This window comes from Somniosus microcephalus, chromosome 8 (assembly GCF_052327205.1).
Source record: "Somniosus microcephalus isolate GS21.2 chromosome 8, FLI_Smic_1.0, whole genome shotgun sequence".
Lineage (NCBI taxonomy): Eukaryota > Metazoa > Chordata > Chondrichthyes > Squaliformes > Somniosidae > Somniosus > Somniosus microcephalus.
Genome location: NC_140994.1, coordinates 164,596,094 through 164,740,272, shown reverse-complemented (window position 1 = coordinate 164,740,272; position 144,179 = coordinate 164,596,094). Strand labels below are relative to the sequence as shown.

Genomic DNA, 144,179 nt, shown 5'->3' with positions numbered 1-144,179 from the left:
ATCGCTCCGACCCAAGGGGCCTCGCACAACAAGATTGCTAATTAATCCTTTCTCATTGCATAATACACAGTCCAAGATGACCTGATCTCTAGTTGGTTCCTCGACATATTGGTCCAGGAAACCATCCTGTATACACTACAGGAATTCCTCCTCCAGAGTATTGTTACTAATTTGGTTAGCCCAATCTATATGTAGATTAAAGTCACCCATGATAACTGCTGTGTCATTATTGCACGTTTCTCTAATTTCCCTTTTAATGCCATCCCCAACCTCCGCATTACTGTTTGGCGGTCTATATACCACTCCCACTAACATTTTCTGCCCCTTGGTATTTCTCAGTTCTATCCATACAGATTCCACATCATCAGAGCTAATATCCTTCCTTACAATTGTGTTAATCCCCTCTTTAACCAGCAATGCTACCCCACCTCCTTTTCATTTTTGCCTATCTTTCCTGAATATCGAATACTCCTGGATGTTGAGTTCCCAGCCTTGGCCACCCTGGAGCCATGTTCCGTAATCCCAATCATATCATATTAGTTTACCTCTATTTGCGCAGCTAATTCATCCACCTTATTACGAATGCTCCTTGCATTAAGACACAAAGCCTTCAGGCTTTTTTTTTTTAACGCTCTTAGACCTTTTAGAATTATTATTTACTGTGGCCATGTTTGATTTAAACCCTTGATTTCTCTGACTGCCACTTTTGTTTTTCTCCTTCCTGTCTTTTGCTTTTATCCTTGTTTCCCTTTCCTCTGTCTCCCTGCTCAGGTACCCAACCCCCTGCCATTTTAGTTTAAACCCTCCCCCAGAGCACTAGCAAACACTCCCCCTAGGACATCGGTCCCGGCCCTGCCCAGGTGCAAACCGTCTGGTTTGTACTGGTCCCACCTCCCCCAGAACCGGTTCCAATGTCCCAGGAATTTGAATCCCTCCCCCTTGTGTAGTGTATGTGCCTTTAAGAGCCCCCTGTGTACTGTAATGCCGGTAATGGCCACTCGGGCTATATAAGCCTGTATATTGTGTTGTATCAGTTAGTTCACCTCCAGACTTTGTTCAGTAAACACCTTTGAAACCAACTCCTGCCTTCAGTGTCTCTATTAACACACGGACACAACAGTGGCGACGAATTGGAAATGGACTTGCCTGCAATTCGGCAGCACCTCAAGGACATCGATTCCTCAGACGTCCAAAGTCGAAGAAAAGCAAGAAAAAAAAAGAAGAAAAAGCTGTGGTTTCACCAGCTAGCCGAGCTGGTGGCAGGTACTGCAATAATCCTTCCTGGGCGGCGGGCTGGGGCTCCATCGGCTGGCTCTGCAGCGAGGCCAAGCAGCGAAGGCGGAGGCAAGCAGAAACAGATGGGGGGGGAGCACTCGGGAGACGGCCGGCGCTGCAAAGCAGGTCAGCGTTCGGACCTAGCAGAGAGAGTCCGGCGGGAACGAGTCTCCACCTGTAAATAAAAAAAATTTAAAAAATTTAAAAAACCCACGGAAAACAGCGTTGTCAGCAGCAGCGGCGGGAAAGCGCGGGAAGCGCCATATCTTTTCTGCAGGAAAGAAAGAAAAGCGCGGGAAGCGACATTTTTTTCCAGGATGCCTAAGGCTGGCAATATTGATGCTTTTGATAACGATATAGAGGATTGGACCACATATGTGGGAAGAGTGGAGGTATATTGCACTGCAAATGGAATAGAAAATGATAAAAAGGCATCAGTACTTCTAAATCTAATGGGCGCAAAGACATACGGGCTGTTACAAAACTTAATCACTCCAGCCAAACCAAAGGACAAGAATTTTAAGGAAATTGTTGATACCCTACAGGAGCACTTAAACCCAACACCGCTGCTGATAGCGGAATGATTCAAATTCTTCAAGAGGAATCAACACAAGAATGAAAGTAACGCTGATTACCTCACCGAATTAAGAAAGCTATCAAAGCACTGCCAATTCGGGGCAGGACTGGCAGATTATCTTCGAGACAAATTCGTCTGCGGTCTCCTAAGTGAAGGAACACAGAAAAGGCTGCTTTCTGAGAAAGATTTGACACTGGACAAGGCTTTCAGTATGGCTGTATCATATGAAGCAGCCGCAAGAGGAGCTGCAGAGATACAGCAAAAGACACAGGACTTCGGCACCCATGAAATGACACCGGGTTTCGAGCGATGTTATCGCTGCGGCAGATCCACCCATGACCAGAGGGACTGCTGGTTCAAGGACAAATCATGCAGGCAATGCGGAAAGATTGGACACATTGCACGGGTATGCCAATCTGGACAAAAAAAATCCACGGACAGGAAAAAAAAAATCAATAAAAAAAGTACAAAAAGGTACAAATGATGACGGACAGTAGCTCCGAAGACCAGAAGAGCGATAGCGACTCCGGAAACAAGAGACTAAGCTGTCTCAAATTAAATAATGTAATTGCCAAAGAAGATTACCAGACCATTTGGGTTACCCTCACGATAGCAGGGTCCCCAGTTAAAATGGAGCTAGATACAGGATCAGCTCTGACCGTCATAAATCGACGGGATTACGAGCGGCTATTTCCGCATATACCTTTAAAAGACACATCCATTATCTTGAAAACATATACGGGGCAGAAAGTATACCCCAAAGGGAAAATAAAGGTGCCTGTTGTATACAACGGCAAGGAAATACAGAAGTTGTATTTATACGTTCTGCAAGATGGTGGTCCACCGCTGTTAGGACGTGAATGGATCAGGAAGATGCGTTTAGACTGGCACTCCATTCAGGCACTGACGGTGACCAGTAAGGAAAAAAATGATGATGACGTCATACCTGAACGATTAAAAGACATCTTGGACAATGCCAAGGAAGTGTTTCAAGAGAAACTGGGAACCTTGAAAGGCATCACTGCCTCAATAAAAGTGGAAGATGCGGCAATTCCCAAGTTTTTTAAGGCAAGGCCGGTGCCATACGCAATTTGTCCAGCAGTCGAGGCAGAGCTGGAGAATTTGGAAAAGGCAGGTGTATTATCCAAGATAGATTGGAGCGAGTGGGCAACACCCATCGTCCCGGTCATGAAGAAAACGTTGAATAATGATAAATCTGAAGAACAGAGAAAAATTCGCATCTGTGGAGACTTCAAGGTGACTGTAAACCCGGTCCTTCACACGTTACAGTATCCTCTTCCGAGGATAGAAGATATTTTCGCCTCACTATCCGGAGGGAAACGTTTCACCAAAATTGACTTGGCACAGGCATATCTACAGATAGAGGTTGAACAGGCCTCTAAAAAGTATCTCACGATAAATACACACAAAAGCCTGTACCAGTACAATCGACTGGTTTTCAGAGTAGCATCAGCTCCAGCTATCTGGCAAAGAGCTATGGAGCAACTCCTCCAAGGGATTCCGGGGACTCAATGCTACCTAGACGACATCCTTGTAACAGGAGACAACGACAACGAGCACCTTGCCAATTTGGAGCAGGTGCTCACTAGGCTGAGAGAACGGGGCCTACGAGAAAATTGCCCCAAGTGCGAATTTTCCCAGAATCAAATATCATATTGTGGCCACATAATTAATAAGGAAGGGTTGCATAAGTCACCTGAAAAAATTGAAGCGGTCATAAAAGCCCCAGCACCTGCAAATGTTTCACAATTAAGGTCATTCCTGGGATTAATAAATTACTATCATAAATTTTTACCGAACTTATCAACTCTTCTGCACCCTCTTCATGAACTGCTACAAACAGGAGTAATTTGGAAATGGAGCGAAGACTGCAAACGTGCCTTCCATAGATGCAAAGACTTAATCACGTCCAAGGAAGTTTTGGCTCATTACAACCCATCACTGCCAATCAGACTGGCCTGCGATGCATCCCCTTACGGCGTAGGAGCGGTATTATCGCATAGATTCCCTGATGGCTCAGAACGGCCGATAGCTTTTGCGTCACGCTCATTGAACTCAGCTGAGCGTAACTATGCCCAAATCGACAGGGAAGCACTCAGCCTGGTATGGGGAGTGAAGAAATTCAACCATTACCTACACGGACAAAAGTTGACCTTGTTGACTGACCATCAACCCCTCATCTCCATATTCAACCCTAAAAAGGGTGTTCCCATTATGACAGCGCAAAGGCTACAGAGGTGGTCCCTTTTTCTAGGGGCACACCAATATAACATAGAATACAAAGGATCAAAACAGCATGGGAATGCTGACGGTTTATCGCGCCTACCGTTGCCAATGGTAGAAGAGGCACCTACAGTAGACCCAGTGGAGATGTTCCACTCTACCACAGTCGAATGTCTACCAGTAACAAATTCTGCCATTGAAAGGGAAACGAGAAATGACCCGACTCTCTCATGGGTCTACGATTTAACAGTGAAGGGATGGCCAGCACATGGCGAACCACTGTTGCCAGCATTCTCGCAAAGAAGAGAACAGCTGTCAGTGTGCCGAGGAACCTTGATGTGTGGATCCAGAGTGGTGATTCCGCCCAAACTCCAGGATAAAGTTCTAAAGGAGCTTCACGAGGGGCATCTGGGTGGAGTGAAAATGAAGAACCTAGCCAGGGCGTTTGTGTGGTGGCCAGGTATCAATGGAGACATCGAAGAAATGACCAAGAGCTGCCTAGGATGCCAGAAGGTCCAAAACGCTCCACCACAAGCCCCTCTACATCCATGGGAGTGGCCCTCATCTCCATGGCAAAGGGTACACATCGACTTTGCTGGTCCATTTATGGACTCAATGATCTTAATCGCGGTTGATGCACACTCCAAGTGGCCGGAGGTAATAAAGATGTCCTCCACCACCACGGAAAAAACCATCACAGCATTAAGGACCATATTTGCCAGGAATGGGCTGCCTGAACAGGTCTGTTCTGATAATGGACCGCAATTTGTGTCCGAAGAATTCAGGAAGTTCTTAAAAAATAATGGGGTTAAGCACTACACGTCCGCCCCATACCATCCCGCCACCAATGGATTGGCTGAAAGGTTTGTCCAGACCTTCAAGAAGGCCATAAAGGCCATGGGTAATGAAGACATAAAACTTCAGCATAAGGTGGATAACTTCTTGTTTGCATACAGGAATGCAACACATGTGGTTACAAACCAAACTCCCGCCATGATGTTCTTCAATAGAAGCCTAAGATGCCGGCTGGATTTGATCAAGCCAAACATCAGAAAGGACGTGGAGAACCGGCAATTTCAAGGCATGAATGAAAGGCCAACTAGAACCTTCCAGATAGGTCAACAAGTTTTGGCCCGGGACTACCGTACCGAGAAATGGCAGCCTGGAACTATTTGCACACGACTAGGACCGGTGATGTATACTGTGGACATTGGAGAAAGCATAATAAGGCGACATGCTGACCAAATCATAGAGTCATCCGAAAAGGGACAACCTACACCACAACTCTATACGCCTAATGATGAAGCAGAGATACCCATAGTATCTACCTCCGATCCGGTGATACTGGAACCAGATGAACCCGACACTGTCATTCAAGCCGAATCAGCCTTGCCAAAAGAACCTACTACACCACCAGAAACTACTACACCACCGAGGCGTTATCTGGACCGAGTCAGGAAGCCTCCAGAGAGACTGACTTATAATTGATTAACTGCAGCAATGTGTAGATTATTGTTCTTGTAACATGTAATTAATGATTACTTAAAATATTATGTACTGGTTGGCTAAAAGGGGAGGAATTGTAGTGTATGTGCCTTTAAGAGCCCCCTGTGTACTGTAATGCCGGTAATGGTCACTCGGGCTATATAAGCCTGTATATTGTGTTGTATCAGTTAGTTCACCTCCAGACTTTGTTCAGTAAACACCTGTGAAACCAACTCCTGCCTTCAGTGTCTCTATTAACACACGGACACAACACCTTGCACCATTCCTCTAGCCATGTATTCATCTGAAATATCCTTCTATTTCTACTCTGACTAGCAGTGGCACTGGTAGTAATCCTGAGATTATAACCTTTTGAGATCCTATTTTTTAATTAACCTCCTAACTCCCTACATTCAGCTTTTAGGACCTCATCCCGTTTTTTACCTGTATCGTTGGTACCTATATGCACCCCAACAACTGGCTGTTCACCCTCCCCTTCCAAAATATTCTGCAGCCGCTCTGAGACATCCTTGACCCTTGCACCAGGGAGGCAACACACCATTCTGGAGTCTCGTTTGCGGCCACAGAAACGCCTATCTATTCTCCTTACAATAGAATCCCCTATGACTATAGCTCTACCCCTTTTTTTCTTCTGTCCTGTGCATCAGAACCACCCCTGGTACCAGGAAGTTGGCTGCTGTTGCTTTCCCCTGATAAGTGAATTTCTTGTGTGTCCAGGATAGTTTTTTACAACAATATGTCTGAGAGGCAACAAGGGGGAAAGCCATATGAGATTTAGTAATGAGTAATGAGCCAGGTTTAGTTAACAGCCTAACTGTGCATGAACATTTATCCACATAACATGGTCAAGTTCAACATAACGTTTGAAAGGGAGAAACGCGAAACATCTACTAAGATTCTAGATTTGGGTAAGGCCGACTTCAATGGGATGAGGCAGAGACTGTTCACAGTAAACTAGGCAAATCTGTTAATGGATAAACTGACAGAAGATCAGTGGGAGATGTTCAAAAAGAATTTCATGTGATACAGAACCAGTTTATACCCCTGAAGGGCAACAGCTCTACTTGCCAAAAACCCAGCCATGGACAACTAAAGAGGTAAAGGACAGCATCAAACTAAGAAAAAACATACAAAAATGCAAAAAATAGCTCAGATCCTGGCGAATGGGAAAGATACAAAGAACAGCAAAAGGTCACAAAACAGATAGCAAGAGCTACAAAAAGGGAGTATGAAAAGTAACTTGCAAGGGATATCAAAATCAATGCAAAGAATTTTTATAATTACATTAGGAAAAAGAGGGTGGTCAGGAGCAATATTGGCCCCTTAAAACTGAAAGTGGTGATATTGTCAATGATAATAAGGAAATGGCGGACATGTTGAATAATTCATTTGTGTCAGTAGAGGAAGAGGATAGCATGCCAGAAATCCCAAGGAAACTAATATCAAATTGGGGACAGGGACTCAATAAAAATAACGTATGTAAAATAACAGTAATGAAGAAAATAATGGCACTAAAGAGTGACAAATCCCCAGGACCAGATGGTTTCTGTTGTGTATGTAATATGTGTGCTACTTTGAACCTATGGACAGGACTGCACTACTTGTTGGGCGTAGTGATACGCAGTACCACTCCTGGCCATAGGGGTATAAATAGTACTGTGGGTACTGATCTCCCCTCAGTTCCCGCCTGTGGGCATGAAGTAAAGACCTATGTATAGTCCCTACCTCCAACCAGTAAAGACCTGTTTGAGTTATACGTTTAAGTCTTTGTGTTAATTGTTCAATACAATACACATACTTAACAGTTTCCATCCCAAAGTTTTAAAGGAAGTAGGTGAGCACATTGCAGATGCCCTAACTATAATCTTCCAAAGTTCTCTCGATTCAGGAAAACTGTTCCTTTAGATTAGAAAATTGCATATGTCACTCTGCTATTTAAGAATGGTGAGAGAGGGAAACCTGGGAATTATAGACCAGTTAGCCTAACATCTGTTGTTGGGAAATTGCTAGAGTCTATAATTAAGGATAGGGTGACTGAACACCTCGAAAATTTTCAGTTGATCAAAGAGAGTCAGCATGGATTTGTGAAATGTAGGTCATGCCTGACAAACCTGATTGAATTTTTTGAGGAGGTGACTAAAGTAGTGGACAGGGGAATGTCTATGGATGTTATTTATATGGACTTCCAGAAGGCATTTGATAAAGTCCCACATAAGAGACTGTTAACTAAGGTAGAAGCCCACGGAGTTGAGGGCAAATTATTGACCTGGTTAGGAAATTGGCTGAGCGGCAGGAGACAGAGAGTAGGGATAATGGATAGGTACTCAAATTGGCAGGAGGTGACTAGTGGTGTCCCACAAGGATCTGTGTTGGGGCCTCAACTATTCACAGTATTTATTAACGACTTAGATGATGACATAGAAAGTCATATATCCAAATTTGCCAATGACACAAAGATAGGCGGCATTGTAGGCACTGTAGATGAAAGCATAAAATTACAAAGGGATATTGATAGATTAAGTGAATGGGCAAAATTGTGGCAAATGGATTTCAATGTAATCAAATGTGAGGTCATCCACAATGGACCTAAAAAGGATAAATCAGGGTACATTCTAAATGGTGAAAGACTAAAAACAGTGGAGGTCCAAAGAGACTTAGGGGCCCAGGTACAGGAAACTTTGTGCTATCCGGCACCGACGGGACCGAGCTGCTGCCTCAAAACTGCCGGACACTCCAGAGTTAATGTTGAAAGATACGGAGATTCTTATCTCCGTATCCGACAACAAACACTGTTGCTTAGCAACAGCTTCTAAACACTCGGGTGTGGCTGCAAGCGTCTGTAGCTGAAGTTGTTGCTATAGCTACAGACCTTGCAGTACTTGACTGTGAAAAAAAAGCAAAGAAAAGAAACGAAAAGAATAAAAAACGGCTCCTGATTTTTGCCGGTGGCTCCAGCTTGCCGGATGGTTTGCCTCCGGATAACTCAAAGTTTCCTGTACATAGATCATTAAATGTCATGAACACGTACAGAAAATAATCAAAAAGGCTAATGGAATGCTGGCATTTATATCTAGAGGACTAGGATACAAGAGGATAGAAGTTATGCTGCAGCTATAGAGAGCCCTGGTTAGACCACACCTGGAGTACTGTGAGCAGTTCTGGGCACCGCAGCTTAGGAAGGATATATTGGCCTTGGAGGGAGTGCAACGTAGGTTTACCAGAATGATATCCGGACTTCAAGGGTTAAGTTACGAGGAGAGATTACACAAATTAGGGTTGTATTCCCTAGAATTTAGGAGGTTATGGGGTGATCTGATAGAAGTTTTCAAGATATTAAAGGGAACAAATAGGGTAGATAGAGAGAAGCTATTTCTGCTGGTTGGGGTTTCTAGGACTAGGGGGCATAGTCTAAAAATTAGAGCCAGACCTTTCAGGAGTGAAATTAGGAAACACTTCTTCGCACAAAGGGTAGTAGATGTTTGGAACTCTCTTCCACAAATGGCAATTGATGCTAGATCAATTGTTAATTTTAAATCTGAGATTGTTAGCTTTTTGTTAACCAAAGGTATTAAGGGATATGGGCCAAAGGCAGGTATATGGAGTTAATTCGCAGATCAGTCATGATCTCAATGAGTGGCGGAACAGGCTCGAGAGGCTGAATGGCCTACTCCTGTTCCTATGTTTGGGATGGTGGCTCAGCAATCTTAGTAATCTGTTGGAGGACAGTTTGCTGGACTGCTGTGACACCCTGCAAGCCCCTTTGAACATTGGAATCCAGAGCTTTGATGGCAGCAGTTTGAGCATGCATGGCAGGAAGCTGACCTTGCAAGTCAGCAGTCTGAACTTCCACTGCAGCACCCAGATGTTGGGTAGATGCCACTTTTGCTGCAATGGAAGCTGGGACATCAGCCATCAGATGCTGCATCATAATTGGGTCCACAAGTGCACTAATGGAGTTGTCCATCACTTCCATGCTGGAAAGGATGGGCTCCAAGCTCTGGGCAAAGTCTTGTGCCTAAGTTGGTGCTGGACTCCTCCATGCTCCTTGACATTGCATACAGGCTTTCTGACAGGCTACCCAATGCACCAAGCATTTCATTGTGCATACCCATCAGCCTTCTTCTGTAGCCTGCCCCATCAAAGTGCTCAGCTGAATCCTGTGCAGCAGAACTTGTGGGTGACCTCGCCCTCCAGTGAGCTGGAACCTGTGATATCCTTGCCCCCTGCCCTGGCTGCAGGTCATTCCTGCTCATGTCTCACCACATGCAGATCCCGCCTCTATGCTATCCTCTAAATTACGCACAGTGTCATTATCTGAGCTGGTTGCTGTGAGTGTGAATTCGAGTGACCATGTTTCATCATCATCACTGTCTTGCTGCTCTTCGACCTATTGCTCTACCACCACTGCTTGGCCAGATTTCAGTTATTGGGTATCTGAAAGAAGAAGTCACAAGGGTAAGGTTGTGATGAGAGGAGGGAGGAAAAGCAAGAGGTACATGCTTACACCATCTGCAGCTTGTAAAACAGAAGAGATTGCGGGATGAGGGGAAGTGGGATGTGAGAAGAAGGATTAGGCATGAGAATACCATCATATTCAATGGTTTCAGCCCCACTGCCAGCCATGGCCTCAGCTATGGCCTCAGCTATGGCCATCCCAACAATGGCGAGCACTGATCCTCCATGGTGGTTAGGAGATGCAGGTGCACCTGTCCCCTGCCAGTTAGCTGCTACTGCCTCCGGCTGTGCGCCACCTTGTCCTGCAAGAGAGAGGTAAGTGTGTTACTGAGTGTGGTGCAATCTGTTTGGGTGATGTGGCTGTCATGATTGAATAGCTGGCAGTGTATAGTTGTGAGGCTTGCAGCAGTGCTAAGTGTGTGAGGGTGAGGTGAGGCTATGGGCTAGAAATTCAGTAGGCTTTGTGCCCAGTTTTCACCCAAAGAGGGCTTTTGTGCCACTTGCTGAGCTTTCGCCGATATTCAGCGCTGCGGTAATGGCAGCGTTAGCCAGTAGCACTGGGCCACCACCGATGACATCACCGGTGTGCGCAGTGCCCCGCTACCGGCCCGACCACCATATTTAGTTGCGGCCGCCTCTTCCGCAGCGGCCGCAAACAGCGATCAGAAAACGGGGCCGTCCTGTAGCGTTAGTGGGGCGAGTTAAGGCGGAGGTGCGGTCGGCCGCTTTTTCGGCAGCCGCCTGCCTGCACCTCCTTCCCCGGCCTCCTCCACCACCCCCCCCCCGCGGCATTGCCGGCTGTTTTCCGGGAGCCCGGCACTTCTCCGTGGTGCCGGGCTCATTTGCCGGCAATAGCGAGCGGCGATCTCGCTGTTGCAGGCACCTCCCCCTTAAGAGAGGGAGGAAGGCCTGCAGTACCGCAGCCTGCCGCTCCGCAGCGGGTGGCGCTGCGGCACCTAGCGCGCTGATATTCAGTTTCAGCGCCCCAAGCGGGGGCGCCGAAACCCTTGAATAGCGGCCGCCTTCGAGTTGGGGCGCTGAAACTGAAATTCCGGCGGGCGCAAGTGGCTCCGCGCGCAGCGGTACTTTCTGGGTGCGAGCGAGCTGGCCGTCCCAAACTGAATTTCTAGCCCTATGAATCTTAGTCCTGATTGATACAGATTGTTGTTAGGTGAGTGACAGGGGTGTGGTGCATTGAGCACTGGCTAAGGCTAGTGGTGTAGTTGGTAAGATATGGCATTTTAAGATGCATTCACTGATCTTGATCACTCGCGCGAGGTCATTCAACTTCTTACGGCATTGCATCCAGGTCCTCGGGGCTTGACTCCTGGCATTGACAGGCATGGCTATCTAATCCCATTGCCTTCTGAGCATGTGTTTGGAGGGCCTCCTGGCCCCCTGTGGATACAGCACATCTCTCCTCCTTTCTACCTCCTCCACCAAGGCCTCCAGTGTCAGGTCGGAAAACCTTGGAGCTTGCTCTATCCCATTTTGTGCCATTCCTCATTCTTACCCAGGTCAGAATCTCTTCAATCACAATGCACCTCCCCTTTAAGAGGTGCAGGCTAGCTTTTTAGCAGTGCAGGCTAGCTTTAAGTAGTGCTCGCAAGATACAATTTTGATGTGTGCAGCCAATCAACAGCACTGGCTGTTCACTGCAATCATGTTAATCAGCAAGCAGCACAAAGTACTGCCTGCATCGGAAGCAACGTGTGCAGGTTAATCGCACATCGTGATCCCCGTGGCCATTTTTCAGGGGCTATTGAATTTAGACCTCCTTGTGTTTTAGCTAATGGCCATATTTGCATTATACATGAACTTAATTTGACCCAAAATCATGCACAGCGGAGGACTTTCCAGCAGCAACTAGGTGAGATTGCTGCACTTCAAATTTCTCAGTCGCTGATTTGTATACACATCTTGAGAAAAATAGCAAAAAGTGATTAGCCAACAACTAAAAAAAGTAACATGTTGGTGAAAATTGGTAATTATCAGCAATGAAAAACCCCACCTATAATACAAATTCAAGATTAACAATGTCATGTGTCAAGGTTGAGATGCTTTCTAGTCTGAGCATTGAGACCCATTTACACAGGACGAGGTGCTTTTATCTGTGTAACACTATCAAGCATAATAAACTATCTTTATACACTGTGGAGAAGTTGTGTAATGCATAACAAATATAAAATCTTGAACATAAATATCAAATGGGTGTTATCACTGTAGTGGGAGTTCTCAGATAGTTAAAGCATCTGATTCTGACCTAATCATTGACCTGAAAAGTTTACAGTCTACCACGTTAATCATGGCAGTACATTTACAGCCTAGCTGACGCTACATCAGACGCAGGATTATTTTATATGTTTTCTTTTACGTAGTTACACCAGTAGCATCACTAATAATGGTACTGTGCACTCCTCTTGTTGTATCCATGTGTTAATAGAGACACGGAAGGCTGGAGTAGGTTTCACAGGTGTTTACTGAACAAAGTCTGGAGGTGAACTAACAGATACAAGACAATATACAGGCTTATATAGCCCGAGTGGCCATTACCGGCACCACAGTACACAGGGGGCTCTTAAAGGCACATACACCACAATTCCTCCCCTTTTAGGCAACCAGTACATAATAAGAACATAAGAACATAAGAACATAAGAAATAGGAGCAGGAGTAGGCCAATCGGCCCCTCGAGCCTGCTCCACCATTCAATAAGATCATGGCTGATCTGATCCTAACCTCAAATCTTCTATCACTCTGCATCCACCCGAATCCATGTGATCTCCCGGGAGAGGCGAAAAACTAGATAAAGACCCAATGGCCAATTTGGGAGAAAAAAATCTGGGAAATTCCTCTCCGACCCATCTAGGCGATCGAAATTCTTCCAGGAGATCACTCTGTCCCTATATTTTCTACAGTACTTACCTTCTGTAAAGGCGATCTCCACCCCAGCCAGGAACAGGAATAAAACCATCTCCTGAAATCTAACACAGAATTAGAACACAGTAGGAGCAGAACCAGGCTACACGGCCCCTGGGCCCACTCCACTACCCACAGGGCCATGACCATTCCGAACCTAGACTCATGTCCAATTTCCTGCCCGCTCCCCATAACCCTTAATTCCCTTTACTTCTAGGAAACTATCTATTTCTGTTTAAAATTTATTTAATGATGTAGCTTCCACAGCTTTCTGGGGCAGCAAATTCCACAAACCTACCACCCTCTGAGTGAAGAAGTTTCTCCTCATCTCAGTTTTGAAAGAGCAGCCCCTTATTTTAAGATTATGCCCCCTAGTTCTAGCTTCACCCATCATTGGGAACATCCTCACCGCATCCACCCGATCAAGCCCCTTCACAATCTTATATGTTTCAATAAGATCGCCTCTCATTCTTCTGAACTCCAATGAGTAGAGTCCCAATCTACTCAACCTCTCCTCATATGACCACCCCCTCATCCCCGGGATTAACTGAGTGAACCTTCTTTGTACTGACTCGAGAGCAAGTATGTCTTTTCTTAAGTATGGACACCAAAACTGTATGCAGTATTCCAGGTGCGGTCTCACCAATACCTTGTACAACTGCAGCAATACCTCCCTGTTTTTATATTCCATCCCCCTAGCAATAAAAGCCAACATTCCATTGGCCTTCTTGATCACTTGCTGCACCTGCATACTAACTTTTTGAGTTTCGTGCACCAGGACCCCCAGATCCCTTTGTACTACAGTACTTTCCAGTTTCTTGCCATTAAGATAATAACTTGCTCTATGATTTTTCCAGCCAAAGTGCATAACCTCACACTTTCCAGTATTGTATTCCATCTGCCAAATCTCTGCCCACTTACTTAGCCTGTCCATGTCCCTTTGCAGGTTTTTTATGTCCTCCTCACTCACTACTTTCCGTCCCATCTTTGTATCATCTGCAAACTTTGATATGTTACACTCGGTCCCCTCCTCCAAATCGTTAATATAGATTGTAAAGAGTTGGGGACCCAGCACTGACCCCTGCGGAACACCACTAGTTACTGGTTGCCAATCTGAGAACGAACCATTTATCCCAACTCTCTGCTTTCTGTTAGAGAGCCAATCCTCCACCCACGCCAGAATATTACCCCCAATCCTGTGATTTTTTATCTTGAGCAATAATCTTTTGTGTGGCACCTTGTCAAATGCCTTTTGGAAGTCTAAATACACTACGTCCACTGGTTTCCCCTTTATCCACCCTGTATGTTACTTCCTCAAAAAACTCCAGCAAATTTGTCAAACATGACTTCCCCTTCATGAAACCATGCTGAGTTTGTCCTATTAAATTATGTTTATCCAAATGTCCCGTTACTGTCTCCTTAATAATGGACTCTAACATTTTACCAACCACAGATGTTAGGCTAACAGGTCTATAGTTTCCAGCCTTCTGCCTACTATCCTTTTTAAATAAGAGTGTTACATTAGCAGTTTTCCAATCTGCCGGGACCTTTGCTGAGTCCAGTGAGTTTTGGAAAATTATTACCAATGCATCCACAATCCCTACCGCTACTTCCCTCAAGACCCTAGGATGCAAGCCATCAGGTCCAGGGGATTTATCCACCTTGAGTCCCATTATTTTACCAAGTACCACTTCCTTAGTGATTTTAATCGTATTTAGTTCCTCCCCCACTAGAGCCCCCTGTTTGTCCAGTGTTGGGATATTCTTAGTGTCCTCTACTGTAAAGACTGATACAAAATAATTGTTCAGTGTTTTTGCCATCTCCATGTTTCCCCATCATTAATTTCCCGGTCTCATCCTCTAAGGGACCAACATTTACTTTAGCCACCCGTTTTCTTTTTATATAACTATAGAAACTTTTACTGTCTGTTTTTATATTTTTTGCTAATTTACTTTCATAATCTATCTTCCCTTTCTTAATCAATCTTTTAGTTATTTTTTGCTGTCTTTTAAAGACGTCCCAATCTTCCATCCTCCCACTAGATTTGGCGACCTTATATGCCCTTGTTTTTAGTCGGATACTATCCTTAATTACTTTACTTAGCCACGGATGGCTATCTTTTCTTTTACACCCTTTTTTCCTCAGTGGAATATATATTTTTTGGAAGTTGTAAAATAACTCCTTAAATGTACACCACTGATCATGTACCGTCTTACCCTTTAATCTATTTTCCCAGTCCACTCTAATCAATTCCGCTCTCATACCTTCATAGTCCCCTTTATTCAAGCTCAGCACGCTTGTTTGAGATCCAACCTTCTCACCCTCTAATTGAATATGGAACTCAACCATGTCATTAATTAACATGTTACAAGAACAATAATCTACACATTGCTGCAGTTAATCAATTATAAGTCAGTCTTTCTGGAGGCTTCCTGACTTGGTCTGGATAACGCCTCGGTGGTGTAGTAGTTTCTGGTGGTGTAGTAGGTTCTTTTGGCAAGGCTGATTCGGCTTGAATGCCAGTGTCGGGTTCATCTGGTTCCAGTATCATCGGATCGGAGGTAGATACTATGGGTATCTCTACTTCATCATTAGGCATATAGAGTTGTGGTGTAGGTTGTCCCTTTTCGGATGACTCTATGATCTGGTCAGCATGGTGCCTTATTATGCTTTCTCCAATGTCCACGGTATACATCAGCAGTCCTAGTCGTGTGCAAATAGTTCCAGGCTGCCATTTCTCGGTACGGTAGTCCCGGGCCAAAACTTGTTGACCTATCTGGAAGGTTCTAGTTGGCCTTTCATTCATGCCTTGAAATTGCCGGTTCTCCACGTCCCTTCTGATGTTTGGCTTGATCAAATCCAGCCGGCATCTTAGGTTTCTATTGAAGAACATCATGGCGGGAGTTTGGTTTGTAACCACATGTGTTGCATTCCTGTATGCAAACAAGAAGTTATCTACCTTATGCTGAAGTTTTATGTCTTCATTACCCATGGCCTTTATGGCCTTCTTGAAGGTCTGGACAAACCTTTCAGCCAATCCATTGGTGGCGGGATGGTATGGGGCGGACGTGTAGTGCTTAATCCCATTGTTTTTTAAGAACTTCCTGAATTCTTCGGACACAAATTGCGGTCCATTATCAGAACAGATCTGTTCAGGCAGCCCACTCCTGGCAAATATGGTCCTTAATACTGTGATGGTTTTTTCCGTGGTGGTGGAGGACATCTTTATTACCTCCGGCCACTTGGAGTATGCATCAACCGCGATTAAGAACATTGAGTCCATAAATGGACCAGCAAAGTCGATGTGTACCCTTTGCCATGGAGATGAGGGCCACTCCCATGGACGTAGAGGGGCTTGTGGTGGGGCGTTTTGGACCTTCTGGCATCCTAGGCAGCTCTTGGTCATTTCTTCAATGTCTCCATCAATACCTGGCCACCACACAAACGCTCTGGCTAGTTTCTTCATTTTCACTCCACCCAGATGCCCCTCGTGAAGCTCCTTTAGCACTTTATCCTGGAGTTTGGGTGGAATCACCACTCCGGATCCACACATCAAGGTTCCTCGGCACACTGACAGCTGTTCTCTTCTTTGCGAGAATGCTGGCAACAGTGGTTCGCCATGTGCTGGCCATCCCTTCACCGTTAAATCATAGACTCGTGAGAGAGTCGGGTCATTTCTCGTTTCCTTTTCAATGGCAGAATTTGTTACTGGTAGACATTCGACTGTGGTAGAGTGGAACATCTCCACTGGGTCTACTGTAGGTGCCTCTTCTACCGTTGGCAACGGTAGGTGCGATAAACCATCAGCATTCCCATGCTGTTTTGATCCTTTGTATTCTATGTCATATTGGTGTGCCCCTAGGAAAAGGATCCACCTCTGTAGCCTTTGCGCTGTCATAATGGGAACACCCTTTTTAGGGTTGAATATGGAGACGAGGGGTTGATGGTCAGTCAACAAGGTAAATTTTTGTCCGTGTAGGTAATGGTTGAATTTCTTCACTCCCCATACCAGGCTGAGTGCTTCCCTGTCGATCTGGGCATAGTTACGCTCAGCTGAGTTCAATGAGCATGACGCAAAAGCTATCGGCCGTTCTGAGCCATCAGGGAATCTATGCGATAATACCGCTCCTACGCCGTAAGGGGATGCATCGCACGCCAGTCTGATTGGCAGTGATGGGTTGTAATGAGCCAAAACTTCCTTGGACGTGATCAAGCCTTTACATTTATGGAAGGCACGTTTACAGTCCTCGCTCCATTCCCAAATCACTCCCGTTTGTAGCAGTTTGTTAAGAGGGTGCAGAACAGTTGACAAGTTCGGTAAAAATTTATGGTAGTAATTTATCAATCCCAGGAACGACCTTAATTGTGAGACATTTTCAGGTGCTGGTGCTTTTATGACCGCTTCAATTTTCTCAGGGGACTTATGCAACCCTTCTTCATTAATTATGTGGCCACAATATGATATTTTTTTTGGAAAAATTCGCACTTGGGGCGGTTTGCTCGTAGGCCCCGTTCTCTCAGCCTAGTGAGTACCTTCTCCAAATTGGCAAGGTGTTCGTTGTCGTTTTCTCCTGTTACAAGGATGTCATCTAGGTAGCATTGAGTCCCAGGAATCCCTTGCAGGACTTGTTCCATAGCTCTTTGCCAGATAGCTGGAGCTGATGCTATTCAGAAAACCAGTCGATTGTACTGGTACAGGCCTTTGTGTGTGTTTATTGTGAGATACTTTTTAGAGGCCTCCTCTACCTCCATCTGTAGATATGCCTGTGCCAAGTCAATTTTTGTGAAATGTTTCCCTCCGGATAGTGAGGCGAAAATATCTTCTATCCTCGGAAGAGGATACTGTACCGTGTGAAGGACTGGGTTTACAGTCACCTTGAAGTCCCCACAGATGCGAATTTTTCTCTGTTCTTCAGATTTATCATTATTCAACGTTTTCTTCATGACCGGGACGATGGGTGTTGCCCACTCGCTCCAATCTATCTTGGATAACACGCCTGTCTTTTCCAAATTCTCCAGCTCTGCCTCGACTGCTGGACGAATTGCGTATGGCACCGGCCTTGCCTTAAAAAACTTGGGAATTGCCGCATCTTCCACCTTTATTGAGGCGGTGATGCCTTTCAAGGTTCCTAGTTCCTGTTGGAACACTTCTTTGGCGTTGGCCAAGATGTCTTTTAATCATTCAGGTATGATGTCATCATCATTTTTTTTCTTACTGGTCACCGTCAGTGCCTGAATGGAGTGCCAGTCCAAACGTATCTTCCTGATCCATTCACGTCCCAACAGCGGTGGACCACCATCTTGCAGAACGTATAAATACAACTTCTGTATTTCCTTGCCGTTGTATACAACAGGCACCTTTATTTTCCCTTTGGGGTATACTTTCTGCCCCGTATATGTTTTCAAGATAATGGATGTGCCTTTCAAAGGTATATGCGGAAATAGCCAGTCGTAATCTCGTCTACTTATGACGGTCAGAGCTGATCCTGTATCTAGCTCCATTTTAACTGGGGACCCCGTTATTGTGAGGGTAACCCAAATGGTCTGGTAATCTTCTTTGGCAATTACATTATGTAATTTGAGAGAGCTTAGTCTCTTGTTTCCGGAGTCGCTATCGCTCTTCTGGTCTTCGGAGCTACTGTCCGTCATCATTTGTACCTTTCTGTACTTTTCTTTATTGATTTTTTTTTCTGTCAGTGGATTTTTTTTTTCCAGATCAGCATACACGTGTAATGTGTCCCATCTTTCCGCATTGCCTACATGCTTTGTCCTTGAACCAACAGTCCCACTGGTCATGGTTGGATCTGCCGCAGCGATAACATCTCTCGAAACCCCGTGTCATTTCATGGGTGCCGAAGTCCTGTGGCTTTTGCTGTATCTTTGCAGCTCCTCTTGTTGCTGCTTCGTATGATACAGCCACACTGAAAGCCTTGTCCAGTGTCAAATCTTTCTCAGAAAGTAGCTTTTTTTGTGTTCCTTCACTTAGGAGACCGCAGACGAATTTGTCTCGTAGAGAATCTGCCAGTCCTGTCCCGAATTGGCAGTGTAGGGTATCAACAATCTCCTTAAAATTCTTGTCCATCGGTTTGGCTGGAGTGATTAAGTTTCATAACAGCCCGTATGTCCTTGCGCCCATTAGATTTAGAAGTACCGATGCCTTTTTATCATCTCTTATTTCATTCGCTGTGCAATATTTCTCCACTCTTTCCACATATGTGGTCCAATCCTCTATATCGTTATCAAAAGCATCAATATTGCCAGCCTTAGACATCCTGGAAAAAAAATGGCGCTTCCCACGCTTTTCTTTCTTTCCTGCAGAAAAGATATGGCGCTTCCCGCGCTTTCCCACCGCTGCTGCTGCTGACAACGATGTTTTCCGCGTTTTAAAAAAAAAAAAATTATTTACATGTGGAGACTCGTTCCCGCCGGACTCTCTGGGACTTTTCCCCCCCTCTGCTAGGTCCGAACGCCGACCGGCTTTGCAGCGCCGGCCGTCTCCCGAGTGCTCCCCCCCGTCTGTTTCTGCTTGCCTCCGCCTTCACTGCTTGGCCTCGCTGCAGAGCCAGCCAATGGAGCCCGAGCCCGCCGCCCAGGAAAGATTATTGCAGTACCTGCCACCAGCTCGGCTAGCTGGTGAAACCACAGCTTTTTTTTTTTTCTTGCTTTTCTTCGAGTTTGGACGTCTGAGGAATCGATGTCCTTGAGGTGCTGCCGAATTGCAGGTAAGTCCGTTTCCAATTCGTCACCACTGTTGTATCTGTGTGTTAATAGAGACACGGAAGGCAGGAGTAGGTTTCACAGGTGTTTACTGAACAAAGTCTGGAGGTGAACTAACAGATACAAGACAATATACAGGCTTATATAGCCCGAGTGGCCATTACCGGCATTACAGTACACAGGGGGCTCTTAAAGGCACATACACCACACCTCTGATTGAAAGGTTGGTAAAATTCATGATTCACGGATCAAGTGGCCTGATTTATTTTTGCTGGCGAAACAAAAGATGATTGAGAAGAGGTATGATGCGGGTATATGAAGTATTGGGAGGTATAGATGGGGTTCACATGGGCAGGCTCTATGGCCTGAGCATGGGACGATGGAATGTGTAAAGAATTCACAAGCCCTCCAGTAGAATAAAGATTAGAGAAAATGTTCTAATTTTCCCAAGGAATAGTGGACATGTGGAACACACCTGGAAAGAGTGGCTGGTTTGGGATCAATTGGCCTTCAAATGAGAGCTAGATTACTCTCTGTTGAGGAGGGGCATTGAGGGTTATTGAAGCATTGATACTAGTGCTTTACATTTTATTTTAGAAGGTTGGGTCTGGGAATTTGGTTCCTTGGAGTAGGGCATCAACATAGGTGGCAGCCTTGGCTCAGTGTCTCCAAGTCAAGGAGCGTCTCTGGTCTCTGAGGCACTACTTCAACACATAACATATAGTGAGGGAGTGCTACACTGCTGGAGGTCATCTTTTGGATGAGACATTAAACTATTCTCTTCTCTCAGGTGGACGTAAAAGATCCTATGGCACTATTTGAAAAAACAATATTTATCCCTCAATCAATATAATGAAAGCATATTTTCTAGTCATTTATCTTATTGTTGTTTGTGGGTGTGCAAATTGGCTGTCACATTTCCCTACATTACAATAGTGACTACACTTCAAAAGTACTTCATTGGTTGTAAAGCACTTTGTGACTTCCTGAGGCCATGAAAAGTGCATATATAAATGCAAGTTCTTTCTTTTTTTCTCCTCTTCTTCCTCCAAAAAGCACAGATATAGGGGATCTCCATGGAGAAGTCCATTCTGGCACTATTGTAATTTTGGGGGTAAAAGGCTGCTGAACAACAATTGCCACAAAGGCTCCTGAAACCTAAGTGACAACAACAAACTCCTCCCAAGAAAGGCTGTTGAGAAATGGCTTGTATATTGTTCAAAGAATCTTTTTACAGGGCTGTTTGTGAAGGAATAAGCCATATTTCAGAAAAATATACCATCATATGAACAGATTTCTGATATTGTTGGGACATGACATACTGGGTTTGAAAATCTGGGGTCTCAACGACACAAGCTGTGCAAACAGGCTTCTGAGATGGGATGGTTTAATAACAAAAAGTTGTAAACACCACAAGCTTTTGAAATGGGAATTGGTTAAAAATACTAAAACAATGGCCCTATTGAAATAGCAATTTGGTGCTTCCAGAAGGTCTGGAGTTTGGGAAAAACACAATGGAATGACCCAAGTAAAGTGTTAAAAACTAACACTTCGAACAGGAACACAGAATATTAAAAAACCATGTGCCTTTGTAAAAGTAACATCAACTGAAACAGGAAACATGATTATAATATAACCAATTAAGATGGCTAGGAAAGCAAACACCCTAGTTGAAGTGTCTTTAATTTACATGTTGTAAATATGATACCAACAGAACACTTTGAAGATATGACTTCAATAGATGACACCAAGCAATCACATTGTGTTTGTGTTGAACTTGGAACACATAGGAGTCACAACGTCTGCTAATAACCAGTTAAGCCAATATTTAGAATTGAATGGAAGACCTTCAATAAAACTAGCATCAAATAAATACGACTGTCATATTGTGTTTTATGATAAGTTTTTGAAACACCTAAACAACAGACAGAAGTCTGCAAGCTAACAGTTGAATTGGCAGTAAGTATAGAGAAAAGTCAACAGGAAGATGACTAGAAATAATTAGCTTATATCAGCAGAAAACTTCAAAGGATAAACCACTAAAAAAAGGTATAAAAATAGAGCTTTTCAGATAGACAGTCAGAAGTCGCTGGAAAGAGGCAAAGTGATTCTCTCAACTTTAGAGGCACGCTTTGTAAGTTTTTAACTCTGAGTCTCGGGGACCACAAGGTACTTTTAATTTGATTTTGGTGGATATTCTGGATTAGAATTAAGAATAAGAAATGTATAAATGTACGAAGTTAAGATTTGAGAATAAGAATCTCTGAGGATAAGAAATGTAAGCTAATTGTATTTTGAACTGTTAAAGTCACGATTGACACACAAGCTGTTAACTGTATGTCAGCTCTTAAATAAATCTATATATTTTCATAATTGTCTCACAGAGTATTTCCGTATCAAACTTGCGAACTCAATTTCTGTACACTCTTTTGTAAGGAGTTGCAGAATTCGGGGGGGGGTTCCGGACCCTCATAATATCCGGAAGGTTACTGTGATATCCGAGTGGTAAGGTCCAAACCTGAGATAAGCGAGATCTTAAGGAACAAAACCCAACTGTTTAATTATACGGTGTAGCAGAGAAACATCTCTTACAGGCTGCAGGCAAAACATAGTATTCCTAACTGCACGATGCAAGATGGAGGAACCCCTCTGAGTCATACCCACAATGCAATGCCACATTACCATACTAACTGGTGTACCAGGACATTACCTTAAACACTGGTGAATATGATCCCTTAATCTTTGGCTCCATCTGGTGGATAACTTAAACATTACATCCCAGATTACTATATCCCCCCCCTCTTAAGTTTACATTAATTTCTTAACAACATTTTTAAAAAGTCCCATAAGGAAACTCCTTTAACGATAGTCCATACTGAACGAATCTAGCAGGTCGTTATCAATCTCTCTGGCGGCTTGTGAGTCCTTGGTGAACGTCTTACAGTCAAGTCCCTGCTTGGTTGTGGTAGAGCCACCTGCTGCTCCTGAGCAGTACTCAGAGTATCTGACCCTGCTACGATGGTTTCCTCTTGATGAAGGGGTCCAGGTGGAACTGGCTCGGCTCGTGGTGGTGGTACCACAGATGCATTTGGATAACTGGGGGCCAACTTGTCCTCCAACATCTCCTCTGGAACCTCCAGTTCGATTTCCCCTTGTCTGGTCAGTATCTGATCTACATGTCTGCGTACTACCTGACCAGTTCCCACCATGACCGTATATGATACTGGACCGGTCATTGAGTCTATGACGCCAGGAATCCATTTTGGACCATAACTGAAATTCCTGGTAAGGACCGCATCTCCTTCTCCAAAACTGTGGCTCTTTGTCCTTCTGTCATGGTTCTCCTTTTGTTTGATTTGTCGGTTTTCCACCTTCCTTTTTAGGTCTGGGTGAACCAGGTCAAGAGTGGAGCATAGTCTACGTCCTACCAACAGCTCAGCAGGAGAGAGTCCTGTGGTAGATTGAGGTGTTATTCTGTAGCTGAACAGAACTCATGACACCTTGGTTGCCAAACTCCCTTCCGCACTTTTTTTCATCATCTCCTTAAATGTTTGTACGGCTCTCTCTGCAAGTCCATTTGAAGACGGATGATATGGAGCTGAGGTCATGTGCACTATGCCATTGTTTCTCATGAATTCTTTTGTTTCTGTACTCACAAAACACGTGGCATTGTCACTTACTATGATCTCCAGTAGCCCTTGATTATTAAAACTCCTACGCAGGCAGTCTATAGTAACAGTAGATGAAGCAGAATTTACAGGATACACATCCATCCATTTGGAATGTGCATCAATGATTATGAGGAACATCTTTCCCATGAATGGACCCGCATAATCTACATGTAATCTTCTCCATGGTTTATCCGGCCACTCCCAGGGGTGGAGAGGAGCTGCTGCTGGTGCCTTCCTGTGTACTTGACAAGTGCTGTATGTCTTGACTAGATTTTCTATCTCCTCATCTAGCTTTGGCCACCACAAGTAACTCTTTGCCAAGGCTTTCATACGCGAAACTCCAGGATGACACTGATGTAGTTGCCCTAGGATAGACTGTCGTGCTGGCTGTGGCATAATCGCTCGTGCTCCCCACAACACGCAACCATCCTGCACACTCAGCTCTGTCTTCCTGACACTGTAAGGTGTGAAGTCAGTCCCTTCCGGATGCTGTGGCCAACCCCTCATCACATATTCTCGGACTCTAGACAGTACTGGATCTTTACTGGTCCAAGTCCTTACTTGTTCTGCGGTCACAATTGCCGTGTCCGTGTCCTCCAACATCAAAACTCTGTCCTCTGGAGCTGCGCGGATAGGTGTACCTGGCAGTGGAAGACGGCTCAAGGCATCTGCATTCCCATGGTACTTGCCCGCCTTGTAAACGATGACATACTCATATGCCCTCAACGTCACTGCCCACCTCTGGATCCGGGGTGACACCATCTGTGGTACTGCTTTCATTTCATTAAAAAGAGATAGAAGAGGTTTATGATCGGTACATATGGTGAATTTCCTGCCATATATGTACTTGTGAAACCTCTGTAACCCAAACATTACTGCTAACCCCTCTTTATCTAACTGGGAATAGTTTTTTTTCCGCTGGTGTCAGAGCTCGAGACATAAACCCTATTGGTCTTTCAGTTCCATCTTCCAAGCTGTGTGAAAGAACTGCCCCCACCCCGTAAGGTGAAGCATCACAAGAGAGAATGATGTCTTTCTCCGCATTGTAGTGAACCAGCACATCCGAGGACAGCATCAGTTTCTTGGACTGTTCAAATGAAACCCTCTGTTCCTCTTCCCACTGCCACTGTGTCTCCTTGCGCAGAAGTTTGTGAAGAGGTGCTAGCACTGTTGCCAAGTTTGGTAAAAATCTGTTATAATAGTTTAGCAGTCCCAGGTAAGCTTTTAACTCAGTCACATTGGTAGGAGCTGGGGCCTCCTGCAGTGCTTGTACCTTCTCCTTGATTGGATGGAGCCCGGTGGCATCCACTCTGTGTCCCAGGAACATGGCCTCATTCCCCAGTAAAGTGCACTTACTCCTCTTGAGCCGTAACCCAGCCTTATCCAATCTTTGTAGTACCTCTCTCAGAGTGCTTAGATGCTCCTGGTCGGTTCTTCCCGTCACCAGAATGTCATCCAGATAGATTGAAACATGTGGGATCCCTTGCAGTACACCCTCAATAGTTCTCTGGAAAATAGCTGGACTAGATGAGACACCGAATGGTAAGCGGTTATAGGTAAACAAACCCTTGTGTGTATTTATGGTTACATACTTCTTGGATTCCTCATCTAGTGTAATCTGCAAGTATGCATGACTCATATCCAGCTTTGTGAATTCCTTCCCTCCAGCCAGGTTTGCAAAGAGATCCTCTGTTTTGGGAATAGGATACTGTCCTAGTTTAGACACCCTATTTACAGTCAATTTATAATCTCCACAGAGTCTTACCGAATTGTCCGGTTTTAAAACAGGTACAATGGGAGCTGCCCATTCTGAACATTTTACGGGTTCCAGAATGATCTCTCTCAAAAGACGGTCAAGCTCAGCCTCTACCTTCGGTTTCATGGCATACGGCACAGGTCATTGTTTAAAAACCTTGGCAGTGCCTCCTTGTCAACATAAATCTTAGCTGGGGGGCCATTAAATGTGCCAAGTTCTTCCTTGAACACATTCTCATGTTCAATCAACACTTCTGGCAAAGACAACTGTTTGCCTCCCTCCATTTGAGTTATTGCTCCCCAATCTAATTTAAGTTCTTGTATCCAGACCCGACCTAACAAGTTTGGTCCAGAACCCGATACTACAACTACAGGTAGCTGTTCCACGGTGTCCCTGTGTTGCACAGTTACAGTAGCTGTACCCAATATCGCCACTCATTCACCGGTATATGTTTTAAGCTGCATAGAGCAAGACTTTAACTCTGGAACTTTTGCACGGTTCCACAATTTTGAGGACTCCTCCCTGTTCATTATGGTTACGCCGCATCCTGTATCCACTTCAAAGTTGACCTTAGAGTCATTTATTGTCAGTTGCAAAATGATAGGATCCACTTTTGGAATGTTCTCTACCATACTATGCATTATGAACATGTCGTCTTCTTTCTCAGCTTCTCCGCTAATGTGATGTGCTCCCTGTTTTTTCACTTCTCTTCCTAGGTTTTGCTTTCCTCCCCCTTTTGGTTTGTATTCCTCCACGGTTGCTTTTGCCCCGCATGCACGTTTTATATGTCCTTTTTTCCCACACTTGTGGCACTTTTCCTCCAGGAACCTGCATTCTCTCGCCAGGTGATCGCCATTGCATCTATAACATGCCTTTACATGCTCACGTTGTGGTTTCTGATGCAACTTTAACTTGTGCACATTAACCTGACCTGCAACTTGCTTTGTCGTAGCCCAGTCTGAACCTTGTATTTCTTTTACATCTCGGTTCACTGTCTCTATGGCTTGAGCAAGTTCCAATGTTTTTTCATACGTAAGCCCAGTCTCAGGCAATAATCTCCTCTGCATTCGATTATCCATTATGCCGCAAACTAGCCTATCTCTCAGCATGTCCTTCAGGTTGTTCCCGTAATTGCAATCGTGTGCCAATTTTCTCAACACCGCTACATAATCCAATACAGTCTCTCCCGGTTTTCTGTTCCATGAATTAAATTTGAAACGCTGTATAATCTCACTCGGTCTGGGATTGAAATGTTCCTTCAGCAAGGCCACTAATTCAGCAAATGTACTATCTCCTGGCTTTGCAGGACTGCATAAGTTTCTCATTAAACTATACGTCTGACTTCCCACGGAAGTGAGCAAAATAGCTTTCCTTTTTCCGACATCATCTATATCATTTGCTTCAAAGAAATGCATCAGCACCTCGCAGTACTCATCCCAGGTCTGAGTCTGAACATCAAAAGCAGAGATCTTTCCTACCATTGCAGCCATGATCAGTTATTCAGTGCTCTGTTATTTTTTTTCTCCGTCACGATGTGATCAGTTGATCCTCGTCGCCAATATGTGATATCCGAGTGGTAAGGTCCGAACCTGAGATAAGCAAAATCTTAAGGAACAAAACCCAACTGTTTAATTATACGGTGTAGCAGAGAAACATCTCTTACGGGCTGCAGGCAAAACACAGTATTTCTAACTGCACGATGCAAGATGGAGGAACCCCTCTGAGTCATACCCATAATGCAATGCCACATTACCATACTAACTGGTGTACCAGGACATTACCTTAAACACTGGTGAATATGATCCCTTAATCTTTGGCTCCATCTGGTGGATAACTTAAACATTACATCCCAGATTACGATAGTTCCAGTCTAGTTAAACTTATTAAAAGTGCTATCCGGAGGACAGTAACATCTTCACGTCATTCCTTTCCTTTAGGGAGAGATAGTCTGAACCTTTAGACCCAATTAAGCGTCTTATAGAATTCAGCTATCTTTAACTTTAGTTGAAGGTGAACGTCTGGGGAAAATGCCTGATCTGGGGTAGCCTGAAAAGGGCTAGGACTAGTAATTATCCCTTCATGTTTAAATTAACTTTTCTACATCTCAGTTTGTGGCAATCTTGCATGCTCATTTCACATGGATAGGTAGATATTTCAGTGTTAAGTGTGGACAAACATTAGGAAATTCCATAGATAGCTAAGTGATATAATTGAGGCTTCAACAACTTTCATTTATGTAGCGCCTTTAATGTAGTAAAATGTCCCAAGGCACTTCACGGGAGTGTTATCAAACAAAATTTGACACTGGGTCATATAATGAGATATTAGGACAGGTGACCAAAAGCTTGGTAGGTTTTAAGGAGCATATTAAAGGAGGAGAGAGAGATAAAGAGGCGGAGAGGTTTATGGAGGGAATTCCAGAACTTAGGGCCTAGACAACTGAAGGCATGGCCACCAATGGTGAAGCGACGCAAATCAAGGATGCACAAGGGACCTGAATTGGAGGAGCCCAGAGATCTCAGGGTGTTGTTGGACTGGAGAAGGTTACTGAGATAGGGCGAGGGTGAGGTCATGGGGGGATTTCAAAAAAAGAATGAGAATTTTAAAATTGAGGTGTTGCCGGACCAGGAACCAACGTAAGTCAGTGAGCAGAGGGGTCATGGGTGATCGGGAATGGTGCGAGTTAGGACACAGTCAGCAGAGTTTTGCATAAGCTCAAGTTAACGTCATTAAATATTCAAATCTCCTGTGTATTTCATACAGGGCTGACAGGAGCTTCCTGTTCCAAACAAATCAGCCACCAGAAATGTATGTCATGCACAAAGTGGGAGAAAATCCAATTTAACAGATTTCTGCCTCATTTTCCAATCAGTAATGGCTACTTTAACTGGCCCTAAAATCTAGGCAAAGAATGAATGGTACAGTGGTAGTTTCCCAGCAAGATTAGGGTTATGATGCATTGTTGGCACAAAATAGTTGAGGATTTACTCTTCACCTGGTGCTAAGTGCAGAAGTGTTACAATTAGCACCCCCAACCTTCAACACAAAACTTACTCCCTCTCTCCCTGCAAAATGAAAACAATACTACCAGACACGTAACTATCATATATACAATTATTACCAAAATAAAAACTGAGCGTAGGCCAAAGGGGACTATAATGAGCCATTGGATACATATTTCACAAATAAAATGCTTATAATATCATATTTTTAAAACTCATGGCAAGCCATGAAACTAGAAAGATAGTGAATACAGAATGAAATGCCCTCCATTTTCTAGGCTGCCCAGGGAAACTCGTGAACACAGTGCTTGACATGGAACCTGACTAACGGTCTGTGCTGGCCTCTAGTGGTGACTTAAAAAAATTCCCTCAGCGAGCTGCTTTTAAAATCGTCACACCAACTGTGTGGGGAATGTTGCCTTGTTGGAGGGAGTGAGATATGTTTTTTTGATGCATTTCATTCACACCAGCCAAGTACGAATAACAATAGCATAAAGTAATACCTTAAAACAAAATGGACTATTGTCAATAAAAAAGAACGGACTCCAACATTTTGGCAAGTGCTTTTGAGGAGCTGGACCAGTTCAATCTAGATGAAGAATGGACCTTTTAAACTCTCCATGATGGACATTGTGAAAAGATTAACAGTAGCACACCACCATTCTGGGTAGCTAAGCAGATAACTTGGTTAAATAAGTAACTTCTAAATTACAATCTAGAATTTTGCGATAGCAGTTCCCGTTCAAAATATTGTCAGTCACGTGTTCCAGTAAATAACCACCAGCAGAGGTTTTATTATGGTTTAAAGCATTAGATTAGAAACAAGTAACAGGAGAGGCAGTAAGAAGCATTTTGTAAAAGGTGCAGCATTTTCCTGAACACTGGAACTAATAATTCATGAAATATGAACCTGGAGTAACAATCCATGTGTGCAAGCAGTATGGAAAAAAAATGCTTATGTCTAATAAATGCCCTGCAGCTGCGTGAGAACGTATACAGCTGAGTTTATTTATTTTTTTAATCAAGGATTCGTTTTGCTGCATTTCATTGCCTGCTATTATCTTATTAATTATACAGATTTTGTAGTAAGTTTGTCTCTTCGCTTTCTCATATACAAAACATCCAGGTACTCTTCATCGAGTGAATCTTCCATCACATAAGGCATTTCACCTCCTTCCCCTTCAAACTCTGTTTTAATGAAAAAAAGTTTCAATGTTTAAGCACGTGTAAATACAAGGTGAAATTTAACAATGTGGCAGGAAACATTTACGCAGTTATGTTCAGTACTGTTTGAAAAAGAGAGAGCTCTGCCTAGTTTGTCTGCACTGTAGTTATTCCAATCAAATTCTACAATACAGGGCAAGATGTTCAATTTTTAGATACTGTAATATCTACATTTACAGAATGCGCCACACCTGAAATTTTGCAATCTGACAGCTTTCTCTTTTTTTCAAATCAAAATGAGAAAAACTTGCTCATCTAAGAAAAAAAACACATAACAATATGTGGAACAAGGAAAATTCATTCAACTGTTTGAGCAAAGTCTTCCACAGCCCATGTGCAAACTATTCTATATACTTTAAAAAAATCAACTATAAACCAATTAAAGAGTTTGTGTTAAAAAAAATTGTCATTGCATTCCCTTCCCCCAGAATTCAGCCCCAAAATATTAGTTTTTAAAAATTAAATGGCCTGTTTCTGTGCTGTAACGTTCTATAATTCTACCACCAAATATTGGGCTGTTTGACGTAATGGAATAAAGATTAATCTTCGAATAGCTGGAAGGAAAGCTTCAATGAAGATATTACACAGTGATTTTCATGACTGTGTGAAATCAGTCTAGTATATTTTGATAGGATAGTGTCACAGTCTGAATCTGATCTTAAGTGGAAACCATAGCACGATGTAATAACATTTTAATTTAAATCTATTGCATAAATTGTAGTGTTGTAAAATCAATGATTATATATTAATTAAAACATAGCTCCAATGTTTTTTGGGTATGATGTTAGGGATGAAAGGAGTAAAATCACAAGATACTTTTGGATGAGAAAGGTCATTTAGGCCATCTTAGCTCAAAATCCAGAAAGAGTGTGTACTCCCTCCATCACAGCATCCAACTGCTTCTTAAGCAACTCCAGGGTTCTTGTTGCCATTAACTTGATCAGAAATCCACTCTATCTGCTGACTACTCTTTGCATGAAGAATTTCCTGACATCTCTCCTAAGTTTGCTTTTTGCTAGTTTGAACCTGTGCTCACATGCCCTAACGTCACAGTTTGACTTTAAGTAGAGTTCCATAACAGTAAATTCTGTATATTTTACTATTTTATGGCCCAGAATTTGCAGTACGGCTGATGGTGAATTGCCAGCATTCACCATCATTCCACCTTTTGAAACTGACCGCAACTTCGGAATTTGGCGCATGTGGAAATCCTGAAGTTGCAGTCTGTCATTGACAGCTCCGATACAGGCTGCGCTGTGCGACCCCCACCACACCCCACACACACCCACACACAGACGGCAATCAGTGTAATCACTCAAATCAAAGAAACTGACACAAACTTCAACTCTTCTGCATTAATTACGCCATTAACTTCCCCACTAAAAGTTAGACCCAAAGGGATTAGGTACAAATGAGGATTTAACAACATATTGACGGCTAAACAAAGGTTAAGGTCCTGAAAAACTCATTTTAATTTTGTGCAATGTGAAATGTATCCATTTTAATAATTGTAATTTTTTTTTTAGGTTTGTTAATCTTTATTTCAGGTTTGCCGTTTCCCCGTGTGAGAGCCCCAATCTTTGTTTTGCTCTCTCTAAAAATTTTTTAAACTTTAGAATTTTAAGAGCTTACCTACTTCCTTGTTCACTGTCTGTGTGAATTCTGCGTTTTGATTGGCTGCTTAGACAGCTTGTTGACATCACAGCAGCTCGCACAAGGGGATCCCCACTAACCTCCGTTGATTTGAATTGAACGTCAGAAAATCCAAAGTTCTTGCCACAGAGATCACGAGATCCTTGTGCGAAGCGCACTTTGGGGCCAGCGGTGAACGCATTCGCTTCACTGCTGACCACAAATTCCAGGCCTATATATCTCTATAAGGTCACCTCTCAGTCACTTCTTTCCAGGGCTGAACAGCCATGTTTCTCTAAAATAACAACAGAAAATGCTGTAAAAACTCAGCAGGTCAGGCAACATCCGTGGACAGAGATTTGAGTTGACGTTTCGGGTCGAACCCTTCTTCAAAACTGGAAAGAAAAGATAGATCGGAGGCAGGGCTGCGATCGGACAAAAGAATAAAAGAAACAAAAGAAGTAAAAAAGAGACAATGAAAGGTATTAGAAGCTAGACGAGATGGTAATAGGCTGAGATTGGGTGTAAAGTGTACTGGCAGGGCAAGAGATAGCTGCCAGGTGTGAGACCGAAACAAAAGGAAAGGGGGTGGGGGGAAAGGAGTGGAAAAATTACAAGAAAAAATGAAATAGGGGCCGAGGTTATGATCTGAAATTGTTGAACTCGATATTGAGTCCGGAAGGCTGCAGAGTGCCTAATCGGAAGATGAGGTGCTGTTCCTCGAGTTTACGTTGAGCTTCCGTGGAACAATACAAGAGGCCAAGGACGGTGAGGTCCGAGTGGGAATGGAGCATTGAATTAAAATGACAGGTGACCGGAAGCTCGGGGTCACCCTTACGGACTGAACGGAGGTGTTCCGCAAAGCGGTCACCCAATCTGTGTTTGGTCTCCCCAATGTAGAGGAGCCCGCATCATGAGCAGCGAATACAGTATACTAGATTGCGAGAAGTACAAGTAAATCGCTGTTTCACCTGGAAGGGGTGTTTGGGGCCCTGGACAGTGGGAAGGGGGGAGGTATAGGGGCAGGTGTAACATCTCCTCCGCTTGCACGGGAAGGTGCCAGGCGAAGGGGAAGGGCTGTTTGGGGTGATAGAGGAGTGGACTAGGGTGTCTCGGAGGGAGCGGTCCCTGCGGAATGCTGAAAGGGGAGGGGAGGGGAAGATACGTTTGGTGGTGGGATCACTTTGGAGGTAGCAGAAATGCCGGAGGATGATCCGTTGAATGTGGAGGTTGGTGGGGTGAAAGGTAAGGACAAGGGGAACCCTATCGTGGTTCCGGGAGGGAGGGGCAGGGGTGAGGGCAGAAGTGCGGGAGATAGAACTGACACGGTCGAGGGCAGTGTCAATCACGGTAGAGGGGAATCCTCGGTTGCGGAAAAAGGAAGACATGTCTGAAGCACTGGTGTGGAAGGTGGCATCGTCGGAGCAGATATGGCAGAGACAGAGAAACTGGGAGAATGGAATAGAGTCCCTACAGGAAGCGGGGTGGGAGGAAGTGTAGTCCAGGTAGCTGTGGGCGTCAGTGGGCTTGAAGTGAATATTGGTCGATAACCTATCCCCAGAGATGGAGACGGAGAAGTCGAGGAAGGGAAGGGAAGAGTCAGAGATGGACCATGTGAAGGTGAGGGAAGGGTGGAAATTGGAGGCAAAGTGAATGAAATTGTCAAGTTCGGGACGAGAGCAGGAAACGGCACCGATACAGTCATCAATGTATCGGAAAAAGAGGTGAGGGAGGGGACCCGAGTAGGACTGGAACAAAGATTGTTCCACATAGCCCACGAAAAGGCAGGCATAGCTAGGACCCATGCGGGTACCCATGGCAACACCTTTGATTTGGAGGAAATGAGTGGAGTTAAAGGAGAAGTTGTTCAATGTGAGAACAAGTTCAGCCAGGTGGAGGAGGGTGGTGGTGGATGGGGACTGGTCGGGCTTCTGTTCAAGGAAGAAGCGGAGCGCCCTCAGGCCATCCGGGTGGGGGATGGAGGTGTAGAGGGATTGTACGTCCATGGTGAAAAGGAAGCGGTTGAGGCCAGGAAACTGGAAACTGTTAAAGTGGCAGAGGGCGTCCGAAGAGTCGCGGATGTAGGTGGGAAGAGACTGGACAAGGGGAGAAAAGATAGAGTCAAGATAGGAAGAGATAAGTTCCGTGGGGCAAGAACAGGCTGAAACAATGGGTCTATCAGGGCAGTCCTGTTTGTGGATCTTGGGAAGGAGGTAGAAGCGGGCTGTACGGGGTTGGGGAACTATGAGGTTGGTGGCAGCGGGGGGAAGATCTCCAGAGGAGATGAGGTCAGTGACAGTCTTGGAAACGGTGGTTTGATGTTCGGTAGTGGGGTCATGGCCCAGGTGGAGGTAGGAGGCGGTGTCGAAGAGTTGGCGTTCAGCTTCTGCTAGGTAGAGGTCAGTGCGCCAAACAACAACATTTGTTATTTCGGATTTCCAACATCCGCAGTATTTTGCTATCGCAGCCATGTTTCTCTGATCCAGTAAGGATGCTAAAGAATATCAGTGGACCAGTGGGTTTTACAACAATCCAACAGCTTCATGGTCACTTTTACTGATACCACTCAGATATCTCAGGACTATAGTGTGTTAGTATGGTGGTATATGGGTTTGGAACCATGATTTCCCACATCATTGATTCCCAATTTTAACTGCATCAGCAAAGGGAAGCTTCAAGTAGGCCAGGTGATTTCTCACCACAATAAATGGAAAGTCAAAGAGATAATCATCCCCTGCCTGTGCTGTCTCAGACTCACCTCTTAGGGTTTAGCTTCAGGGAGTGTTGATTGCCTACTCTCGGCCATAAAAGGGAGTGTTACCCTCACAAGAGGAGGCATCTCGCTGATGTGAGCCCATCAGAACTTGAATAAACTGCAGTTTACATTTCTCTGCAATCTATAGATTTGTGGCTTGATTTCATTGGGGACCCAAATAGAAAAAAAAACTATTCAGCTTTTCAAGAATACCTGCATAATAGACAAGGTTATCTATAGTGGAGATGGTGGATTCACTGTCTTCGCCTCTCCTGTGGTAAAAAAAAATGTGTGGTTAATATTAAGTATTTTAAATGATGACTGCATTATGTAAGTGTGTATATTTTTGCTAACATTAATGAGAACTTTAACAGACTAGGAATTGATTGAGCCTTTTGGATTCTTTGGAAAGGCAATTTGACATGACTAATCTTTTCTCTGTGCTTTATATAGGTTCACACAATATTATTTGTCTTTTCAATTATTACATGATTTTAGCCATAAAGCCAGGATTTTCTGTGGGGGTGCATTCTTCATCAGAAGTGTGGCAGGACAGTACTTCCACCTGCCCAATGGTATGAGTCTTGGCACAACCGTAGTTTCTATGATCAATGAAATTTGCACAACACAGGCAAGCTCCAGGTTTTGGCAATCCCTGTCATTGGGCGCTGACCATCTTAGGGGAGGGAACTAACGTGCTTGCTGCAGGTTATAAAGACCTGGAACAGCTTAACGGGGCCACAGCACAAACTTTGTTTTAGATATTTCTTCATCTAAAAATGTAGGGTGCAGATTATGATGTTGAAGTGCTGCTTCAGGGGGTTAGGTTCAGGATAAGGGCTCAATTTGGAACAGACCAATAGGGGAAAGGCCCCAAGTAAAGCTACAGCAGATAAGTGGAAGGAGGTGGCCAGGGCAATCAGTGCCAATTCTACGTTTTGATGTGTGGCTGCTCAGTTCCGCAAAGAGTTTCATGACCTAACCATCTGGCAAGATATGTGGAGCCAGCCACAGCTTCCAAGAATGCACTATACTAAGTCTTCCACTTACGATAACCTCCCACTGGCAGTTTAAATGATGAATAGCTTATCAATGCCTATGAGATAGTATGATGCCATTTAGAGCCCGGGTCTTCACCTGGAAGTTTCCTTCATTCACTTTCTTACTTGCATTCAGCCTACAAAAATTCTTACATGGAATTCAATTATTTGTTGCATGCCCATGTCATATCACCCATTATGGGCAGAATGAGGACATAAGGGTCTTACTGCATGTCACCTCTAGCTCTCCATGACGAGGAAGAGCTACACATTCTGGGATTGGAAACCGTCAAGATTGTTGGAGATGGGGAAATATGAGGACATGTGCCAGCTGTGGGTTTATCAGGTCTTTTTGCTTTTCATTTCAGCATATTGATAGTGCAGTATCTTTTCCTGTTGGCATAGGTAGTGCATTTGATCAAGGGAGCAAGTGGGTACAATTAATGACCACTTGACCCCCGGGGACTCCTGCCGCTCATAAAATTGTTGTGCCCTGGCATGTTGCTGCTGGTTATGCTTGAAAAAATGTATGAACTGGCTTGCTCAAGCAAACATTGCATCAATGATTTGCTTAATGCATCTGTGAACAGTTGACTGACAACCATTTACAATCTTAGAATCATAGAATGGTTACAGCAAGGAAAAAGGCCATTCGGCCAGTCAAGCTCATGCCGACTCTCAGCTAGCCCAACACCCCTGCCCTTTACCTGTAGCCCTGAATTTTATTTTCCTTCAGACACTTATCCAATTCCCTTTTGAAAGATAAATTTGAGCCTGCCTCCACCACCCTTTCAGGCAGTGCATTCCAGATCTTAACCACTCGCTGTGTAAATTTTTTTTTCTTACATCGCCTTTGGTTCTTTTGCCAATCACCTTAAATCTGTGTCCTCTGGTTCGCGACCCTTCTGCCAATGGGAACAGTTTCTCTCTATCTACCCTGTCCAGGCCCCTCATGATTTTGAACACCTCTATCAAATCTCCTCTCAATCTTCTCTGCTCCAAGGAGAACAACCCCAACTTCTCCAGTCTATCAACGTAACTGAAGTCCCTCATTCCTGGAATCATTCTCGGAAATCTTCTCTGCACCCTCTCTAAGGCTTTCACATCCTTCCTAAAGTGCGGTGCCCAGAATTGGACACAGTACTCCAGTTGGGGCTGAACCAGTGTTATATACAAGTTCATCATAATTTTCACACTTTTGTACTCTATACCTCTATTTATGAAGCCCAGAATCCCGTAAGCCTTTTTAACTGCTTTCTCAACCTGCCCTGCCACCTTCAATGATTTATGCACATATACCCCCAGGTCTCACTGTTCGTGTATCCCCTTTAGGATTGTACTATTTTGTTTTTATGTCCTCTCCTCATTCTTTCTACCAAAATGCATCACTTCACACTTTTCTGTGTTAAATTTGTGATGTGGCAGCTTGAAATGACCATGTACCATAAAAGTTTATGACCATGTACCAGTGGCAGTGCAGTGCTGAAGATAGGCTTTGGGTTGGTTTGCAGCATGTGGTGATGACTTTCTTTGTAAACTGCAGCCTCTGCAAGTACTGCTTCTAGATAACTGGAGGTAGAAGCACCTTGACCTGTATAATCTTGTATGGGGTATCAGTGTGTGATTGCTGTACACCTGCATCTCACTCTTTCCCCCAACAAAATACAGGGAATTCTCAACGGGAAACCTATTCTGCCCTCTGTGTAATGGGGAGGGGATCGGAAAATGGTAGACACAGAACAAAAGACATTATTGTATGTGGTAATGCAGTTGCCAACAGCAAAGAATCAAAATTTTTAAAAATCAAGCTTTCTGTAATACCTTAAAAAGTACCTGCTGCATTCTTTAAATTCACTTCTGTGTCTTCCCTGGTACCTAGCAACCCGGAAAATGCATTTTATATGGTTGATAGCATGATTGGGAAATTGAGGCGGCAATGACATAAAATGGAATGCATCATATCAGCATGTCATTACTGCCTCAGTTGAATGCACCTGCCCATATTAGGGCAGGTGCTTTCATCATCCACTAGAAATGACGATGGGAAATGGGTAGGAATCTGATATAACAGATCCTTGCCCCCACCCACCAAAGACTGCTTAAAAATTGGACAGAATGACATGAAAAATCCAGCCTAAATAATTTAAGCAAATGTGTAAATGAGTGCATTACTTGTACAAACTAAAGTGAAATATTTCACATTTGTCCACATTATTTCTTTGGTTTCCGAATGCCATCCTTATCTCAATAGCATATTCATACCACTTTCCTTCGCCATTCCACTTAGGTTCTGTTTTGAGAAACCCTATCTATAGTCACAAACTACACATCCACAAAATAACTTCTACTATGAAACCTTTGTTACATTGAATCATTTTCTTCCTAACAGGTAAGTTTCTTATTCTGCATCAAGTGGCTCACCTCCTGTGACCCAAAACCTCTCCACCACCTAAAAGGCACAAGCCAGGGGTGTGAGGGAATATTCTCATAGAAACATAGAATCATAGATATTTACGGCACAGAAGGAGGCCATTCAGCCCATCATGTCTGTGCCGGTCAAAAAAGGGCTATCCAGCCTAATCCCACTTTCAAGCTCTTGGTCTGCAGCCCTGTAGGTTCCAAGTACTTTTTAAATGCGATGAGGGTTTCTGCCTCTACCACCCTTTCAGGCAGTGAGTTTCAGACCCCCACCATCCACTGGATGAAAAAAATTCTCCTCAACTCGCCTTCTACCAATTACTTTAAATCTATGCCTCCTGGTTATTGACCTCTCTACTAAGGGACATAGGACCTTCCTATCCACTCTATCTAGGCCCCTCATAATTTTATACAACTCAATTAATTCTCCTCTCAGCCTCCTCTGTTCCAAAGGAAACAACCCCAGCCTATCCAATCCTTCCTCATAGCTAAAAATCTCAGTCCTGGCAACATCCTCGTAAATCTCCTCTGTACCCTCTCTAGTGCATAATCACATCATTCCTGTAATGTGGTGACCAGAACTGTACATAGTACTCTAGCTGTGGCCTAACTAGTGTTTTATACTGTTCTAGCATTACTTCTCAGCTCTTATATTCTGTGCCTCAGCTAATAAAGGAAAGTGTCCCGTATGCCTTCTTAACCACCTTATCTACTTGTCCTGTTACCTTCAGGGATCTGTGGACATGCACTCCAAGGTCCCTCTGTTCCTCTACGCTTCTCAGTGTCCAACCATTTATTGTTTATTCCCTTGCCTTGTTGGCCCTCTCCAAATGCATCACCTCACACTTCTTCGGATTGAATTCCATTTGCCACTTATCTGCCCACCTGACCAGTCCATTGATATCTTCCTGCAGTCTAGCGCTTTCTTCCTCATTATTGACCACACGGTCAATTTTTGTATCATCTGCAAACTTCTTAATCATGTCCCCTACATTGAAGTAATGTTGAGCTGCTATCCTTGCCCTTCTTTCAGCGATGTTTCAGTAATAGCTATGATATCATACTTCCACCTGTCTATCTGTGCCCTCAGCTCATCTGCCTTATTCACTTGACTCCTTGCATTGAAGTATATACCATTAAGTACTGCCAAACCCCTTGCTTGGATGGGTGCAGCTGCAACTACACTCAAGAAGCCTGATACCATCCAGGATAAAGCACTCTATTTGATTGGCACCTCATCCACTCGTCTAAACGTCCACCCCTCCACCACTGACAAACCGTGGCTGCAGTGTGTACTATCTACAGAATGCATTAAAGCAACTTGCTGAGGCTCTTTCTGCAGCTCCTCCCAAACCCATGACTTCTACCACCCAGAAGGACAAGAACAGCAGGTGCATGGGAATAGCACCACCTGCAAGTTCCCCTCTAAGTCGCACATCATCCTGACTTGGACATATATCACCGTTCTTCATCATCCCTGGATCAAAGTCATGGAACTCCCTATCTACCTTCACCACACAGACTGCAGTGGTTCTAAAAAGAGGCCCACCACCACCTTCTCTGGTACTAGGGATGTGCAATAAATGCCAACTTTGCCGGCGATGCCAACTGTTATGTATTGTGTGTTCTCCTCCCACCTGTGGTGGCGCTGTCACAGGAGATAAATGGTTGGGTGTTCTCTGTTAAGTTTAGCTCTCTTTGTTCGGAACTTTCCAGAACTTCCTTTCCTTCCAATAAAGCACTTCATGTTTGAATCTCTGAGTTCTGAGTCCTAAATTGTGTCTAGGTAGAAAGGTACCGACACAACACCAACATCGCGAGAATCAATATAAAAAAGTTCCTATTGGTTTGTCAAATTGAAATAATTTTGTGGAATCACTGAGACTCTGCGGTTTCAATTAAGCTAGACTGTAGTTAAGTGTCTGACTAGTATTGAAAGCTTTTTTACTACATATTTTACAATTGCAAACATAGAGCAGGACTTCTTCAGTCATATCTTTGCTTACCCCTCACACACAAAAGATGATATAAACTAGCCCTTATTAAACAAGAATCTTGTGCATTAAAACTGTACTAACTTTACCCATTGTTCTTTGCATAGAGTTATTTGCAAAGGAAGTATTTTGGAATATGAATTTACTGGGTGTCAGTAACAAACAATTTTTACAACCATCTTTATTTTTTACTTACATGTTTTCTGTTAAATTATCTTCTTCATCGTAGTCATCTAATCGAAACCTCTCCTGCATTACTCCCTGTGACATAGCTTTCATAAAAAGATTTTTAAAAGGTTCACATAGACATCTTAAAATATACTAATGATACAGGAATTTAATTATTCTACAATGTTAACATTGCATTTAAAAGCCCCAAAGATTTTAATCAATGAGGCAAGTACAGTACAGAAAAGATTCCTATGCGCATGCTGTTATGGAAATTATCAGTGTGGCTCCAATATAATGTGTAAAATCTTCTGAAACCTGGTTAAAACATATAATTTTATTATAGATGTTAGCATGTAGGTATACTAACTGCCAGGAGGAAAATGTTGACCTTTGGAGAAGAATGGTCACCAGCATTTGATGTGATTTTTTTGAAGACTTCTACACAGATTGGTCCTGTCATTTGTTATTTCATATTCAATCAATTAATAAAGATCTGTCATTCCTGAGGAGGAAGGACTGAGTGACACAATGGATTAGCATGCTTTTCTGTCACGCCTGGGACTTCCAGCTCAAGTCCTGCTTATGAATCATAGAATTGTGGGTTCAAGCCCAACTTTCAGACTTGAGCATATAATCTAGACTGATAGTTCAGTGATATACTGAGGGACTGTGGCATTGTTGGACATGCTGTCCTTCTGATCAGATCCTAAACTTATGTCCTGCCAGCTTGTTCAGGTGAATTTAAAAGATCCCATGGCACTATTTCAAAGAAGAGCAAGGAATTCTCCTTGTATCTTGCCCAACATTTATCCCTCAAACAACATGACTTTTTGCTGTTCGTAGAACATCCCTCTGCAAACTAGCTGACTCGTTTGGCAACTAATACAGGTGACTGAACTTCAAACGATAATTCATTGGTTATGATACACTCAGGGATGTCATGAGGACATGAAAAACATTATATAAATACAAGTTCTTTTTCTTTTTATCTGAAATGAGTTTTGACATTCTTTACCTATTTACAAGTCAAAGTGGGTCTTCAGCACAAAACTGTGGATAACTTGGCTAATCTCAGCATTACATGAATAGACTCAGTCAGTAAGGCTCCAAAGATCAGTGGGGTGGGATATGGAAAAACAAATTAAACAGTTGGAGTGTTCTTTGATTTGGGATTTAAGGACATGGGGTAGAATATTGGACCTTGTTGCGCCTGTAAAACTATTTCGGGGACTAATGTACCGTGCCCAAAGGATGCCTAAAAAACGTCCTGCCCGATATTGGGTCGGTCTAATTTTCAGGAGTCCCTGGTGGCCACCCAAAACAGGCGTTACATATGTAAATTAGGGCCCTAATGCCTGCTTTCGGCCCCCTCTGGGAAATTGGATTATTGCAGAGCAACATCAGGTCTTCTCTACTCTGGGCATTTCAGCAGCTGCTGCAGCCTAAGCAGCAGCTGCTAACAAAAGGTAAGCTGGTGAAAAAGTAATTAAAAAAAAAAGCATTGCTGTGGAAGAGCAGGAGTACTCCCCAACTCCACAGTATCTCAATTGCCACTACACCTCCCCCCACCACCCTACTCCCCATTTCCCACCTCGCCTCCTTTCCAGTGAGGCAAGTGGTCTGATATCCATTTTGTTCAAATGGGGAACTGCCTGTGAAGGCGCAATAGTGCTGGCAGCTTGCCCAGATAATATTAATGAGGCTTGAGGCCTAATTTTAGACCAGGCTCAGGCCTCCCAGTTTGGACACACATTGCGGCCGCATCGCTGTCTTCGCACTCGAAACCAGGCACTGACGAATTTCTGCCTCATAGTTCAACAGATATGACAGAACTTTACTGTAAATTAGCTTGCTCGCTTGATGTGGGATTATTTGATATAAAAATAATATTTATGTAAAGGCCATTCTGATGGGCACTTAGCAGCACCATATACAATAGACATGGATAAGGCAATGGCTTTTCTGAACAAAAAGGTTTCTTAATAGAAGTGAAAGAAAATGTATCCAGAAAGCTCAACATTATTTTCTATTGTCTGTTTTCTTGTCATAGAATTGTTTATTTGCTTTCGAATTAGGTCAAGGTGAGCTCTGTGGTACATATCCCTCCATAGTCAGTTCATAAAACAAGTGATAAATAAAAATAACACAAAGTTAAGAACTGATAGTTAGATTTTCCTGCACATTATCATATTAGATATGTCTGGAAGAATTTGTTTTGTGGTTAGCTTTCCATTGCCTAGTTCACATTTTTTAATCGAAGCAAATGGCCGAAAGTTCTAGTGAAAGTCATTAACAAGTAATTAAATTAATCGTTAAGAGGCAGAATATGTGAAAACATTTCAGTTAACATTTTTCCTTCACTAATTCCAGTGTTATCACTGAATATTGTCTATTTGAACTGTTTTTAAATACCGCCTTTTCTCAGAAGCAAACTTCACTCTGGTTGCAGAATCTATATTGGAACAGCACTGATAATTTTCTCAATAGCATATCTGCCAGAAAACAAGAGGAAGAGGCAGTACCCACCCAACAGAATAGGCCAGCTAAGAAAAATGAGCTTTCTGGGGTGTGGTAATTGAGATGTTTAGGTTTAGCAGATAAGTGTAATTGATTTACATCAAGACTGCTGTTAGATTCTGGATCTCCAAACTGTTATTCCCTTTCTGCTTGATTGCAGGAGGGTCTGGGGCAGGAGCCGTTCCATTAGTTGCCTGCTGGTTGCCATCAATTCCAGTATTTATCACCGAAAGGGATGTCAGCCATTGAATATGTTCACTCAAATATCGGCAGGTGGTAGATAACATATGAAGAGATATATGTCACATTTTCTGGCATTATTGGCACCCAGTGTTAGTTTACATTTTAAACGGCCCCTCCCCTCCAGGAGTGCAATCAATTGTGGGGCAATGAATTGGACAAATTTAATTTGACAGCGGAAATTAAAAAATTCACGTACAGTTCAGGTAGCGGGCCCCTCACCACAGCTATTTTCCTTCACTACCGGAGGTGAGCTCCCCAGAGCAGGCAGGAATCCCACCAAGAACTTGCCAAAATGATGTAAATTGGGCTGTTCTCAGAAAGTTCACCAGGGTCAGTGGTGTGCAGGCCGCCATTTCAATTTTTTGTTATATTTCCACCAAAATGGAAAATCCTAGTTTGTTTCTGCGCTGTCCCATGGTGCACAGGTGACACCGGACTTATAATTATTTAAAAAAAACCTCCAATGATATAGTGGGTAAATGCAATACCTTACAGCATCACTCCATTCTCCAGGATAGATACATATAACAAGATGGCCCTCAATTACTGCTGGAGTTTCCTTTATATTTTTTTTAAAGATAGACACCATAGAGCAGGTCATACTTGGATGTGCCTCGGCACTGAACTCATACAAAATCTTACCACAATAAAATCACAGCACGAGAAAAAGGACAATGTGAGAAGTAAATTTTAATATGCTGGCATATGTTTTATAGGAAAATTAACCAGCAAACTTAATTCTTTTATCACATGTTGGCCATGTACTGCTTCTCTTTAAATGTGACTCTCCCCACTGGTATGGTGCTGATAGTGGCACTGCTAGTGGAGGGATCAGCTGTATGCACATCTTCTGAAGAAATGGAAGGATTCATTAGAATAGGAACTACAATGCCACTAGCTGCTGAATTTGCATCTTGACTTAGGTTACATTCCATCTCTGAATAGGTCAGGCAAGTTTCTGTCATGAACTGACTGGAGGAGTAAGCTTGCTCCAACACCTCCTCAGTGACAAGGCTAACCACAAAACCAATATCCTCGCTAATTTGACTCAAACTTTTTTGCACGGCTGTGTGCATCTGTTGCAGGTTTGTATCAGCCTGTTTGAGGCCAACATGGATAGCACCCCATATATTGGACATATCTAGCTGAAGAGCATTCTGGATCTCAGTGAGGCTGACCTTTAGAGCTCTCAGATGGTCAGCCATTCCAGTCTGCAAGACATCCTGCAAGTCTGCAAACATAGTGTGCATGTCCGTTGTACCAGGCTGCTTTGTAGCTTGCAGATTTGCCATGTTAAGCTGCTCAGCTGCATGCGCATCAGTAAAATTAGCATGCATATGGACTTTGAGATCAGCCATGGCAGCTTGTAGATCCCCACTGATTGCATTCTTAGCCTCTTGTAGCCCCAAGAATAGAGCCTGAATATTCAGATCAAGCAGATCCTGTGGCACTACAACTTGCATCTGGTGACACCTACGTAGCCTTGCGGATGGTCTGGGAACGGTTTCCTCCACTAGCTGAGCCACAACTACCCGTTCTGAGGTGGCTAGCTGCATTGATCGCTCCTGTGGTGATGACCGTGATGCTTCTTGAGCCCCTCTGGTGGTTATCTTGATGCTTGATCTGGCTGGCCTCTCCAGCACCAATGGGACTGGCACATCTGTACAGATAGAAAGAAACAACCATGAAGCTACCATTTAGTCAGCTGTTGCCTCCGAGCTTGAAGACAGCATCATCTAAAATAGACTGTTGGTGATAGGAGTGACAATAATAGATGAGCAATCTGTTATCAATAACAACAGGAGGCAGCAAAAAATATTGTGAAGGGAGGAATATAGTAATGATGAAAGCTCAGGTCAGATAAAATGGGCATGAATTGAAGAGTTCAATGATAGCCGTATAAAGTTAGACAGTGGAAAGGTATTATTGGTAAGGGTAGATATAACAGCAGCTTAGGAGGTGTATACACAGCAGAAACAATCTGGATAGAAATCAATATTAGGTTTTGCACCAATGTTAAATGTGTCTAGTATAAATTGAGAATTGAGACACAATGGGCTGGATTTTGTCAATGGGAAGCTTTTGGAGGCGGGACTGCTGTTTGCCAGCTTTCAATCCCGCCTCCATCAGCTTCTGGCCAACCAACGGGATTTTCCCCTGATTGACTTTGTTAAGCCCGCCCAGCGGGCTCAGCAGGCCAATTAGGGGGAAGTCAGTGACAGAGCACATCAACGTATGACGTGACATCTGTCAAGATTTTTTGAAAGGAGAAATGTCAGCATTTGACAGCTCTGTGAAGTTGTCAAACACTGACATTCTGTGTAGTTTGATGAGGCCTTGTGTTCAGGACTCATCAAACCTTTCAACTTTGTACAAATCGGAGGATCCAATAGCAAGTCTGTGAAATCTACAATGGAGATGCTGGGACTCCGGCTCCATGGCGGCTGAAGGCTATAGGCAGAAACAAAGGTAAGTGAACATTTTCTAACACTTTACACTCACCTTACATACTTACCACTCCACACTTGCACCCATCACTCACCTCTACATTGCACTTTCAGACCCCTCCAATCCCCGCAGGCCTCCTACTCATCTTCTACACCCTGGCAGGGTTCCCCGAGGTCAGGAAGCCTGCACATCGAAACGAAAAATGGGGATAATCCTATTTTCTGCCTGTTAATTACCTGTTAACAGGCAGTTAATAGGCTTTACTCCATTTCCAGCCTTGAGGAGATGGGACCCGGGGCAGGACAGCTTCCCGCCTCCTGGCAAGAGGGCACGGAGGCAGGTTGGGGGTGGGTTTGCCACCCGCCCCCAAATTCTGCAACTTTACCGGCAGTACCGCCTCCATACCTGCCTCCTCGGGGCTGACAAAATCCAGCCCAATCTGTCTCTGGAGTAAAGTAGAATGAGACTTCCCCCTCCAGGGAATCACATTTCACTTTGGACTGGTTTTAGGTCAGGCCCTGACTTTGGATTCATGCTACATTTACAATACCCTGTACAATATGTGTAGTGTAAATGCACACCATAAGGCATGATGCTTTCTAATACTGCGGGAGTAGAGCTGGCAGCAATGAGGGAGGAGTTGGTTATGGTGGATATCTCACAAGGGTTAAATAGTGAACATATAGTTCTAGTTTGTTTACCTTTGGGAATCAGGGAATACTCATGTAGGACATCTCCCCAGGAAATTAAAAAGTGGGGCACAGTGATGCGCTATCAACAATACCAAAGACTACGAAATGGACTTATATGAAGTAGGCTTTTATTGACTAAGAACTAGAGCATGCCTCTGCTAGTGAATCCATCCTAAGAGCTCCCGGGGGAAGGGTGGTGAGTCACCTTTATACCCGGGCTTAGGGGTGGAGCCAGGGGCTGAGACATGCCTGGACTTGTACAGGGTTAACAGTGGTTTACCACACAGGCATGTACAGGTTAACAGTGGTTTACCACATTCACCCCTCGTTTAAAAAAAGAGTCCGGCGGGGTGAAGTGTTTCAAAAGTTCGTATACGAAAGTCTCTCCGGGGGTCTTGTCTGCCGTAATGATCTTCGTGGTGCCGGTTGCGGCGGTTCTTTGCCCGCGGCCGCTTCTCGCGTGGGACGGAGCACTGGCGTGTCGTCCTCTCGGGGTAGGGATGGCACCGGCATGTCGTCAGTTCGTGGTAGACACCCCGGTGGTGCGTCGTGGGTAGTGGTGGTGGGTGGAGGTAGTGGATGGTGATCGATGGTGTTTCAGGTGGTACCTGAGGGTGCGAGGTCTCGAATTGAGACTGTGTCCTCCCGCCCGTCAGGATACGCCACGTAGGCGTACTGTGGGTTGGCGTGGAGGAGGTGAACCTTTTCGACCAGGGGGTCCGTCTTATGGCTCCTCACGTATTTCCTGAGCAGGACGGGTCCCGGAGACGTCAGCCATGGCGGTAGTGATGTCCCCGAGGTAGATTTCCTGGGGAAGACGAACATCTTCTCGTGAGGGGTGGCGTTTGTGGCAGTACAGAGCAGTGATCGTATGGAGTGGAGCGCATCGGGGAGGACATCTTGCCAGCGGGAGATTGGGAGGCCCTTGGATTTTAGGGCGAGCATGGCGGTCTTCCACAACGTTGCGTTCTCCCTCTCTACCTGTCCGTTACCCCGGGGGTTGTAGCTGGTAGTCCTGCTCGTGGCTATGCCCTTCTCGAGCAGGTACTGGCGCAGCTCGTCGCTCATGAACGACGAGCCCCTGTCGCTGTGGATGTAATTGGGGAAGCCAAATATGGCGAACAGGTCGTGGAGGCACCTGATGACTGTGGCGCTGGTCATGTCCGGGCAGGGGATGGCGAAGGGGAAACGGGAGTACTCGTCAATAATATTGAGGAAGTACGTGTTGCGGTCAGAGGAGGGAAGGGGCCCCTTGAAATCGACGCTGAGACGTTCGAAGGGGCGGGTGGCTTTAATCAGGTGTGCCCTGTCTGGCCTATAAAAATGCGGTTTGCATTCGGCGCAGACCTGGCAGTTCCTGGTCATGGTCCTGACCTCCTCGATTGCGAGCTTTAATAAAGTGGAAGAACCTGGTGACCCCCGGGTGGCAGAGATCATTGTGGAGGGTCCGTAGCCTATCGACTTGTGCATTGGCACATGTCCCACGGGATAGGGCGTCTGGGGGCTCATTAAGTTTCCCGGGCCGGTATAAGATATCGTAGTTGTAGGTGGATAACTCGATCCTCCACCGCAATATCGTATCATTTTTGATTTTCCCCCTTTGTCTGTTGTTAAACATAAATGCTACTGACCGTTGGTCAGTGAGCAGGGTGAAACGTTTACCGGCCAGGCAATGCCTCCAGTGCCGTACAGCCTCCACTATCGCCTGGGCCTCCTTCTCGACTGAGGAGTGTCGAATTTCGGGGCCCTGGAGGGTCCGTGAAAAGGCCACGGGTCTCCCCGCCTGGTTAAGGGTTGCGGCTAGGGCGAAGTCGGATGCATCGCTCTCCACTTGGAAAGGGATGGACTCATCCACTGCGTGCATTGTGGCCTTCACAATGTCCTCTTTTATGAGGGTGAAGGCCGCACGGGCCTCTGCCGTCAGGGGGAAGGAGGTTGACTTGATGAGGGGCCGGGCTTTGTCCGCATAGTTGGGCACCCACTGGGCGTAGTAAGAGAAGAACCCTAGGCATCTCTTCAGGGCTTTTAGGCAGTGGGGGGGGGGGTAGTTCCAGGAGGGGGCGCATTCGGTCGGGGTCGGGGCCGATGACTCCGTTTTCCACCACGCAGCCAAGAATAGCGAGGCGCGCGGTGCGGAACATACATTTTTCTCTGTTGTATGTCAGATTCAGCCGTTGGGCCGTACGGAGGAATTTTTCTAGGTTGGCGTCATGGTCCTGCCGGTCATGGCTGCAGATGGTGACGTTGTCTAGATAGGGGAAGGTGGCCTGCAGCGCGTTCTGGTCAACCATCTGGTCCATCTCCCTTTGGAAGACCGAGACCCCGTTGGTGACGCCGAAGGGGACTCGGAGGAAGTGGTAGAGGCGACCGTCAGCCTCGAAGGCCGTGTACTGGCGGTCCTCAGGCCTGATGGGGAGCTGGTGGTATGCCGACTTCAGATCAATCGTCGAGAATGCCCGGTATTGTGCTATCTGGTTGACCATGTCAGATATGCGGGGAAGTGGGTATGCGTCTAATTGCGTGTATCGATTGATCGTCTGGCTGTAATCAATAACCAGGCGCTGTTTTTCGCCGGTCTTTACTACCACCACTTGGGCTCGCCATGGGCTGGTGCTGCCCTCGATAATCCCTTCCCTCAGGAGTCTTTGTACTTCTGATTTAATAAAGCTCCTATCCCCGGCACTGTACCGCCTGCTTTTAGTAGCAATTGGCTTGCAGTCTTTGGCGAGGTTAGCGAACAACGGGGGGGGGGGTTGACCTTCAGGGTGGACAGGCTGCATACTTTGCGCGGCGCCGTGTTTAAATTCTGCTGGCTGCAGACTGTAAGTGGGGGCAGGGGCCCGCCATATGCCATCGTGACGCTCTCCAGATGGCACTGGAAGTCTAATCCTAGCAGTACGGGAGCGCAGAGCTGTGGCAGGACGAGGAATTTAAACTCTCTGTACTCCACGCCGTTCACTGTCAGAGTCGCTACACAGTAGCCGCTGACGTCCGCCGTATGGGACTTTGAGGCCATAAAGACCTGGTGGCGTGTGCGCATAACCGATAGGGAGTAGCGTCGCACCGTGTCGGGGTGGATGAAGCTCTCCGTGCTTCCGCAGTCGAAAAGGCAATTTGTGGCATGGCCATTTACCTTTACGTTCATCATGGACCTGGCTAGTTGATGGGGCCTAGATTGGTCCAGGGTGATGGAGGCCATCGTCGAGGTCGGTGGGTCGCTGTAGTATTCGCCCGCGCCGAGGGCCTGGTCCCGAGATAGTGTCCAAGATGGCGGCTCCCCCTCGGCTGGTGGTGTCCAAAATGGCGGCCCGCACGGCTCACACGTGGTTGGTGGGGTCCAAAATGGCGGCCTGTACGGTTCACACGCGGCGCTGCTGGAATTGGGGGTCGATTTCGCCTTGCACACTCTCGCGTAGTGGCCTTTCTTGCCGCATTTGGAGCAGGTTGCGTCCTTTGCTGGGCATTGCTGTCTGGGGTGTTTGGCCTGGCCGCAGAAGTAGCATTTCTGGCCTCTGGTCATTGCAGCTGTAGTTGGGCTGCTGGCGGCTTGTGGCCTTACCGGGTCCCAAGATGGCTGCTCCTGTGGCATCCACGTGGCCATCCGGTCAGGGGGGTAGGCGTCCATGTTCTGGAGGGCCACGTCTAACGAGTTAGCGAGGGCCACCGTCTTCTGCAGGTCGAGCCCCCTCTGTTCCAGCAGCCTCTGCCGAGTATAGTTGGACCTGATGCCGGCTACGTAGGCGTCTCGGATCAGGTCTTCCGTGCATTCCTTGGCCGTCACCGCTTTGCAATTACAGTCCCGGCCGAGGACTCTCAGTGCCAGTAAATATTCAGCGCCCGATTCCCCGGGGCGCTGTTTTCGGGTAGCCAGGAGGTGTCTGGCGTAGACCTCATTAACAGGCCTCACGTATTGTTCCTTTAGCGTCGCGATGGCGGCCGCATAAGTAGTGGCGTCTCGGATGATCGAGTAGACTCGGTGGCTCACCCGTGAGTTCAAGACAAGCCGTTTCGCGTCATCTGTAGTGACAGTAGTGCTGGAGGCCTCCAGGAAGGCTTCGAAACAGCTCAGCCAGTGTTCAAAGTTATTGGCTGCATCTGCTGCTTGAGGATCCAGGTCTAAACGTTCCGGCTTCAAGATTTGCTCCATGTTGAAAATTAGTCAATAAAATTGATGCGCTATCAACAATACCAAAGACTACGAAATGGACTTATATGAAGTAGGCTTTTATTGACTAAGAACTAGAGCATGCCTCTGCTAGTGAATCCATCCTAAGAGCTACCGGGGGAAGGGTGGTGAGTCACCTTTATACCCGGGCTTAGGGGTGGAGCCAGGGGCTGAGACATGCCTGGACTTGTACAGGGTTAACAGTGGTTTACCACACAGGCATGTACAGGTTAACAGTGGTTTACCACACACAGTCCTTAGCAGAAAAAATTGTGAACCGTCTGTGCTGGAATAGACTTATTTTCAAACTACATGTTTTCCTCCATGCTTTCTTAGAAGGGACTGCAGGCTAATTTAAAATGCTTTTGTACTGATTCAATGATATTAGAATATATATATACAGCTACTAAAGTACTAAACACAATAACATAAATTATGGCAGAAGCAATTTTATAGCAAATCCCAAAGTAAACAAAGTAAAAATTACAAATACTATTGGTCACTGCCCGAATAACAAATAGACATATAGCAAATTATTTAGGCAAAAGGGGTAGCAATGATTCATAATCATTATAGATTTCAGTTTTTTATTGGTAACATAGAACAGGGACAATCATAAAAACAATTTCATAAAGGTAAAAAGTGACTGATTTTAACACAAAATGTAAAACAGGGTACTAAAGTAGATGTTATATTCAGTATTTAGCAGTACACCAGGAGTGAGTAGTAACCTAGAAGCCATGGTTGCCAGCATGGTTTTCTGCATGGCCATTCCATTGATGATCTCCTTGCCGATATTACATACCTCCAGAACTCTGCTACTAACACTGATGATTAAGTTATCCTTACCTTAGACATCTCTAAAGCCTTTGACAGGATCTGGCAGTTTGCAGTTCTAAACAAGTTAACAATATATGGCCCTCCACCAGTTATGTTCATAGCTATCTAGTTTTACTCTCATCTCAATCTAGCTTCAGTTGGTGGTTAATCCTTAGACCCTTTATCCATTAACTTAGGGGTTTCCCAGAGATCTGTCCTCACCCCCACTCTTTTTCTTCATCATATCTCCACCTTCTCAATGGCAATTAGGGATGGGCAATAAATGCTGGCCTTGCCAGCGACGCCCACATCCCATGAAGGAATTTAAAAAATCTGTTACTTCCTTCACATCATCCAACCCTATGTGCTCTTGTCCACTCTAATTTCACTCTCATTCATCAACTTCAATCAGATCATAGCCTTCAATACACAATCTTAATTCTTCTTACAGTGCAATGGTTGAATCATTAAATCTTGGTTTTCCTCATCCTTTTCAATGGGGCAATGAACATGTTATTTTTATTTAGTTCTTTGAAGACAGTGGAGTACATTTTTAACTTGCTAACCCGGCATAAATTGGGCTTTGTGGATCAGCCACGCATTAAGCTCCACTTGCACTGCTTTCTCGTCCATAGGCATTCTTTCCTCACCATGCCTTTGAACTCAAATGGAACTCCTGCTTCTCTTTCATTGGTAAAATTGCCTCCAGGAAGCTAGAGATTTCCTTTTCATGCAAAATATTTATTTTCTCCTGAATAGTGAAATATTTATTTTGTTCACTATTACTAGCAAAATTGTAAGCACAAATACAAAAGAATATGTAGGGGCAAAGTCCCTCATGATGGGCTCAAAGTGTTTAAGCCCCAGCATTGTCTTTTCTCTCCTCGTGATATACTTTCTTCCTATGTTCCTTTAAGCAGTCTTAAAACAACCAATGCTGTTTCATCATTTTGCTTTGTAGAGCTGCCTCTCTTGTATTCTTCCCATAGCTTCAAGGTTTGATTTTGTAAATCTTAAACAACTTAATTTTTGGTCACAGCTTGGGAATTCCCTGCGACAACAAACAAAAAAAAAACACTGGAACTGCGCATGCGCAACTACTTCCAGTTCGTTGGCAGCAGTCACGTCCTATCTCTAAAACCTTAACCCTACCCCAAAACTCTAACCCCCAACTCTAACACCCAATCCTAACCCCTAACCCTAAGCATAGCCACTCTCTTGGCTGTGGTATCAATTGTGCGGTGCAGGGTGGGTGCGGTGACAATAACCACCTTTACGAGAAGGGCAAGTACCATTATACATCCTAATTTTATTCATTCATATTTAAATAGGTCCCTCAACAAATTCCCTGGCCTAGAAATTGGGTTGGGGCGTCAAAGTGGCGCAAAAGTCGCCTGAGCGCAGGATTTAGCGCAGCGTTCGAGGCTTCAGCGATCGTCAGATATTCAGTTTCACTGCCCCTCGAGGGACACGGGGCGAGGCTCAAGGCGCTCCGCGTCCCTCTTAGGGCGCTGAAACTGAATATCACAGCGCAACGTGTGACGCTGCAGCACGGCACGCTGCGGTACTGCAGGCCTTCCTCCCACTGTTAAGGGGAGGTGCCTGCAACAGCGCAATCCCCGCTCGTGAGTGCCGGCAAACGAGCCCGGCACCAAGGAGAAGTGCTGGGCTCTCGGGAAATAGCCGGCAATGCCGCGGGGCGGGGGTTAGGAGGCCGGCGACGGAGGTGCTGGCAGGCGGCCGCCGAAAAAGGCGGCCGCCCCGCACCTCCACCTTAACTTGCGCCGCTGCCGGCACAGTAAGGCCCCGTGAACCGGGCTCGGGTAGCGAACGGCGCAACTGCGGCGTTCGCTACCAAATATCGCGAACGGGGCGCGAATGGGGCGCTGCGCACACCGATGACGTCATCGGTGGTGGCGCAGCGCAAAAGGCTAATGCCACCATTATCGCCCCAACTCAATATCGCGGGAGGCACAGCCAGTGGCGCTACAGCCACTGCCTGCCTCTTTAGGCGCTAACAAGTGGCGCTACTCACCCAATTTCTCCCCCACTGAGTTTTCTAGCATCTTGAGTCCTGTAGCACTGCTTGCCTGTATAAATCTGGCATTTTTGGTAGTTTGCTTGAGAAGTTTGATTTGTAAAGCTCGGACTAATGTAGCTCATTGTTGGACTTTCATACTGTAATTTATTCAGTATTGCTTTGGCATTACTTTCTTCTCCAGTTTGCTGATACATATTTGCATCACAGGATGTCTTTTGCACTGACATGTAGCCACAGCACTGTTGCTGGCAGTAGCTACAATCTACTACCATTCTGCCTGTTTCCCACCACATGTCACATTAATATGTCACTTCTGACAATAAATCTATACTGTATATTCCAAAGAAGGTACAACTAGTTTATTTCTCTTCTCAAGTTCTGTGCCTATGCTTCAAATGCATACATCCCCAGTTCTTGCCTTTGATGAAAGAGTAGTGTATGTGTCACCTAGTACGTAGTTTTATGCTCATTATAAGTGTTACCTCAAGGAGAGGATTTCAGTTAGACCTGCAACTCCTGCCACCACTTCAGCTCCTGTGTTACCTACCACTTCTTCAGTCCTCTAAGAGGGATGGACAGACTGGGTGGATGGGCATCTCTGAGACTTAACGGCCTCATCAATGCTTCTCCTGTGGATAATCAGGAATCTATGCGAGAACAGATCCTTGGTCACGACTAAGGAATGTGTACCTCATCATCAAAGTTCTCCATGGCCAATTTCCTAGCCATTCAAGGACAAAGTGAGAACCTCATGTCACCTGGGACCCAGATCTCAATAATGGCAATTAGAGTATTGGTTCGCCTGCAGGTGGCCGTGGAGTTGCCATTCACTCCACAGCATGTTTCCTCAGAGCTTGTTTCATGCATACTCTAGGCATTCACTTGGTGGGCAACTTCCTGCCATGTTGCCACATATAGGTATTGAGAGGATGGTGTCCCTCTGCTCCCCACCCCACCCCCTGAAAAAAATTGAGATCTGCCTCTATTACACATTCTCAGATAACACATCCAGTGTCTCCTCATCAAAGGGGGTAGTTCTGGCACCTGGCCTTCACTCAAACTCCATTTCTTTCATAGCACAAGCACTAGGATGTAGCAACAGCCCATTAAGAGCTGCTGCATTCCCTATTCTACAATCACTTACAGCCATAGCACTCATGGAAAATGCACAGGGAGGACATTGAAATTATTCAAAGGAGCTGACCTCACTGATTAACAAGGTCAGTTTCCCACTCCACTGTTGTGGAGTTGGCATATGTCATGATCAAAGTATCATTTGCCAAGGTATCACAGAATCCATCCTGTAAAATATGGATTTATGGAACCAAGAAGTAATTAGGGCTAGGAGCCATTAAAAAGCCAACTAAGATGATTTCACGATGACTCAGAGGGGTCGTTTTTGAGTTGTGGGTGGCCAACCGGTAACACGCGCTGATCAACCGCCTGTCCTGGCACCAAAGAGGCGGCCACATTTACATTAGACCGGCGAGCTAAGGGGTGCCAAACGGGCATTCTCATGCAGCTCACCAGATTAAGATTGGTCAATATAGGGTCGCCCCAGTTGGGAGCAAGGTAAATGCGGCGGAGGGGTGTGGTGATTGACTGAGGTGGGGGGGGTGGGGGGATGGTGGTATCGGGGGGGGGCGGGGGGGGGGGAGGAGTCCCGGGGGTGGCGGCGGAGGGGTGTGGTGATTGACTGAGGTGGGGGGGGTGGGGGGATGGTGGTATCGGTGGGGGGGGGGGGCGGAGTCCCGGGGTGGCGGCAAAGGGGTGTGGTGATTGACTGAGGTGGGGGGGGTGGGGGGATGGTGGTATCGGGGGGGGCGGGGGGGGAGTCCCGGGGTGGCGGCGGAGGGGTGTGGTGATTGACTGAGGTGGGGGGGGTGGGGGGATGGTGGTATCGGGGGGGGGGCGGAGTCCCGGGGTGGCGGCGGAGGGGTGTGGTGATTGACTGAGGTGGGGGGGGTGGGGGGATGGTGGTATCGGGGGGGGCGGGGGGGGAGTCCCGGGGTGGCGGCGGAGGGGTGTGGTGATTGACTGAGGTGGGGGGGGTGGGGGGATGGTGGTATCGGGGGGGGGGCGGGGGGGGGGGCGGCGGAGGGGTGTGGTGATTGACTGAGGTGGGGGGTGTGGGGGGATGATGGTATCGGGGGGGGGGGCGGGGTCCCGGGGGGGCGGCAGAGGGGTGTGGTGATTGACTGAGGTGGGGGGGGTGGGGGGATGGTGGTATCGGGGGGGGGGGGGCGGGGGGCGGGGGGGGTGGGGGGATGGTGGTATCGGGGGGGTCCCGGGGGGGGGGGCGGGGGGGATGGTGGTATCGGGGGGGGGGGTCCCGGGGGGGGGGGATGGTGGTATCGGGGGGGGGGGGGTGGGGGGATGGTGGTATCGGGGGGGGGGTGGGGGGATGGTGGTATCGGGGGGGGTCCTGGGGGGGGGGATGGTGGTATTGGGGGGGGGTGGGGGGATGGTGGTATCGGGGGGGGGTCCCGGGGGGGGGGGTCCCGGGGGGGTGGGGGGGTGGTGGTATCGGGGGATGGTGGTATCGGGGGGGCGGGGGTCCCGGGGGGGGTCCCGGGGGGTGGTATCGGGGGGGGGGGTCCCGGGGGGGGTCCCGGGGGGGCAGCTGCCCATATTATGTTCATGGGGCCTGGAGGAGTACTTATATTCCCCTCCTTTGCCCACAAAAATAACCAACTTACTTTTGCTGGACCCCTTCTTCTCCATCAGCTGTGGAACTGACCAGAGAGTGCACAACGCACGCTCTGATTATTTCTCTCCTGAAATGGCAATCAGGGTCCTGCGTGCGTCATAGGACCCCAATTTGCATATTAAAAGGAATCTACCACCTGAAACAGGCAGGCGCTTCAGCTGCCCAGCTGTAGGCCCCTTTCAAAACAGGGGTTTGTTGGGGTTAACAGAGCAGTAAGGCTAACGATCCCATATTTAGGCGTTAATGACTATTTTTTCCAAGTGAAAATTGGCTCCAGAGACTTCATCCAATGAGTAGCTGAGGCAGACAGAGCAGGAAGGTCCCAGTTGTGATCACCATCTGTGCTGAGTTCCAGTGTTCCTTTGACACCTATTCTGGACAGCACCGACAAGGATATTTTGGGCAAAACACCATTCACCCACTCATTCTTAGGTGGTACTAGGGCCAGGAACCACAGAGGGGGCTAAAATGGGATACAAAGGGTAAAATCCTTAAAAAATGGTGATCAGGAAATGGCAGACGTCTTAATTATTTACATCAGGTTTCTCAAGGTTCTGCTCCTGGCACAGGGCAGGAAATCAGTAGTCATCTCTGCTACCGTGATCATTACCAGTGAAGCTCTGGTCTAGAAGTAGTATCTCGCAAAAAGATCAATAAAGCCTGTAGGACTGGCGATTTCTCCGTGGATGCAACCAGGAAGTTAGACCCAGAAATTGCACCCGAAGCTGTGCCCATTTACCGATGTTAAGGTATCCTCGCAATCTAATTAGAAGATGCCCAAACATAAAAATAGCCTTGAATCCACATACTATCTGAGTGAGGTTGAACATGATTGGAACAGAGCCAATGGGGCTTCAAGGCGCTAGGGTGGAGGGCTATAGACATTGAAAATAAAACCTTTAGGGCAAGGCTGGAGATTGCAAAACAAACAGCACACAGCTCTCTGTCCTGCAGATTTTTAAATTAATGCCTTTAATTTGCTCTGTAGAGTGAATCATCTCAAACTTCTCCCTTCTCACAGATGACTACCTGAAAATCATAGGAGAAGGCAGCCTGCGGAGGGTCTTCAACAGGGCTGCCAAGGATCTTCAGGCCCTCTTGGATGAGGTTGAAAGTGGAAAGGAGGCACCAACATCACAGCCATCACATGCGATGAGGAACTGGATGTGGGCAGAGGTTGCAGAGGCACTGAGTGGCACCTTAATCATCCCCTGTCACTTTAATTCTCCGCTCCACTCCACTCTGACCTCTTGGTCCTCAGCCTCTTATGCTGTTCCAATGAAGCTCAACGCAAGCATGAGGAGCAGCAGCTCATCTTTTGATTAGGCATTTTACAGCCTTCTGGACTCAACGTCGAGTTCAACAATTTCTGACCATAACCTCTGCCCCTATTTTTTCACATGGCAGCTGTTGATGATTCTGCCATTCCCATTTACACCTCTTCTAAACTCCTCTTTTGTTCCTTTACTTGTCCCATTACCATCTCCTTTTGCCTTTTAATCTCTCCTGCCTCCCACCCTATCACAGACCTACCCGTTTGTTCTTTCCTCCCCTTTCCCTGCCCCTGCACTTGCTTAAAATCAGTTACATCTCTAACTTTTTCCAGTTCTGATGAAAGATCATCAACCTGAAACGTTAACTCTATTTCTCTCTCCACAGATGCTGCCTGACCTGCTGAGTATTTCCAGCATTTTCTGTTTTTATTTACTATATTAATGTTGATTGCTGGGTTTAGCTCCCACCACAACTCCAAAATTACCATCATTGCAATTTTGAAGGTAATATGTGACAAATGATTATATAGAGTTGTGTCATAAAGTATTTTGCAAAGCAGAGATTCCAAAGTATAATATTTTAATGTGAATATACATGCATGAATATATTATATAAAAAGTTTTCCTTTTGAACAACCTTATAGTTCAATAGTTATATGACCTCTGTAATTGAGTTACATTTCCCAACAATTTGATTGGCCAGTATCACATAGCTGCCCTATTTGTTTCACTTTCAAGCAAACTCATTTTGTGCAACGAATCACATTATTGATCTAATTTATGCATGTTTGCTTAATAAGGTTTTGGACCAATGCTAGCAAAGGGAGGCCGAATGGGGAATGTAGATTCAGCAGGTTTCTGTTTGGTTCCCGGTAACTACGTGTCCCGTTCCCATGGCAACTGTTGCACAGTGGTTTTTGAGCACTGTGATTGGTCCATTTCAACAATGTGACTCCATAGTAGCCATGTGACCATAAAAAGAATGATAACACAAGGACAAACTGACATCACAGTGAGGTTGCAACTCCTTATTTGGCCAAAACAAAAATCCCTTCATAAAGGACTGGCCAGAATTATAAATATAATAATGTAACATAAATTAAACAGTGTAGTTTTCAATGGGCCTGAATTTGCGGTCGGCGGCGAAGCTAAGGAGTATGCCACTGACATCGCAAGTAAATAAGTCCACACCTACCTCGTGCGATTTACCCCCCGCCCCCACGGAGCCCAGGAGCGCACCATTGTGCCTATGCAAACCTGGAGTGGTGGCTCTTTTACTTCCTGATTCTTAGCCTATAAGCTATTTATTGGGGTCTCGCCAGCTTTAATGATTTTAATGACGCTTATGCACAACAGTGATCATTCTGTGATGTGGTTATGTTACTGCAGATAGCGAGACAGTCACTATCCTTGGCGTATATACTACAAAATATCTAGGCCAATTTCCTCAGTAATTACGACATTAAACATACCATCTGGTGACACATGTTTGGGACATCTAAAAATAAAAATGCTTTCATTCTCATGATTTAATTAAAACAAAAATGGCAATCTACAATGATTGTTCTAAGTTTGCATTTGCTGATTGTAAACCATTTTCTTGCAAGATACACAGCCTAACAGGGCTATGTACAATATACAATCGATGGTACCGATTAATTGTTGTGTTAGAACTTTATTCCCAATAAAAATCTTTCTTCTGGTCCCCTTATGTTGTGCAACAGGCTTCCTGCGCCTGCTTGCACAAGACATAAAAATTGAAAGCGTAATTACTTCGGAGTAGGTGGGCAATTAGCCCAACTTTTTGCCAGCACTTTTCGCCGGCACGTTGATTTCAATCAGGAGGTGAAAGACGCAGCAAAGTCCCCGTGTATTCGTAACTTAACAGTTTGCAAGTTCGGGAATTAGCGCATGCACTTACTTGCGGTTGTTGTGTATGTACCTTTAAGGGAATAACTGGTCTCAGACTGCAGTACCGGCAGTGACCACCCCTGTATAAAAGGCCCTAGCAGGCTTCTGTAGTTTCAGTTTCCAGGTTATCTCCATTCAGTAAAGACTTGTTATAATCAACTCCTGCAGTCCGTGTCTCAATTATACACGGACATAATACTGGCGACGAGTAAGAAACGAACTTACCTGCAATTCGGCAGCACCTCAGACGACATTATTGAAGGTCAAAGCCAGAAGAAAGAAAAAAAAAATAATCCAAAGAAACTCGAGAAACGGGCGTCGACTGTGGGCAACCGCCCTCCAAATCATCGAATTGAAAAGTGCAGGAGAGACTGTCGAGAGCCAGGCTTGGTCTCCAGTCTGTGGTTTCCCAGCTAATCGGGCTGGTGGCAGGTAGTGCATTGATCCTTCCTGGGCTGCGGTGGGCTAGAGCTCGATCGGGTGGCTGTGCAATGGGGCCGGGCAGCGAGTCGGGAAGCAAAGAGAGAGAGGGTGGAGCACACAGGGCGCGGCCGGTGCTTCGCAGCCGGGCAGCGTTCGGACCTAAGAAGAGGGAGGGAAGTGTCCCAGAGGGTCCGTTCCACGACGGGAATGGTTCTTCAATTAACAGAGCAAATATTGAAGCGCGATAGAAAAATAAAAATACCGCGGAGAGCGGCGTTGGCAGCAGCGATCGGGGAGGCGCGAAGACCATAGGGCGCCGCCATTACAGGATAGTAAAATAAATATAATCGCCACCAACAGCGTTGGCAGCAGTGGCAGCGGCGGGAAAGTGCGGGAGGCGCCATCTTAACTCGGCGGGGAAGAAGGAAAAGCGCGGGAGGCGCCATTTTGATCCATCGGGGACGAAGGCAAAGCGCGGGAGGTGCCATCTTAGATTTTCAAGATGCCAAAGACTGGCGATATCACTGCCTTTGATAATGCAATAGAAGACTGGACCACGTATGTGGAAAGAGTCGAGGTATATTGCGAGGCAAACAAAATAGCCGATGAGAAAAAGGCATCGGTATTGCTAAATTTAATGGGCGCAAGAACGTACGGCCTATTGCGGGACTTGATTACTCCAGCCAAACCGAAGGTGAAGAGTTTTAACGAAATTGTTGCTATCCTACAGGAACACCTAAATCCTACACCGCTGCTGATAGCAGAAAGATTTAAATTCCACAGGAGAAATCAGCATAAAAATGAGAGCAATGCTGATTACCTTACAGAACTACGCAAGCTATCAAAGCACTGCCAGTTCGGAGCAGGACTGGCAGATACCTTACGGGTCAAATTTGTCTGTGGACTCCTGAGTGAAGGAACCCAGAAGAGGTTCCTCTCAGAGAAAGAGCTGACGCTAGATAAGGCTTTCAGCGTGGCAGTATCGTACGAAGCAGCAGTAAGGGGAGCTGCGGAAATACAACAAAAGCCACAGGAATACGGCACCCACGAAATGACACGGGGATTTGCAAAATGTTATCGCTGCGGCAGAACAAACCATGACCAGAAGGACTGCTGGTCCAAGGACAAAATATGCAGGCAATGCGGAAAGATGGGACACATTGCACGAGTTTGCAGGTCTGGGAAGAAGACCAATGACAACAAAAAGGCTACTAAGGAACCATACAGGAAAGTACAAAAGATGACGGACAGTAGTTCCGAAGACCAGATGAGCGATAGTGAATCCGGGAACAAGAGACTAAGCTGTCTCAAACTTCACAACGTAATCACAAAAGATGATCACCGAACCATTTGGGTCACCCTCATGATAGCAGGGTCCCAAGTCAAAATGGAATTGGATACAGGATCAGCGCTAACCGTCATGAATCGACGAAACTACGAGCGGCTATTCTCACACATACCTTTGAGAGAGACATCCATTGTCTTGAGGACGTATACGGGGCAAAAAGTATACCCCAGAGGAAAAATAAGGGTGCCTGTCAAATACAACGGCAAGAAAATATGGACATTGTATCTCTACATTCTGCAAGATGGTGGACTACCGTTATTGGGATGTGAATGGATCAGTAAGATAAGCTTAGACTGGCACTCCATTCAGGCACTGACGGTGGCTGGTAAAAAGGATGACGACGTCACTCCTGGACGATTGTCAACAATCTTAGCTGACGCCAAAGAGGTATTTCAACAAGAACAGGGCACTCTTAAAGGCGTAACCACCTCGCTAAAAATAGAGGAGAAAGCAATTCCCAAGTTTTTCAAAGCAAGACCGGTACCATATGCAATTCGCCCAGCCGTCGAGGCAGAGCTGGAGAATCTGGAGAAGGCAGGCGTGTTATCTAAGGTAGACTGGAGCGAGTGGGCGACACCCATCGTTCCTGCCATGAAGAAAACGTTAAACAATAGGTCTGAGGAGCCAAGGAAGGTTCGCATCTGTGGGGACTTCAAGGTGACGGTGAACCCAGTCCTTCAAACAGTACAATATCCTCTTCCAAGGATAGAGGATATCTTCGCCTCACTATCTGGAGGGAAGCATTTTACAAAAATTGACCTAGCACAAGCATATTTGCAGATGGAGGTTGAAGAATCCTCTAGGAAGTATCTCATGATAAACACTCAAAGGTCTTTACCAGTATAATCGACTGGTATTCGGAGTAGCACCAGCTCCGGCGATATGGCAAAGAGCGATGGAACAAGTCCTGCAAGGGATTCCGGGGACTCAGTGTTACTTAGACGACATCCTAGTGACAGGTGAAGATGACAGTGAACACCTTGCCAACCTAGAGCAGGTGCTCACTAGACTACGTGAACATGGGCTACGAGCCAATCACCCTAAGTGCGAGTTTTTAAAGAAACAGATATAGTATTGTGGCCACGTGATTGATGAAGAGGGGTTGCATAAGTCCCCTGACAAAATTGAAGCGGTAGTTAAGGCTCCAGCGCCTGAAAATGTGTCGCAACTGAGGTCATTCCTCGGATTGGTGAATTACTACCATAAGTTTTTGCCGAATTTGTCCACAATTCTGCATCCACTGAACGCCCTACTACGAATGGGAGTAGCATGGAAATGGAGCGATGAATGTAAGCGGGCCTTTCAAATGAGTAAGGACCTAATCACTTCAAGAGAAGTATTGGCTCACTACAACCCATCACTTCCGATAAGACTGGCGTGTGATGCGTCTCCCTATGGTGTTGGGGCGGTACTGTCACATAAATTCCTTGATGGTTCAGAGAGGCCGATAGCTTTTGTGTCACGCTCGTTAACTTCAGCCGAGCGTAACTATGCCCAGATTGACAGAGAGGCCCTCAGCCTGGTGTGGGGGGTGAAGAAGTTCAATCACTACCTGCACGGTCAGAAATTTACTCTACTAACTGATCATCAACCTCTCGTCTCCATTTTCAACCCACAGAAGGGCGTACCGATAATGACGGCACAACGGTGGTCCCTTTTCCTAGGGGCACACCAATATGACGTCGCGTCCAAAGGCACTAAACCGCATGGGAATGCTGATGGATTGTCGCGCCTACCGTTGCCGACGGTGGAAGAAGAACTGGCAGTGGATCCAGTGGAGTTATTCCATCGACTATAGTCGAATGTCTCCCTGTGACGAATGCAAACATAGAAAAGGAAACACGAAATGACCCGACACTCTCCTGGGTCTATGATTTAATGGTGAAGGGATGGCCAGCACATGGCGAACCACTGCTGCCAGCATTCTCGCCGAGAAGAGAACAGCTGTCAGTGTGCAGAGGAACCTTGATGTGTGGATCCAGAGTAGTAATTCCACTCAAATTGAAGGATAGAGTGCTCAATGAGCTTCATGAGGGTCATCTGGAAGGGGTAAAAATGAAGAACTTAGCCAGAGCGTTTGTGTGGTGGCCGGGAATCGATAGAGAAATCGAAGAGATGACCAAGAGCTGTACAGGATGCCAGAAGGTCCAAAACGCCCCACCACAAGCCCCTCTACATCCATGGGAGTGGCCCGCATCTCCATGGCAAAGGGTGCACATTGATTTTGCTGGTCCCTTTATGGACTCGATGTTTTTAATTGCGGTGGATGCACATTCAAAGTGGCCAGAAGTAATAAAAATGTCCTCAACCACCACAGAAAAAACTATCACAGTCTTGCAAACCATATTCGCCAGGAATGGGCTGCCTGAACAGATTTGCTCTGACAATGGACCACAGTTTGTGTCTGAAGAGTTCCGGAGGTTCTTAAAGAACAATGGTGTTAAGCATTACACATCTGCCCCATATCATCCAGCCACTAATGGATTGGCCGAGAGGTTTGTTCAAACATTCAAGAAGGCTATCAAGGCAATGTGTAATGAAGATATACCCCTACAACACAAGGTGGATAACTTCTTGTTTGCCTACCGGAATGCGACACATGCGGTTACCAACCAAACTCCAGCCATGATGTTCTTCAATCGAAGACTACGATGCCGCTTGGATTTGGTTAAGCCAAACGTCAGAAGAGATGTGGAGAACAGGCAGTTTCAGAATATGAATGAAAGGCCGACCAGGAGTTTTAAGATAGGTCAACCAGTTTTGGCCCGGGACTACCGCACAGAGAAATGGCAGCCTGGAACGATCTGTACACGGCAAGGACCTCTAATGTATACCGTGGAGTCACTGGAAAACGTCAACTCCACACCACGATCTGGTACACCTGACGATGAAACCGAAGTACCAATTGCATCTACCGCAGAATCGGTGATATTGGAAGCAGACGAGCCAAACAACGACATTGATCCCGACTCAACCTTGCCAGAAGAACCTGATATCCCAAAGAGGCGTTATCCAGACAGAATCAGGAAGCCTCCTCAAAGACTGAACTTATAATTGCTTAACTTCAACCAATGTATCTAGCAACCGTAATTGTAATTAGTTATTATTTAGTTGTTAAATGAATGTTATGCACTGTTTATCTAAAAGGGGAGGAATTGTTGTGTATGTACCTTTAAGGGAATAACTGGTCTCAGACTGCAGTACCGGCAGTGACCACCCCTGTATAAATGGCCCTAGCAGGCTTCTGTAGTTTCAGTTTCCAGGTTGTCTCCATTCAGTAAAGACTTGTTATAATCAACTCCTGCAGTCCGTGTCTCAATTATACACGGACATAATAGCGATCAGTTTCAAAGGTGGTATGACGGCGAACACTGACAGTTCGCCATCATGCCGACCACAAATTCAGGGCCAAAATTTGCTTCTCATGTCTTATAAAATTAAGGGAAATAAGTAGTAAGGAGAGGTAATCATTGGTGCCTGGTAATCATGTGATTAATTCTGCTCATTCATTGTGCTTTGTCCATAATAAAAATCACTGACAAATCTCACCCTGTCGTTATCTATGGTAACTGTTGCTTATTGGTCCATCATAACTACGTTACTGGAAAAACAAATTACATCACTATGCCAAGTTGACATAACTGATTTTTCTTGGGCTAGTATAAAAAACTACTTGTGGGTCATAATTAAAATATAAGTTGGGAATGTGAAAAGCAATGTTTTCTTCCAATTTATTTAAAAATTAATGGAGATCTATGTAGTATGGACAGGTGAGCAATGGCTAGGTAATACGATACATATAATAGTAAATATATTTTTGAAATTGTCCATGAGCACCACCATGGAACATCAACTAGCAATCCTTTAAATAGTGATACTAGAATTGAGGTCAGTCGCTGAATGCTGAAGTTGTCTAGCACTTCAATGGACTCCATGAAGAAGAGTTTTGCCATATACTCTTTTGTGCATGGAGGGAAGTGGGGGGAGCTGTACACCTTGTCTCCATATGGTTAAAAATAATCCTCCCTTTTATTTCAGATTACTGTAGCAGCACATCACTGTGCTTATTTCCTGAGATTAAGTTTAACTTCCTCATTATTCCGTTCATGCAACACTTTGATCTCTGGGTTCTGCTATTACAAAGATTGTTAACAACAATATTCACCTCTACATCAATATATAATAGCTTCTGAATTTTTTTATCCATCTTCCATTTTTCACATAGTACGACGTGGTGTCATTAAAGAGATCAAGTTGCTTATTTCCAAGTTGTTTAGCTAATGGGTGGTGTCATGGTCCAGCGCTATTTGGCTGCATCCGTTCAAAGTGGTTCATGCTACCTGCTCATTTACCTGATTATAGTGCTGATCTCTGCGCTAAACGCGCTGCTGATTGGTTAACCGCTCAACAGGTGGGCCACTATTGGGTATAGTCCAATAGCCAGTTATGTTTGGCCTAGTCTTTTCCACTACTTAAAGGGGAGGTGCTTTGATGCAGCAGCAACTCATTGTCATTGGAGTTGGAATTGCAGTTGGAACACATGGTTCAGCACCAGCAAAGAGAATGAGCCAGGAGGTTCTCCGATGCAGCTCTGAAGGCATTGGTACTGGCAGTGGAGAGGAGGTGGGCTGTCCTGTTGCTGCAGAGTGGCAGGAAGCCATCAGCGCACACTTTGAGAAGGCAGTGGCAAGAAACAGCTAGGTACATCATGGCCAACAGTGTCGTACCGTGGACATGGATCCATTGCTGCAAGAAGTTTAATGACCTCACATGGCAGGTCAAGGTGAATGAACATTTCAGCAAATGCCATATCCCACCATCTGCACCACTAGCCTCACACACTGCTCAATGCACCACACCCCCATTACTCACCTACCAATACTCTCTACCTATCACCACTCAGGCATCACAATCATAGCTTCACTTCACTCTCTCAACATTACCATTGCTGCCACTCTCACCCATATCTCACACCTTGCACACAATGATAGCTATTCAATTATGGCAGGCACATCACCCAAACAGATTGCACTACACTCACTGACACAATTCCCTTTCTCTTGCAGGCCAAGGTGGTTCAAACTCACCATGATCAGTGGCAGATGAGAGGTGGCCAAGCTGCTTTACAGGCCTTGAGCCAACTGGAGGAGAACATGCTCGACATCATTGGAGGGGAAGTCACCGAGGCCATGGAAACGGGTGAAGTTCAAGCTCTTGGGGACAACAATGGTATGTTCATTCCTAATCCTTCATCCCATAATCTCTTTTCATTTACAAGCTGCTGATGCTGTATGCATAGATATCTTGCTCTGCCCCCCTCCCCTCACCATAATCCAACTCTTGTGCCTTTCTGCTTACAGATGACCAAGATCTGCCATCCACACAACCTGTCCCAAAGTAAGGGAGGAGAATGGAGATGAAGAAGAAGTCACACCACCACTGCATCTGACACTCGCAGACACCAGCTCAGAAACTGGCACTGCGTGGAATGTACAGATTAGTATAGATGCAGGATCTGCACAGGGTGAGGCACCGGGCACGAATGGGCTGCAGCAAGGCCAGGGGGAAAGGGTAGCTCAAGGGCCAGCTCTCCAGAGGGTGAGTTGGCGCACGAGTTCTGCTGCACACGACTCAGATGATGACCTCGATGGGGCGGCCTTCAGAAGGAGGGTGATGAGCATGCACACCGAAATGCTAGGTGCATTGATAAGCCTGCCAGAGAGCCTCGTGGCAGTGTCAAGGAGCATGGAGGAGTCTGGTTCCAACATTGGATGGGGCTTTTCGCAGAGCTTGGAGCCCATGATTTCCAGGCTGGAAATGATGGACAACTCCAGGAGAGACCTTGTGGACCCAGATGATGCTTTTAATGGGCAATGTTGCGGCTTCCATTGCAGCACAGATGGAAATGACCCAAAGTCTCAGTGCTGCAGTGGAAGTGCAAACGGCTCTTGTGCAGTCTCAGCTTGCTGCGCCCCAAGCTCAGACTGCTGCCATCGTGGCTGGGTTTACCCGTGTCAAAATGGGCTTGCAGGATGTCGCAGCAGACCAGCAATCTGTCCTCCAACAGATTGCTAGGAATGATGAGGTGCCGCCCCGGGGGAGTGGCAGTGGGTCTGTGGAGCAGGAGCCTGTGGTCCTCTTTCAGGATGACAGTATTCACTGCCACTCCGCCATTGCCCTTGCCACTGCCTGTCAGCCAGCCAGCCCAGACTGCTGCCACCCATGCCGAGGTGGGGCAGTCTGCAGCTGGACCTTCTAGGTCCACAGCTGGTTGAGGTCTCCCTGTAAGGTCATCTGAAACTCAACAGCCTTCCAACAGCCATGCTGCAGCCACTGGGGGAACACTGCATAGGAGCACTAGAGTAGGAAAGGACACACGAACAACAGGCACTAAGGGATTGCACAAGGGTGATTAGTTGATATTGTAACGTAAATTGAATAGTTATAAATTTATTAATTTTGTTTTGAATGTTTTTGTGGTGGCTTTCATTTCAGCTTTGTGCCCAGGAGGACGCTGTGATATTCCATGACAGAGGGATGGTATGATTGGCATGTGGTTGATTGGAATGCGGTGAGCAACGGGGATCTGGGGTTTCATTCACTTGAATCGGAGTCTGATGAGGCATTCACGGACGGCCCGTGCGGAAGAGGGATTTGCTGCCTGCCACCTCCATTCCTCCTCGCCCTCTTCCTGAGGTGGTCCCGCAATCCATGCTGGCATGGGCTGTGCCCTCATGATGGCCAAGTTGTGAAGCATGCACCAGACCACGAAATGGGGCACCCACTTCGCCGAGTACTGGAGGGCTCCTCCTGAGCGGTCAAGGCAGCGGAACCATTGCTTCAGCAGCCCAATGGTCTGTTCGATGATGCTCCTGGTGATAGCATGGCTGTCATTTATATGAGTGCTGGGCAAGAGTAGTGGGGTTGCGGAGGGGAATCATCAGCCAGGTGCAGAGCCTTTGTCTCCGAGCAGCCATCCTCAGGTTTGACGTGGTGGCTGGAAGATTGCTGGCACATTGGACTGACACAGGATGAAGGCATCATGACTGTTGCCAGGAAAGCGGGCATTGACCATCAGGATGAGCTGGGAGTGGTCACACACCAACTGTGCATTAAGTGAGTGGTAGCCTTAGCAGTTACAGAAGATCTCAGGATTGTTATGTGGCATCTGCAAAGCCACGTGTGTGCAGTCGATGGCGCACTGCTCCATGGGAAAGCCCACTCTCCTGGCAAAGCCACATGCGTGCTCTCCTCATGCTTCTCTCTGCTCAGAGAGAAGACAATGTAGTCCCTTCTCCTGGTGTAGAGAGCCTTTGTGACCTCCCAGATGTAGCGATGGGCAGCAAACTGGGAGATGTTAGCTATGTCTCCTGCTGCAGACTGGAAGGATCCGCTGGTGAAGAAACTGAGGGCCACTGGGAGAGCCATGGTCACCCTGCTCTCAGGCAGTAGGTCTGGTTGCAGGAGGTGGCAGAGTTCTGTGACCACCTTCTTGCTGAAGCGGAGCCTCCTAATACACTGCTCCTCGCTTATGTGGATGTAAGAGAAGTGCTTTCTGAAGACCCTAGGTGGGTAAGGCCTCCTGTTGAGAGCCCTCCTCCTCCTCCCTCTGCGAGTGTCTTCTCTTCTTCGCTGCACTCACTCCCTCTCCCGAAGCTACTTGAGCGCCAGGGGGAATACACGTTGCTCACCGCTTTCCAATGACTGTGAGCAAGTGTTGTGAGTAGAAGCTTTTAAATAAGAATGAAGGTGTTCTCCACTTGCACCAACACTCCCTCTCACTTTTGGAACTTGAAACAGGCTTAGAAAGCTGCTAGAGTTGCAGAAAATTACACAGAGCCAGTCAAACTGAATAACCATGGCAGCTGCAAATTGTTGCTGATGCTCCCTTTAAATAACACTGCTGGAGGCTCTGTCCTGCTTGTCAACGCTCGGTCAGCTGGTCGTAATTAACACAGGCTGGTCAGTTTAGCGGCGAAATCCACAATGGCAGATCAGGCATCAGGTGAGCATTGCATGCTCACTGATGTCACGATCTGCATAATCTATATATCCCTAGCGAGCAGACATCGGCAGCGCTGCCGCCCAGCCAAAAATGGTGGCCGCCGCGGGACCCACCAGCAGCGAGCAGAAGTGAGGCGGCTGCCATTTCTTTCTCCGAAACAGGCCTTACTGGCAACGCTAACACCTCCAATTTCTAGGCCTAAATCGCTTCAGTAGTAACCGTGCTTTACCACCAAAATAACCTTCATTTCTATCCACTGAAGTAGCAACCCCAGAGAGATTACGTGACAGAAGTTCATAAAATGTAATTTCTCACGTGGAACTTGAACTCATTACCAAAATTCACATGAGAACAGAAAAGAGAACATTGGAAACAGAGGGAAAAATGGAAACATTTACTTTGATAACCAGTCAAATATAAAGAAAGATTCATTGGTATTGAAAAATATATGTACATAGCAGCATAGTTACTTGCTGTATGTTGTGTACTATTCATGGATAAATAGTTCCTATTTTTAAGAAATTGAGCAATGATTGCAACGCCACAATAGTCCTGTTCATTGGAAAATATAGCAGTATTAAAGTCGTCGTCGTACGTGTCTTCACACTGTTCCCTTTGGGAAACTGTATGAAGTGGTGGAAGGATTTCTGGCCACGTTAACGCTCCTTCCGTGACCGTAACCATCTACATACCAGCCATTAGGGTGGTTAGTCCTATGGTGGGAGGGTTTTACGGGCTCCCACAACCCATACGAGGGGGGTGGGGTCACCCACACCCACGGACGCAAGTATCCCACTGGATGTCAACCCAGAATTTAGAGCCGGAGCTCTGACTCCACTTGCCGGGACTGTCTGGAGCGGGGTTCGAAACCCTACACCTTCTGGCCCAGCGGCAGGGATGCTACCACTACGCCAAAGGCCCACTCCTCGGTATTAAAGTGATAAAAGAAAAAGAATACTGTTACATTGATGTATAATATTTTCCCATCATTTATGTTCTAAAATTTGATTTGTTCATAGATGTACAGAGTACTGGCTGCTGTCCTTTAGAGGAACTATCATGGAAAGGGTCGTCCACATTGTGGTACTCTGGAGTGTGTGGGGCGAGGTAACACCTCAGCTAAAGAGATACTAGATGCAAGCTGCAAAATACACCAGGAAAGCTTTCAGAGGACTCGAGGGAACTCTGAATGGCAACATCTATTAATGCAAGCAGGACACCTGCTGGGTTCACACCAGTGTGCTGAACAGATTGACCAGTGCATTTACTGTGTACAGTCCTGGTCACCACATTACAGGAAAATGTGATTGCACTAGAGAGGGTACAGAGGAGATTTACAAGGATGTTGCCAGGACTGGAGAATTTTAGCTATGAGAAGAGATTGGATAGGCTGGGGTTGTTTTCTTTGGAACAGAGGAGGCTAGGGGAGATTTAATTGAGGTGTATAAAATTATGAGGTGCCTAGATAGAGTGGATAGAAAGTGCCTATTTCCCTTAGCAGCGAGGTCAAAATCAGGTGACATAGATTTAAAGTACGATAGCAAAAAGAAGGATTAGAGGGGAGTTGAGGAGAAATGTTTTTCACCCAGAGGGTGGTGGGGGTCTTGAACTCACTGCCTGAAAGGATGGTAGAGGCAGAAACCCTCATCGCATTTAAAAACTACTTGGATATGCACTTGAAGTGCCGTAACCTACAGGGCTACGGACCAAAAGCTGGAAAGTGGGATTAGGCTGGATAGCTCTTTTTCGGCTGGCACAGACACGGTGGGCTGAATGGCCTCCTTCTGTGCTGTAAATTTCTATGATTCTATGATTCTATTCAGTTTCCATTTCTGACAATCCTTTGGCACCGTAATCACATTTACTGCAATCCTGTGAATTTTTGCAACTATGTGAACTATCTTTATGTATAATCAAAGCCATCTTGTGCCCTTCTGTAGTTAGCCATTCAGCCTTTGTGCTGATTGAAGTATCTTTATTTTTGACAAATTTCTTGAGCACTACAGCTTCAGAAAAAGGTGGTGTCCTTTGTACTTTTACTTTGGTTGTTATTGTCTACCCTTTACTGCCAACAATATACAATGTCATGTTCACTCATTGGCATCAGGCAGTTCGTTCCAATTTATGGTAAATTCTAATAATTTCTGCCAATATTTGCTTGGGTGTCAACTAACAATAATTAATATGCCATAAATAGGATTATAGGGTATTCAAAGCAGGATGGTAAATTTCCACAAAAACAGCTGAATGTGTCTTCAACAGTTACTAACTGTGAGGAATATCATTGACCCCCAAAAAAGAAATGCTCCATACTTTGAATAAACTGCAGTTTACAATTAGTTATAAAATATATACAGGTTGTTGCCTCAAATTTTGTGGTAGTCTATTTAGTTTATGATCAATCAACTTTAAATAAATACCTTTGCAAAATAGAGAAGTGCAAAATTGAGTTCTTCTGATATCTCCACTTCCTACAGGTTTCCTATGGTAAATAATCAAATCTTGGTTAGTACTCAAGATGTTCAGGCACACTTTATAACACCGTTGATAGAATTAGATGTCACAAAAATTGGCATCGTAAATTGTGCCAACATACACCACCCATATACAATTGACCAAACATCACTGTTGGTTTTCTCGGGGAAGTGCCCTCAGCCCAACCATCTTCAGCTACTTCATTAATAACCTTCCCTCCATCATAAGATTAGGAGTGGGCTTGTTCACTGATGATTCCACAGTGTTCACCTCCATTCACAACTCCTCAGATAAAGAAGCAGCCCATGGCAGCCTGCAACAGGACCTGAATAATATCCAGACTTGGGTTGATAAATGACACATAACATTCGCACCACATAAGTGATAGGTAATGACCATCTTGAACAAGAGAAAGTCCAGCCACTTCCCATGGCCTTTAATGGCACCACCATCACCAATACCCCATCATCAAAATCCTGGGGGTCATTATTGATCAGAAGCTGAATAGAACCAGCCAAATCAACACTATGGCTACAAGAGCAGAACAGAGGCTGGGTAAACTGTGATAAGTTGCTCATCTCCTTGACCCCTCAAAGCCTCTGTTTGAATACACACCATTCACCTGGATGGGTGCAGCCACAACAACACTCAAGAATCTCGATACCATCGACGACAGAGCAGCTTGCTAGCTTGGTGCCCCTGCCACTGGACTCAATATCCACTCCTCCACCACTGGCACACTGTGGCTGTCGTATGTACAATCTACAGGAAGCACTATAGCAACTCGCCAAGGTTACTTTGACAGCACCTCTCCCTCCCCTGAAACCTATGAAATATTTCAACTGTGAAATATTTTGGAATAGATGGGAATGCTGAACATTGTAGTCCTGTTCAGCCTAATGGTACAATTACAAATAAAATTTTTAAATTTGGGGAGGCAGGAACAGGACACAATGACGCATCTTGACCATTGCTATGTAGTAGGAACACAGAGGATGTGTGTTGGTTATGTAGGAAACGATACTGCTTTGTTTTTAGAGCCTGATAATGATCTTAATCTATATATATAAAGCGGTACTTCTGTCATTCTGTCTGTCTATCTGTCTATCTGTCTGTCATTTCCTGTGCGTCTTACGGGTATGCACTCGAAAGTTACAGGGCGTACCTACGCGCGCGTTACCTCCAAAGAAAGCTTACGCTTCAGAGACGGTTTTAAGCGTATTTACTTTTTGGTCGGACGAAAATTGTTCGCGCCTTATGCAAAAAACCTTCAAATTTAAACTCATTATCTGCTAGCATTGATTGACTGACATCAAGGTTCCACCAATCCTGTTCCGTCACGATTGACCAATCCTACAGTACGGTCCCCTGATGGTTGGCCAATCGGTGTGTGTGTGGGCGGGACTACTCGTTTTCATCTCGGGGAGCTGCCAGCCATTGTTTGACTACCAGCTTCCAGCTCAAATGACTTCACCTTCCAGCTAAAACGACTTTCAAAGTTAGTTTCTCTTTTAAAAATAACATAAGATTTACCAAAAACGTTTTATAAGTACTTTCACTTTCATTTTTCAACCTTTTAAAAGCTAGACATACAGGGACACAGACAGGGCCCTAAGCCTCCCACTCGATTTAAAATGTTGCCCAGCACCAGATTCACAAAGGGACACAGACAGGGCCCCAAAGCCATAAGTAGTTTCACTTTCATTTTTCAACCTTTTAAAAGGTAGACATACAGGGACACACACAGGGCCCTAAAGCCTCCCACTCGATTTAAAATGTTGCCCAGCACCAGATTCACAAAGGGACACAGACAGCGCCCCAAAGCCTGGCACTCAATTTAAACCGCCTGCCCCAAAACAGCCCCGGCAACGCCGGGCTCCCCAGCTAGTAGTGTATACATCAATAAAACACAGAGGTTCTTCATAATGATCTCCCAGGGTTTTTCATTGCCTTACACATATATTGCAGATCACTTAATTATAGCTTGCTTAATAAATAACTTTGTTCCACAAACTATAACCAAAGTTCACTCCAATATGTGTGAAGGAATCGTGTACTCATGAAACTGATGGTAAATGCAGAAATAATCTGGCAAATCACTGGAGCTTCTATGCATAATTAATACTATTCTGTGTGCAGACTATAAATTAGCTAGTAAAATTAGCGTTTGTGTCCCTCTCCTATTTCTCCTGAATTTAAAATTGTACTTTTACATATGTTATTAAATTCAGTGGTACCCCCACAATCAGCACTCCACTTGTTCTACTACACTGCCATTATGTAGTAGGCTAATTGTTGAGTCTGTGCTTTCAAATGTAGTTATGCTGAATAACTGGACACAGACAACAGAATACTTAAACAGGTCTTTAGTAACTGAGGGTCAGGGCTGAACTGAAATACACTTTCCTCCACAGGGTTTATATACCGGTGTGGTCACCACCGGTATCACAATATACAGGAGCCATCAGAAAGTAGTCCATCACCTTAAGGTATCCTCTTAAGGTGGTACAGGTTACATACACTACAATTCCTCCCCTTTTAGCTTAACAGTGTACACCCCAATTTAAACATAACATGGATAACATATATACAACTTTCATACAAAACTGTTCAAAGATTCAGTCTCTGAGGAGGCCTCCTGATCCGGGCCGGATAACGCCTTTCAGGAGTCTCTGGTTCTTGTTGCTGGGGTGACTCATCCATTTGATCTCTTATGGATTGAACATCATCATGTACGTTCGAGTCTGAGGTAGATGCTACAGGCTCAATAACTTCTTCAACTGGTGTCTCTGCCATAGACATGGGGTCGACCCTTGTTCTCGATTCCACAAGTTGGTCAGCATGACGTCGTATTATGTTCTCACCAACGTCTACCGTGTACATCAAGGGTCCTTGTCGGGCACGAATTGTTCCGGATTGCCATTTATCATTCCTATAGTCCCTGGCCAACACTGGTTGTCCTATTTCGAAACTCCGAGTGGCCTTGTTATTTACGTGCTGGAATTGTTTGTTTTCGACTTCCCTACGCACATTGGGTTTTAACAAATCCAACCGGGACCGCAACCTCCTGTTATAGAACATTATGGCAGGGCTTTGATTTGTCACTGCATGCGTGGCGTTTCGATATGCCATCAGGAAATTGTCCACCTTGTGTTGTAGTGGAATATGGTCTTCGCTCATGGCCTTTATCGCCTTTTTGAACGTTTGTACAAATCTCTCGGCCAACCCATTGGTAGCCGGATGATATGGGGCAGATGTATAGTGTTTCACCCCATTCTTTTTCATGAATTTCTGGAATTCTTCTGACACGAACTGTGGTCCGTTGTCTGAACATATTTGTTCCGGCGACCCATTCCTTGCAAATATGGTTCTTAGAACTGCGATCGTCTTTTCAGAGGTAGTGGTCGACATCTTAATCACTTCTGGCCATTTAGAATGTGCGTCTACCGCTATCAAAAACATGGAATCCATGAATGGACCTGCAAAGTCGATATGCACACGTTGCCATGGGGTTGAAGGCCATTCCCACGGATGCAGCGGTGCAATTGGAGGTGCGTTTTGAACTTTTTGGCACCCTGAGCAGCTTTTAGTCAGATCCTCTATTTGTTTGTCGATACCTGGCCACCACACATAAGCCCTAGCAAGGCCTTTCATCTTGACTCCCCCCAGATGACCTTCATGCAGTTCCTTCAGAACTCTCTCCCTTAACTTAGGAGGAATAATCACCCTTGTTCCATACATCAGTGTTCCTTGACAGACGGACAGCTGTTCTCGTCTGGCTGAGAATGCAGGTAACAGTGGTTCGCCATATGCTGGCCATCCCTTCACTGTCAAATCGTAGACCCGAGACAGTGTCGGGTTGTTTCGGGTCTCTCTCTCAATACTCGCATTGGTGACTGGTAAGCATTTGATGATGGTCGAGTGAAATATCTCGACAGGGTCAACTGCCAGTGCCTCTTCCACTGTAGGTAGTGGCAGGCGTGACAGCCCATCAGCATTACCATGTTGCTTTGTACCTTTGAATTCGATATCATATTGATGCGCCCCTAGGAAAAGGGACCATCTCTGAAGCCTCTGCGCCGTCATAACCGGAACACCCTTCTTAGGGTTAAAAATGGAAACCAACGGCTGGTGATCTGTCAGCAGCGTAAACTTTTGGCCTTGCAGGTAATGGTTAAATTTCTTAACTCCCCACACGAGGCTGAGAGCCTCCCTATCTATCTGAGCATAGTTGCGCTCTGCGGAGGTCAATGATCTGGATGCGAACGTGACTGGCCTTTCCAAGCCATTTGGCAACTTATGTGAGAGCACTGCCCCGATACCATATGGAGAAGCATCACAAGCTAAACGAATAGGTAGCGTTGGGTTAAAGTGAGCCAACACTTCCTTAGAGGTGATCAGTGCCTTGCTTTTTTGAAAAGCCCGCTTACAGTCCTCGCTCCTCTTCCATGGTACTCCCATTTGCAAAAGAGTGTTCAGCGGGTGTAACACCATGGATAAATTTGGAAGAAACTTGTGGTAATAGTTAATCAACCCAAGGAACAACCTCAACTGGGATACATTTTCCGGAGCGGGAGCTTTCACAACAGCTTCGATCTTGTCAGGTGACTTATGAAGCCCCTCCTGGTCAATGACGTGGCCGCAGTATGAGATTCGCTTCTGAAAGAACTCACATTTCTGGCGATTAACTCTGAGTCCATATTCTTTCAATCTGGTGAGCACCTGCTCCAAATTCGCGAGGTGTTCCTTATCATCATCTCCTGTAATCAGAATGTCGTCCAGGTAGCATTGTGTGCCTGGAATTCCCTGTAATACCTGCTCCATGGCCCTTTGCCAAATCGCTGGAGCCGATGCCACTCCAAAAACCAGTCTATTATACCGATATAAGCCCTTATGTGTGTTGATCGTGAGATACTGGCGTGACGCTTCATCAACTTCCATCTGTAGGTACGCCTGCGCCAGGTCTATCTTGGTGAAGTGTTTCCCACCAGACAGCGAAGCGAAGATATCCTCAATCCACGGAAGCGGATATTGCACCGTGTGAAGAACCGGATTAACAGTGATCTTGAAATCGCCACAGATGCGAACCTTCCCAGGTTCCCCCGGCTTGTTGCTCAACGAACGCTTCATGACGGGAACAATGGGTGTGGCCCATTCGCTCCAGTCCACCTTTGACAGAACTCCTGAACGTTCTAGCCCTTCCAGCTCTGCTTCCACAGCAGGTCGTATCGCATAAGGTACCGGTCTGGCTTTGAAAAATTTTGGGTTTGCAGTGTTCCCAGTCCCTGTTGGAACACCTCCTTAGCATCGTCCAATATTTTGGACAGTCGTTTAGGTTTGACGTCGTCCTCTTTACAGGAATCTACAGTTAATGCTTGTAAGGAATGCCAGTCCACATTTATTCTCCGGATCCATTCCCGTCCCAGTAGTGGTGGACCTCCCTCAGGTAACACATACAAGTCCATTCCCTGACTTTCTTTACCATTGTAGACCACCTTTACCTTTATCTTTCTGATGGGGTATACTCTTTGCCCCGTGTATGTTTTTAATACAATCTCCGTATCCCTCAGGGGAATGTGTGAGAATAACCTTTTGTAATCTTGCTTATTCATGACCGTCAATGCCGATCCAATGTCCAATTCCATCTTCACTTGGACTCCTGCTATCCGAAGCATGACCCAGATAGTTTGGTGGTCTGCTGTGTTACCCACATTATGTATTTTTAGACAACCCAGTTCCTTACTGCTGGAGTCTGAATCCGTCTTCTGTTCATCTGAACTGTTCTCTGTCACCTTGTGTACTTTTTTGTACTTCTCCTGCGGCGACTTTTTGTTGCTGGTCTTCTTTCCTGACCGGCATACTCTCGCTATGTGACCAAGTTTGCCACATTGCCTGCATTCTTTATCTTTGAACCAGCACTGGTTCTGGTCATGCGTTGTCCTTCCGCAACGATAGCACTTTACTGCACCCAATGCCATTTCATTGGTGCTGAATTCCGATGGCCTTTGCTGCATTTCTGCAGTGCCTCGTGCTGCTGCCTCGTGCGATGCTGCAATGCTGAAAGCTTTGTCCAGCATAAGATCCTTTTCCTCTAACAGTCGCTTCTGAGTTCCTTCCTTTAGTAGCCCACACACAAACTTATCTCTCAGAGCGTCTGCTAGTCCTGTACCGAACCGACAGTACTTTGATAACTTGCGCAGTTCGATTAAGAATTCAGCGTTGCTTTCCTCTTTAAGCTGAATTCTTTTGTAAAATTTAAATCGTTCCACTATCAGCAGCGGCGTGGGGTTTAAATGCTCTTGCAGGATAGTAACAATATCCGCGAAACTCTTTCCTACCGGTTTATCTGGTGTTACAAGGTGCCTTAATAACCCGTACGTCTTCGCACCCATCGAGTTTAATAGGGTTAGTGCTTTCTTATCCACCGGTACCTCATTCGCTGTACAGTAAACTTCAACGCATTCCACATAAGTGGCCCAATCTTCTACATCGCTATCAAAAGCAGTGATGTTACCCGTTTTTGGCATCCTTGTTGAGTTTCCTTTATTTTATTTTATTTTTCAAAATGGAGGCTTCCCGCGCTTGGCGGCTTTTCCCGCGCTTGTCTTCTTCCCCCGCCGACTAAAATGGTGATTACCGCGCTGTTGCCGTTCTCGCCTCCCAGCGGTCCTTTATTTCCCCCGACGCTGCTGCTCTTGTTCCCCGCCGCTCCCGCGGTCCTCGCGGACATCAACGCTTTTCTGGCTGCTGCGCGTCTCTGCCCTGATTGCAGTCCGGCCCCTGACACCGGCTGCGGTCGTGTTCTCCGCCCTTTTCTTCGTTTTCCCTCCCCTTCTCCCACTGACAACTCGGCCGACTTCCCCTCCGTGCCGCTCGATCGGGCTTACCCGCCGCTGTCGTAGAAGGGATGATCACTGCCTGTTGCTGATGGTGGACTTTGTGGCCAGCAAACCAACCCGGGTTCCCGATGGCCTCCCTTGTGATGCAGTGCTCAGCAGGATGTTGAGGGCGATTGCCCCTTTTCGACGCCCGTTCTGAGGACGAAGCTTCCTAGGATGCAAAACTGCCGCTAGGTACGATCAGACTCGTCGCCACTGTTGAGTCTGTGCTTTCAAATGTAGTTATGCTGAATAACTGGACACAGACAACAGAATACTTAAACAGGTCTTTAGTAACTGAGGGTCAGGGCTGAACTGAAATACACTTTGCTCCACAGGGTTTATATACCGGTGTGGTCACCACCGGTACTACAATATGCAGGAGCCATCAGAAAGTAGTCCATCACCTTAAGGTAGTCTCTTAAGGTGGTACAGGTTACATACACTACACTAATTGACTAGCTTGCAGTACTATGGCAATGAAGAATTATTATCACCATATCCCTATTCTACTTACATAGAGTCGGGCAAATTCTCCTCCTCATTCTCGTCTTCCAATGGAAATCTTTCTTCCAACACCTCATCATTTGACTGAACTAAAAAATATATATTTAAAACATTCATATATAGTCATAAATAGTCTATGTTACTAATATGTATTACAAGCTATTACAATAGTCAGAGGCTCACTTGCAGTAACAAATCACGGAGAAATAAAATAACCACAACATAAAAGACATTTTTAAAGCCTGTATGGAATATAGAATTTATCCTGTGCTGCGATTCACATAATAATGTATAAGCAACAAAATTATACACTTTCTACCTAATAAGTATTATTATGAATCCCAGGGCCAGCCACTATAGTACTTCTTTGGATACATCTTCCCAATTATAAATATTACCATCAATGACCTTTGTTCCTTACAACCCAACTAATTAATAATCCACTTTGCAGTTCCTTTTCGGCCTTTCACTTTAACATCCAAGTTCCTGGGAGACACTATTTTCACTCCCCTATTCTATATTCCTATCTCTTTCAAATATTTTAAACCTTGCACTGTGAATCATTTACATCTTCATGCTACTTCTAGCATATAACCCATAACATTCTATGGGGGAAAAATTTGTGTATGCCAAGAGAATTGCCGGTGTCACTGGCAACTTGAGTTAACGGCTGCTGAAAATGGCCACAGCGCTACCATTCAAACATTCGCGCTGGGGGTTGGCGATGTGTAGTGCAGCACTAACTTATCGTGGAACGCTCTGCTGGTGGCGTTAATGGAGGCCTCTGACCTGAAGTTCCTGTCCACAGTCGGCGTTGCATCTTCTTATAGCCTCTGAGAGTGAGGCTGTGGCATTTGCAAGGAATTGTGGGCAAATAATAGGGCAATGCATTCAGAACTAATAAAAATTACAATGCAGTGAAAAAATGCAGCTTTCAGCCCTTACTGCCTTTCCTTTCAATAAAAAATTCACCATTAAAAAGAAGTGCCAAATGGAATTCTTCAGCACTTAAGGCTGGGATGCATCCTCCTCTTCTGCTTCCTCCTCTTCAGCTTCCTCTTTTTCTGTGTCTTCCTCTTCCCTCTGCGAGCAGATGTTGTAAATCTGAAATCACAGCATCTCGATCTGAGATGTGAACTCTGTTTCTCTCTCCATGGATTTTGCCTGACCTGTTGAGTATTTGCAGCATTTTCTGTCTTCTCAGAGGCCTTCTTTTACCATCCAAGGCCTTGCAAGCATCCAGGAGCACTCCCTACACACTTAAAAAAAACATTTAACATCTATTGCAGCAAGCCACTACTTCAATAAAATCAAAAAGCCCAGTCCAAAATTTCAAATGCAAACTTACCTGAAAGATGTGTGTATCCCTTTAAGAGGTGCTGACAGCGCCTCTGTCAGTCTATTTGCACACTGGGTTTCCCTGTGGTTATGATCAGTGCTAGGGTCAAAGTTGGCCGTGGTGACGTTAAGTTGTTGGGGCTCACCGACTGATGTCACCACTCTGCCATTTTTTTTTTGCAGGGTGCTACTACTTACCGGCCGTGCTACTGGGACATTGAAAATGGAGGACGCTGCTGGACTTGCCACCAGCTGGCAAAAGAGTGGCAGCCGCCGCTCTTTTGCCATATTTTGCCGGTAACGGGTGGCGTTAAGCCGTATATCTTTACACTCATTTTCCTAATGCTGGTGAAAAAAACTTGAGGGCGAGGAAGAGGCTTTCTGTTAAAAATACTCCGCTCACAGAAAGTATACCTAGAACTCTTAGGGGTAAAATGTGGTTGCTTTGTGCCTCCCATTAGTGCCTCCCGCCTCCCGCATTAATGCCTCCTGCTTGGGGTGCTACCATTGAATTTTGGGCACGGGGGTGCTAACTTTTTCGGGGCGCAAGCTATATTTCCCCCCTTAGACATATTTACAATTTTGTCTCAAATAGAGAGCAATAGAAATCTTCCCTCCCAGGCTAATTCTGCAGGTTGTTTTCACACTTGGAGATCAACATTTTGAATTTTCACACCTCCAGTGAATAGTTCCAGTGCTGTTGGTTATCCAAACAGTTTTGTGCAAGTTCTGTCGCAGCTCCATTGAGTTCAGTGGGAGCCAGATCTTCAGACTGGCCTTAGGATGACTGAGAACCTCTTGAATAGGGAAAAATGATTGCTGGTTGGGTTCAGCTTCACATTTGGGGCTGAATTTTTACTTTGAAGACTGTGTGGGTAGTTAAAAGCGCCGAGGTTGGCAGCGTGTTGGGAAGCTGGCTTCAACCCATCGGCTTCCGCCTTTAACTCGGGCACGATAGTCAGCGTGCCAGAGACCTCCTTGGGAGAGGTGGGTGACCTAATCAAAGCAGTTTAGAGCTCATTAGGAGGCTATTAACAGCATTTTTTACCTGATGTTGCGGCTTTTACTGGCTGTCCACGGGATTTCCGGGTTTGCTAAACCTCACCAGTGAAAGCAAGGTGAGAGCACAGCGGCAATTGTGGAAATTGAACAAATGACAGTTTTTCACTTCGGGGCAGTGAAGATCTAAGTTCGCAGGACACGGAGCAGGCATTTCCAGTGGTGAGCATATATTTTTCTGGCCTTCTACAAGGCAACTTAGAATAGGTATAGGGGTGGGAGTAAAGTGGGAATTTTGTTAGAATTGTGATTTTAGTCGATTTCCTTCATTGTGTCCGTTTCTCCTCCCCTTTTTAAGCAAGGCAGTGTTGCACCTAGCAGAAAAGTGCTATAGTGAACATTGAATTCAGTATTTAAAACTGTATTAAAAAGGAGTAGCTGTTTTTAAGTACTGCATGTAAAACTGTATTAAAAGGGGTGTTGCACCAAGCTGAAGTGCTGTGGTGAATGCTGTGTAGCCTTTTTTTAAAGTAACTGTATTAAAAGGGAGTGTTGCGCCAAGCAGAGGAGTGCTGTGGTGAACAGTGTGTTTCTATATTAAAGTACTGTATTTAAAATAAAGTAGTGTTGCACTGAGCAGGGAGCACTCTAGTGGACACTGAGTGTACTGCGTGTATTAAATAAAGTAGTGTTGCACTGAGCCGGGAGCCCTCTAGTGGACACTAAGTGTACTGCGTTTAAGCAAAAGTGCTGTACCAGGCAAAAGAGCTATATCGATTATTTTAAGTTGTTTCCTTTTTTTTTTGTTTTCAATAAATACTGCTCTGTTTTGCACCCAAAACCATGAGTCACGTTGTTTTCTGTCCACATCGCCATCGAATAAGTCCGGGGGTCAGAACTCAGGAATAGGGGAGCACTTCGAAACCGCAAGGGCGTCCTTGTAGCAGCTCAGAGGCTTCTGACTGGCCAGAGACAAATAACCCCAGCCCCGCTAGCGTGTGTGGCTAATTCCTTACAGAGCACAGGGGTGCACCTCGCAAAAGGCAATACCCCCAACACAGGGTATACAGGCAGAGGATCAGCTTCCTGGACATGACTGAACACCAGTGCCTCAGGAGGCTCAGGCTATCACGTCAAATTGTGGTAGACATCTGTGGCCTGCTGGAAGAAGACCTGCTGCCAAGTGGACCTGGTGGACACGTGTTCCCATGGCTGTCAAAGTCTCCACCTCCCTCAACCTCTTCACCTCAGGCTCCTTCCAGGGATCTGCAGGAGACATTTGCAGGATCTCGCAGTCGGTCGCCCACAAATGCATTACCCAGGTGACCGATGCCAGTCAGGCACTTATGCAAACTTTGCCACCAATGAAGCCAGTTAGACTGTGCGGGCGCTCGCCTTTGCGGCTCTGGCTGGCTTCCCACAGGTGCAGGGCATCATTGAATGCACACATGTGGCCATCAAGGCACCCCCAGATCACACAGGAGTGCTTGTGAACTGGAAGGGATTCCACTCCCTCAATGTGCAGTTCATCAGCAACCACAAAAAAATCATCATGCATATGTGTGTGCCAGATTCCCAGGGAGCTGTCATGATTCATTCATCCTGCGCCAGTCCACCCTCTCTCAGCTCTTCACACCTCAGACCAGACTTACCAGCTGGCTGCTTGGAGACTAGGGGTATCCACTGAATATGTGGCTGAGGACATCCTTGAGGAGGCCAAGCAATGAGGCCAAGGAGCGCTACAATCAAAGCCAGATGATAACGAGATGTGTAATAGAGCAAGTAATCAGGATGCTGAAGATGCACTTCAAAAATGCCTGGACAGATCAGGAGGAGCCCTTTAATATGCACCAGCCAGGGTCTCCAGAATGATTGTGGTATGCTGTACTCTGCACAACATACCGCAGCAGCGAGGATTGTATTTGCAAGAGGAGCAAGGTGCAGAGCACAGAACCTCTTCGGAGGAGGAAGAGGAGGAGGAGCAGGAGAAACACAAGGAGGTGGAACCTGAAGTGGACCTGGCACCAGCAGCACCGCACATTACTGCCCGGGAGGCTCAGGATGGCCTTGTAATGGCACGATTTAGTTAGGTTGCACCAGTGCACTCATATGGTACCCAGACGCTGAACCAACTTCCCCTGCACCCCACCCCACCACTACCACCACAAAGCAGTCTTAAAATGACCAAACCCTTCCTGTCACACGCACCCATTGCTCAAGGTTAAGTAATGTCTTACCATTCACTCCAACTGGCAAGGCCACTTGTCAGGCAGCAGGCAAAAATGGACAAGACGGGAAAGTGGCACAAATAATTTTACGTGGTTTAAAAATTCAACAGAAACTTAATTATATAAAATTTTATAACACCCATGTGGATACCCTTGTGCACCTACACTTGTGTCATCCTTCTCTTTCTACATCTTCTATGCCATGCAACCCCTATGGCTTCAGCAGAGATAGAGGCAGGCTGCACACTTCCCTGCTCTGACTGCTTAGACACTTTTGGCAGATGTCCTCTGAATTTTGGAGCCTGTGAGGGTCCCGTCGAAGACTGCTCCTCCTGCACCTGCGCAGGAGCAGACTTAGCCATCGGCATACGAGGCAGCATGTGGGGCTCTGACTGAGGTGCCGGGGTGGGGTGCGGCTGGCGGCAACAGGGGACAAGTGTGAGCACTTTGAGCAGAGGTCCCACTTCCATGTCCCCTCTCACCATCATCCCTCTCATGGCCCACCCTCACTTCCCTGCTAGCAAGGAGCTGGAGAGCACTTTGCTGCACATCAGTGGGGTGATGAATGGCCAAGTCTAGGTTTCTATCCATCCTGGATATGGCTGCAATCAGAGTGTACAAGCTGTTGTTCATAACAAGAATGCACTCGTTTGACTGACGCATTTGATGCTCCATGCAGGTGGCCACCCTTTCCATGGATGAACACATCATAGCCATGGCCTGTGACATCATGCCAGTCATGCTGGAGATGGACTCCACCATTCTCCCTACAATTGAGCACATCATGGCTGGAAAAGCTGTCAGAGCCTTCTGCTTTCTGTTGCTCCTCAAGAATCATCCGCTTTGTCGATGACCCCCGGGGTTCAGCATCTTCGTCCAGCTGAGCAGTACTTGGAGCATCCTGCGTCCTCCGACAAGGACTCGCCACACTGTCCCTGTCTCCACTATCTGTTCTTGCTCACATGTGATCTACTTTATCTCTTACTGAACCCACCGAGGTGTGTGTATCTGCGCTGATGCTGGGTGTGCCTGGGTCATGTGACGGTGCAACCTCAGAGTCCGCAACCTCCTCCGAGGAGTCATCTTCCTCCTCTGGCTGGACAGTGGGGTGGAGGGGAACTTTTGAGGGGCCTGTGGGAGAGTAAAGAGATGAATTAGAACTGTTATGATAATGTTTTAAGTGACTATTATGCACATGATCCTATTTCACTGGCTGTTGACATCAAGTCACCATGAGTGACTGTTGTATGCCATGTGACTGTATGATATTTAATTCTGTCACCAGGTAGCTGGGAGATCCCCCTCTCTCCATCTCCCACTACCAGCAGCTCTGCAATGCGGCTCAGCTCCTCTGCTGAAGTCAGTGGTGTTGTGATTGGAGGGCCACCATTGGTTCGCTGCCTCTCTCGGGTGTTCTGCGCTCTCTTCTCCTACAAGGAGGGAAACAAGAGACCTTTGAGTGAGAGTCATGGAATGAGTGGAAGGGATGGATGGGCAATATCTGTTGAGAGTGACTATGAGGGAGAGGCGTGACATTGCATTAAGATGAGGGTGAGTGTCAGTGGTGGATGGTCAGATGGGGATGTGAGCAGGTGCATAGACAGAGAGGGATGGGTGCACCTGCAAGGTAGGTTGGTGTGAGGAGTGATGTGCAGGAGTAGGCTTGGGAAGGCAGAGTGAGGGGGTTGGGGTGACACGCACATCAGGATGTAGGGCAATGTGGCATTGTACTCACCTTTCCTGACCTCATGAGGTTGTTTAAGCGTTTCTGCCACTGGATCCCTGCCCGACCAACAGCACTCCTCCTGCTCACTTCTTCTGCAATCTCCAGCCATGCATTTTTCGTCTGAGCAGCTGACCTCTTCCTCCCATCAGCAGGGAAGAGGATGTCCCTGTGGGCCCTGAGACCTTGGAGTAATATTTCCAAGGCGGCATCACTAAATGTGGGGGCTGTTTTCTGCCTTTGAGCCTGCATAATTAAGAATTGAGTTTTATCAAATTGTTAGCGCGTAACCAATTCACCTCTCTCACAACCTGGCTTCCACCTCCATCAGCCTTCAAGTGACATCAGTCCATTGCTCCTTTAAATAGATGAAGTAGAGTCATCCGTGACATCATCGGACCTGCTCCAGTTAATTGGCTGGGGAAACCCAGAAGTCTAATTCAATTGCAGTGGCTTTGTTAAAAAGCCATTGTAAAACATCGGTTCCCAATGCGATTCATGCCCCCCCCCATCCACATCCCCCCACCCTCCGCCACCCACCCCCCCCCCCCCCCCGCTGCCATCCACACGCAAAGGTAAAAATCCAGCCCTTAGCCTCTGGCGGCTTTTGCAGAGTTGGTCCCCAGACCTGGATGAGTATTGGTTCTTAATGAAACCAATGGAGCTGCTCGAAGATGCATGTAGGCCATCCCCATGATATACATCAATGGAGCCAGCTAAGGAGGAAGTGGAGACCCATAGAGGAGAAATTGGTCCTTGCTGTGCCTGTTTTTTGGGTGAAAGATTTGTAATGGGTGAACCAATTTCGGTCATAATTTCTCATGCTTGATCTCCTCTCGGAAGTGCTGCCATATTGGATGCTGTCGACTTCCAGTGTCCAGAGCACCTACCTGAAACAGGTATTAGGCACATTGAATGTGCAAATCAGGGTCCTAGCCCCCTGTTTTAGGACCCCATTTGAAATTTGTCATCATTGGGTGAAGTCTGCTCCACTCAGTTTTTCTGGGTCTGCAGAAACCTAACCAGCAGTCTTCAAATGAGCCGTCTGAGGCCGTCCAGAAAAAGGTAAGTTAACTTTTTTGTATTTTCATTTCTGTGCAGCCAGAAGGTGCAGGAATGCGCCACCTAGCTCATAAAAATACTGTGGATGCTATTGGCTCGCCTGCCTCCAGTTCACCACCAAGGGTCACATTACATACAACTACAGGCTCTTTATCAGACTTCTTTTCCACCCCCTCTCAAATACCATTTAAGCCTCAATAGAACACATGATTAAATTTATTCACCAAATACACTTCATTTCACATATCTAATAATGGAACTCCCACACTATAATTACTTGCCTTTTATTAGCCAATTTGGATATCCTAGAATTTTTCTTTCTATCTCATCATTGGTGTCTGCTATCTCTTAGTCATCCTCCACATGAGTGACAGCTATTTCCTTCAATTCATCATCCTCTAAAACCTCAACTCTACTTAGCATTTCATAACAATAAATAACATGTTATTTTCCCCCATCTCCATTATGTTTCAGATGACTGTAATGCCTTGTCAGCTATATAAATTTAATTCCTCCCTATAGCATATTTATCTATTTGTCTATGATTTAAATGCACAAAAACACGTTTTCATTGGATTGCTTTTCACTATATACATCTTTCCTATTTTACATATTCATTAGTTATTGCTTGTTGAATATCAATTAATGTAACTGCATTGCAGCTTTTTTGGTTCCTTTGTATTACATTTTTATATCAGTTCTCCTTATTTCAAACTATTTTATAATCTCTCTATACAGATCCCTTTGTAATGAATTTCTAGGCCAATCTCCCTTCTTAAATTTCAATCCAATTCACACTAGTTACCAGTGATACATATATAAAACACTATAAATTATAATGATTAAAATATACTTTTATTTCTCTCACACTTAAAAACCATTCCCAACTCCTTATAAAATATGTACTTGCCTTAATAGACTTCACCTAACCAGTGCCAAGTACTTACCAGGGTGGTCAAAAATTAATGTGTTTAACATCTCAAAGATTCGCTTAGTCTCCTGCTTGATGGTTGATATTGTGGTTTCATCAAGCTTCTTCCAGGACACCTTCAGTTTTTCTACTTCAGTATTGTTGTTAGAAATCCTGAAATTGTTTTACAGCAATTAGAATGAAACCAAATATTTCTAATTAACATCACTTTTTGCTCAATCTCAAAAATACAGTCTGTTTTTTCTGTGTGCAATACAGTCAGGCAAATTTCAAATGTTTTTTTTAAAATTCTGTTATTTAATTTTTATGTAAATTGGGAACTTCACAAAAAAGTTTCAAATTGTTTTCCTATTTATTCACAAAGACACCTAATTAATCTAGATCATATTGAAATGCCTCATTACATCACTTATACATAATGTTATTGTGACAAAAATGATACACAGTTGTTCCATCCTTTCTCTTTCCCCACACAGATAAAGAGTGTGGAAACGATTAAATATGCCAGTTGGAAAATGAACACTATAAATCTTACTTAATAAAAGATTGTTTTCCTGAACAACTTGTCAAAGTGGCTACAAAATGTTCAGCGTTTGACACAAAAGGTTCAAAACTCGTGAGACAGGTAAAGATTTTTTTTATGTACTGATGAAATTCAGATTAATAACCAATGCAACTAGATAAACTGACAATCTAGTTTCCAATGTTTCCATTATATATATTTTTTGAACTAGTTTTTCAATACTTTCTACACTTTAAAAAAAATCAAATTGTTTCCTATGAAATCCAGTAACTGGAACAGTTCTGTGTAACATTAATTCTTGGGGACTGGCTGGCGGAAGGCCCAGTCCATTTTGAGGACCAGGCCTCATTACCATGCTGAAGTCGAGCTACAACCTGAAAGGACATCCCGCTACAACACGCCAGCTCCTGACCGGCACAATATTGGGTGGCCACAGTCTGACCCAACTGGCAGGAGCTAAGTCAGGAGGAGACTGACTGTGAATTGAGGGCGGTGGGTAACTTCCAGGAGGAGACTGACTGTGAATTGAGGGCGGTGGGTAACTTCCTGCTCATATTATTCTTCTGGAGCTCGAAGATCACTCCTGCTCCTTTTGCCCCATAAATATCATTTATCACTTCCTCTTAACCTCAAGGTACAACTATGGGAACTATGACCCAGTTGTCTGTCAAAATTGCATCGGGTCCTATATTTGCATAGAGTAAAGAGGTTCCAGTCTGATTCATGCAGGCACATAGGCTGGCCAGCAGAAGGTCCCAGTAAATATGACAGCAGAGCAAGAATGCAGTGGTAGCTTCCCCAAAGCAATTTTAACTCTGTCTCCGCCCCGTATCCACTGAACGGGCTGAGTTAAAATCGGCCCTTTTGATGGTGCTATCTAATGTTAGCTAAAATCCTACCTTTCATAAGTAGATTTGAAATCCTGGAAAAGAAATCAAATATTTAAATGTAGTTTAAGCCAAAATGATAGATTACTTTACATCTTTCATATTATTATATAACCCCAAAGTTATAGAAATTGTGTACTTCGTAGATAAATTAATTTATGGTATGTACATTTATATTGTTTTGAAAATTCATGTCTGTACTATTTTAAAGCATTGAAAATATTATGAGCCTTATGTGAAAATGCTACCACAATAGGACTGCCCAGAATACATACTTTCAGAGCTATAGTAGGCAAACCTGTTTTTTCCCTTTGGACAACATATCCTCCGAAGAGAACATACAACCTCTTTTTTTATCCATCTTTGCTCTTATCGGTCTCATCAGTTTCCCAGAAGCTGATGCAAGCAGCCAATCCCCAGTGTTATCCCTTAGCTACCGACAAGGAAGGATATAAAAACATACAAAAAAGCCAGACAGGAAAAGACCAGCTGGTCAATTTAGCCTGTATAGTTGTGATGTGCTATGCATCAGATCAGGAGACGTCCTACCCTCTCGGTGCCATGTTGTCTCCTTGGAGAAGCGGAAAACCAAAATAAAAACCCAAGGCTAGTTAGGGGAATCTCGAAAATTCCTCTCTGATCCCTCTAGGTGACCAAAATTAGACCAGGAGATTGACCATGATTTATATTAATTGGCACCTACCTCTTTTGTACAATGCGATCTCTGCCTCACCATGAAGCAGTCTAGTTCTCTCTTGAAGGTACACAGTGAATCAGCATATGAGAATGTTCTAGTGGAGATTTCCCATGGGATTTTCCTTCCCTCAATGTCTCCATTTCATGCCTCTCTGCAGCAGTGCAGCTGACATCAAGAAGTCAGCTTAGCATGGGACATACCTGCAACTCCACCACTGCACCCGCCCCACCATCCCCCACACACACAGACACAATCTCAGAAGTCACAGGTTGCTGCTTTAACACACAGCATTGCCTTCCCTATTTTATAAATCTAAAAATGATTGTCAGACTCTAATTTTGGACGTTGAACATCTAAATGAAGTTGTGCCTGTGTCATTTGTAAACTGTGAATTTCTACAAACCTGAAATAATCCACGACCACCAGTATACATTGAGGATGTTGCACACTAATTGGAATGTTTTAAATTGTGAAACCAAATGAATAGCTGGATACTACCAATATACAGATGTGTAAATAAGAAGACAAGATAAATTAGGCAACAGCGATTAGGTAAGACAAAGTTGGGTTTTAAAAGCTGAGGGTTGTAGAAGGAAGGAAGAACTGAGGAAAGCATTTCTCAGTTTTACTATGTATGCACTTTACACAGTCATCACTGTATACAAGTGAACGTTATCTCAATTCATATAATTCTTGTTTAACCAACTTGTATATGAACATAAGAAATTGGAGTAGGAGTAGGCCATTAGGCCCTTCGCGTCTGCTTCGCCATTCAATAAGATCATGGCTGATCTTCTACCTCAACTCCATCCTCCTGTACTATCCCCATATCCCTTGGTTCCTTTAGTATCCAAAAATCTATCAATCTCTGTCTTGAATATACTAAAGGACTGAGCATCCACAGCCCTCTGGGGCAGTGAATTTGAAAGATTCACAACCCTTTGAGTGAAGAAATTTCTCCTCATCTCAGTCCGCTGACCCCTTATTCTGAGACTGTGACTCCTAGTTCTAGACTCCCCAGCCAGCGGAAACATCCTCCCAGCATCTACCCTGTCAAGGCCCTTAAGAATTTTATATGTTTCAATGAGATCACCTCTCATTCTTCTAAACATTAGGGAATATAGGCCTAGTCTCTCCTCATAGGACAATCCCCTCATCCCAGGAATCAGTCTAGTGAACCTTTGTTGCACTCCCTCTAAGGCAAGTATATCCTTCCTTAGGTAAGGAAACCAAAACTGTACACAGTACTCCAGGTTTCTGCTAGAGAGGATATTGCTAAATAAATATTTAAAAATGAAAAACTTTCCAACAGAAAACTTCAAACAGCATACTAAGTGCAATTTATCAATGCAATTATTAAAATGAATAAAGGCTAATATATTACCTTAATAAAGAACAGTGGGTCTTTTTGATTTTTCAGGTCTTGCACTTCCTGAATAAGGTGAGTAATAACTTCTCGTTTAATTTCTAATTCTTGTATTTTCTTTAAGACTTTTGAAAGATTTATGTTTTTTTCTGTTATAACTGTATCCAAAATTTGCTTTTCTTGCTTGGTTAACAGCATTCTAATTTCTTGGAATAGGTCTGAAATTTGTTTTCTCAAAATAGCACTATCTTTCTGTAATGAAAGGAAAATCATTCTAATTAAAGAGTATAAATAAAATAACCGATTCATGAACTAGGAGTTATGCAAATTAAAGTATGGTTTAGTAACATGGTAATAGTTGTATTGTAAAATTTTCTCAAAGGATAGGCCTAACAGTTATCAAACCCCTACCAAGTCCTCATTATAAAAGAGGGACCTTTTTACATGTTACCATCCTATAAATACATTTACTAGAAATCTCTTTTGTGCATAAAACTAGATGAAATGATACTTCAAACAGACCGATGTTATACCATTCATATTTTCTACTGTTAGCATGCAGGAATATAGGGACATAGGAACAGGAGTAGGCCATTTAGCCCCTCAAGCCTGTTCCGCTATTCAATGAGATCATGGCTGATCTGCGACCTAACTCCATATACCCGCCTTTGCCCCATATCCCTTAATACCTTTGCTTAACAAAAATTGATCAATTTCAGATTAAAAATTAACGATTGATCTAGCATCGATTGCCATTTGCAGAGAGAGTTCCGAACTTCTACTACCCTTTGTGTGTAGAGGTGTTTCTTAATTTCACTCCTGAAAGATCTGGTTCTAATTTTTAGACTATGTCCCCTAGTCCTAGACTCCTCAACCAGTGGACATAGTTTCTCTCTATCTACCCCTATCAGTTCCCCTTATTATCTTGAAAACTTTGATCAAATCACCCCTTAACCTTCTAAATTCTAGACAATAGAACCCTAGTTTGTGTGACCTCTCCTCGTAATTTAACCCTTGAAGCCCAGGTATCATTCTGGTAAATCTATGCTGCACTCCCTCCAAGACCAATATATCTTTCCTAAGGTGTGGTGTCCAGAACTGAACACAGCACTGCAGGTGTTGTCTAACTAAGGCTTTGTATAACAGTAACATAACTTCTACCCCCATTTATTCTAGTCTTCTCGATATAAAGGCTAACATTCCCTTAGCCTTTTTTGATTATTTTCTGTACCTGTTCATGACATTTTAATGACTTATGTACCTGGATCCCCAAGTCTCTTTGGACCTCCTCTAGCTTTTCACCATTTAGAAAGTACTCTGATCTATCCTTTTTAGGTCCAAAGTGGATGAGCTCACACTTGCCTACGATTGTGAAAGATTGAAGCAGATATGTTCCTGAGTCTGCGCCAGACTCACTGAGCTTAGTGTATATTGGAAAACTGGGTGGGTTTGTAAGGCTCGCAAAATTCTACAGACTCCCCCTAACCAAGAAAAAAAGAAGATTTTGGACTGTTTGAAAAGAATATTGGGCCAAAAGGGACTTAAACTCAAAACCCCAGGATTTTTGGCTATTTTAAAAGGCATGTCCAGGCCTGTGGAAAAGCTAACCAAAGGAAATGGGTTGGGCACTGTGGGACAGACAGTTTGAGTATTGGAAAAGGCCAGATGGTCTGAGAATGTTTTGGGCTATCCCAGTCATTCTACATAAAGACAATAAGCCGATGGAAGGACTGTTCCCACCAAAACCTACAGGGCCATCAAGAACATGAATAATACAATACATGGCGCTAGTCAACAAAAGAGACCCTGGCCCCAGCAGGAGAAGACAATCAAACAACAGTTTAAAACCACTCAGAAAGATTTCCAAAACCACTTTGCACACTTAAAACTGATTTCGAAGCAATCCCAAAACCAGTTAAAGGCCAATTAAAAATAGATGGGACCAGCCCCGAAACTCGATGAGAATTTAAACCTATTAAAATTAACGAGCCCGCCAAAATTAACAATGGACCAGAGGAGATTTGGCGGTCAGATAAGCCAGGCCTCAACACAGTATAATTGAGGCCTGCTTGTTCAGTACAACAGACAGGGTCAGTTGAGAGGACAGTTCAACACAACACGTAGTTGAGAAGGTTCAAGTTCAGTACAGGAGAGAGAAAGTACAGTTCAGAAAGAGTACCACTCATCATCATCATCACTGTACATAGTCAGAGGATCGGAGACTTGAGGAAAGAAGAACAAAACAAAAGGAAAAAAAGGAATCGCAGCAAACCAAAGGCCTCAAGAAACCAACAACTAACAATATTACCACCAACTAGGTAATATTGGGCCACCGCGGCCAACAAGAAACCAACCAAAAAGAAGTCAAAAATCCGCAAGTTTGTTTCCACTCTACAAGCTAGCCTGACTTACCCCTGGGTAAGATTTAACACAAAAGACTCTTAAAAACTATACCTAACCAAAGGAAATTGGGTACTTACCCGATAAGTCCAACTACACACCCAACCGCATCAGCGGACTCGCGAAGACTGAAAACCCAATGCAGGTGCAGTCTTCCACCACGTCTGGGGTATGACAGGCCCCAACCACCACAACTAAAGAGAACCCCAAAATCGCAAACCTCTACAACTGTCAAGAAAGTCATTTGGTGAGCATTTCCTGGTCCTCTGGAATTCAACCTAGTTAGTGTAGTGGGATTGGGATGGTAAGGTATTTTTGTCTATTGTCATTCTCCCTCGCATATTCCGAAGTGTTCCCCCTTTTAGTTATTGTATTGTATATCTTCCTGTCTCAAAATAAAATCTCAATTCTTTTGACCAACTCAGGTGTCTGTTGAAATTTCATTACAACCCCCAAATAAGTCCAAAGTCTAGAACCAAGGGAGTGGGAGCAATTCGAACCGCTCAGGGAGTCAGAGGCAAAGCTGACCACACACACCACCCCTTACAGGTTGGAGCACATGCCTGTAAAGGAATCCTGTCCAATTTTCCTTCCATTAATTCAAAAGGAGCAAAATCAGGTTGGGTTCCTTTATAGGTGTGCATTCCAACCCACCTGATTTTCCTATATTTTCTGCCAATCCAGTGCGCCTGAGCACAGATCCAGGAAATTCTCCCCTATAAATCGTTAAACCAGGAGACTCCAAACATTATATTCTAATTCCATTGAATACCTAGTTAGAAATCTTCCGTTAATAATGAATGAAGCAATGTTTATATCTTCTTCCTTGTGAATAAAATGGGAAGGAAAGTCAATGGGCCTGAATTTCCTTGAAGTTCGTTGCGACGTTATTGTGCTGGAAAATTATGTTGTTCACCGGCAGAGGGACTGTCATGCAAGTTTTCTGGGTGAGTTAACTTGCTTATGAAGTGGTATAAGTTTTGGCATATTCACATTCTAAAAGCTTAGTGAGCAGCTTAGGCCCCAGGAAACTTCCGTGCAGAAACACTGCAGCCTTTTTAAAGACTGCCAACTTTTTAAAGAATGCAGTTTTTATTAGAGCACTTGGGGAAAACAAGGGAAGGCTGCAGAGATTCTTTCCTCAACCCATTTGCATTTTATCCACTCGGGGCATCTTTTACCCTCACCTCTTGCCAGAACCATGAGCAGTCACAAGCCAGCTGTGTCAGCTGGGCATCGTGACAGGGCAGCATCTCGCCAAAAGGATGTGAATTTTTTACAGGAAGAGGTAGAGGACAGAAGGGACAGACTCCTGGGTCAGCTGTGGCTCCATTGGTAGCATTCATGCCTCTGAGTCAGAAGGTTGTGGGTTCCACTCTAGAGACTTGAGGACAACATCTAGGTTTCACTCCAGTGCCTTACTGAGGGAGTGCTGCACTGTCTGAGGTGCCACCTTTTGGGACCAGATGGGGTCCCATCTGCCTTCTCAGGTGGACATAAAAGATCACGGCACTATTTCGAAGAAGAGTAGGGGAGTTTTCCCTGTTGTCCTGGCCAATATTTATTCCTCAACCCACATTGTTAAAACAGATTATCTGGCCATTATCACATTACTATTTGTGTGCAAATTGGCTGCTGCGTTTCCCACATTACAACAGTGACTACACTTCAAAAGTATTTCATTGGTAGTAAAGCACCTTGGGACATCCTGTTGTGAAAGGTGCTATATAAATGCAAGTCTCTCTTTTCTTTGGTTGTGCCAAGCAGCAAGCTATCATGGATTGTCAGTCTTTCCACCCAGAGGGAGATGGTCCTGTTACACACTGTCAATGTCTTCTGCCATGCTGCTTTATTTTCCTCTCCTCCATTCACTGCTGTTCCTTCTCCTCCATAAGGATGGTATAGAGATGTATGACATACCTTCTCCAGAGTTTTTCTGGGTATGTAGAGGGGCATTAAAAATGTAGGGGTGGAGCAAGACTGTAGCACTGGGGGTGGGTGGGTTCGAGTGCAAGGTTCAGTGAGGAAAACTGAAAAAGCATATGTGAAGCTAGAAATCAGTAAGTAAACTAGGGGAATATTCAAAGCTCTCAACACTCTTCACTTCTGCCTGAATCAGGTGCTTGGGGGAGCATCTGTGCCTGTTTTATATGGGAGTAACTTTTCCAAAGTGCAGTAGTGGCATAAAAACAGGAAATTACCAGGTGAGTGGTGCTCCTATGCAAATGAGGATAGTGAGAAAATTTAGGGCCACTATTCTTTTTAATGGTTAAAATGGAGTCAATGGCCAATGTAAAGATATAGTTCCAGTAATGACCATTGATCTAGAATATGCTGCATGATCTAAAAATAGTTTATTATTAGCAGAGGAGCATTTTCCATGTGTTTATCATTTATCATAAATTTAATAGAGCTGTATAGTACAGGGAGCTTATGCTCATTGGTATCAGGTAATCATGATCATTTCTGTGATAAATGTTCATTATTTTCTGAGTGCAGTGCTTTGATTGTGCTCATGGGAATAATATGACTGAATCAACTTATTTACAATTGGTCCCTGGTAATCATGTAACCATAACAAAGAATGACATCACATTACTTCAAGTATTTTAAATGATTTTTCATGGGCTACAAAAATTCCCTTTAAAAATGAGTCACCAGGGTGATAATGAGAAGAAACATAAATTAGGATGAATGCTTCAATATTCTCCTGCCAGTAATAGATCCACAATATCACTTTATCATTGTAATGCCATTCATTGTAAGGCCACTTAGTAAGCAGGGTAATTGAGCAGTGTTTACCACAGACCAACGATAGATAAGAATTTGTGGTCCTTCCACGGTGGTGAGTGGTGAGTATTCCATCACACTCCTGACTTGAGTCTTGTAGATGGTCAAGCAGCTTGGAGGGGTTAGTACGTGAGTCACACAGTACACACGTGTAGCCATGGTGTTGATATGGCTGATCCAGTTAAGCTTCTGGTCAATAGTGGCACATAGGATATTGAAGTTAGAGGACTGGGCAATGGTAATGCCATTGAAGGTCAGAGGAGGTGTTGGGGCTTTTTCTTGTTGTTCAATGCCTAGCACTTACATGAGGCAAATGTTACCTCTTATAAGCTAGCATGGACTGCTTCATTATTCGAATTGAACACTGTAGAGTTGTCAGTGAACAGCCCCATTCCTGATGTTATGACAGAGGGCAGATTATTGATGAAATAGCAGAAGATGGTTGGACTATAGACATTGGCCCGTAATTTCCGATAGGAGGCTTCCTGCGTGCGAATGCCTCCTATCGGAAAAAAATCTACGAACTTACTTGAAGGGCTCCTGAGGTGCAGACACTTCCGCTCCTGGGCCTCGCCAAAGTCGAAATGCGCAAGGCCCACATATCCCAGGGACGCTTGCGAACTGCATGTGCTCCTGGGATCACGTGGGCCAGGCCAGCCAATAGAAGGGAATCTCCCTTCATAATTTTGACAGATAGACCTGTCAAATATATGAATGGAGATCACCCCAAACAGATACTAAAACATTAAATAAATTTTTAAAAACCCATCACGTTTTTAAAATTAGTTAAAATGACATTAAGTTAAATATTTTAAACAAAAATTTAATTTTTTGAAAAAAATAATTAAAGTTTTTTATGGGGCTAAAAATAAACTTACCTTTTTTAAAAGTACAGTATTCTTAAATTATAAATGAGTGAAACATTTTTTTAAAACTTTTTTTTAAACTCTTATGCTGGTAAAAGCAGGACTTACACCTGCTTTTACCAGGCGTAAGATTTCTAAGGGTTTTCAGTGGGCGGAGGTTCTGCAGAAAGCGGACTCTCCCCCCGCAGAGGCCCTTCTCTAAGGCAGGCGTCCGATCTGTCAAGAGCATTCTTGACAGATCAGAAATGCTGGTTTTCAGCGCATGCGCTTTGCATGCCTGAAACCAGCATTTCTGATGTCCCTATGGGTGTGTACACAGCGCGTACACACCCGTAGGCATCGGAAAATACAGGCCATTGACTTGGGAATTCCGGCAGTGTTGTCCTGGGGCTACAATTGTTGGCCTCCAACAACTTCATTGTGTTCTGTCGTATCATGTGGAGTAAACCAAATTGGCTAGATTTGGCATCTATGATGGTGGGGAACTTAGGAGGAGGTTGAGTAGGATTGTACACTTGGTATTTTTGGCATAAGGTACATGCAAGCACCTGTATTGTTCAAATTACCCCATCTTCTTGCACACATGTTCTTGCCTCTAACATGTTCAGGGAGCCTCTTCCTCCTGTTAGTTTCCTAAATTGTTCAACAACATTCTAGGCTGGATGTGGTATGGCTGCAGTACTTTGCTCTGATCTGTTGGTTGTAAAATTGCTTAGTTCTCTCTACCTTAGAATGAGAGGCACCAACTAGGCTTGCATGGATGGATTCCTGTGTTACAGTTTCTCTGGGTTGGTGCCTCATTCTAAGGTATGCCTAGTGCTGCTCCTGGCACATCCTTCTATACTGTGTATTGAACCAGGGCTGTGTATTGAACCAGGGTTGATCTCCCAGTTTGATAGCAATAAAGGAGCAAGGGATGTGCTGGGCAATGAGGTTACAGATTATGGGGATATACAATTCTACGGCTGAGGATGGCTCATGAACACTCAATTTCAGGCTGCTTGATCTGTCGTTAGTCTGTCTTACTTAGCAATGTTGAATATTCTTGGGGCCATAGCCACCTTATGTAGCACTGTCCACCAGCCCCCACCCCCCACCCCCACCATCCTCCTCTGGTAGGCCTATCCAGCCAATGGGATAGAACATATCCAGGGATGGTGATGGAGGAATCTGAAATGTTAGCTGATAGATTTGATTTTGTGTGTACAACTATGTCAGGCTGTTGCTTAATTAGTCTGTGGGACAGCTCTTCTTATTTGGCAACCCGTCATCAAATGGTAGGGAGAAAGACTTGAAGGGTTGATTGGGCTGGGATTACTTTAGTCTTGTCCTGATCTAATGCCTGGGTTGTTGCCAATGGGTCCATTCAATATTTATTTTATTGTTCTAATTTGTAGTAATCATTTTACAACTGCGTAGCTTGCTAGGCCATTTCAGAAGGTATTAAGTGTCAATCACATATTGTGGAGTCACGTGTAGGCCAGACCAAGTATGGGTGGCAGGTTCCCTTCTCCAAAGAAAATTAACAAACCAGTTGGGTTTTTACATAAAAACATAAGAAATAGGAGCAGGCGTAGGTCATATGGCCCATTGAGCCTGCTCCGCCATTCAATAAGATCAAGGCTGATCTTCTACCTCAACTCCACTTTCCTCCCGATCCCCATATCCCTCGATTCACTTAGTGTCCAATAATCTATTGATCTCAGTCTTGAATATAATTAATGACTGAGCATACACAGCCCTCTGGGGTAGAGAATTCCAAAGATTCACAACCCTCTGAGTGAAGACATTTCTCCTCAACTTAGTCCTAAATGGTCGACCCCTTATCATGAGACTATGGCCCCTAGTTCTAGACTTTCCAGCCAGAGGAAACAGCCTCTCAGCATCTTCCCTCCCAAGCCCTCTAAGAATTTTATATGTTTCAATTAGATCACCTCTCATTCTTCTAAGCTTCAGAGAATAAAGGTCCATTCTACTCAATCGCTCCTCATAGGACAATCCTCTTATCCCAGGAATCAATCTAGTGAACCTCTGTTACGTCCCCCCTCTAAGGCAAGTATATCCTTCCTTAGGTAAGGAGACCATAACAATACACAGTAATTAGGTTCGGTTTCACCAAAGACCTATATAATTGCAGCAAGACTTCCTTAGTCTTGTACTCCAACCTCCTTGCAATAAAGGCTAACATACCATTTGATTTCCTAATTGTTTGCTGTACCTGCATGTTAACTTTCTTTGATTCATTAACGATAATCTGGCAACTTTCATAGTCATTTTTCTGGTGCTAGCCCACAAATTACCAGCATCATTGCATTCATTTTCACAACTTGCTATGCTGGGGCTTGAACCTACAACGTATGGTTACCAGTACCATAGCCACTTGATTACCATACCTATGCATCCACTGCTAATTGTCAATATCAATGTATGCATTGCTCATGATGAGTCGAGGACATGCTATTTTATGATGACAGAAACTTATACAATTTCCGAACAATGTATGAATATAAATGTGGTTGATCATCCACAGTATTGTTTACAGACCAAGTAAAACTGATCATCTGGAGTTTCTGCAAAGGTTCTTCTGATCTCCTACCATAACTCTAGCAAGAGATGGGTGAAAACCCTGTGGAAAAGTGGCTATTTACGCTATTTCTTCAGGTTCCAACGATCTTCTGCCGAAATTAGGGCAGGAGATCGGGGGAATCCCCTGGAAATTCTACCTCGACATTTTGTTCCTGTGACTATTTCTACACCTCTTTCCTATTTACTAATTCCTTTTCTGAGTTTTCTGTCTTCATGTTTGTCATCTACTCTTTCTATCTTTATGGCTCTTACACATTGTTGGTGTCTGTGTTTCTCTCTGTTTGTGTCTCACTATTCTTCTAATTCTTTATATAATTTTTTTCTGTATTCTGTTATTCACTTTGTTTTCTGTAAATCACCTGACATTTCTGTTTAAGTATCACAAATATTCCTTTGCTGATTTCTATGTCTTATCTTGTATTAAGCCCAGGATATGCAATGACATGTCAGCCAACATGTACTAGGGCAGAGATGCATATAAGATTGGGTGGAGACAGTCTGTTTGAGAGCTGGTATAGTACACATGGGTAAGAGAGAAATTCAGGGTGGCTGCGGATATTGGTGACTCAGGGCAGGAGCGATTGGGGCTAGAAGTGGCACACAGGATGGAGACCATGGGAGGGAGTGGGGAATCTGGGTCAGGAATTTGGCACGAGGACGAGTTTTGTGAAGTCTAAAAGTACTTGAATGGGTGGGATGAAAACTCAGTGAAGCAAGCGTATACAGGAAGGGGTCTAGATTTGGGAGTGAGGGGATGGGCCAAGTGAAGATTGGAAGTGTACTGAGCAGTCAGGGGTGCAGTGCTTATTGTAGCATCAGAGTAAGGGAGGGGGATGTAATGAGCTCTGAGGGGGGGTGGTCAGAGTAGTGAAGATGTAGTAGATAGTTGGGGCAATGGCTGCTCAGGCGGCATCAGGGACAGTGTGTAAATAAATTGTGTGCTCCTCACCCACCGCACTTAGTTAAGGAACTATATATTGCCTTTTTAGCTCTTTGTTTTTTTCTCCTTTCTTCTTATGTCGGATTTAAATTATACATGGCTCATTTCAGGTATACGAAAGCTGGGAATATCTGAATTATCCCTGCGATTCCCAAACATTTGACTTGTTAAGCAAGTGGACAGATATCTGCACATAGGTAGCTATGTGACACCGTAGAGTACTTGGTTGCTGTTTCACATGAAATATATCAAAATCAGATGAAAACTTTCAGATGAAGCATATTATCACAGATACCTTTAAGTTCACTTCAGTTCCTTGCAATTCTTTCGTAGCTTCCTCTAAAGTTGCTCTGCAATTCTGCAGCTTCTCCAGTTTTTCAGAAAGGCTGGCCTGTTAAGATAAGACCACTGCACTATATAGTAAAACCTAATATAATACATTAAAATTTGTATACTTCATTATCTTCTCAATTGACATGAAAGATTTGTAATTTTAACAATTTAGTACAAAACTTTCTCACCTTTGACTCATTGTGTATGTCTTTTAAAATGCGTATGTCATGATTCTTGTGTGGACCGGCAACGTAGCACGTCACACAGATACAGGAATGGTCATCTAAGCAGTAATATTCAATTAGTTTCTCATGATCTGAACATTTTCTGTCTTCCAGTGAACTTGCAGGCTCGATCAATAGATGATTTTTCTGAGCGGCTTTTTCAGAGTGTTTTCTGAAGTGATGTTCACACAAAGATGCTTCACAGTTCATACATGTTTTTACTGCAGGGAGGGGACTTTCCAAACAGAAATCACAGAAGATTTTAGGTGGTTCTTCGTTCATCTGTGTGGCTTCAAAACGTTCTATTATGTTACTCAGTTTCAAATTTTTGTGTAGTACAGGCTTTTGAGCATACTCAGCTCGACACTCGGGGCACGAGTATCCTAGCCCTGTGTCTTTTTTGTCCCAGTTCTTTTCAATGCAACTACGACAGAAGTTGTGCCCACAGGACAGTGAAACTGGTTCTGTGTAAATATTCCAGCAAATTGAACAATTTAATTCTTCTTTCAAATTACCAACAGCTGAAGTAGAAGCCATTTTCATCACTGAGAAGCAGGACAAGCAGCTGTAAAAGATTTGCTAAATGGTTAACTATCAGAAAGAACTTGCATTTATATATTTTTCACAACCTCACAACATTCCAAAAGCACTTCAATGTCACTAAAGTACTTTTGAAGTGTAGTCACTGTTATAATGTAGAGAAATGCAGCAGCTAATTTGCATACAACAAGGTCCCACAAACACATTGAGATAAATGACTAATTAAATTGTTTTCATCGTGTAGGTTGAGGGATAAATTTTCACCAGAACACCAAGAGAACTCCAGTGGATGTGGTGTGTTTGGATTTTCAAAAAACATTCAATAAGGTGTCACACAAGAGGTTAGGGCTCATGGGATTGGGGGTAATATATTAGCATGGATTGAGGATTGGTTAACGGACAGAAAACAATAGGAATAAATGGGTTATTTTCAGGTTGGCAGGCTGTAACTAGTGGGGTACTGCAAAGAACAGTGCTTGGGTCTCATCTATTTACATTCTATCAATAACTTAGATGAAGGGACCAAGTGTAATGTATCCAAGTTTGCTGATGATGCAGTTAGGTGGGAAAGTAAGCTGCGAGGGCGATGCAAGGAGGCTGCAAAAGAATTTAGACAGGTTAAGTGAGTGGGCAAGAATGTGCCAGATGGAATATAACGTGGTGAAGTGTGAAGTTATCCACTTTGGTAGGAAAAATAGAAAAGCAGAATATTTTTTAAATGGTGAGAGACTGGGAAATGTTGGTATTCAGAGGGACCTGGGTGTCCCTATACATGAATCACATAAAGTTAACATGCAGGTACAGTAAGCAATTAGGAAAGCAAATGGTATGTTAGCCTTTATTACAAAGGGGCTAGAGTATAAGAGTAAAAAGGTTTTGCAGCAATTATATAGGGCCTTGGTGAGACCAGACCTGGAGTACCGTGTACAGTTATCATGCTGCCTTACTCCTTTCTTTTGATACTTCCGTTCTCCTCCTCCCCATCCCCCCCGCCCCGCCCCCCACCAACAATCCTGGACAACAGACAAGATGACCTGGACAAATTGAATGATCAGCTCATGTTCCTAATGAGGAAAGCAAGCACATAAAAGTGAATGTACATCCCACCTCATCTGCCTGTTTCAAATGCTATCAGTTAGTTTCCCAGCTTGACCGGTGCATGTGCTGGACCTATGGGCAGGTAAGAAAGCATGGATATACCTCAAATGGTTTCAGCTCCCCAAGCATGAAGTCAGGCTCAGGCTTCCCAATCTTAGATAATACTATTAAGCAGCCCAACTCTGTGGAATTAAGTTTGGAATTCAGCATGCCCATATAGTAAATGGCTGAGTATGCAGGCCAGAGCCTCCAAAACAACCCTCTATGTAACCCATCCTTTATAGACCTCTAGAGAAACCAAAGAGACACCTGGAAATAGTAACAATACAAACTAAAAAGAAGCATGTATCTGTAAATCCCATAGGGCCAATTGGCTTTCTCGCCAGTCTGATGCAATGGAGAGCTTCCAGATGCATTTACCATGGGTGGATTCCAAGCCAAACAATAAATCCACGATCGATTCTGCACATCTCCTGGCTCTTCATTCCCATGGAAATACCTCCAGCAATGTGTCTTCGAATACTCTACCTTTCAAATAGCTTCTGGGCTCAATTGCCCTCCACACTTGTCTCTGAACCTGGACATCAGTTTGTCGATGCTCCAAGCTTGACTCCACCCTACCTACATCAACTTTATCCCACCACGGTACCTCTGACTTTAACTCTGGACTCCCTCCTATTGTCTCCTCTCTATTCCCTGTTTATTACCAGGACATATCTATCCTAATTTTGCTATATAACCACACCTATGAAACTTGAGTTTTTCCCCGTGTCCATTCGTGTCTACATTTTGGCTGCCGTTCAGGATCCGAGCTCACTTCGATTTCCCCTTTTTGTCTGTCCCTTTTTTCTTCTTTTCTCTTTACCCCTCCTAGGGCCTTCTCTCTTGTTGTCTTGCCTATTGTCTTTCCTCTCCTCTTGGGTGCTCTGCCTTCCCAAATCTCTACCCCAACCCTAAAGCACTCGACCTTCCTACTCTTCTGTTGCCATCCCAGGTTTGACTCCCCCTTAGAAAAGCAAACAGCTTCCCTCTGTGCCTCTCTTGGCACCCTCTGAGGGGCCCATCGAGGCACTCGTTGCTGCCTCCTTACGAGCAGCAAACCCAACTGCCCCATCCTTCCCTCTTGCTGACCTTCCCACTCAGCATGCCCAGGGGGTTAATGTTGCCAACCTCCTTCCCATCCCACTCACCCCTTCCAGTGCTGACCCTATGGGCTCTGCCAGTTGATCAACTGTCACCGCTCCTCTCCGTATCACCCTCCAGAATGTCCGTTCACTTGTGAACAAGGCTCTTGCCATCTATGAGCTTATTCTGGATGATTGCATCGACATCATGGCCTTGGTGGAAACCTGGCTGATGGGTGATGATACCTTCCCCCTAATGAAGCCTCCCCTCCTGGCTATACCTTCCACCACTTTCCATGCCCAAAATGCCATGGTGATGGTGTGGCTCTTATCACCAAATCATAACTTGGTTTGTACCCCTACACCTCTGGCACTTGCTCCTCCTTTGAGCATCTCACGTTGTTCCAACCCTCTCCCCTCTCATTTAAAATCTTTATTCTCTACCACCCACCCAAGTACCACACCAAGTTTCTCACTGAGATATCTTCACTGTTTTCCTCTCTCAACCTCTGCACTGCAGTGATTTCAACCTCCATCTCAACTCATCATGCCATCTCTCCTCTGAGATCACTGCCCTCCTTTCCTTCCTTAATATCTCTCTCCATATAAACACCCCTACCCATATTCAAAGCCATCCTCTTGACCTTGCCATCTCATGAGACCTCTCAATGCCTATTGTGTCAATCACAAATAAGGCCATCTCTGATCACTTCCTTGTATCGCTCTCCACACACATCCCCCTTCACCCTCCCAACTCCACTTGCTTCTGTGTCTGTCCCTGGATAAAACTTTCCCCCAAGCAATTTACAACTGTACTTTCAAATTCTCAACTTTCTAGCCTTTGGCCCTCCATTCACCACAACATTTCTGCTGCTATCGATCTGCCCAATTACACCCTCACCTCCAACTTTGATGCATTGTCCCCATTAAAACTCTCACCCTGGTCATTTGCCCTGGTACAGCCCTCATCTCCACCCCCTTTAAGTCCAAGGGGTGCAGAACTTTGATGGCGGACAGCTGATTTAGCAATTCATCACCAGATCTGGCTGGACCACATGAAGCACTATTGGCTCCTGCTCTCCTCTGTCAAAACTGCTCCCTATTCCATCCTGGATACAAAGATAACCCCCAGTTTCTCTTCGCCACTACAAACTGTCTTCTTAAACCCCCCTCCCCTGCCCCCTCCACCCTCACCTCCAACAAGTGTGAGGAGCTCATGGACTTCTTTGTCACTAAGATAGAGACCATCTGATCAGCTGCCTCTGGCACTTCAATCGCTTCCCATAGCTCACCGGGCCAAACTTCCCCAAGGTTCCTCCCTGCCCTAGCCCTGAACTCACATCTTTCTCTAGTTACTCTCCTACCACCTTCCCTCATGCACTCTCCGAGCTAATGAGTTCCACCTCCTGCTCCCTTGATCCTATTTCCATCAAACTGCTGGCTACCTAACATCCCTTCCTGTCCCCCAGGTTAGCTGATATTGTTAATGGTTCCCTCTCCTCGGGTACTGCACCACCACCGCCCCCCCGCCTTCAAATCTGCCGTCACCATCCCTCACCTCAAAAAAACCCTTGACTTCTCTGTTCTTGTGAACTACTGCCTCATCTTCATCCTCCCTTTCCTTTCCAAAGTCCTTGATCATATTGTCGCCTCCCAAACCCGTGCCCATCTTTCCTGCAACTGTGTTTGAATCCCACCAATCAGGTTTCCACTCTGTCACAGTACTGAAATGCCCTTATCAAAGTCACATGCTGCACCTCAGTGACATCTTCCTAAAGCACAATGTCAGATTACACATGTACGCTGACGACACTCAGCTCTATCTCATCAACATCTCTCTCAACCCCTCCACTGTCTCTGATTTGTCACACTGCTTGTCCAACATCCAGTACTGGATGAGCAGAAATTACCTCCAACTAAATATTGGGAAGACCTAAGCCATTGTCTTCGGTCCTCGCCACAAACTCAGTTCCATAGCCACCGACTCCGTCCCTCTCCCTGGCAACTGTCTGAGGCTGAACCAGACCATTCACAACCTTGGAGTCGTATTTGACCCCGAGATGAGCTTCGAACCACATATCTGCTCCATCTCAAAGACCGCTTAATTCCACATCTGTAACATTGCCCGACTCCATCCTTACCTCAACTCATCTGCTGTTGAAACCCTCAACCATGCCTTTGTTACCTCTAGACCTGACTATTTCAATGATTTCCTGGCTGACCTCCACCCCACTTAAACTTGAGGTCATCCAAAACTCTGCTGCCCATATCCTAACTCGCACCAAGTCCTGTGCACCCATCACCCCTGTGCTCACTGATCTACATTGGCTCCCAGTCTGGCAACACCTCTATTTTAAAATTCTCATCCTTGTTTTCAAATCCCTCCATGGTCTTACCTCTTCCTATCTCTGTAACCTCCTCTAGCCCTACAACCTTTTGAGATCTATGCCCTCCTCCAATTCTGGCCTCCTGCACATTCCCGATTTTAATCGCTCCACCTTTGGCAGCCATGTCTTCAGCTGCTTAGGCCCTAAGCTCTGGAATTCCCTTCCTAAACCTTTCTGCCTCCCTACCTGTCTCTCTTCCTCTAAGATGCTCCTTAAACCATATCTCTTCGACCAAGCTTTTGGTCATCTGTGCTAATATCTCCTTGCTTGTCTCGGTGTCAAATTTTGTCTGATAACACTCCTATGAAGCACCTTAGGATGTTTTACTCCATTAATAGCGCTATATAAATGCAAGTTGTTGTTGTATCATGACGCTAAGCCAAATCCTGGGTGGGCCAGATATATCCCTTTCCAACAACTAGCTGACAGATTCCACCTCACCCAATATAACCAATGAAATGAAACAATTTCCCCAAGACCCAGTCATACTACAAAAGTTATGATATCAGCTGGCTGCCCAGGAACTGTACCTTCACTTCTTTACTTCTCTGCCCTTTGCTTTATGTTTGCCTTGAGGTCAAAGTGAATGATGCCCATGTCACCAACTAACAGAGAAGGAAAGGAGAAAGGTAAGAAAAAAGACCCTTACAACCACCACTTGCTGCAGAATACAAGAGGACCAGCTCAGTATAATATAGAGAGTGTATTGCACCCCACTAAATCCAGCTGACTGCTGGGGGCTGTAGTAAGAAAGAAACACAGTCTGGTGGTGCCCCCACATTTATGTACTCTGGACAGCAGTGCAGGAAGTTTAATGAGGCTCACAATTCCGGCAGACACAGTCCTGGGCCTACCAGAGAACAAGCCCTCCTGGTAACATGTAACTATACTGTGAGCTGCAAGTGATGTTTTTTCTCGTGGCAAATGCAATCCTCCATACAACAATTATAAAGGGCATATGCCAGTCAGTAATGTACAGATTCCACCTGGAACACTAGAAGCACCAGACAGTATAATGCCCTTTCCTAGAATCCCAAACAACCCAGTAAACCCACATATATACACCTAGGCTACCCCTATAAGATAAGACTTTACAAAGTGTGCACATGTATTTGTTCCTGTAAATTAAAAAGTGGGGGGGAAAAATTCCAGGAAGACCTACTCTGAAATTTCATCCTAAAACCTGTGGATAGCTTATTGAGCTTTTGGTCATCTGTCCTAATATCTCCTTGCTTGTCTCAGTGTCAAATTTTGTTTGATAACACTCCCATCACATTATTCAGCAAGGATCGATTGCATTCATAAAATACATTCCTATGGTTGCAATGGGTTCAAGTTACCTCTTTTAATGAAAAATGGGAAATCTGTATTTTTCAGGATAATTAGTAACTATCTAATGAAATTGTGGGACCATGGGGCTTTAAAATGTGTAATTCCTGAGAATATGAAAAAATGTAATAATCCAGATATGGAGGAGGCCACAATAGTTGAGGAAATTGGCTGAATGAGAAAGTTAAAAAACAGATTTTCCAACCAGGTTCTAGAGAAACACAAGAGTAGTTATCCAGATATGCAAAAAGAAATAACAAGCATGCCACATGTTACCAAAGAAAGACGCAGTGTCAAGGACCCAAAGAACCTAACTGGCAGTCCAGAAAAAGCAGAGCAGAAAGGTAAGGCATGATTATTACTGTAAATTATTAGCACAGGATATACATGGTCATGACGGAAAGTAGTAGATGTTAAAGATTTATGCAAAACACTATCTACACAGAAAATGTTAGGGTATAAAAAGTAAGGTAATAGAAATACAAGTGGCAGAGTTATGCAACTTATATTGCATATGCCCTAATGGTAAGTGGTACATGAAGTTTGACATTGCCTAATCACAGTGCCTCAATTCCAATTGCTCTTATATTTAAACAGCAGTGTGTTGTACCCTATGACATGAAATAATGCACTCCAAGAGGGAAGAATTGTTCTTTTCCGATGTGCAGCAACATTCCAAACATTTCATGAAGATTTCCTCTATTTGGAATTTCTAGGAAGATCATAAATGAATTTGAGTACATTGAATTAAGTACAGAAGTTGATGGCCCTGAAATTAGGATCGGGAGCTTGCCATGCGTGGAAGCCCCCGATGTTCACTTACCCGGCGCGCTGACATTTTAATTCTGGCCCGCATTGCATTTCCTCTCACTGGCCCACTTGAGGTCCTGCCACGCTGTGCGTGCGTGACCCAGCGGCGTACTTAGTGCGGTGAGCCGGCTGGGATCACGTGAGCACAGGGCAACCAATGGGAGGTTGCAAAAGTTCATTCATGAGTTTGACAGTAAGAGCTGTCAAACTCATGAAAACTCCTGGCCCCAAAACACTACTTAAACCTGAAAGAAAATTAAAAAATACATTGCACTACTTAAATGAGCCATAAAGAACTCTGAAAAACTATTTTAAACAATAATTTTAAAATTTGAAAAAAAAAAATTATAAAAAAATCGGGGCTAAAACTAAACTTACCTTACTGTAAATTGTTTAAAAATAACAAACCTGTGGAAAAAAAAATTCTCAATTGTATAATAGACCACTTACCTGTAAAACTAAGTACTTACGTGTGGTTTTTCAATGTGTAAATACCGGAGGCCTTTACACACGCGCAACTCTCTAAAAATAGAGGAAATCCAAGTCGCACGCACTGCCCGATACCGCGCACGCGTTCAGCCTCTTAACCCCTTGGGTCAGAGGACAGGAAATGCTGGTTTTCAGCGCATGCGCTGTGCATGCTGAAAACCAGCAATTCCTCCGGGCACACGCGTGAGTACCCCGTCCTTACTCACGTGTTGTGCCCGGAATTACTGGGCCGATGTATTAGACTGTCACCCAGAACTTAGAATAGGGGTGATTCAGTCTTGAGGCATTAATGTCATGGCCTACTTTACGTAATTTTTGAGTTCCACCATGGAAACTCCTAATGTGGCATTGAAGGTTGGCCCCTTGACACATGCCTTTTTCTTGTTTCCAGAAGAAGTATGAATAAGAATCTCCCTGAGCTGACTAATTTGAATTATTGAGTGCCTTTAATGATATCGTCACCTGGGTGTCTACCAATTCTGTGTGGCTGGAGGACGATAACCAGTGGAGCAGAACCTCTTTTAAACGTCTGACATATTTTGCATGAGACTAAATCCTGCTGCAGGAGAAGGCATCAAAGGTCATTTGTATAGCTGTCAGTGGTGAAAGATGTCTTTTATAGCTAAATAAGAATTTATATTTATCACACCAAATGTCATCCCTGAAAGTGAGCAGAACCATGCAGAATGTTTTATAAGTAAGTAATAGCTGATTGACAGCCAGAAAAACAACATAAAAAGGATAGTTAGAAAGGCTTTGCAGATTCCTGCCGAGAGATATTCTCTTATAATGCATGATGAAGGAGGACAAAATATAATACCTCAAAAAGCTTCTTGGATAAGAAGAGTTAAATTGAGGATTACATTTTTTTTGAAATGTCAAAAATTAAAACTTTGAGAACTTAAATTTGTTTTGTTATTTGAAGAAGCAAATACCTTATCCATCCTGTACTCTGGAAAGGGAATATCCCCTATAGATAGACCTTGCCCCTTAGAGGAATTTGTTCTACCGATGACTTTCTCCACAATTTAAAGGACTGGCATAAAAGTATCCCATCTGTTTCACTGTAAAATTCCTATCTGCAGTGCTGGACAGAAATAGCAATGATGCACAGCATAGTTATTAGTGATCACTTTGGTTGCTATGCTGTACCACAAGTGTCAACAATGCCCCCAATACATCAAGATAACCAATCAGGTAACCAATCAATCATGTAACCAATCAGGTAAATAAAAGATGTAACGCATTGCACTACAGTATGAACTTTGATCTGAATGATCACATAAGTCATACTCAATAAAAAAGGAACCATTTCTTACAGAAGCTCAAACCTAAACATATGAGAGAAGAATATATAATGACTGCCTTAAAAGTGGGCTTTTTGCATATTTGCATGACTGGGGGGGGTGCTACACTGCTAAATTGAGGTTCTATCTGTCTGTCCTGGTGGTTGTTTGGATAGAAATGAAAGATCCATGTCATTATTTCAAGAAGAGCAGGGAGTTCTCCCAGTATCCCTGCCAGCATTGCTCCCCCCAAACAAAACAACCAAAACCAAATTAATTGGTTATTCATTTTCACTGCTGTTTGTTGGATCTTGCTTTTGCAAAATGGCTTCCACACCTGCCTAAACAATAAATATAAGAATTATTCAATGCTTAATCCTAACCACTACATTTATCTGAATTTCCGCTACTCAATCTATACAAGTTTAAGGGTAATGGATCGATCATTGCCCTGTTTCCTAGCACAAATGCATAGGTACTAAATTCGATTCAATCTAAGGATTATAAGATGCCCAAACTAGCTTATCCATAAAATGTCTTATATACCCAGTATAAAAGTATGTTAACAGTTGCACATCTAGCCAAACACCACAGAATTACAATACAAACTGAGTTGAATTAGTTGGCTTTTTCTTGCCGAAGTCACTAAAAGTGAAGACAGACAGAGATGCATTAATTAATACTACCTTATTTGACACATCTAAATTAGAACAACTATTACCATTACTAGATTAAATATTGAGAATTATAATAGGTACTTTAGGTATGAACTGACAAGAGTTTAAATTGTTTAGAAGGGACGAAGTTAATGTATTGTATTGCAGTTCCTTTGCAGTAACTGGATTCTCTTGAATATAGCATAACAGAGTTACATGTCCAAAATTACTTAGCAAAGTTATACTTACTATTCTATGTATCACTAGTATATCATAATTTCAAATATGTGGGTTATCTATCCGTGATATGAGCACAAACATACTTGTTCTTCCAGATCAATTGTGGAATTGTTTGTTTAACTTCCTCCGAGATGCTCAGCTTCACCTCTGGAGTAAGTTGCCTTCTTTCTTCAGTTGCCTTCCTCTTGTCCTAGATTGCATACATGAGTTTATCTGTACAATTATCCTGCTATCTTACACTCACACTTGAGCGATTAAATAACAGGCTGGACAAATTTGCTTGTGTCAGGTGTCACTCGGGTCACTTAATCTTCCAAATTACATATTTAATATTTTTTAGGCTTAGAGATCATTTTCCAAATGTTCTCTCGCAAAATCCTTCTTAAATTATTGTCTGAACTTTGTTTCTCTCTTGTTTTCCATTTTCCTTTCCTCTTGCATTCTTTTGGTTCCTTCTTAGGTAAGGTGAGCCAAACCCAAATTTTTATATCTTAGTTTTCACAAAGAAAATCCCAATGTAGATGGGCATAATGACTAGTGACCAACCAAGGTTTTGTCACATTCTGTCACATGTATCTTTTTCAAGGTTTCATTCAAATAGGCAGACATGTCAGAACTTATGAAGTTCCATCTCCCATCCCCCCAGTACGGCCCTAATCTTCACTCCCTCAAGTTCAAGGGGTACAGATATGAGAGTATCTGGTGTACAACTGGTTTAGCCATCCATCACTAGGTCTAGCTGGATCACATCAAGCACCACCAGGCCTCACATTCCTCTGCCAAAAAAATCCACTACTCCAGGATCATCGTGGAGAGCAAAGATACCCCCGAGGCTTCTTTTCCCCAAAACCAACGATCTCCTCAAGCCTTTCTCCCCTGCCCCCTCTGACTCCACCTCCAACAACAAGTGCAAGGAGGGGACTCCTCACAGACGTCTTTGTCACTAAGATTGGGATTATCTGTTCAGTTGCTTCTGCTGCTTCTCACTCTTCCCCTTTCCTGCCAAGCCAAACTTTCCCCTGGCTATGTTTAGCTGGAGGAAATTGTGGCTCATTCAAGACTGGATTTTGGGCAATCACTCTGAAAACACAGAAGCTGTTCAGGGGTTGAGACAGGTGGGTAGAGCTGGGTTTTACTACCCATATCTTTTCTCATGCCAAGTCCTTGTCACACATCACCCCTGTCCTTTCTGACCTACATTGCTTCCTGGTCCCCAAAGCCTCCCATTTAAAATTTTAATCCTTGCGCTTAAATCCCTTCATGGTCTTGCCTTTCCTTATCTCTGTAACCTTGTCCAGCCGTACAATCCCCCTCCCCACCCCGCATCTGCCTCTGATTCTGGCCTTTTGGACATTCCCCCCTTCCTTCACTCCACCATTGGTGGTCATGCTGTCAGCTGCCTAAGCCCCATGCTCTAGAATGCCCCTCCTAAATTCCTCTGCCTCTCTACTTGCCTCTCCTCCTTTAAGACCCTCCTTCGACTAAGCTTTATGTCACCTCTCCTTCTATCTCCTTCTTTGGCTCGATGTCCATTTTTCCCAAACGAAACACCGTGGGATTTTTGTGGTGTATGTAACCTGTCCCACCTTAAGAGAACTACCTTAAGAGATGTACTACTTTCTCTTGGCTGCTGTATACTGTAATACCGGTGGTGACCACACCGGTATATAAGTGTTGTGTAGGGATTTGCTGGGCAGTTCAGCCCTGACCTCCGAATAGTAAAGACCTGTTAAAGTTATTCTTGTGGTCTGTGTCCAGTGATTTATAATAAGCATAACTGGGACACACAGACTTAACAGTGGTGACGAGGATGGGATTAGAAAAATAAATATGGACTGGCATTCCTTAAAAGCACTAACGGTAGATTCCGGTAAAAAAGATGTCAAACCTAAACGATTGTCCAGAATATTGGACGATGCTAAAGAGGTGTTCCAACAGGGACTGGGAACACTGAGAGGAATTACGGCAAACATCAAGGTTGAAGAACATGCAAACCCGAAATTCTTCAAAACCAGACCGGTACCTTATGCGATACGACCTGCTGTGGAAGCTGAGCTGGAAGGGCTAGAACGTTCAGGAGTACTGTCTAAGGTAGACTGGAGTGAGTGGGCCACGCCCATTGTCCCCGTCATGAAGCGTTCATCGAGCAACAAGCCGGGGGAACCGGGGAAGGTTCGCTTCTGTGGCGATTTCAAGATCACTGTTAATCCGGTGCTTCACACGGTGCAGTATCCGCTTCCGCGGATTGAGGATATCTTCGCTTCGTTGTCTGGCGGGAAACACTTCACCAAGATAGACCTGGCGCAGGCGTACTTACAGATGGAAGTTGAGGAAGAGTCACGCCAGTATCTCACGATCAACACGCATAGAGGCTTGTACCGGTATAATAGACTGGTTTTTGGAGTAGCATCGGCTCCAGCAATTTGGCAGAGGGCCATGGAGCAGGTATTACAGGGAATTCCAGGCACACAATGTTACCTGGACGATATTCTGATTACAGGAGATGATGACGAGGAACACCTTGCAAATTTGGAACTGGTGCTCACCAGATTGAAAGAATATGGACTTCGAGTTAATCGCCAGAAATGTGAGTTCTTTCAGAAGCGGATCTCGTACTGTGGTCATGTCATTGACCAGGAGGGGCTTCATAAGTCTCCTGACAAGATCAAAGCTGTTGTGAAGGCTCCCGCTCCGGATAATGTATCCCAGTTGAGGTCGTTCCTAGGGTTGATTAACTATTACCATAAGTTTCTGCCAAATTTATCCACGGTGCTGCACCCGCTGAACGCTCTTTTGCAGAAGGGAGTACCATGGAAGTGGAACGAGGACTGTAAGAGGGCCTTTCGCAAAAGCAAGGCATTGATCACCTCAGAGGAAGTGTTGGCTCACTTCAACCCAACGCTGCCTATTTGTTTGGCTTGTGATGCTTCTCCATATGGTATTGGGGCAGTACTCTCACACAAGTTGCCAAATGGCCTGGAGAGGCCAGTTGCGTTCGCATCCAGATCATTGACCTCCGCTGAGCGCAACTATGCTCAGATAGATAGAGAGGCTCTCAGCCTTGTGTGGGGAGTAAAGAAGTTTAATCATTACCTGCAGGGCCAAAAGTTTACGCTTCTGACAGACCACCAGCCGTTGGTATCCATTTTTAACCCTAAGAAGGGTGTTTCGGTGATGACAGCAGAGACTCCAGAGATGGTCCCTTTTCATAGGGGCACATCAATATCAGATCGAATTCAAAGGTACAAAGCAGCATGGTAATGCTGATGGGCTGTCGCGCCTGCCACTACCTACAGAGGAGGAGGCACCGACGGTTGACCCTGTTGAGTTATTTCACTCGACCATCATCGAATGTTTACCAGTCACCAATGCAAGTATTGAAAGAGAAACCAGGAACGACCCGACACTGTCCCGGGTCTACGAAGTGACAGTGAAGGGATGGCCAGCACATGGTGATCCACTGTTACCGTCATTCTCAGCAAGACGAGAACAGCTGTCCGTCTGTCAAGGAACATTGATGTATGGAACAAGGGTGATTATTCCTCCTAAGTTAAGAGAGAGAGTTCTAAAGGAACTGCATGAAGGTCATCTGGGGGGAGTCAAGATGAAAAGCCTTGCTAGGGCTTATGTGTGGTGGCCGGGTATCGACCAACAGATAGAGGATCTGACGAAAAGCTGCTCAGGGTGCCAAAAATGGCAAAATGCACCTCCGATTGCACCGCTGCATCCATGGGAATGGCCTTCAACCCCATGGCAACATGTACATATTGACTTTGCTGGTCCATTCATGGACTCCATGTTTTTAATTGCGGTGGACGCACATTCTAAATGGCCAGAAGTGATTAAGATGACTACCACTACCTCGGAAAAGACGATCGCGGTGCTAAGAACGATATTTGCAAGAAATGGATTGCCAGAACAAATATGTTCAGACAACGGACCGCAGTTCGTGTCAGAAGAATTCCAGAAATTCATGAAGAAGAATGGGGTGAAACATTATACCTCTGCCCCATATCATCCGGCTACAAACGGGTTGGCCGAGAGATTTGTACAAACGTTCAAAAAAGCAATAAAGGCCATGAGCGAAGATCAGATTCCACTACAACACAAGGTGGACAAATTCCTACTGGCATATCGAAACGCCACTCATGCAGTGACAAACCAAAGTCCTGCCATGATGTTCTATAACAGGAGGTTGCGGTCCAGGTTGGACTTGTTAAAACCAAATGTGCGGAGGGAAGTTGAAAACAAACAGTTCCAGCAAATAAATAACAAGACCACTCGGAGTTTCGAAATAGGACAACCAGTGTTAGCCCGGGACTATAAAAACGAGAAATGGCAATCTGGAACAATTCGGGCCAGACAAGGACCCCTGATGTACACGGTAGATATTGGTGAAAATGTAATACGGCGTCATGCTGACCAACTGGTAGAATCGAGAACAAGGGTCGAACCCAGGGTTACGGCAGAGACAACCGTGGAAGAAGTTAGTGAACCTGAAGCATCTACCTCAGAAGTGAATGTACCTGATGATGATGTCCAATCCATAAGAGACCAACTAGTTGAGTCACCCCAGCAACGAGAATCAGAGACCCCTGAAAGGCGTTATCCAACTCGAATCAGGAGGCCTCCTCAGAGACTGAATCTTTGAACTGTTTTGCATGAAGTTGTGTATATATATATGTTATTATGTTATGTTAAATGGGGATATAACTGTTAAGCTAAAAAGGGAGGATTGTGGTGTATGTAACCTGTCCCACCTTAAGAGAACTACCTTAAGAGATGTACTACTTTCTCTTGGCTGCTGTATACTGTAATACTGTAATACCGGTGGTGACCACACCGGTATATAAGTGTTGTGTAGGGATTTGCTGGGCAGTTCAGCCCTGACCTCCGAATAGTAAAGACCTGTTAAAGTTATTCTTGTGGTCTGTGTCCAGTGACTTATAATAAGCATAACTGGGACACACAGACTTAACAATTTTTTTTCCACATTAAGTATGCTATATACAGGAAACTTTCTGGTATCCGGCACGGACAGGACTGAGCTGGTGCCGCTCTATCAACAATGCCGGAGAATCGAGCGCTATAGTTAAAACATACAGAGCTTCTGAGCTCCGTATCTAGCAACAAACCCTGTTGCTTAGCAACAGCTTCAAAACAATCAGCACAGCTTGCAAGCGTCTCTGTAGCTTAGCAACAGCTTCAGTTAGATGCTTGCACAGCCAGAAATGAGTAAAAAAAAGTAACTAAAAGTTAAAAAGTTATCTGAACCGACTCCTGAATTTTGCCGGTTAACCGACATTTCCGGTTATTTAGTGGCCGGTTAATCGAAAGTTTCCTGTAAATGCCAGTTGTTGCTGTATGTGTGAAGTGCTTTGAAATACTTCTGTAGGATATGATAAGGCACAATATGAATGCCAGTCTTTTTTTACATACAGGATAAAAACTTCTGAAAGCGGTTTTAGCAGGCCAAAAAGTGGATAAATCCCCAGGCCCGGACGAGATGTATCCCAGGCTGCTGTGGGAGGCAAAGGAGGAGATTGCAGGGGCTCTGACACAAATTTTCAGAACCTCTCTGGCCACAGGGGATGTACCAGAGGACTGGAGAACAGCTAATGTAGTACCATTATACAAGAAGGGTAGCAGGGATAAACCAGGGAATTACAGGCCAGTGAGCCTAACATCTGTGGTAGGGAAATTATTGGAAAAAATTCTGAGGGACAAAATTAGTCTCCACTTGGAGAGGCAAGGATTAATCGGGGATAGTCAGCATGGCTTTGTCAAGGGTAAATCATGTCTGACAAATCTGATTGAATTTTTCGAGGGGGTGACTAGGGGGGTGGATGAGGGAAATGCTGTGGATGTGGTTTACATGGACTTCAGTAAAGCTTTTGACAAAGTCCCGCATAGGAGACTGGTCAAGAAGGTAAGAGCCCATGGGATCCAGGGTGCCTTGGCGCGTTGGATCCTAAACTGGCTGAGTGGCAGGAGGCAGAGGGTGATGGTCGAAGGATGCTTTTGTGACTGGAAGCCTGTGTCCAGTGGGGTACCTCAGGGATCGGTGCTGGGTCCCTTGTTGTTTGTGATCTACATAAATGATTTGGATGAGAATGTAAAAGGTATGATCAGTAAGTTCGCAGATGACACGAAAATTGGTGGGGTGGTAAATTGCGAGGAGGAAAGCCTCAGGCTACAGGACGATATAAACGGGTTGGTCAGATGGGCGGAAAAGTGGCAAATGGAATTTAACCCTGAAAAGTGCGAGGTGATGCATTTTGGACGGACAAATAAGGCAAGGGAATACACAATGAGTGGTAGGACCCTAGGAAGTACAGAGGGTCAGAGGGACCTTGGTGTACATGTACATAGATCTCTGAAGGCAGCGGAACAGGTAGATAAGGTGGTTAAAAAGGCATATGGGATACTTGCCTTCATTAGCCGAGGCATAGAATATAAGAGCAGGGAGGTTATGATGGAGCTGTACAAAACGCTGGTGAGGCCACAGCTGGAGTACTGTGTGCAGTTCTGGTCGCCTCACTATAGGAAGGATGTGATTGCTTTGGAGAGGGTGCAGAGAAGATTCACCAGGATGTTACCTGGGATGGAGCGCCTCAGCTATGAAGAAAGACTAAACAGGCTGGGGTTGTTTTCCTTGGAGCAAAGAAGGCTGAGGGGGGACCTGATTGAGGTGTACAAAATGATGAGGGGCATAGATAGGGTAGATAAAGAGGAACTTTTCCCCTTAGTAGGGGGGTCAATAACAAGGGGGCATAGATTCAGGGTAAGGGGCAGGAGATTTAGAGGGGATTTGAGGAGGAACTTTTTCACCCAGAGGGTGGTTGGAATCTGGAACTCACTGCCTGAAAGGGTGGTAGAGGCAGGAACCCTCACAACATTCAAGAAGCATTTGGATGAGCACTTGAAATGCCATTGCATACAAGGCTATGGACCAAATGCTGGAAAATGGGATTAGACAGGACAGGGGTGGATGGGCGGCGCGGACACGATGGGCCGAAGGGCCTCTTTCTGTGCTGTAAAACTCTATGACTCTATGACTCTATGAAAGATGTGATAAGGCACAATATAAATACCAGTCTTCTTTTAAAACATAAGATGGTGTGCACCATGTATGAAAAGAAGATGCAGAACAGCACATACATAGAGCAACAATTTTTTCTCGCACTGTGCACACAAAAAATAGAATCAGGCAAAATATCAACTTCAACTGATCAGTTATATGATATCAGGGTTTAACATGTAACAATATGCCAAAAAAATTAAAATGTGTGGAATAGGAAGGCCTATTTGGCTTATTGCCTCCACATGTCTAAAATTTCTTCATTCGTTGGTTCTCCCAAACCCAATCTATTGAGGACGTAACCAATGACCAGTGAAGCTTTGAAGAAGATAAAAATTCTCTGAAATTCCTGCCAGAACCCCCAAGTGTAACTTGAATGAAACTGCCCAATACTACTTCAGTCTTCCAATATAGATGATTCAAGTTTGAACAGATGCTTTGCACAAATGGTACAACCATTCACCAAACAACACAGAACCCATGGGCTGGAAAATTCCCTCGGAACTGCTCCTGCTCCGCTGGTGTTACTTCATCAGAAGTTTCAGCAGAAACACCATTCACATACGTAAGCGGGGTTTCCACTGCACCGCCAACGAAGTAGCATCAGTGGAGTGGGAGCAGCTCTGAGGAATTTCCTGGCCATGGTGTTTCACAGAGAACTTGATCACTGATATGTATACTTAATGTAATTTAGCTAGCTCCTTTTAATAAAAGTTAATCAACATTACATTAATTGGTTTGGCTGGAAGTCTATTCCACACATTTGCTTATCTATGGTAATAAAATTCTTCTGATCAAGTTATGCTCCAACATTATTTGAGCTACTTGATAAGTTCCAAAAGCAGACTGCATCTTTTACAAACTGAAACTTTTGTTTTTGACTCTTTGCCACACTATTAACCCCAGTCATAATAAATTGCTTACAGGAGAACACATAGGATGCCAATTACATCTCCTTTCAATTTAGAAAGCAGAACATATTCATAAAGCTAGACCACTTTGTACAGGCTAAACTAATGTCTGGAATTATTTACTAATAAAATTACTCACAGCAAAAACATAGGCAAAACACTATATCGTACAATTGGTAATTTACACTAAATGCAACTAAATGTCAGTTTAAAAGAATTGGTTGGCCAACCACTGCTCTTCGGAAACTCTTGATAAGGCCCAATTTTACAGGCATTACTTAATGAATTCTGTCACCCCCAATGCATGTAGTGGCACAATGGTTACAGCTGCTGAGCTTTAAGAAGGGTCAAGCAGTTCCTTTGAAGATGGTATAATCCATCAATCATTACACTGATGGCGTAGTGGTAATGTCACTGGACTAGTAATCCAGAGGCCTGGACTAATGATCCAGAGACGTGAGTTCACAATCCCTCCATGGCAGCTGGGGAATTTCAATTCAGTTAATTAAATAAACCTGGAATAAAAAGCTAGTATCAGTAATGGTAACCATGAAACTATCGGATTTTTGTAAAAACCCATCTGGTTCACTAATGTCCTTTAGAGGAAGGAAATCTGCCGTCCTTACCTGGTCTGGCCCACATGTGACTCCAGACCCACAGCAATGTGGTTGACTCTTAATTGCCCTCTGAAATGGCCTAGCAAGTCACTCAGTTGTAACTAACTGCTACGAAACATAATAAGAATGAAACCAGACAGACCACCCGGCATCGACCTCGGCACCGGCTACGGACACAGCAATGGCACACCCAGCCCAGTTGACCCTGCAAAGTCCTCCTCACCAACATCTGGGGACTTGTGCCAAAATTGGGAGAGGTGTCCCACAGACAAGCAACAGCCTGACATAGTCTGAATCATACCTTTCAGCCAATGTCCCAAACTCCTCCATCACCATCCCCGAGTATGTCCTGTCCCACCGGCAGGACAGACCCACCAGGGGTGGTGGCACAGTGGTATATAGTTGGGAAGAAGTGGCCCTGGGAGTCCTCAACATTGACGCCGGACCCCATGAAGTCTCATGGCTTCAGGTCAAGCATGGGCAAGGAAACCTCCTGCTGATTACCACCTACCGCCCTCCCTCAGCTGAAGAATCAGTATTCATATCATGTTGAACATCACTTGGAAGAAGCACTGAGAGTAGCAAGGGCACAGAATGTACTCTGGGTGGGGGACTTCAATGTCCATCACCAAGCGTGGCTCGGTAGCACCACTACTGACCGAGCTGGCCAAGTCCTGAAGGACATAACTGCCAGTCTTGGCCTGCGACAGGTGGTGAGAGAACCAACACGAGGGAAAAACCAACTTGACCTCGTCCTCACCAATCTACCTGTCGCAGGTGCATCTGTCCATCACAGTATTGGTAGCAGTGACCACCGCACAGTCAGTATGGAGATGAAGTCTGTCTGCACACTGAGGACACCCTCCATCGTGTTGTGTGGCACTACCACTGTGCTAAATGGGATAGATTCAGAACAGATCTAGCAGCTCAAAACTGGGAATCCATGAAACACTGTGGGCCATCAGCAGCAGCAGAATTGTATTCCACTACAATCTGTAACCTCATGGCCCGGCATATCCCTCACTCTACCATTATCATCAAGCCAGGGGACCAACCCTGGTTCAATAAGGAGTGTAGAAGAGCATGCCAGGAGCAGCACCAGGCGTACCGAATAATGAGGTGCCAACCTGGGAAAGCTGCAACACAGGACTACATGCATGCTAAAAAGCAAAAGCAGCATGCTATAGAAAGGGCTAAGTGATCCCACAATCATCGGATCAGATCAAAGCTCTGCAGTCCTGCCACATCCAGTTGTGAATGGTGGTGGACCATTAAACAACTAACAGGACGAGGAGGCTCCATGAATATCCCCATCCTCAATGATGGTGGAGCCCGACACGTGAGTGCAAAAGCCAAGGCTGAAGCATTTGCAACCATCTTCAGCCAGAAGTGCCGCCCCATCATCGACAGTGCTATCAAGCGACACTTACTCACCAATAACCTGCTCACTGATGCCCAGTTTGGGTTCCACCAAACATGGACAAAGGACTTGAATTTCAGAGGTGAAGTAAGAGTGACTGCCCTTGACATCAAGGCAGCATTTGACTGAGTGTGGCATCAAGAGCTGAAGTCAATGGGTGTAAGAGCCATAAAAGCTTAAGAAAATACTTTAAAATAGTGGTTAAATGGCATAATACAGTTAATTTACCTGACCGACTTATTGTATTAAGAAACCCCCTATCTTCTTGCTCCAGTAGTATAGTCCGAGACACCCCCTTCATTCTTGCCACAATGGAACAGTCCCTAAGCCACACGTGGGTGCAGCCATTTTACAGTTTAAACTGCACGTGGTTGAAGGAGGCAGAAGCTGTGAGGTTTGGAGCAGTACAGTTTTTGACCGTGTTCGTTTATACATGTTTGCTTTGTAATTCCGTTTGTTAAGTGTTATAGTAAACAGTTTAAAAGGCAAAGCTACGTTTGGGAACGTTTTATTTCGACACGTGTCTACTCGTTGTTAAAAACCCCACAGCTCAGTGGCTGCCTGTTTGGAAACTAAGAAGCGCCACTACATTAGTCAAAAACTTGCTCCCTAAGAAGGAAGGGACGGAATCATCGGCGAACGTATACCCGAATGGTCACGGAGCCAGACGACAATATAAGAAAGCGAAGGTACAGTGACTGCTACTTGCTTTGTTCATTCTATTGAGAAGCTAAATAAGAGCTGCGGGTAAAATGGCCGAGGCCTTACGGAGCCAGGAGCTTCCATCAGCCAGAAAGATTGCTGGCCAAAAGAGGGAAATAAAGCTCACCCCAAAGGCAATGGAAGAGAAGTTACATAGAAGCATAGGTGCAAGGAAGGCTAAATGAGCTCAGATAGCTGGAAAAATGAAGATAATCGATCGTCTCATGGAAGATAATGCTAATATTAAGAAAGCTGAAGACATGATGTATTACGATTTCTCCAAGCTGCATGAAGAATTTAATGTACTCAATGAAGATGTATTAGCACTTCTGCCTGAAGAAGAGGGAAACGCTGATCAGCACAACTGGTTTGATCTTAAACCAACCAGCATTAAGGACTATATCAAGGCCACGGAACAGTGGATGTTAAAGATTCATCAAGACGCTGATACAGCAGAGAAAGATAAAGTTGACGATGAAGTCGGACCAGACGATAGCATTTCAGAGACTTCCGCCAGACCGAGCAAAAATCGAAAAGAAGGTAGCTCTGTTTCTGGACGCAGGTCAGTTGCTTCTACCACAAGCTCGTCGCGACGCATGAGAGCGGAGGCCGAACGGGCGGCGTTGATGGCGCGCGCAGCATCTTTAGCGGAGAAGCAAGCTCTTGAACGGGAAGAGGCCCAACTGCAGGTCCAAGAGGCCCAACTGCAGGCCCAACGGGCCCAGGTGCAGGCAAAGAAAGAACAGCTGGAGATAAAAACAGCTATCGAGGTCCCAGACGCCAGGTTGAGTGCGTACGAAGATTATGAAGGCTCACGGGACGGCAGGAGCCACTGCCAGTCAACGTCATCACATAGAGTTGGATCCAGGGCACCTTCAAGAGTTACAACAGAGCCCGAAGGCAATCCCCTGGCATTACGGCGTGGAAGAGTGGCCTCTCCACTAACAGGAGCACGTGATGCTACCCCAGACATCAGACGGTCTAGACTAGACCCTGCTGATGACCACCAGAGGCCTGAAGACACAGGGAGAAGCCTATACCGAGTGATGCAACGTCAGAACTAAATTACAGAGATGCTTGTAAAACAACAGAATCTGTTTCGACTCCCTCAAAGAGACATACCAGTGTTCCAAGGCAACCCACTCAAGTATAAGCCCTTCATCAGATCCTTTGAACAAGCCATTGACTCCAAAACAGAGAGCAGCAGTGATAAGTTGTACTACCTGGGACAGTACACCAGTGGTAAGCCACAAGACCTGGTCAGAAGCTGTGAACACATGAGACCAGACCGGGGATACATAGAAGCCAGGAAGTTGCTGCAGGAGCACTATGGTAATGAGCTGAAGATAGCCACTGCATATATCGAAAAGGCTACCAAGTGGCCACAGATCAGATCGGAGGACAGAGAGGCATTGAACGCATATGTTCTTTTCCTCATAGGATGTCGCAACACCATGGAGGATGTTGAATTCATGGAAGAGATGGACAATCCTACGACTATGAGAATCATCATCTCTAAGCTTCCTTACAGGATGAGAGAACAATGGAGAAGAACAGCCTTTGAGATAATGGAGAGACGGAAAAGTAGAGCCAGGTTTGCAGACTTAGTGAACTTCATAGACAAACAGGCTAAAATTGCTAGGGGCCCATTGTTTGGAAACATCCAAGATGTCAGCCCGACCACCGATGGAAGAGTGAAAGCCAAGCCTGTTGAATCAAAGACTCTCAGGAAAGGTGGTTCCAGGGGAAGCAGCTTTGCAACTATCGTCACCCAGGCCGAGGAAGAAAGGCCCCAGAACTCATCTCCCAAAAAGAGCAGCACAGTGACGTCTGCTAATGCCTTTCAGAAGCCATGCTTATTCTGCCAGAAGAATCATACATTGGATTTCTGCAGCGACATCAAAGCACAGCCACATAAGGACAGAATCGAATTCCTGAAGTGCAATGGCCTATGCTTTGGATGTCTCTCTCAGGGGCACCTGAGTAGAAACTGTAAGCAAAGAACAACATGCAGAGAGTGCACTCGGAAACATCCCAGTCTGCTGCATATCCATAAAGAAGAACAAGTCTCTAAGAAGAGTGAAGAAAACAATACCGACGAGAAGGTTGTTTCAAGTGCTCTGGTGTCGCTAGAACCAGAGACTTGTGGACTCACTGGGGCCGGTGACAGTGACTGTATTCTTGCCATCGTACCAGTAAAGATCAAGTCTAAGAGGAGCGAGAAGCTTGTGGAGACTTACGCCTTCATGGATCCAGGTAGCTCAGCAACGTTCTGCACAGAATCACTCATGCAACAGCTGAACGTTAGAGGCAGAAGAACAGAAATCCTATTACGCACCATGGGTCATGAGAAGTCAATGCAAAGTTATATCCTGTCAGACCTAGAAGTGTGTGGACTTAAAGAGAGGGACTTCATAGACCTGCCTAATGTTTTCACACAGAGGGAGATTCCTGTTAGAATAGGGAACCTAGCCCTGCAGAAGGATGTGGATAGATGGCCCTACCTAGAAAAGGTGCGTGTCCCATACATTGAAGCAGAAATTGGCCTATTAATTGGAACCAATGCCTACAAAACTATGGAGCCATGGCAGGTGATAAACAGCAAGGATGACGGACCATACGCCGTCAGGACAGCCCTTGGATGGGTAGTCAATGGACCGGTAAGGAGAGATGATGGCCACAAGTCGAACAAGGAGGAACGACAAAACGTCACAGTTAATCGCATCTCTATCGCAAGCATTGAAGAGCTGTTGATACAGCAGTTCAACGCAGACTTCTCAGAACGCAGCTGTGAGGAAAAGACAGAGATGTCACAAGAAGACCATCAGTTCATGGGTTTGATGACAAGGTCTACACAGTTCATTGATGGCCACTATCACATTGGTTTGCCACTGAGAAGACAGACCGCGAAGATGCCGAACAATCGCTGCATAGCAGAGCAACGCGCCATCAGTCTAAAGAGAAAGCTGAACAAGAACCCCGACTTTCACGAAGACTACAAAGACTTCATGAGAAACATCATAGCGAAAGGCTATGCTGTAAAGGTGCCCGAGGAACAGTTGAACAGAGGCGATGGAAGGGTCTGGTACATTCCTCATCACGGGGTGTATCACCCAAAGAAGAAAAAGATCCGTGTAGTGTTTGACTGCGCCGCCTCATTCAGAGGAACTTCACTGAATGACCAGCTGCTTCAAGGTCCTGATCTTACTAATACCCTCATTGGCGTCTTGACTAGGTTTAGACAAGAGCTCGTTGCCATGACGGCAGACATAGAATCAATGTTCTACCAAGTTAGAATCCCTGATGAAGATGCTGATCTTCTGCGCTTCCTTTGGTGGCCAGATGGCGACCATTAGTCAAGCGATGGTGGAATGTAGAATGGCCGTACACTTGTTCGGAGCCACATCATCTCCCAGCTGTGCAAGCTACGCTCTCAGAAAAACTGCAGAAGATGGCAAAGGCAAAGCACCATCAGAGGCTGTGGAGACAATCTTCAGAAACTTTTATGTCGACGACTGTCTGAAGTCCGTGTCAACAGAAGACGACGTCGAAGTCAAGAGATCAGTCACAGTAAATCTCATAAATACGAAAGAGAACTTTGACACAGTGAACAAGCTTGTTAACCATTTCTCAGGATGGCACCAGTTGAGGAAAGCAGTTGCATGGTTTCTAAGGTTGAAAGAGTTGCTGCTACACCTGAGCGGTAAGAGAAAAGAGTACCGAGCCACTATCAGTCAGTCTGAAAGTAACCCTGATAAGCAGAGAATGCTTCTACAGCAGTATACGCATCATCACAAGACCACATTGGGCAAGAATTCATTGACCGTGGAGGATTTGGCCAAGGCTGAGAAGGAGATAGTTCGCTTCAGTCAAAGACAAAGATACCCAGAAGAAATCGAAGCTCTACAGCGAAATACTCCAATCAAGAAAGGTAGTCATATCTACAAGCTGGACCCTACACTGCAAGATGGAGTACTGAGGGTGGGAGGGAGACTAAACAAATCTGCTATGCCAGAGGAGGCCAAGCATCCTGCTATCCTTTCTAAGGACCTCCGGGTTGCTACCCTCATTCTTCAGCATATACACCAGAGTATTGGACACAGTGGGAGGAATCACGTGCTTGCGAAGCTAAGACAAAGATACTGGATTCCAGGAGCTAATTCCGTAATAAGAAAAATACTCTCTGAATGCATTGTTTGCAGACGGTTACACGCTAGAGCTGGGGAGCAGAAAATGGCAGACCTGCCTGAAGACCGTTTGTTACCAGACAAGCCCCCATTTACAAACGTAGGGGTGGATTATTTCGGGCCTTTCGAGGTAAAGCGAGGACGGAGCCTTGTCAAGAGATATGGTGTGCTTTTCACTTGTTTGACCATCAGAGCTGTTCATATTGAGGTGGCACACACGCTTGACACTGATTCCTGTATTAACGCCTTGCGGCGCTTTGCCTGTAGAAGAGGACAGGTGTCCATTATGCGTTCTGATAATGGCACTAATTTCGTCGGAGCGGAGAGAGAACTACGGGAAGCTATTGAAGGTTGGAATCAGCTTAAAATACAGGAAGCCATGATGCAAACAGGAATTAAGTGGATCTTCAATCCTCCGGCTGCATCCCACCACGGAGGTGTCTGGGAAAGACAGATACGCACCGTAAGAAAACTACTCAGTTCTGTACTGAAGCAGCAAGCGCTTGACGACGAGGGACTCCAAACCGTTCTGTGCGAGGTCGAAGCCATCATTAATGACCGACCGATAACTAAGACATCAGATGATCCCAATGACCTCGAAGCCCTGACTCCGAACCACCTGTTGTTGTTGAAAACACAGCCAGCCATGCCCCCGGGAGTCTTCAAAAAGGAAGATCTGTATGCCCGTCGGAAGTGGAGGCAAGTTCAGTATATGTCAGACCTTTTCTGGACCAGATGGACAAGAGAATACTTACCTCTGCTACAGGAGCGTCAAAAATGGTCCAAAATAAAGAGGAACTTCATTGTCGGAGACATTGTCTTAATTGTGGATGATTCAGCCCCTAGAAATTCTTGGTTGATGGGAAAAATAATTAAGACCATGCTAGACTCCAGAGGCGTCGTTCGTCGCGTTTGTTTGCAAACCAAGACCAGTACCCTGGAAAGACCGATCACAAAGCTCTGCCTGCTACAAGAAGCAGCGTGAAAGGTTCCCGAACGAAAAAAGTGGACACTTATATTGTAAATATGTTGAACTCATTAGTTTATGACTCTTAATGTTTGAGTAATTGATATGCTTCATGTGCCTAGTCAATTAGGGGCCGGAATGTAAGAGCCATAAAAGCTTAAGAAAATACTTTAAAATAGTGGTTAAATGGCATAATACAGTTAATTTACCTGACCGACTTATTGTATTAAGAAACCCCCTATCTTCTTGCTCCAGTAGTATAGTCCGAGACACCCCCTTCATTCTTGCCACAATGGAACAGTCCCTAAGCCACACGTGGGTGCAGCCATTTTACAGTTTAAACTGCACGTGGTTGAAGGAGGCAGAAGTTGTGAGGTTTGGAGCAGTATAGTTTTTGACCGTGTTCGTTTATACGTGTTTGCTTTGTAATTCCGTTTGTTAAGTGTTATAGTAAACAGTTTAAAAGACAAAGCTACGTTTGGGAACGTTTTATTTCGACACGCGTCTACTCGTTGTTAAAAACCCCACAGCTCAGTGGCTGCCTGTTTGGAAACTAAGAAGCGCCACTACAATGGGAATCGGGGAGAAAACGCTCCACTGGCTGGAGTCATACCTAGCACAAAGTAAGATGGTTGTGGTGGTTGAAGGTCAATCATCACAGCCCCAGGACATCACTGCAGGAGTTCCTCAGGGCAGTGTCCTAGGCCCAACCATCTTCAGCTGCTTCATCAATGAAATTCCCTCCAACATAAGGTCAGAAATGGGGATGTTCGCTGATGACTGCACAGTGTTCAGCACCATTCACAACTCCTCAGATAATGAACCAGTCCCTGCCCGCATGCAACAAGACCTGGACTAAGTTCAGGCTTGGGCTGATAAGTGGCAGGTAATATTCGTGCCACAGAAGTGCCAGGCAATGACTATCTCCAACAAGTCGCTGGGTCAAAACCCTGGAACTCCCTACCTAACAGCACTGTGGGAGTACCTTCACCACATGGACTGTAGCGGTTCAAGAAGGCGGCTCACCACCACCTTCTCAAGGGCAATTAGGGATGGTCAATAAATGCTGGCTTTGCCAGCGACATCCACATCCCATAAATGAATTAAAAAAACATTAATGATGAAAGCCACAGTGATGTTTTGCTCCATACAATAACACCAATCCTAAACTGCAATTTACAATGGAGCTTTGTTTGATCAGCTAGTTTGAGAACTAATAGCCAAATAATTCCAGTAGTTAACTACTGACAAGCAATCTAAAAGCATATGTATTGATGTAGATTAAAGTAATTAGGTTGGAATCTGACAAATTTAATTAACAAAAACTGTGAATTAATATTCAATTTAAAATGTTGAATATTAGTCTAATGTGACAAAGGCTATTTGCATTGCAACCAGGCATGTTGATCATACCCCAGAGAAACATTACCACATAACAAAAGGAAATTCCATAAAGATGTCCTAAACTAAGCTATTTTTATACTTAGTTACCCTGGCTTTTTAAAACTGTATAAACCCAAAGACAAAAATATCTGGTCCTGAATTTCCTGGAAAGTTTCATTGTAAGGGCGGCTCTGTGCCAGTTTTTCCCAAGAGACTTTGAGCCTAACTGATTTATGGCGCTTTTACGCTAAAACAGCACTATGCACTAAATTCCTTGATCATTTACGCTGCTTCTGTCGTCTTCTGCCGCTCATTTGTATTGCTCATCTCGCATACAAAAGATTCCTAGACTTGCGCGAATAATGCACTAGTGTAAATCTCCGCCCAAAAATAGCAGCACAGCACGGCCTGATATCAGTGCAACTGAGGTTTTTCGAGTTTGATCGCAATTAGTGCTCCGACGAAGGGGCGTTACCCAATTTTTACCCCATAAGCCTTAATTTTCTTTAAAAGCTTCATGTGCGGTAACTTATCAAATGTTTTCTGAAACCAATCAAAATGTAACAACTCAGCTATTCCTAATTTGCAAATCTATTTACCACCTGAAAGAATTACAGTAGTTTTGTGAATTGTGACATATTGGGCTGGTGGCGGGGGGGTGGGGGGGGGCGGTGTGCTGGGGGGTGGGGGGAGTCAGCAGGCGCGGTTGGGTGGGAAGGTGCTTTTTTACTCCAGCGGGTCGGGATCCCGCTGTGAACCCGCCGCCATGCGCCTTTACCAAATGTCAGGTCTGTCAGTGCTGAGCAGACCCGACACGCAGTGGCGGGGGAGGCAATTAAAATAATTAGTGGCTTGTTTACAGCCACTTATCAATGGTTTTTTCCCAGCTTTTTGGATTTGACAGGTCACCACCCACCAGTTTCGTGCTGTGCCTAGACCTTGTCTGTCAAGCTGAGGTCAGTGGCCATTGAATCAGCTGATGAGTTGACAGCTTCAAATGTCAAGTCAAAGCTCCCAGCTGATTGGGAAATGTTCCCTTAACCACTAGCTTTTCTAAGCTGCATTTCCACTACAGATTCAGGATGCTGCAAATCGTTACACAAGTCTCCATCCAGTTTGACCTCTTCCACCATTGACAGATTGCTTCTGTCATCTCTACTTCACTTACCATCTATTCCATCAGCATGGGTGCCCTTGAAACTCTCTCACCTTGGTCCTCAGAATCCCACCATAATCAGCCTTAACGCCAGCAGAACCAGGCACACCAGCAACACCAGGCACACCAGCAGCACCAACAACAACACCAACCTTCTCCGCAATCAACTGATGCTGCACAGGACACAGGGCATCAGCACTCCACTACATTGCTACCTGGGAGGCCAGGGATGGACTCACCATGGCCAGATTTACTTCACTTGATGCTGTACACACAGGCTGCCACATGATGAAATGAGCTCCTGACCACATATCCGCAGCATAACTAAGAACGCCTATTTCCCCCTCCATAACATCGCTCGTCTTCTCCCTTGCCTCAGCTCATCTGCTGCTGAAATCTAGACTTGACTATTCCACGCACTCCTGGCTGGCCCCCCACATTCTACCCTATGTAAACTTGAGGTCATCCAAAACTCAGCTGCCTGTGTCCTAACTCGCACCAAATCCCATTCACCCATCACCCCTGTGCTCGCTGACCTACATTGGCTCCAGGTTAAGCAACGCCTCGATTTCAAAATTCTCATCCTTGTTTTTAAATCCCTCCCTGGCCTCGCCCCTCCCTATCTCTGTAATCTCCACCAGCCCCACAAAACTGCCCCCCCACCCGAGATATCTGCGCTCCTCTAATTCTGCCCTCTTGAGCAGCCCTGATTATAATCGCTCAACCATTGGTGGCCCTGCCTTCTGTTGCCTAGGCCCTAAGCTTTGGAATTCCCTGCCTAAACCTCTCCACCTCTCTTTCCTCCTTTAAGTAGCTCCTTAAAACCTACCTCTTTGGTCAAGCATTTGGTCACCGGCCCTAATTTCTCCTTATGTGGCTTGGTGTCAAATTCTTTGTCTTTTAATACTCCAGTGAAGCGCCATGGGACGTTTTACTACATTAAAGGCACTATATAAATACAATTTGTTGTTGTTGATGAGCCAGGTTGGCACCACCCCACACCAACACCGTAAAGCATCCCTACAATACCGTAAAGCAGCCCAAGCTATTCCTTTCATAATCATCATCATCGTGGGGGGTACCGTTATATCTCATCATTCACTGGAACTCACAAAGTCACTTCCAAAGATGCTCACAAATCTGTCCAAGAATGCAACGTGTTGAAAATAAGGTTTCAATGTTTGACACCACATTAACAGAAACTTTATATGAACATTGCATAAAACACCTACCCTTGTGTGTTGTTAGTTGGTATGATTGCACGAGGATGAGGGTGAGTGTGAGGGGTGGCTAGCGAGATGGGGAAGTGATAATGTAGATAGAGAGGGATGGGTGGAGATGCAAGGTAAGTTGGTGTGGGTAAGGATGTGCAGGAGTAGGGTAGGGAAGGCAGAGTGATGGGGATGTGATGAGAGGCATAGCAGGATGAGGTTGAGTGTGGCTTTGTACTAATGTTTTGTGATCTACTGAGATCATTGAAACATTTATGGCACTGCACCCAGGTCCTCCTGACCACATCCCTGCTTGTGACCTCCTCTGCAATGTGCAACCAAGCTGCGTTGGTCTCCTGGGGAGGTCTCTTCCAGCTATGGGAAGGGAAGAGGACCTCCCTGTGTGCTGTGACTCCCTCTATAAGCATATGGAGGGAGTCATGGGAGAGCTTGGGTGCAGCCCTGCACCTCTGTGCAGTGCTTGTCAGTGATTGCAGTACTTTAATGCTGTAGAACACTGACAGCTCAAATGTCGAAAGAAAGTTGGCCATGGTGTCTTTAAGGAAATCGGCTGATGACGCGTCATCAAACGACATCACGAGACCTGTTTCCTCTAATTGGCCAGCAAATGCGCTGGGCGGGCTTAACTAGCCCAATCATGGTCGATTCATTTCAGAGGCTGGGATGGAGACAGCAGTGGGGGCGAGACCCGCCACAGACTCACCAAAGTTGGTAAAATCCAGCCCATTGATTCTGCAATCATACTGATTGCTTCGTATGCTCTCTATACTCAATTAATCCTGTACGGTGCTCTTGAGAGTTTTTACTACTGCTGAAGTTGAACTAACTGTTCTAATTCCTCAACTTTCTCTCACTCCCGAACCTGCCTGATACTTTCTGCCAGGTATGCTGCACCATTGTCTTTTGGGGATGGTGTTCCAAAGTCTTAAACAGGGCAAGCCTCCTCACACTTGTCTCACACAGCAGCACTTCTACTTCACCAGCCATCAAGTAGGGCATTCACTTCATCACTTAATCCGCTTCCTGCTTCCATATCTAGTTAACCTCCCAAGGGTTTGGTCAACTGCTTCTTTTGCACCATGCAGCTTTGGCTAAAAATGCAAAAGACTGAAACAGCTTTTTCCCTAATGCAGCTACTTACCTTTAAGTGATCACCCTCCCCCAGTTTTGGTGGGTCCCAGCACCAGGTCCAATATGGGCCAGGTGCTCACAGTACATAAATAAATCTTGCTGGGCCAGCCCAATGCGATTTTGGCAAGTGCTGAGCTTGTTGCACTCCAGTTCTGCTGCTTCAGACAAGGTGCTATTCGAAGTATTGCTTTAAAATGGCGATGGTAATGATTCTGGTGATTACAAGGACTTCACCATCTTCATGTTCTGTTTTTGTCCCTAGCTGCCAGAATGTAGTCGTTAGCTTGGGCTGAAGAGGATAGCTTTGCTCTCCCAGAAGCCATCCTTCCCGAATCCTTTCGCCTTCAACTCAGCCTGGTACAGATGATTAGAGTAAAATTAAAGCATCACAGGAGATACCTGGGAAATGGGCATTGACATAAGAACATAAGAACATAAGAAATAGGAGCTAGGAGCATGAGTAGGCCAATCGGCCCCTCGAGCCTGCTCCGCCATTCAATAAGATCATGGCTGATCTGATCCTAACCTCAAATCTTCTATCACTCTCCATCCCACCCGAACCCATGTGATCTCCCGGGAGAGGCGAAAAACCAGATAAAAAACCCAATGGCCAATTTGTCTAACTGCACGTTGATGGTGTAGAACCTCTTTCTGTTCATTTAGAACATTGCATTATCACTAGCGACCTAGATGGCCATAAGGATGCCATCAATCACCTCTTGCACTTGAGGAAGACCTGCAACTCTAGTGGAATTGGATGGCTTATTTCATTGGCCCTCCTGAATAAAGCATCAGTCACCTGTTTGAGACATCGGTAAACAGCAAATTGGCTGATACTGCTGATGTGCCACGTGCTAACCTAGAAAGAACTGGAAATATAAAAACTGCAGCTATGGTCACCTTCATGGCCACTGACAGTGGCTTATGTAGGAGGTTGTCTGCAGGTGTCCCCGAAGCAGAAGTCACAATCCATAACTGTCTCACTGCTAAATCTCATCTTCTGGAGGTAATGCTATGCTGTCATTGCCAGGTAGCTGTGCCTGTGAATGAGATGAGTGGCAAAGCAGCAAGTCTTAACAGTATGCCTTTGGCACTATCTGACATCTTTGGCAGTCCTTCTCTGCTCCTGTTCATTCTCCTCCCATTAAATCAAGTAGCAGTGGTGCAGTGAAAGCAACCCCCATTGTGCAGAACTTTCTGTCAACAGAAATTCATTAGCATTGCAGTTTCCATCAGAATCCTGCTAGGCAACAATCTGTCACAGCTGCAACTCCCATTTCATATGCCCTTGCAATGCATTACATGGCAACTCCCCATATTATTGGGCACACACATATACATGTCCTATAATGACTCTGAGGCCTAAATTTGTTAGCACCCATAAACTGGGAGTGATTCTGGAAGCCTGCACCAATGGCATACCATCACAAAGAGGCCCGAAGACCAAACTAAATTCACCCTTGGGCCTCATCGTCATAATTCTGGCGAGCTAGGGTTATCAGTCAGGTGCAGCTTGCCTGCCTGGGCCTAACCAATGTTTACTGGTGCAGAGGTCCACGGGTAAGTCTGGGGGCGGTTGGGGGAGTCAATCTGGACAGGGATAAGTGTGAGCCAGAAATGGCTCGCAGTTGTTTTATGAAGCCAGGTAGTACACACCTACTCCTTTCAACTTCACTACAAACAAAATTTTGGACTTTTTTTTTTTGAGTGATCCCTTTAAGGACCACTGGTCAGGCAGCTAAAGACCCTGAAATAGTAGTCACAAGCTCCAACTAGTCTAAACAGATGTTGGATTCTCTGTTTAATATTGAAATGGGACCTGCATCATTTCAGGAGGCAAAAAATTGTTATGCATTTCACATGCTTTCTCAGTCCAAAATGGGCGACACAAAATGAAATTTTGCTGCGTCATGTCCCTTGCCAGAAATGGGTGAAAAACCATATTGGTTCAGGCGCTCGATTGCCATCCCATGCTGCTGCCTGATAAAATGTAGGCATAATTTAAATATGTTAATAAGGGTCCTGCGCCTGAATCAGGACCCTTTTTGTGAAACTGGTGTCAACCCCTGCCCATGATGTCCATATTTGTTCTTCAAGTGGGGGCAGCATATGGATGAACGGTGTCCCTTCTCCTGTAGCTGCCTGCTCCCTGTTATTGTGTGTGAACATACTCTGCAAGAAAGAAGGGAGTGTGTTACTGTTAGCCTAGTGTGATGTTTTGAGGCTGCGCATGACAAGATAGAAAAGCTCGTTTGTGAAAAATGGCAGAGGTGTGTGGAGGTGAGGGAAGTAATAGTGAGGAGAGTAGCAGGTGCAGAGTGCTACTGTAGGAACAGAAAGATGTGGAGTGAAGTGTGCTGCAGTGATTGGAGAAGAGTGCTGGTAATTGGGGAGGTAAGGTTTAGGAGTTCTTGGGCTGCAGGTAGTGCAGGGCTAAGCAGAGAGTGATGAGAGATATGAGTTAGGAGGCTTACTTTAGCTGACCTTGTGAAGCCACTGAACGTTATCAACATTGCAGCCATGTCCTAGGGACAATGCTTCTGGCACCCACCCACTCTGCCACCTCTGCCTACTTATGCCAGGCAGCTTCCCTTAATAACTTCCTGCCGCCTTGTAGATAGAAGCGGTCCCTCCTCCTGCTGATCTCTACCAATGTCACAGCATCAGAGAAACAGGTGGCCCTTGCAGCTTCTCCTGTGCCTGCCATTATCGACAGTGATAGTTGCCTGCAGCCAAAGTGCACCTTCCCTTTAAGAAGTACAGGCTGTCTTTAAATGGCGTCAGCAGCACACAATATTGATGCCCCCATTAAGCAAGCTGCAATGAGCAGTGCGAGTAGCATTGGCAGCCCTCCTGTTTTATTTAAATGAATCAGGTGGATTAATTTGAAGCCTGAGTTGCTCCAAGCGCGCGGCCTGAAAACAGACTTAAACGAATTTCTACCCCAAGGTCCTTTTGCTGCTCACTAGTACGGACTGGGCCTTCAGCTTCAGAGCAATAAAAATGAAATGCAGTAATTCACTTTCATTGTGGGTTTGTTATTTTTCAACTAAAAACGGTACTAGATGGAAAATCCGAGGCACCATACTGGGGTCCTAACTATACTAAACTGATATCATTGATATCCACTTAAAACAATGGGATATCTGGGTCTAGATCTTCCATGGTTTCCGAGCCTTTGATGACTCAACCACGGAAATACTTTATCCAGCAACATAAACAAAGCTGCAGATTGACTAAAAAGTTCCTTTTTCCTGAACATCTGCATGCTAACAACTTGTGGAATATATATGTGTAAATAATAAAATATTCTCCAAATGTTTGTAACTGTTTCTTTTATGAGACTCTGAAACTATTCTTTCTGTTTACAATCTACACAAGTGCTTACTGTGGATATTTGAAAGATTATGGGTACGATCTTGCCAACCCTGGGAAGGCAGGTTTGGAGGCGGGACTGCTGGGAAAATGGCAGAATCTGGGGGCAGGTACCCATCCCGCTCCCAACCCGCCTCCGTGCCATCTTCCCAGGAGGCGGGTAGCCGACCCACACTGGGTCCCGTCTCCTGGAGGCGGGGAGGGGATTACAGCCACTTAACTCCCTGTTAACAGGTAGTTAACAGGCAGATAAGAGGATTATCCCCAATTTACCCACACAAGTACAGGCTTCCCAAAGGCTGCGAACCCCTCCAGGGTCACTGAGGTGAGCAGTGGGTCTTGGGGGGTTGGAGGGGTGCAAAAGTGCTTTGTGAAGGTAAGTGATGGGTGCAAGTGTGGAGAGATAAGTATGTGAGGTGAGTGGAAGGTGATAGAAAATGTTTGCTTACCTTTGTTTCTTCCTGCAGGCTTCAAAAGTTGGGGATGAGGAGAGCCTCGCATCTCCGCGGCAGAGATGACAGATGGCTGCTGCATTCGCCAATGCAACAACCATCTAATTTCTGCTAAAGAAAGCGGTTTGATGAGTCTTGAATACAAGGACTCATCAAACAACATAGAATGTCAGTGTTTGACAGCTTCACAGAGCTGTCAAACGATGACAATTCATCTGTCAAAAATGTTTGGGTGCATACGCTGACGTTCTCTGTAACCGGCTTCCCCTTAATTGGCCTGCTAAGCCCGCTGGGTGGGCTTAACAAGGTCAGTCAAAGGAAAATAGCGTGGGTTGGCCAGAAGTTGTTGGAGGCGGGAATAAAACCCGACAAGCGAGAGTCCCGCCTCCAAAAGCTCCCCATTGGCAAAACCCAGCCCTATAAATCAATCCTGTTTTCCTTTAAAATCCTTCATCTTTATAGTTAGATAGATTAAATGAACTTAAGAATTTCTCTCATATGAGACTGAATAACAAAACACATTAAAGAAATGCTCAAGTGTGGCTTGTTATACTTGCACATACCATAATTTATTTAACTTAATTTAATTTAATTTAATTCAAACACTCTTCTCAAAATGGCAATGTCTGCACCAAAATCATACCTCCTTAAGAGTGACAAATGCTTTTATTTATTCTAGCAAATTTAAAATCACAATATTTCATGGAATAACAAAATGCAAATGATTAGCATTACTTTATTGAGGAATCATTTTCATTTAACTAATTAACTAAAGGGGTTGCATTTCTAAAACAATTCTGTAATGAACTGCCTGGATGCTTCTGAAGTCGGCTTCACACAGTATTGGAATTATAGTGTAGCTGCGTGAACTTGAAGCAGTGCGAGATTGCCGCTTGGAAAGAATCTGACACTAGCATTAGTACAGGTAGGCATCGGATTCAGGCCTGGCATTGATTGATACCTTTTATGTCGCTTCATTCCCAAAACTACTTTGCATTGATACAGAAGTACCAGCATTAACTGCACCCTAAACTCCTGCTAAGAGATTTATTTTGTCTGCTTTCTCGCTTAAGTAAATGCTTTTTTGCTCAGGTTATACATTTTTAGGGATAATAGAATGTAAATTGCACAATCACTGTCTATATAACTAGACACATGTCTCCTGTTAATTCAGCAATCTGCTAAGCTGTGACAAGTAGTGACACAATGATAAAATATGCATTTCTGACAACTATCCTTGTGAAGTAAAGAAATGCAAGAAATTGTTACTTATATTACACCAAGTACCTGATACACAGATGCTTCTCATAAGTAAGATGCTATCGAAAACACTTACTCAACTTACAGTAGTGGTTTGCACAAAGATTTTTATGAACACTTTTTATCCATTATCAATTGCTGTTAACTAGTAGAGACTGGAGTGCTAACTCACTCCCTTCATTGTGCCAAGTACAATGATGCAACACTGGCTGAATGTAGGGAAATATATATCCGAGCTGACTATTCCATTTAGTCAGAGAGCAGAAAACATATTGAGCACTATTTGAGACTGGGGCAGTAAAACTTAAAAGGTGGTTTAGGATCAATAACTTTGACAAAAAGGCAAGAGCAAGGTGTAACAGAACTGCAATCTTGTTCCAAATTCTTGGGCGCGATTTTGCGATTTTGCCCAACCCGCCCCCAACCCACCTCCGTGCTATCTTTCCGGGAGGCGGGTAGCCAACCTGCGCCGGGTCTCCTCTCCTGGAGGCAGGAAGGGGATTACAGCCACTTAACTGCTTGTTAACAGGTAGTTAACAGGCAGATAAGAGGATTATCCCCATTTTACCCACACAAGTGCAGGCTTCCCAAAGGCTGTGAACCCCACCAGGGTCACTGAGGCGAGCAGTGGGTCTGCGGAAGTCGGAGGGGTGCGAAAGTGTGCTGTGAAGGTAAGTGATGGGTGCAAGTGTGGAGAGCTAAGTATGTGAGGTGAGTGGAAAGTGATAGAAAATGTTTACTTACCTTTGTTTCTTCCTGCAGGCTTCAACAGTTGGGGATGCGGAGAGTCTTGCACCTCCGCGGCAGAGATGACAGATGGCTGCTGCATTCTCCAATGCAACAACCATCTAATTTCTGCTAAAGAAAGCGGTTTGATGAGCCTTGAATACAAGGACTCATCAAACAACATAGAATGTCAGTGTTTGACAGCTTTACTGAGCAGTCAAACAATGACACTTCATCTGTCAAAAATTTTTGACAGATGAAACATCATACGCTGACGTTCTCAGTAACTGGCTTCCCCTTAATTGGCCTGCTAAGTCTGCTGGGCAGGCTTAACAAGGTCAATCAAAGGAAAATAGCGTGGGGTGGCCAGAAGTGGATGGAGGCGGAACTAAAACCTGACAAGTGGGAGTCCCGTCTCCAAAAGCTCCCCATTGGCAAAATCCAGCCCATAATATTTGAAAAGGAGAGAACTTTTAGCCTGCCCAAAATTGGCAAATTTGAACTACATTTTTAACTAGAAGTAATCCATTTCAAAGTCAAAAGGAGAGATTACTCCAACAACCATCTAGGATCATAATTTAGTTCATTTAAATCTTGTTTGTTGAAATTGTTTATATCTGCATGTTCTTCTTGCCTCTGGTCTGTCACTGAAGGAAGTAATTAAAAAAAGGACAGATTTGATTAATTGTGAAGGATACTATGACAGAAACATACTAAACACCAAAAGCAATGGGCTTTGGACAGAGCCATGTGATCTCACAACCAACAGATCAGAGAAAATCTCTGTAATCCTACAACATTCAGTCGAGGGTGATGGTGGCTACCCAGGCAATTTTAAAAGTGTCCTTAAACATCTCCATCCTAAACAATGATGGTGCCTAGCACATAAGTCCAAGACAAGGCTGAAGTGTTTGCAAGTGCCAAATGAATGATCCTGCTTGGCACCCACCTGAGGTCCCTACCATCATAGATGCCAGTTTCCATCCACTTCAGTTCACTCCATGTGACAGTAAGAAATAGCTGAGTGGCACTGGCTATGAGCCCTGAAAATATCTTGGCAGTGGTTCTGAAGACCTGTACACCAGACCTAACAAAACTAACAAAACTGTTCCATCACAGATATGACACTGGTATCTACCAGACAATGTGAAAGATTACCCTGTTATGTCCTATCCAGAAAAAACAGGATAAATCTAACCAGGCAAATTACTGTGCTATAAGCCCTCTGCTAATCATCAATAGTGCTGGAAGGAATCATCAACAGAGCCATCAATTGTCCCCCTACTCACTGATAACCTGCTCAATGATATTCAATTCAAGTTCTGCCAGAACTACTCAGCTTCAGAGCTCGTCACAGCCTTGATCCTGATGTGATTGCAAGAGTTGAGTACTAGAAGAGAGGTGAGAGTAGCTGCCCTCAACATCAAGACAGCATTCGAGTGTGGTGCCAAGGAGCCCCAGCAAAACTGAGGTCAATGGGGGACAAAGATAAAACCCTTCAGTTGATGGAGCTATACCTGACACAAAGGCCGGGATTTTACTAACCTCAGCGGGTCCGTGACGGGTGACGTCGGTGGTGCCCGAAGTAAAGTGAAGTAAATCTGGCCATGGTTAGTCCATCCCTGACCTCCCAGGCAGCAATGTGGCTGGGTGCTGATGCCCTCTGTCCTGTGCAGCATCAGGTGACTGCGAAGAAGGTTGGTGGTGTTGTTAGTGCTGCTGGTGTGCCTGGTGCTGCTGGTGTTGGGGCTGATCGTGGTTGCATTCTGAGGACCAAGGCGAGAGAGTATAAAGGGCACCCATGATGATGGAATAGATGGCAGATGAAGTAGAGCTGACAGAAGCGAGAAGGTCAATGGTGAGAGAGGTAATGAAGTCAGACTGGATGGAGACTTGTGTAAAGACTTGCAGCATGGTGAACCTGTAGTGGAAATGCAGTGAGGATGAGCTTGTGGCTGAGGGAAGATATCTCCGTAAGGTGGGAGCTTTTACTGTACATTTGAAGCTGTCAACTCAACAGCTGATTCAATGGCCATTGAGCTCCCACCTCAGCTTGACAGATGTGATCCACGACCAGCGTGAACCCCATGGGCGAGCACGTAAAATCAAAGGTGAGCTCAAATGTATTCTTAATGATTTCTAAACAAGGTCATAATTACCTGAATTGGCTCTCCCGCCGCTGCGCTGACAGACCCGACATTGGGAAAGGCACGTGGCGGCGGGTTCACAGCGGGGTCCCGACCTGCAAGGAAAGAAAATCACTTTCTCACCCGACCCACCACCGATTGCGCCCGCTGACCCCCCAGAAAATCTTGGCCAAAGGAAGATGATTGTGATTTTTAGAGGCCAATTATCACAGCCCCAGGACAATACTGTAGGATGTCCTCAGGGAATTGTTCTCCGCCGAACCATTTTCGGATACTTCATCAATAACCTTAACTTCATCATAAGATCTGGAGTGATGCCATTCACTGACAATTATAGAAACATAGAAGATAGGAGCAGGAGTAGGCCATTCGGTCCCTCGAGCCTGCTCCGCCATTCAATGAGATCATGGCTGATCATCCAAATTCAGTACCCTGTTCCTGCCTTCTCCCCATATCCCTTGATCCCTTTAGCCTTAAGAAATATATCTAACTCCTTCTTGAATATATTTAATGAACTGGCCTCTACTGCCTCCTTTGGCAGAGTATTCCACAGGTTCACCACTCTCTGGGTGAAGAAATTCCTCCTCATCTCTGTCCTAAATGGCTTACCCCTTATCCTTAGACTGTGACCCCTGGTTCTGGACTCCCCGACCATCGGGAACATCCTTCCAGCATCTAGTCTGTCTAGTCCTGTTAGAATTTAATAAGTTTCGATGAGATCCCCTCTCATTCTTCTAAACTCCAGCGAGTACAAGCCCAATCGACCCAATCTCGCCTCATACGTCATTCCTGCCATCCCAGGTATCAGTCTGGTGAATCTTCGCTGTACTCCTTCCATGGCAAGAACATCCTTCCTCAGATAAGGCGACCAAAACTGCACACAATACTCAAGATGTGGTCTCACCAAGGCCCTGTACAACTGCAGCAAGACATCCTTGTTCCTGTACTCAAACCCTCTCGCTACGAAGACCAACATACCATTTGCCTTCTTAACCGCCTGCTGCACCTGCATGCTTACTTTCATCGACTGGTGCACAAGAACACCCAGGTCTCATTGCACTTCCCCTTCTCCCAATCTATTGCCATTCAGATAATAATCTGCCTTCCTGTTTTTGACACCAAAGTGGATAACCTCACATTTATCCACGTTATATTGCATCTACCATGCATCTGCCCAATCGCCCAACCTGTTCAAATCGTACTGGAGTTTCTCTGCATCCTCCTCACAGCACACACGCCCACCCACCTTTGTGTTGTTTGCCAACTTGGAGATATTACATCTAGTTCCCTCATCTAGATCATTAATATATATTGTGAATAACTGGGGTCCTAGCACCGATCCCTGCAGTACTCCACTAGTCTCTGCCTTCCACTCGGAAAAAGACCCGTTTATTCCAACTCTTTGCTTCCTGTCTACCAACCAGTTTTCTATCCAATTCAGTACCTTACCCCCAGTCCCATGTGCTTTAACTTTGCATGCTAGCCTCTTATGCGGGACCTAATCAAAAGCCTTCTGAAAGTCCAAATACACCACATCCACTGGTTCTCCCTTATCTATTCTACCAGTTACATCCTCAAAAAATTCCAGTAGATTAGTCAAGCAAGATTTACCTTTTGTAAATCCATGTTGACTTTGTCCGATCCGGTCAGTGTCCCGCTCCATTCACAACTCCTTTGATAATTAAGTCACCCTTGCCAGGCTACAGCAAGGCCTCAATAACATCCATCTTGCAGATAACATTAGCGTCATATAGGTACCAGTTAATGATCAGCTAATAGTGTAAATGCTTCATCAGCAAATGAGAAAAACCTGATTTAACAGAAGAGGCCCTGCATGTGAACTTCCTTCAGAGTAGATTAGTGAGGCTATAGGTAGAGGTATGGGGATCTGCAGCTTCTGGAGCCAGTCGGTGCAAAATACCCAGGACCTGCCCATTTCTTGTAGCCACAGCATTGATCTGCCTGGTCTAGTTGAGCTTATGGTCAGTCCCCAGGATGTTGGTGATGGCGGACTTGGCAATGAAGGTGCTGTTGAAAGTCATGGGGAGATGGCTGGGCTGTCTCTTGTTTGAGCTGATCATTAACTGGTACCTATATGACGCTAATGTTATCTGCAAGATGGATGTTATTGAGGTCTTGCTGTAGCCTGACAAGGGCGACTTAATTATCAAAGGAGTTGTGAATGGAGCGGAACACTGACTGGATCGGACAAAGTCAACATGGATTTACAAAAGGGAAATCTTGCTTGACTAATCTACTGGAATTTTTTGAGGATGTAACTGGTAAAATAGATAAGGGAGAACCAGTGGATGTGGTGTATTTGGATTTTCAAAAGGCTTTCGATAAGGTCACACATAAGAGATTACCGTGTAAAATTAAGGCACATGGGATTGAGGGCAAGGTATTGACTTGGATAGAGAACTGGTTGGCAGACAGAAAGCAAAGAGTTGGAATAAACGGCTCTTTTTCTGAGTGGCAGGCAGTGACTAGTGGGGTACCACAGGGATCGGTCCTTGGACCCCAGCTATTCACAATATATATTAATGATCTGGATGAGGGAACTAGATGTAATATCTCCAAGTTTGCAGACGACACAAAGCTGGGTGGGCGTGTGTGCTGTGAGGGCGTGTGTGCTGTGAGGATGTTTCTGCCCAATCACCCAACCTGTCCAAATCATACTGGAGTTTCTCGGCATCCTCCTCACAGCACACACGCCCACCCAGCTTTGTGTCATCTGCAAACTTGGAGATATTACATCTAGTTCCCTCGTCCAGATCATTAATATATATTGTGAATAGCTGGGGTCCAAGGACCGATCCCTGCGGTACCCCACTAGTCACTGCCTGCCACTCGGAAAAAAGCCTGTTTATTCCAACTCTTTGCTTTCTGTCTGCCAACCAGTTCTCTATCCAAGTCAATAGCTTGCCCCCAATCCCATGTGCCTTAATTTTACATGCTAATCCCTTATGCGGGACCTTATCGAAAGCCTTTTGAAAATCCAAATACACCACATCCACTGGTTCTCCCTTATCTATTTTACCAGTTACATCCTCAAAAAATTCCAGTAGATTAGTCAAGCAAGATTTACCTTTTGTAAATCCATGTAGACTTTGTCCGACCCGGTCAGTGTTCCGCTCCATTCACAACTCCTTTGATAATTAAGTCACCCTTTCCAGGCTACAGCAAGACCTCAATAACATCCATCTTGCAGATAACATTAGCTTCATTTAGGTACCAGTTAATGATCAGCTCAAACAAGAGACAGCCCAGCCATCTCCCCATGACTTTCAACAGCACCTTCATTGCCAAGTCCACCATCACCAACATCCTGGGGACTGACCATAAGCTCAACTAGACCAGGCAGATCAACACTGTGGCTACAAGAAATGGGCAGGTCCTGGGTATTTTGCACCGACTGTCTCCAGAAGCTGCAGATCCCTATACCTCTACCTATAGCCTCACTAATCTACTCTGAAGGAAGTTCACTTTGTCTCAACTTTCCCTGGACAAAACCACAAGTAATCAATATAATGAAAAGATTTGTATCTAGCATGTGTTGATAGTGTCACACCTTTTAAAGGTGTCCCACCTAAAAGTGTGGTTGCAGAGTCATCACAACTCAGGATATCATACTCCAAAGCATGTCTGAGCGGCAAAAATATTTTACAATTTAACAGATTTTTGAGCCAATCAAATGTACAATTGACTAAACATGAATGCAAAAAGTAGTGTTAGCTCAGTATTGTGGAATTAAGAGTTTCTCCCTGCTCTGTCTATTTATGTGCTGTGAAATAAAGCAGATTAATGATTCATTTCAAGTCTCATCTCATCAAGTGTTTGCTTAATCCACCTTCAGAGAGATTGAAGAAGTACATGTGTGAAAGACATGTATATCTGGTTTAGGTCACAAGAAGGTACTATTGTTACACTCTTGGGTCACACTACCATACAAGCCGATATAAGGCAGTGTGAATCAACTCCCATAAATGTAAGATGCTCAGACCACTTACAGGAGTGATTGACACCAATGAACCGAGAAGGTGTCTACAGCAGACCCGAATTTGTAACAGTGGGGTAGAATTTCTTCAGGGGTTCTCCTGATCTCCTGCCATAACTTCAGTGGAAGCTTGAGAGAAACAATGTAAATGGCTGTTTACATTGTTTCTCCAGGGTTTCTGCCAATGTTTTGCCAAAGTTATGGCAGGAGATTGGAAGAACCCCAGCAAAAATTGTACTTCAGGAAGATTTAAATCACATTTTGATTTTAACTTTCAAAAATCCATAGATACTAAATGGAATATTCCTTCAATTAATTTGGCACTGTTAAGTTGAGAAGTGTTCAAGATAAAAGTATTTAATAAAGGATCAACCCTAGGAAAAGACTATAGAGAAAGGTCAAACACTTAACCACTTAACATGCAGTAGATGTTTCAAACCTACTGATGTACTAAATTACAAAAAAAAATGAACTAAACACTGTGAAGAGAATTTAGAAGAGGAGCAAAGCAAGATACTGTGAAAATAGAGATAATAGTGGATTTATTTTGAATGCCAATATTATGCAAAAGTGGTCAGAGCAGTTGAAGAATTTACATACGACTGACTGGTAATGAGTCCCACCTATGTGTGCCTATATAAATTTGAATGTAGTGACAACATCTGATTATTCTTTAGTAATAAATAATATACAAACAATACTCACAGATCTAAATAAAAATGCTAACAGTTTTTTTTGTTCTCTTTGTTGGGAAATCCCTAGGAGATTTTACTCAGTAATGACAAACATAGTAGTTCCCAAACTGTTAAAAAAAAAGATGGTGGAACTAATGTGAAAACCGGTCTGACTTCAATCCTAATCAAACTGAAATCTTTGATGGATAACAAAAGTACTTGGATTCCAAGGCCATTTTTCTTCTTGATGTAGATTTTAAAGTGATGATTAAAAGATTAAAAGGGATTCAATGTAATATTATTGGCATTAAGGTCCAGTGATGGGACAGTCTAGACGAAGCTCTGAACTGCATTTGACCTATGTTACACTAAGCTTTGGAGTACTGATTGCTCACACAGAAAATGTCATCAATCCCCCAACACTATAACCCCTCACTCTGATTTTCACCTAATTGACAATACATGTAACAAAACAAGAACACTACATAGTAAAGACATTTAAAATGAGAATAACTCACCAAATTTGTGTTAAATATCAAGCGATGACAACGTGTCGTTAATTCCTCATACTCAACAGTAATTGCGTTTGACACCTAAGTGAACTGCAAATTATTTAATTATATCATAATGTGATATTTGTGATGTCATAAGATCAAATGATGTTATAGTGTAAGATGATGCAAAATTGAATCACATATATTTGCTGGGGTATATCTAATCACAATACAAAATCAGCTTTAAGTGGCCTCTTTAAAATTAGTGACCCAAGCAGGTGGTTTTATGTAGATCCCCATCAACCAATCAAATTCTGCCAATCAACAAACGTGCATTATGAGATCACACACTAATTAGAAGCTGACAAACGACATCACTGTTTAGCACAACATGAACAACAATCAACAAACACTCCCAATCATCTTGCCATTTCTCACATTTATCCTGACAGTTTTCTAGGGCCTGACATTCCTCTTATCATGAAAAATGAGAGAAAGGACTCTTTTTCTCCGAATTAACAAAATCACTAATGAAACTGCAGGAATGCACAGCTTTGAATCTTGCCGAGATTTACATTTTCTTAACAGCAATGAAAAATAACATC

At 44.8% G+C, this 144,179-nt stretch overlaps 1 protein-coding gene across 5 annotated transcripts; it reads right to left on the bottom strand.

The window, feature by feature from the left end:
• Positions 1 to 29,089: 29,089 nt before the first annotated feature.
• On the bottom strand, positions 29,090 to 143,789 carry LOC147113909 (putative E3 ubiquitin-protein ligase MID2). 5 transcript variants are annotated; one of them, XM_085995314.1, is made up of 13 exons: positions 143,599 to 143,785; positions 99,668 to 100,268; positions 99,442 to 99,537; positions 89,583 to 89,816; positions 87,514 to 87,536; positions 86,108 to 86,244; positions 77,821 to 77,899; positions 70,371 to 70,432; positions 43,592 to 43,774; positions 39,380 to 39,455; positions 36,593 to 36,646; positions 33,945 to 34,003; positions 29,090 to 29,308 (listed from the first exon to the last, which is right to left on the bottom strand). In XM_085995314.1, exons 2-13 carry the CDS (start codon positions 100,244 to 100,246, stop codon positions 29,190 to 29,192), a joined length of 1,701 nt encoding a protein of 566 aa, XP_085851440.1. In that variant the 5' UTR covers positions 100,247 to 100,268; positions 143,599 to 143,785; the 3' UTR covers positions 29,090 to 29,189. The 5 variants fall into 5 exon arrangements, with proteins under 5 accessions (XP_085851440.1, XP_085851441.1, XP_085851442.1 ...); XM_085995315.1 differs by lacking the exon at positions 36,593 to 36,646 and having other exon boundaries at positions 143,599 to 143,786; XM_085995316.1 differs by lacking the exons at positions 29,090 to 29,308; positions 36,593 to 36,646; positions 70,371 to 70,432 and having other exon boundaries at positions 143,599 to 143,789.
• Between the last annotated feature and the right edge of the window lie 390 nt (positions 143,790 to 144,179).

Excerpts from the sequence above, each read along its gene's own strand:
- LOC147113909 (XM_085995313.1), bottom strand. The coding sequence starts at position 100,246 with ATGAAAATGGCTTCTACTTCAGCTGTTGGTAATTTGAAAGAAGAATTA. Across the intron at positions 99,538-99,667 it reads ACATACACAATGAGTCAAAG|GCCAGCCTTTCTGAAAAACT; the intron begins GTGAGAAAGTTT and ends TTATCTTAACAG. Across the intron at positions 87,537-89,582 it reads ACCCACTGTTCTTTATTAAG|GATTTCAAATCTACTTATGA; the intron begins GTAATATATTAG and ends TTTCTTTTCCAG.